The following is a 144,179-nucleotide window of genomic DNA, read 5'->3' as shown; positions in this document are numbered from 1 at the left end:
GTAACAACTCTGAGAAATGTTTCCTCTATGCGGAAAAGGTACAATACATCCAGGGAATAGAAATGCTGTCTCTATTACTCTTGTACCTGAATATATATTTCAGAGGCAATGAGGTGTGAGAGGGCAATTCTGCCTTCAGAGGAAGGACTTGCTATGTTTTTTGAAACTGCAACCAGGATACCTGCTATATTGAGATAGTTAATATTATTCAGAACATGTAAGACATGTCTCATTTCCTCTATCTGCTCAGGAAAAATCTGGAGTGGTAGTGGGAGGCTGTAAGATATTATTGAAATCAGTGGTCAGCACTACATCACTCTGTCACTTGGTCCATCTTGTTCCAGGTACCATGACCTGTGTCTTGGGATTCCTCATACATCCTATTCAGGGTTGATTATATTCATTTCATCTGCTGGTTTTGCATCCTCATGTCAAGATATTTGTGTGGGCTTGTGCTTATCTAACATTTAATAATCTTGCAGCTTTTTTTAGTATTTGTGTTATCTCCCTGTACACATCCCATCCTCTTGCTGAGAAATCCAGTTTGTTTGTCTGACTTAGTCACAATCCTCAAGCTCAGCCACAGAATTTCTCTTAAGTTCTGAGGCAGTTTCACCCTAACATTTAATTTCTGCACTTGCAGATTTCATTTTGCTTCCGTCCTTGAATCCTCAGCCTGGGACAATAAGAAAGAGGTATCCATTTCTTTTTCAAAGCAGGCTCTTTCCTGGTAATTATGCCCCTCTTTCGACAGGAAACTTCCCATGTGTCTTAGAAAAGATGAAGAAAAATGTGAAGACACTAAAACAGAGTAAAATAAATCTGGTGATTAATCAGTCAATAAGCACCACTTGTAGTTCACACACTCAGTGAGTGGATACTATTTAAATATATTGTCTTAGAAATCTGACATCATTAATCCATGATTAATTTTTGAAAATAAAAATTCTCATTTTGCTGAAACTGTTTTGCACTCTAAAATGAAAATGAAAAAAGTAACAACATGCAAATCAAAACTGCATGAGAAGATAGCATGCATAATGAAAGAGTCAAAAGTAATATAAAAATCTTTTCTCCTTGAGAATTGTGATTAATACTTATTAGTCTTATGTGGTCAAATGATGTTTTTTTCTTGAAAAAGAGGCATGAACAGTTTTCTACTCTTGGTGGAAAACCTCAAAGTTATGAAAAAACTGAGGAAATTACTTAAATTCAGAACATGCATGTAAATAAAGTGGTAATGGAGGATTTCTTTAGTAATTTTCTTCACTCTGAGGGTTGTGAGGCACTGGCACAGGATACCCAGGGAAGTTGTGGATACCTCATACCTGGATGTGCTCAAGGCTAGATTGGATGGGGCTCTGAGCTATCTGGTCAAGTAGAAGGTGTCCCAGTCTATGGTGGAGAATTGGTACTGGATGATCTTTAAGGTCCCTGCCAACCCAAATCATTCTGTGATGTAGTGGGTGAAGTGTTTGATCAGTTTTGTGTTGCCAATTTCACCGCATCTAAATTTTTTACCTTCTGGGACTTCAATTCAGAAAAATTCTGCAGCAGTAACCTATGTATGAAAGTGTAGATGTGGTCAAAAGTCATCTATGCTAGCTAAACTTATATATTAGCCAGCAATTTTTAGTACCATCAATTTCAATTATGTTGATTAGATCCACATCTGCTTTGTTGACATAAGTGATTAATTTCAGCAGTGTTTTGCTACAAGGTCTGCTGAAAGTATGTTGTCTCTAAAGTTTGAATTTTCTGCTATTGATAAAATCTCTAGTACTTTTCATATAACTTTGATCTCCGTTATGAAAAGACAAACTCCTTTTAGGCTTGTTTTTAAATCTAAATATAGTAAAACATCATATGAAGTTGTCATATACTTTTTATGTGATCTGGGAATCATAGAATAAAGGCTGTCACTTTGATACTGTGCATTGACTTTGTTGAATTTATCTGAGTTATTACTGCAATTGGTATAGTGATCCATTTCAGAGAAGCTTTTTTGATTTAGAATTTCATAGCAGATTTTAGCTATATTTATATAATGTGATTTCTTAGACAGGTGCACATATCCTTTGGATTTATTTTGGAACAAGGGTGTAATTTCATTGCTGAAAATGGGTGACCGACATTTTGACTCTGATTTCTGTGATGTTCCCCTATATATGTGTGAGGAACTGGTCTGCAGTCTGTTGTAAGAGATAAATACCAGTGATCCCAATCATATTTATTATTTCTTCAAGAGAGGAGGAAGCAGTAGAGCTGTTAATAAGAAGATTTTCATAGTTGTATATCTTTGAATAATAAATTAAGTGGGGAGGGCAACACAAAATAACACCTCAGTGGTATTAAACCCTGAAGGTTTTTGTAAACTCCAGTAGTTGCGACATCTTATAAACATATCATCCCCTAAAAAGGCTTATTTTCCTTTATCTTTATTCTATCTGACTTATCTGATAAATGTTCACCATTCAGTGCTTTATATGAAATAAACTAGAGCTTTTCATCTAGTTAATGGATCAAAAAATGTTCAAAGAAGAAGAGCTCCTTTTATTGGCATTTTGTAGCAAATTCAGCTGACACAATAAGAAAGCAATGGAGGTGGAAAATGACTTGCTCTTTTATCTGTGAGTGTAACTCAAGGTTACAGCTAGCATGTCTGAGCGGTAGGTATTAATATTTTTAATTAGTCTGTTGAGAAATTTTCTATTCTACAGCTAGTGACCCAACAATTTATTTGTAGACTGAATCCACTTAAAATTATCTTTGGTGAACAACTATCTGGCTAATAAAGAATCCAGATATAATACTTAAATTTTTTTTTTATTGAGATGGTTGAACTTGCAGCTTTTTAATTATAACTGAAGAACTCTTGTGATTTTATATGGAAGAAGTAATTTAAAACCAACTCCTGAGTTTTTTACTTCTCAAATTATGTGGGATAATTTGAACATAATACTATTTTTCTTGGCAAAATTTATGTAGCATTATTGACTGTTTTTGTTCAATTAGAGTACATTTTTTAATATATATATGAAGGAAATGACCCAAAATGCAAAACAGCACAAAAGATGTCTGCTGAATGAAGTAAAATGAACAAAATAAATGGTACAAAGCCTTCCAGTACTTGTTTGGAGATTTGTGTGGATTTTTTTTTTCTTTTTCTTTTTTTATTTTCTGAGAGAAGTTTGCAAAAGGTTATTTTTTTTAATCCCAATTTTAAAGTCTTTCATGATGTATTCATTTATCCTTGTATATAACCTCTATGAGCTTCTTTCACTGCTATTAACTATCCTTCTATTTTTGTCTACCATTTTTCAGGTGCTGTAGGTTTTTCCTCATATGAGAAAATGGATTGTCAGGTTGCCCTATCATACAGAAATACATCTGTCATTTTGCCTGCCATGTGGATTGTTAGTTATGAAGAACTGTCTCTCCTATCATACAAGAGGATTTATTTGTATCTCTTGCCTTGATTCCCACCAGACATTTAGGCCCTGGTCTCACTGGTATTTCTTGGGATCAGCATGTGCTTCATGATGAGCTTTGTTTGCCTGTAACGAAGTATCCCAGATAAGAAAACTAACAAAAAATAATAATCTGTTACAACTACCTGTGACTGTCAGTATAGAGAGAAGATCAATAGTTAGTAAAATTATGGTCTTTTTTCTCTTACTGGTTAACCTGCTGAAATAATTTGTAAGTTATATTATCCATGTATATTCTTACTAAGAGCAACAATGTTCACTAAGTTATGGGCTGAGATTTTTCTTTATTTATTAATTTACCTTAATTTGATATAGCTCTGTGGTTTCCAAGTAAAACAAGTGTCAGGCTTTGTTTATGCACATTTGTCTTATGCACTGTTAGTAAATCTTCTGTCAGTGCTATCAAAGCCTCAAGAATCACTAAGGAAATTCACCATGTAGTGCTGAGCTATCTTACTGTAGAGACTGCCAGATCTTTGGATATTTTGAAATGTTTGAGGATTAAACCAAAGAAACAGTGGAAACAGATCTGTAATTAAATCCTCATTAAATTAACTCATTAAATCCTTGTCAGAGTTGTGGACTTTCTTACTTCATTGTTGGATGCCTGTTGCATGTAAGCTAAGCAACACATATATTGAGAGTAAAAGAAAATTAAATGCATTGGATTTCACAGTGTTTTTTCTTATTTCAGTAGGTTTTGTCATCTCTAAGGTGATTTTTTAAAGGAAAATTCCATTCCAAATTTTGCTGTCACCCTTTCAGTGATTACTAGAATTGCTTTCAGATGTGTTCCGTTGTCATGCATTTTCTTAAAGGCAAATAAAAATATGGGCAGTAGCAGAAGGAAAACACTTTTATTTAAATATTTTTGAATCTGAAAACTTGAGTTAAGTGTAATCTGTTTCTGATATAGTGAAGTCTGCATAAAAAGTTCCAATAAATCTGTTGGAATTTATCACTATATCACATGGGCTGAAACACGGGTGGCCCTCAAGGAAAAGGGCAGAACCATTTTCCCCCATTATGTTCTTCCCCATATGTTTTCTCAACAATGACAATCGTTGAATGTAAGGTACACTTCTACCATGCAGCACAGAAACAGGAAATGGAAAACTCTTGAGAAAACGGAGCAAAATTAAATTGTCACGCTTTTCTCACAGGCATACATGCTACTGATGAGTTCAGAGGGAATCTGTGCCTTAATTTATCCTGGGCATAGGAGAGACAGCCTAGGTTTAGAAGACTGCCTAGTGAAGTCGTGTGCGTAGTTTTCCAGTATTGTAAGACATGTTCCAATGTGTGATCAGACTACACATGTAAAAATGAGGGGTTTTTTTTTTTTTTTTTTTTTTTTGTTTTTTTTTTTTTTTTTTTTTTTTTTTTGTTTTTTGTTTTTTTCTTTTTTTTTTTTCCAATTGAGTCACCAACTGTTCAATGTCTCTTTTCTGAGTGGCTGTTCAGGTCAGCCTGCATTCGCATGACCATTTCAGCTGCATGTGTGGCATTGCCTTTAATGAACGTGCACTGTGAGCTGTAGTTGCATGACACTGGCTTATTTCAGTGAAAAGTTGGAGGACACAACCCAGAAAATATGTTGTCATTGAAGTGCAAGGTGGACTTCAGTGTAGTGTAATTAAAACTTAGAATGAAGATGTTAACACATATTCCCAGTCTGCTAAAAAACCAAGAAAACATACATACTGTCTGCAGTGGGTACTGCAGAGGGCTTGGGGAGGAAGGGCTTGTTATTTTTTTGTGTGTATTTGTTTTCTACAAATTCTGTTCTGAATTTAGACACTGAGAACACAGTGGGTGTCATAAATGATCAGATCTAATTCAAAAAATCCAAAGATTTATTTGACAATTTCAAAAATCAATTTCGAGACGCCAAGATAAATCAGGACAACATCGATCGAATGTTGGGTGGACAATCTGGGAGCAGCAAAGGGAGCTTCTCCAGAGTACTGCCCACAAATTCGGGGTCTCAGGGTAAGTGTTTTATACCATTTTTCTGCCCTGAGGCGAAAGCAAGACTGTCACAAAGAACGCAGATTCACCCAAAGAACATGACATCATGTAAATAATACAATCATTGAAATGTCCTACACCCTGTGAGCGATGTTTGAAAGAACTTCCTGAGGAATTGTATGAAAGTCCGAAAGAAGGGTCTCTGAATTTTCTGTTGGAAGGCTTGATGTAATCATCTGTTAATCTCCACCCAGATCGATATCAGATCCTTTGAGTGACTTCGAAGATGTGGTCGGCCCGTGATTAATGAGCCATTTCCACGTTATCTCTTCTGCAGATGTCGAGGTAGCACCTTCAAGCTGAAAAAAGACTTTGGAGTGTAAGGAGACGCCCTCAGACCGTTTCCAGGAATCCGGGGTTTTTCAATTCCAATGTATAATTTTACACACACAAATTTAATCCACGAATTTTATACAGCACATCTATTACAGTGGGTAACTGGGATTTGGACATATATGTATACCAGCAAACAGAAAAGATCCCCGGGGTTATGCAGAACAAGGTGTGGAGCCTGGTGTTGATTGGAGATTGGGATTAGAGGAATTCCTGTCCCTGGCAGATTCAGCCAGGGTCAAGGCACAGTCAGCCCTGAGATCCTGCACTGCCAGGTCAGTGTCAAACCTGGTGCCTTCCCCTGTTAATGAGGAAAATAGTGTTTATGGACCTTCATAGGGGAGCTCTGAGACCCTGAACTCCACAACTATGTCCTTCCTGTGAGAAGTGACTCAGCCCACACTTAAGCAATGTCTGGTGTCTCCACTGTAGAAAAGGATATCTGAGTTTTGTCAAGATTTTTTGAGGAGTGCATGTTTTTTTCTTAAATAAAATTTTGTGTGAAAGTAGAGAACTTGTATTTCCAGACACTTTGCTTGTGCTTCTAGGCAAGGTCTGTTCTAGACCTAGATGCCAGAGCCTGGAAGTTTTGCTTGAGTCTTCCCATTTCGTGTGTGGAGCTGATGGACATGAGAAAGAGCCAAATCAATGTAAATTATCTGTTTAAGATCCTTTCTGCTTTTCAAAGTCTGTCAGGAGAGGCAGGTTAAAAAATCTGGGAAAGCTTTCTTCTCCCATGAGCCCTTTGTCCCTCTGTCATATGACTTGTGTTTCCATTTGAAATCTATAATTTTCTTTTGGGAGACAAATATTCTTTTCAAATGGGTATGAAGAAGAGAGTGTTCAATAACGTAACAAAAACTTCTTTTGTCATTGGCTAGATAAGATCCAACTCTTTCTTCCTTTCTTCTTTTACTGCTTTCTGATTACTGCAGCCTCTTCAAACTTGCCAGCTGTGCTATATATTCCTGTTGTTGTTGACTGAGTGTAAAGCTGTGCTCAGTAAAAGCAGATAAAAAAAAAAAAAAAAAAAAAAAAAAAAAAAAAAAAAAGAGGGAGAGAAAGTAATATGGTTTAAGTGACTGGACCTTAAGGTGACTTTTCTGTGGACACTGCTACTGGGAGAACCTACTCTAGAAGGAAAGGAGGCAGATCTGCTGTCAAAATATGCAATTCCTGTCATGCTTCAAGGAGTATGATCTGCTTGGACAGGAGTAGCGTTGGAGATCCTGGCACAACTCCATCAGGGAGTCAATGGTCCTGATATCAGTATTGCAAGGGAAATCACCCAGTGAGGTAGAAGAGGAAGGACAAGCCCTGTAAAGATGTCATGTCCTCGTTGATCTTTCTGCCTTTTCTGTTGTATTATTCCTAACACCTATCCTGTTACTTTAGGTAATAGCAAATGAAGTAATCATCATGAAGTTCATCTTCTGTGTGATGATTTATGGCTTTAATAGCAATAAAATGTTCTTGTTACTGTTGTGAGAGCCTTGTTATGGCTCTTCCTTAGTAAGCATAATTGTCTTCCAGTTTTGCCAAGAATGAAGGATTTTTAAAATGGAATTTGGATTTAAAGTGACATTTGGATACACTAGGAACATGGGTCTTTTAATGCTCCCCTCTAAGGTCCATCTTGTGCTTTGAGAACTGAGAAACAAAGAAGTAGATAGCTGAACTGGAAAAAAAAATCCTATTCTGTGTGAGAGGCAGTTTAAATGCCAAAGGCATTTATGCATCTCACTCTGGACAGCTATTATATTTATGCATTTCTTAAGTCCTGGAGAAAGAAAGAAAGAAAGAAAAAAAAAGAAGCAGATGAATCAAGGAAAATAACTTCCTGCTTAAACCAAGAAAACAGCAGAATCAGGGAGATAAACCCTAGTATAAATATATATTTAATCATAAGGAAGGCATTTTCCATCTTATTACCCTGGATGTTAGCTTCACATTTTTCTCCAGGGCTAAGGAAGAAATTTTTAAGTACACCAGATGAACTTTAAAGCTTGGATCAATACACACAACAGAATTCTTAAGAAAAACTCTTAAACCAAGCCTTAGCCTTATTATATGTACCAGAAGACACATTTTTCCTTGGAGAGATGAAGCAATAGATGATTTGCAGATGCTGTGTGTAAGGAGAAAGAAGATATTGTCCTCCACAGTAGAATAGTGTGACAAAGACATCTCAGTAGTTACAAGTTAGAAAGAGGAATGAGTGCTAGAAACAAGGTGGATGTGGGGTGAAGAAGAGAATGTGTCTTTTCTGATCAAATACTTATGAAAGGTAAAAAATCTCAGTGAGTTATAGAATCATAGCAATGCTTCGCTGGTTTTGAGAGTGCCAAAACCACAGAATTTCTCCTCATAAAGGAAAATGGGAATTAACTTTCTGCCCTCTAATCACCCTTGTTCTTTCAGCCCTTTGAAGTACTTGTTTTTCGTGGGTAAGTTCAACTGCTGTCTCACACGGACTCCTTGGTTTGGTTCTAGAGACTGTACAAGCAGAAGGTCATGGAGAGAGGTGGGGAGCTGGATTTCCCAGGGGAAGGTGAGGGAAAGGGCAGTGGAGCTGGCCAGTGCTGGCCAGGACAGACAGACTGTTGGTACTCCAGCACAGTGCACTGCACGTCTGGTCTTCTTGGTTACATTGTCCGAACACATTCAGAACTGGGGGCTTTGGGGAGATTTTTGGGGAGATTTTTGTGGGGCTTTTTTGTGTGTTTTCGTATTTTTTGTGATTTTTTGTTTGTTTTTTCTTGATTGTTTTTGGTTTATCACTTGGTTGCTTGGACTTTTTTTTTTTTTTGGTTGGTTGGTTTTTTGCTTGTTTAGGTGGTTGTTTTTTCCTTTGGTTTATTTTGTTTGTAGGTTTGTTATTTTGGTTTTTTTTTTTTTTTTTTTTTTTTTTTTTTTTTTTTCCAGTTATGGGATATTTTTAGTGGCTTTGAGGTGTCCCTGAAAATGTAGCATCCATGTATCTTGCAAAACTGTCTCCTAGAATAGTTCTGTATCCTTTCTTACAGGCAAAGCCCTTTGGGCACAATTGACTGTAAGAAGTTACATAATAACAAAAAGCTTAGAAAAAAAAAGTACATTCTTCCCTAGTTGATGTAGCTGTCCCTTGCAACCACATGCTTAAATGTTGGTGGGAACTCTAGAAACTTCTCTCATTTTTCTGTCTTTTTCTATTGATTTAACTGTGTTTTTAACGGACTGTCTAATTGCAGTAGCCTTTTGTCCACCTCCCATCTTCATATTTGCTTTTCAAGGTAATTTTCTCTCTCTCTAAATATGTATTCACTCTGCACCCCTAAGGATGCTGTTACAATACAGTAAACAGATATCCTTCATGGTGGAACAGAGTATTAGCAATTACAGCAATTACAGCAAAGAGCTGAAGAAACCCTGAGGTGCCTCTCACTCAGCAATGCAGCATGTTTAAAAAATGATATGGACAAGCAAATTATTTACAGACCAAAGAAATGCCCTCACACACACAAACAAAAATATGCATGGGCAAGAAAAGACCTCCAAAAAGATTTTGTGTATTTTTTGTCTTCTAAATAAAGCAACTACTTCAAAGCATGTACTATACAAATACTATGTTGTTTACAACTATTATTTTGCTATTTCAGGAAAACTGTTCTGCGTTTAGTGTCATGTACAACTGTACAGCATATCTGGTGTGAAAGAAAATGTGCTGTTAAAACCAATGAACTGTATATTTTAGAAGCTGAATCAGTCACAAGAGAATTGGTGTTAAGATTTTTGAGGTTTATTTGCTGGTTGACAGAACTGGAAAACTGTGAACTTTCAACCTGATTGTAAGAGTCAGTATATACAGTGCTGGGTAAACAAGGACAAAAGTGAACAATTTAAGAAAGGGAATTTTGAACAAATAAATATGTACATTAAAAAAACCATTGTTATTGCTGACCGAAAATTATCTGCAGTTAGTATAGGAAGAGAATTTCTTTAACAAGCTAGATGAGTCTAACAAGGGGATTTACCAGGGGGTAAATCTTCAAGGATAATGTGGTGTTGCTTACTGTTCTGTGAAGACTGCAGATACACAGTGGCAAGAAGGATGTGTTCGAGCTGGAGATTAGCCAGACTGGGAATTTGAACAGTGGGGTCATGGTTGAAGGGAATGCATAGAGGCTTTAAGCAAGCTGCAGTGCATATATTTGGAAGGGAATTAGTCTGTCTCATTCTGACATCAGCTTCTGTCTGTTTAGATGACTAATAAAGCAAAGGACTACACTTTTATCTTACAGTTGTTTCTGAGCTGTTTGTGCCCAATCCTAATTGTAAAAGGCCTGTTATTTCTTCCCTTTGTAACTAAAGCCACAAACTCCTGAAATCCTTGTTTGCCTTTCCAATCCCCTACACAGATTGTCATGTGAATTTTCTTCAGATCCTTGCTGAAAATTTACTCCTATGAAGCTTTGCATGTTGATACTAGGGGGTTAATAGGAGTGTCTGATCTCAGTGTCCTGCATTGCACCTGAGGGTTGGGCAGGATCAAGGCGAGGATATGGGAAGGTTGGCTCAATCTTCATTTGGGAACAGGCAGAGAGAAGTTTTGTGGAGGGTAGTACTTCCAGCAGAGGTGAGCTGCAAAAGGGCTGCTTGTCTGGCTGGAGCTGTGTGGGAAGTGGGCGTCCTGCAAAGAGCTGAGCTGCTTTGGGGGCTGACTTGAAGGGACATGAGCCTGTATGAGAGGCCAGACTGACCAAGGGATAAAGATGTCCATATTCTAATCCAGTTTCCTGAAAAGGAGGTGGAAAAGACGTGTGTAAGCATGATGAAAAAACAGATATTAGTCCAGGTCTTGCTGTGATTTCCTTTTACTGGTTATATTATTGTCCTGGAGAAGAAAATTCACCACATTTTTTGATATTGTTTACTAATGCAGATTCTGGACTGACGACTGCTCCTTCTAATGCCCACCTCCAGTCAGTTTGTGCAGCAGTCAGGACTGTGTGGCGATTTTATATAAGACAAGTCTTTACTAATTTGCTCTTCAGTTTAGATCTTTGTTACCTTGGAGGAATAATGTTTCACCCTTACTGGTGCCTGGTTCTCTAAAATGGGAGGAGGGACCCCTCTCTTCAGCTTAAACCAGAAATTTACTGGTATGTGAAAAGCAACATGCACTGAAGTTCAAACCAAACAATGGTCTGTAACCCTACTTCTTGTGAGAACTGTCTTGGGTATTTCTCCTATGCAAGCAACAGTGAGCACAACCAGAAAAGTAGTCCAAAAGGCTGGGTGCAGGCTCCTTCAGCCTAAGAGGCTGCCAGTTCATTTGTGCAAGTTCTGAAGTTAATAGTATAGCCAGAATAGCAGAGACTACTTGGAACAGATCCTTTAAGCACAAGAAACCAGGCTGGCATTGTGATCACAAGCTGAAGAGAAATTGCAGTCATTTAAAAAATCCATTTATATTTTAATTTGAGCTAGGAATAAATACCTTTTTTTAGATACTTCAGAGAATAATTTTGAATCAGGTTCAGACTGAGATTCCCTTACTGTCTTGCTGCTTTAGAAATACAAATAATCATAAGGGTAGTATTGCTCTAGGTGTGTCAGACTAGGTAATGATTTCTCAGCTGTACAGTTTGATGCCATCCTAAGATCTGAAATACAGTGGTCCCCTGGGTTTCTTTCATCTTTCCCATGTCATTCAGCATCATATCCTATATTTTGGCTGTGACTGTAGCTTGCATGCGCACTACTTTAAAGTCTTTATGTGCTTGTTTTCCCAAGGAATAGTTTTCCTCAATAATTTGTATACTGGGCAACCATGACAATATCCAGTTTCACTAATTCAGACTGGCATGCCATCTGCACTATCTAAAGGTCAGTTCAAGTATTGTAATTCTATGGCTTCTTAATAAGCAGCATAGTGGTACGGTGGTTCCGTTGCCTGATGACAGGAGCAGAAATCTAAATCCTGTGCCAAAAAAAAAAAAAGAAAAAAAAAAAGAAAAAAAAAAAGGCATTTCTCGCCTGGAAGAAACCTATATGTCTTCTAGTTCAGGAGATATTCCTGCATTTTCAAACACTCAGTTTCATTGCTCCGAGAATTTTGTTTGGTGCTGATGCAGGGAAGGCTTCTCAAACTCTCTTGCCTGGGTTATGACAGTGAACAGCGGCCCCTTGTGACCGCGAGAAGAGTTTTTGGCACTCGGGGTCTCCATATGAGCAGCGCTGGTTAAACTGCCTCCCAAACTGCTGCTGGATAGAAGGCACGATGAGCTCTGGGAGATGGCTCTTCTTGCTGTTTGCAAGATCCACAGCTGAGTTAGGGGCAGCAGTATGGGTGAGAGTGAAAAGGGAAAGGGAAGGCAAGGGATTATGTCAACGTCAGACAACCAGCTGCTCCCCACATGCTGATCTGCTCTGGAAAAGAGCCTAGAGGTAGAGTTAGGGAAGTGAAATACCTAAAGGACAGACAGAACTGGAGTTCATTGAATGGTTTGGTTTGGAAGGGACCCTAAAGATCTACTAGTTCTAGCGTCCCTTCCCTGGACAGGAAGTCTTCCACTAGACTAGATTACACAGACTTCCATCCAGCCTCTTCTTGAACACCTCCAACCTCTCTGGGCAACCTGTTCCAGTGCATCACTACCCGCACAGTAAATTTCTTACTAATCTCTAATAGTGTAAAGCTATCTTTCTTCAGACTAACTTTCTTCTATGATTATCTAGTGTCACAAAGAGAAATGTTTTGGAAGGCAGTTACTGGCCAGCAGCAAGGGCTACTTTGGGGTTCGGACCCCTCCAGGAGCATGCACAGTTTGTGTCACACCTAGAACTGAACCCTTGAAAAATCTCCAAGATTTCTGTTGGGCTCTTTTGGTGTTGGGTTTTCTGGTCCAGTAGTGTATTTTGTAGCACTTCTGTATCAAGGAAAGATGATGTTGCAGAAATAATTCCCCTTCCCGAGTGCAATAAATATTTTTCCACATACTGTGTATTTTGTGTTGTGTGAGATGCTTCTGAAATACTCAGGAGGAAGCAGTAGCAATAGATCACAAAAGAAATGGAATTTCAAAAGGTAGGAAGCTCTTCGGGCATGGGTGCCAGTATTCGGGTTGCCAGTGATTTCCAGACCTGTGCTGTTAGTGCTGCTCCATTGCCCTGTGTGGCTGCTGTGTGTTGATCTGCATTTGTCACATCATTCCTTTGAATGAAAGTGGAGCTGAAATATAAAGATGTTGATGGATAAGATATTGTTGAGTCATAAGTGTATCTGACATAGTAGTTACCTACTGTTAGTACAGAATAGAAGGTATATTTAATAGAAGGTATATTGGTTTTGTAAATCCCAATGAAAAGACACTTCACTGACTTTGGATTAATTTCTACCATGTAAAACCAGAAATACTTAGAAGAGTATTATTAGGAGGAAGAAAACTCTTCTTTTACCTATTATGTTCCCTGAAAGGGGAAGCAAACATTATTCAGTTTTATGTTATGCATCCTCATAGTCCATATGCATCACTAACTTTGGGCTGTAGTTCGATATCAACTACACCTGGGTTTTTTGCCCATGTAATATTTTATATTTAAAATTAGACAAAGGAGGGATAGCAGAAGGGGTGATTAGAGCCCTGAAGTACTAATAGAGGTTTTCAATTACAAGCAATACTTTGCTGCCCATGACTTTTTTTAAGATTTGACACTGCAAATTAACACATTGAGGCAACAATGCCAGATGCTCCAGCAGAAGTGATTTCTGCTGGAGGAAATATTTCTTCAGTGTTGGGTTGCTTTGAAAAAGCATAGAGGGAGCTTCATTGTAGGACACAGCTGACAGCACTGCCATATAGTAAGAGATGAAGAGCAGTTTCAGAAACAGGGCAGTAAAAATAACTTCTCCCTCGTTCAGACACCAAACTGAAAACTTCCTTCAGTACAGCTGTATGAAAGCTCCTGTATCTTGCTGAAATGAACACCAGAAAAAGCCAACCCAAAACACCCTTGGGTGAAGTGATCTTTTAATCCATCTTGAAAACACCTTGTTTCATTTATTTAACAAAACTGAAGGAGCAGAACTAAAATAATTCGTAAAAATTGGGAGATGGCACAAGTACAACTCCTCTACACCTTTATTGACTGCTCCAAATTGCTAAAATGGTTTTCCTTTTTGTTGGAAATCTTGGTTAAAACCCTGTTTTTCATAAAGGACACTTTTTTCCCGCTTTCCTTTTTTTTTTCTAGAACTGGCTGCTGTGTAAACCTGTCTTTCAGGAAATACTAATCTGGTTCTGTTTAGGCAGTAATTCTAATCTACTCTTTCTACTTGAACCTGAATTTCTGTCCCTGTTCCAAAACTGTCTGGTTGAGAGCAGAAATGAGTAGCTTTTGTCCCCTGATGTTGATTATACTCCTAATGTCACTGTGCCCATGGGAGATCTGCTTTTTTGTTAGATAAGACCAAGCTGTTTGGATGGATATTTTTGATGATAGTCATGTTGGCAGGTGTTCTTTTGTCTCTTATGTTTGGGAACAAAGGAAATGTTAAAAGATTGTACAGAGAATGTGCAAATGCCCAAACTGGTGCCATGTGATATGATTCAGTTCTCGTTTTACAAGCAGTGGTCCACATTGATGGTTTAACAATCTCAGTTTAACAGTCTCAATTGTCTCAATTGCTTGCTGCTGCTTCTGCTATTAGTGTTTTCATTCTTTCTTAAAAGAATATGCATCTGTGAGAAGCTGCTACTTGGTTCATCTTGCTTGGTATCCTGTCTTTGCCAATTTTAAGTCACATGGTCCTGAAGAGATTTCAGTTGGCTATGACTCTGAAGACCTGGGTCTCTGGTCCTTAAGCGATTTGTAGTTATTGAACCAGTGCCATATGGACTTTGATACTGTTTATTCCCATTCACTAATATTTTTCTATTGTGTGATTTACATGTGAAGCCATTTGGAAAGCAGTGAAACATCTCAGCTTTTCCCACAGTGGACACAGATCCAGTCGGGAAGATATCTGCTAGTCTTGAATTCCCCAAGGTTCCTGTTACACCTTGATCTTCCACTAGTTTCATATTTATAGTTTCTCTGGCAGAACTTTCTGCTTTTAATGTATCTTAAAATAAACTTTAATTTTTGATACCGGTAAATTGGCCCTCAAACACTTCGGGATTACCTTACTTGCCAGAGTTTGCTCCTTCTTTTCCTCATTTTTGTACCATTTCCACCTCCCAGAGTTCATAGCCTTCCCTGCTTTCCTGTTGTACTGTGCCATTCTCCTTTTTGTCTTTCAACTCTTGCTGAAATAAATGGTACAAGCTTGCCAATATGACATCTTTGTACACTCTGTGCTCCATTCTAAGAATTGTCTTTTTAGCTGCCTCTCTTGGCCCTCTTTAAAAAGTTTGTTCACTTCTGTGTTGTTTAGATGGTTTTGATCATGGCAGTTACAAGTTTTGGCTTTTGATGCTCCTTCAAAGCTTCATTTTTAAACTCTTGTTAAATACTATTTCTTTGGCAGTGTCAGTAGTCATTGGATATTGTGAACCACAAGGCCCAAGTCAAAAAATTGATTTTGCTTTTGGGGGCTCATGGTGTGTTTTCTGCAGTGAAGGACCTGCTGACAGGGCTGAAGGGTGTGTAGGTGGCCATGAAATACCCACACAGGTGGGAACAGGGGAGACCATAGGGACCCTGCTGATACTGAGGCAGGCTACTGTACAGTTAAGATGGTGGTAAATAATCAATACAAGGGAAATATGGAGAAATAAAACCATTAATTCTGAATTATCCTGAGAACTTCTGTTCAGAGGATTCCTTCTTAAATGTTATCATCTTCTTTGAGAACCTGTGTCTCTCTTAATGCATATCAACAGATTTAGCCATTCTCAGTTGCAAAGCCTACTTAAACATGGTATAGGTATAGGAATGAAATATTTTTCAAGCTTTTATACCAGTCCCTCAATGGAACTGTTCAATCTACCCTTCATACTTAGAGCATCTTTTTCTCTTTAACTCTGTAAGGAGATAGACAAAACCTGTCTGTTACGAGCTTTCCTTTGGACTCTAACCCTCTTGTGAGAGGTTGGCCAAGTTAGACACTCCTGAATCTTTTACTTGAAGATCATTTTTTTTCTGCACAGGCTACTAAAATGGATTGAGTGTAACAAAGTTTTGGCAGAGTGGTTAAAGCAAATATGAATATGGGGGAAGATATTTCTGCATTTTCCCAAGAAAACTGACTAATTATGGTCAAAAAACTCATAACAAAGAGCCCCAAACACTCTAAACCTCAGGGGTGCTTAAAGGAACATGCTTCATTCTGGATACAGAGAAATAATCTCTAGCATTTAAAATACAGCATAACTACATTTTCCTTGTTTGAGAGCTGACTCAGTAATATCTGAATTCAGATACAGCTGAAGCTGAATGTTAACCCCTTAATATAGACCTTTTCTCCACTGTTTCAATGATAAGTGTGAATAACATTGCCTTCTGAAGATATAAATCCAGCCCTCCCTCCTGTGTACTTGCGCTGTGGGGCAAAGTGACTATAGACTGTTTAGCAAGGCTTTGGCAACAGAATTTATTTACCTCAACTAGAGGAGGAGAAATGGAGGAGCTGCTGTCCTCGTGGGACTGAGAACACTTAATTTTGAGTATGCCTCACTTCCTCATAGTGGTAAAATATTGATTGTGGGATTTTTAGGGTGGCCAGTAGAAAAATCATGGCAGCAATACTGATGCATATGGATTCTAGTAGTGCTTTTGAGAACGTAAATATTTTCCTTTTAGGATGGCTATTGAGGACAGCTTAGAAAGGTTTGCTGTCTCCCAAATAAGATGGGACTTTAACTTGAGGAACACAGCTTCACAGGTAGCTCTTGGAAAAGCTTACACACTGAGCAAGAATTAGCCTACACTGAATAAGGGGAAGCCCCTAGGCTCTGAATTTAAGTGTCTAAAATACTTAAGACAAGGCCCACTACAAGACTTTTAAACCATTATTAGCATACACTTTTTTGGACTTCAAGCAAAACATCTCTCTGCCTCAGTTGCTCTCTACTTTTAGTAGCTATCTTCCTCTGATTTTCAAAATTCCTCACGTTTCGTTTCTATGCATGCCTGTCTCTGAGCTGGAAAGTTCCTGTTGTTGGCTGTGTTTTTGCATGGTTTTGGTGTTAGTGGTTTCTTTTTCTGTAGTTTTGTTGCCTTTGTTTTCTTGGGACATGAGGTGGATCTTTTGCCTTTATCTTTTCTGTTGCCTGGGTTAGATGGCTTTCTGGCTTCCTCACTCTCCTCCAGCTCTTGAGATGGAAAATCAGTGAAAGATGTGGATTTAAACACTTTACGTGTCTAATCCAACTCAGCCAAAGTGCACTCTGTTCTTCTACTTTCTAGGTGTTTCTGAACAGCTACACTAAGTTTTTGGAGGTGAGTTCTGTGAAATTTTAGTGGTACTGAACAGTGTTTGGCTTTAAACCAAAAAAAGCTCAATGCATACAATCAGGCTCCAGTTGTCAGGCTAATTATATTTTTAGCCTTCTTCTCTGTGAGTCAAAGTATTTTTTCCCCAGTGAAAGTCAAAGCAGAAGTTTCTGTTACCTAAATGTCCATTATGAGGAATTAGTTGTTTAAACAGGAGGCCCTTGAACTTTTATGCTATAAATTACTGTTGATGCTTCAAGTTCTCTAGAAAAAGATGAAATTACGAAATAAACTTTTTGATGTGGCAGCATAATCTTTCCCTATGTATTTCTTCAAAGTTAAATTCAAGCTCTGAAAGCAATTCATCTTGCTTAGCATGTTTTCCAGTTGGGACCCTGGGAATTAAGGATAGAATGAATGACTCATTCACATAATTGGGCTTTTCAGTGCTTTTCCTCACATTGAAGGTTTCAACTCAAAGCATGTAAGAGTATAAGAAACTGAGAAATGACCATCTGCAGCAAAAAGTCTAGAAAGGCATATGGCTCAGCTTTGATAATGCTAAATGAGACTGTTTGCTCTTATTCTAAGGTCACATTCTTACTGATAGCCTTGACTCCTGTGTGAGTGCTTCCAGTGCCTAACTTGTTTGCATGTGAAGTTTTAGATCTGTGTTACCAGGTTTAAGAATGGACATTGGTAATTAATAACCTTTTGATTATCAGCAAGTTTCCTCCTTACATGAGGGAAAATAGTTGTAATTATCTTTCTCTTAAACTTTTTTCCTGTAAGATCAAAGCAAAGATCCAATTTTCCTGTTTTGCAACTGCACTGGATATTGCACTATGCTTCTCTGATTTTTATTCTCCCCCAGTGCAGCTGTGGAAGAACGAGTAATGCTGCCAAAATTTGTCTGCTTCAGCATGCTTGGTTAAATGGGGACTTCATCTATTTAGTATTTTTATAAAGGCTTGTGTGGGCTTGAAAGCCATTTAAGGCTAAAAATTAGCAAGACCTATGAAAAGAAACTGAGGCACCCACCTCTTGGTTGTCTGATGTGTGTGGAGTGTGTGCAGAGCTTTCAGTGAAACGTGTAGACTCCTTGTGTGAAGCCTGTGGTGTGGATGTTCACAGCTGATGTGTGCAGAGCTGTGATCCAGACAGTGCTCGTGAATCACAGAATCACAGAACAGTTTTGGTAGGAAGACACCTAAAAGATCATCTAGTTACAAGCCCTTGCCATGGGCTGGGACACTCTATACCAGGTTGCTCAGACCCCCATCCAGTCTGGCTTTGAACACATCCAGATACGGGGCATCCACAACTTCTCTAGCCAACCCATTTCAGTCTGTTATCATCCTCACAGTAGAAAAAAAAATGGTTTTCTAATAATTCATCTAAACCTACTCTCAGTTTGAAATCATTCCTTCTTGTCCTGTCAATTCAGGCTCTTGTAAATAGTCTCTCTCCATCTTTCTTGTAGGTCCCCTCCAGGTACTGGAAGGCCACAATTAGGTCACCCCAAAGCCTTCTCTTTTACAGGTTAAACAATCCCAACTCTCTCAGCCTTTTGCCATAGAAGAGGTGCTCCACCCCTCTGATCAATTTGGTTGCCTCCTCTGGACTTGCTCTAACATGTCAATGTCCTTCCTGTGTTTTGGCCCCAGAGCTGGACACAGGGAGGGTCTCACCAGAGCAGAGCAGAGGCGCAGAACCCCCTCCCTCACCCTGCTGCCCACACTGCTTTGGACGCAGCCCAGGACCTGTTAGGCTTCCTGGGCTGCAAGTGCATATGGCTGGGTCATGTTCAGCCTGTCATTCACCAGCACCCCCAAGTCCTTCTTGGCAGGGCTGCTCTCAGCCTGTTTATCCCCACCCAGCCTGTGTAGATACTGGGGGTTGACCCAGGCCTAGTGTAGTATCTTGCACTTGATCTTGTTAAACCTAATGAAATTCCCATGGTGCCACTTTTGGAGCTTGTCCAGGTCCCTCTGAATGGCATCCCATCCTTCAGGTGTGTCAATAGCACCACTCAGCTTGCAAGTTTGCTGAGAGTGCACTTAGTCCCTTCATCTATATCATAAAGATATTAAATTAATAATATTTTGAAAATATATTAAAATTATTTAAATATTAGGTATTATTAAATGTTAAGTATTCAATTATTATTTATTACTTAAATATTAAATAGCACTGGTCCTAGTACAGACCTCTGAGGGACACCGCTTCTGATGTCTATCATGACTGAGCTGTTGACCACAACCCTCTGGATGCGATCATCCAACCAATTCCTTATCCACCTAACAGCCTACCCATCAAATCCATCTCTCTCTGATGTAAAGAAAAAAATATTTGTGGGGGACCCTGTAAAAGGCTTTACAGAAGTCCAGATAAATGACCTCTTTAACTCTTGCTTTGTCCATTGATATAGTCATTCCAGCACAGGATGAAGAAAAGGTTGAGTTACTCAAGAGCTTTTTTGCCTCAGTTTTCAATGGAAACCTCTTTTTCTCCACCTCTCAAGAGGATGGGACAGCAGGATGGGGACTGGAGAAGTAAAGCCCCTCTAACCGTAAGTAAAGACTTTCATGACCTTCTGAGGAGTCAGAATGTACGTAAGCCTGTGGGACCCAACAAAGTACATCCCAGAGTCCTGAGGGAATTGGCTGATGTAGTTGCCAAGGCACTCTTCATGATACTAGAAAAGTCATGGCAGTCAGGTGAAGTCCCAGGTGACTCGAAAAAAGGAAACAATAGTGCACATCTTTAAAAAGGATAGAAAGAAGGACCCTGGGAATTACCAGCCTGTCAGCTTCACCTCTCTGTCTGGGAAGATCATGGAACAGATTGTACTAGGAGCTGTGCTAAAGGCACAGGGAGGTGATTCAGAGCAATCAGCATGGCTTCTCCAGGGGCAAAGTTGAGTCAGAAGTCATGCAAGACACTTTGTGAACCACACTTATTCAGCACTGGTCTGTCTGCAGACAGGTGTCCGTCATGATCCCTTCATACAACATGGACTAATTCCTGCAGCTGTCTTCCCTCAAGGGCTTTACAGGTAGATTCAAGGTGCAAGTACTGCATTTCTTCTTACCCCTCTACTCCAAAATGGAGCTTGCAGTTAGAGACAGATTTCATACCTTCTTTGGCTTGAGGGGATTCAAATTTGTAACCCCTGGGCAGTGCAAGAACTGTGCTTAGATGTGGTTGCTTGGGACAGTACTTGTTTCACGAAGGTCATGGGTAGATCAGGGAAGAGTGGAAAAACAATCTGAGTAAATATCCTTGGAAAAGGGGCCCAAATCTGGTACTCTGGTCATGTTCCTTCTATTAAGCATATTTGCCTGGATCCTGGAGTTCTCAGACCAGGTGTGTTAAATACTGAATGAAAGAAGTTTCATCTGTTGTTGTTTCTGCCTCAATTACACTTAATCAGGTAAAATTGCAGTTTGTTCTCTGCTTCAAGGCTAAGTGACATTTCATTCACTCAAAACACACAAGAGACAAAGCAGTAATGAGCTTGAGTCAAATCTGCTCAAAAAACCTTTAAATTCTACTATCTCGTAAGTATTTTAAAACAGAAAAAAAATATTTCCATGGGGAATTTAACTACAGTTCAGCAAAGGGCCACTAAGATGATTAAGAGACTGAAGCTGCTTTCATACGAGAGGCTGAGAGAACTGAGTCTGATCAATCTGGGGAAAAAAAGAAGGCTCAGTGGGGAACTTGACGTTGTTTATAAATACCTGATGAGAAGATGTAAAGACAGAGACAGGCTCTTCTCAGTAGGTGCCCTTTGGCATGGTAAGAAGGAATGGGCACAAATTGAAACACATGAAACAACATCTCAACACAAACCTCTTGCTGTGACATGAGGATAGATGAACACTGAAATACTGAATGTGTGACTTCACTGAAATTCCATATTTTAAAATGTTTGGCTTGTTAAATAAATCACATAGCCAATACTTTTGAATGTGCTGGACTACTGTTGAGTTAAACAGCAATGCTCTGCTGTATCAGTTTTAATTGGGTTTAAAATGTCACCAGCTTCATCTGTTGTATTGGTGTAGCTCTGTGTGGGAAAATAGATTTGATTGCACTTACTGGACCTGAATTAGGCAATAAGAGCGCCCCACAAAGGGAGCATTTGTCCAACATGTCCTCGCTTTACACACCAACAGCAAGGCTGTTGAAAGCTGTGGACTTGAAAATGCCTGCTATTTCCATAAGTGAGTGTTATGATGCAGCCTTGTTTTCTGCTGTGAACTATAACCTCGGTATTGCATGTTACCAAGCAGCACAGTTCTTGTGAAGAGGTAAAAAAAAAAAAAAATACATATATGTATGTGTGTATATATATTGATACTTTCAACAAAATGTTCTTACACCCACATGGAATTTCATTGTAGAATAATGAGACGTTCCTTTTCAGCTGGATGTTCTATGTTAGCTTTCAGTTCACAGTACTACAAATAAAAGTGTATTTAAGTGTTGATATTCTTGTCCTTCACACCTCTCAATTTTAAAAATCTTTCCTTAGGCCTTTCTTCTGTAAATGAGCAACTTTAGAAAATGTATTTGTAGGGCAGGTTTTCGTCTTTTCTGGAAATCCTTATCAACTGAGAAATGATGCAAATTTGTGCAGCATCTTCCTCTTGCTGACTCCTGAGACTTGTTCCTACTGAGTAGGAGATATTAAGCAATTGTGAGCAGAACTTCCACTAGGCTTAACTTTCCTCCCTCAATATGGGTCTTACACAGTGACGTGAACTACTGTGTGTGTGACACCCTCTGCTCACAGTTCTGTAAGATTCTTCTAAAGCTACTAATTAAGAAAATTCCAACAGTCTGATGTAGAAAAGCTCTTAGTTATCAGGGTGAATACTGCATGCGGTGCCAGAATGTGGGTTTAAACCTACTGATTTTTTAGACTTTTTACGTAAGTCAGGAGATTCTTAATCTGCATATGGGCAAGCTAACACAGGAATGTCAGTGCCTGGCTGTGTCCTGTAATCCACCCAATTTCCATTATACAGCTGCCAAGCTGGGAGTTGTTCCATTTTGTATATAAATAGCACTCCAAATACAGTACCTGTTCCCCTAGATGGTAGAAGGCTGAGGCTTAGCTCTCAGGACAGAGAGAATCTAATATTGTATATTTCTAGGCTACAGAACTTTTTGACAGTATGAACAAAATGGAGGTGGAGCTGAAAGGATTCCAGGCTATATTAAAAATTCACTAATGTGCCAAGAAATCTGTTCTGAACTTAAAAAGAATCCCTCAAGCAAGAGGCAGAAGACAGTTACATTATTCCTTTAGCTTACCATCAGGCCAAATTTATGCTAGAGAACTCTGTTAAAGGCTTTGTTCTTTTCTAGTCAGAAAATCAGCTGGATAATACACAGGAAAATTGTATTTCACCTTTACTTCTTCAAGGTAAACTTCTAGTGCGAAGTTAACGTAAGAAACTGCGATTGAAATATAATTGCAGGAAACCACCAGCTATTAGCACAAAGTCAGACAACAGAATAGCCATTTCAGCATGCAGGTGGCACAATCAAGGGGGAACTAGTCATGAAAGTAAGTATTCAGGTGATAAAGAAGGGGAGAAACTGTTTTAAAGATCTTGGGGATATTTTTTTTTGGTAAATATTTTTGTGACTTGAGATAAAAAATACTCAGCACTTTAAACAGCTGATATTATATGTTTAAAGAAAAATGCAAACTACTAAGAAGGCTACTGCAGTTTGATACCCATCAATCTTTATTCAGACTGGCCCGATTACTTTTAAAAACACCATTAAGCAGACACACACTGCCATCTCGTGAGCATCTCTAACACAACTGCAGGCTGATTTCGGAGGAGAGGAAAATGAGTTGCTTGGAGCAAGTAACTTAATACAGTACAAAACATATACAGACTTAAAAAATGCTGCACTGAATGCTTTGTCAATGGTATATTATATAATAGAGATACACAGAGCAAAGCTAAAGTATTTTATTAATAATTTATTGTCAGTAAGAAAGACTGGCTAATGGTAATTTTCAGTAAAAACCTTTACAAGACCATTGGATCACAAATATACAGACACTATAAAAACTGTGTCATGGTGGTTTTGGTTCTAAACTGGTATGCAGAGGGTCCCCAACACACTTTCCAAGAAGGGAAAAAAAATGTTTACAGTTCTAAAATACAGCAACCCATTTAAGACATTTCCATATAGCTGATTGAGAAAAATAGCAGACCTAATGTATGTACAATCGAAATGGTGTGATTATGTTGAATGTTTTACAATGAAATGTCAAACCTTAGTTTTCAGGGGAATACACAAAGTGATGCCCTGATTATAATAAGTCAGGGTGCTCATTTTGAATGGCACACTAACACCACTAGTTTCAGTGGAAAACAAATTCACAAAATATCTACAAAATCTAGTTAAAACTATTAAAATCAAAACTGTACATAAAATTTACAAAATGTAAGAGAAAATTAATTGCATTAGAACTATATAAATATAAGCCTCATGCTAACATGGAGAAGTGGTATGTGATTTTTTTTAAACATAAAACAATGTAAGTACATAAAGGATGCTCAGAAATGGCACAGCCAATGGAAATCTTGGAACTTTCAAATTACAGTAGATCAGGAAATGTAAAGAGGTTCATTTAGTGAAATGAATTGCATGATCCAATGCTGCCATGCCAGTTTAGCTCACTGAAACAAAAGCATTCACCATGGCTGGAAAAAAAAAAAAAGAAAAGAAAAAAGCTCTTGAAAATTGTTCTAGATTTCATAAAGTTTGTTAGAGTCCAGGCACTTTTGTTGAGTGTGTCAGACTTCTGTATGTTGCTGGGAATCAAGTGGAGGAATTTTCACATCTTCGAAGTGACCATCGTCTCCACTCTCGTAGTCACTCATCATGACTTCAGATTCCATCTCACAGCAAGCCGACACATCCGAGCAGGAGGCTGTGGAAGCGTACACAGACATGGACATGTTGTCTACAGTGGGTGCTTCAAAGTCCTGGCTGAACCCCAGGGAGTACGGAGCGTACGGCTCTCTGTAGCTGCCGCCGCTGGGTGTGCTCTGGGGTTCTGACATGTCTGCAGGGTAGTGATGGGGAAGGTACTGGTTAAGGTTGAATCTCTGCCTGCTCCTTGCAGAAGAACCCAAGCTACCTACGGCTGGCATGTCTCTGGGTGGCTGTATTGACTCAAACTGGTCGCTGTATTCCGGTGGTAACGGTGGAAGCTCATCAGGTGCAGGGAAGTCGTCAGGTGGAGGTGGAAAATCACTTTCTATGTCATAACCACCAGGGTAATAGTCTGTATCGATGGCATTTGGATCTGTGTAGAGCGGAGCTGACTCCTCAACCACTTCGTAATTTGGATACTCTTGGATACCTGGCAACTGAACACTTGGCATCCAATCTGATGTATCCCAGTGATAACCTGAAAAGTTCATTAAAAAGAAATAGTATTACTATCTTGTATTCAAGTTAGTCTAAACTGAGAAATCAACACATGTATTAAGACAATGCAATCATTGTGATTAGGACACTACTTGTTAATCAGCAGTTTGCCCTGGTTGCACAGAAGACATTCAACACAATTTTACATTATGCCATGCATGAGATAGTGTATCATTCACACTTGAACTTTTACATTTTCTCAGACATCACACCTAGAGAACTGTAGCCATCTATGGAATGTGCTGTCACAATACATAGTTGTTCGGTGGATAGCAAAGAATCAACACCCTACCTGGTGGACCTAAATACTTCAATTGTTGCTGAGTGATTAGTTAAGGTGGTAACAACAGCCTATTTTTTCTTAAGAATATATTTAGCATATATAATCCATGACTTTCTTACATGAAAGAAGTAATTTCTATTTGGTAAAGTGCTCAGACCATTTAAAGTGACTTTGCCGCTCAAGCAAATTATAAAGTTAGTTTCACAAAATGCTGTTAGCTCTACAGGAACACCTCTGATAAAAATCTTTTGTTATTAGTAAAGACATTCCACATTCAACTACAAGAACAAAACAGGAAAATCAGGCATAATCATGCAAAAATGACTGGACTTGATCCTCTCTTGGAAGCTCCCTTTGAATAAGTTTGTATTTGTCTGCTGGACAAATAGATGTAAGCCTAAACTAACTGAAAACCAATAATTCCTCTCATCTGAACACAAATAAAAAAATACACTGTTGTAATATAGTGCGAGTCTAGTATAAAGAAATCACTGCAGACAAATGCACAGCAAGCAACTGATAGTAAGACTGTGTTAAAACCAAATATGAACAGAAATATTTTGGTGAACATCAATGAACTGCATGCAGAAGTCACCTCTTGAATTGCTGAGGTCAGGAACAGCAAAAGATTCTTTAGGTGGCAGAGTGAGAAGAAAAAGGAAAAAACATCTGTAGTTAGGAATCAAATAATAGAACCCATATGAAGACAAAAAAACGACTAGTAACTATGATATTCACATGGCTTTTGTCCAGTTTAATTAGCAATACTAAAGTTGGCTTTTAAAAAAAATTTCTCCCGGGCTCTGTATTTGTTAAGACTTGAACTGTAGGACAGCTACTGAATTAATGTACAGCCCATCTGGGACATAGTTGTCCCAGCTGTGGTGAAATCTGCAGTCTGGAGAGTTTGCTGAAATCCTTATATCAGTATATTCAAGGACTTCTGCTACGCAGGGTAACAGGACTCGATCTGATTTTTTTCTTTCCTTGTATCTACCCCTGTGTTTTGATACAGGGCTCCATCTATTGGCATTTACACTCTGAAGTATCTTGAGTATCAAGGTAACTCTTCCTTTAGGGTCTGGCTTCCATACATAAAGCACTGCCTCCCTCTGTACAGCAATTCCAACAACTCATACTCAGCAGAGAACTGCCCTGCTGAGTGTTACCTGACAAATATTAAACCTTTCTCGCTTCAGGAATATATACTCCCTATTAAAGTCTCTAAGGATGAGTAATGCCTATCCTAATAACAGCAGCAGTAATTACAATATCATAATAATATAATATATAATAGAATATTATTAATATAATAGTATTATAATAGTAATAATAATAGCAGAATCTTCTCCTAAGAGTTCATATTTTCATCTGTTGGAAGACTGGAAGGGATAGAGGTTGCTCTTTAGAGAGAAGTTCCTATTTTTTTAAGCTTGCCTGGCCCAGACTAGAAAAATACTGTTCAGACTAATGGAGATGTAGGTATAAGCTCTGAGGCTCCTAAAACATCTCTGGTCTCAACTCCAGGAGAAGGTTCTGATCACTAGTCTGTTTAGAAGACAACATTCTTAATTTCTCCTGGGAAACTGGGAAAGCCAATAGGCTTTATGATTTAGAGCACTTTTTCCAAGAAATGGAGAAATCTTGGTTTTCCTCTTCTTCTGAGGCAAAGACCCTTTAACATAAATGACAGAAACACAAACTAGAACCAGGTGTGTCCATCTTTATGTGACAATCTGCTAGATTGGACCTATATTTTCTCTTGCACTCAGCACTGGTAATTTGCATCAAGCTACAACATGAAGAGCAGTGCAGAGAATACAGGCCTGAAACTGTCCTATGATGAGATTAGCTACAGTTCATGCTTCCATGATGCCTGTTGGACAGAAACACTTGGGGAGACTAAAAGTAAGGACCATCTGTCCCAGGACAGGACCTTGCTGCAGGCTTGAGCAAGGATCTTTGCTGCTTGAACTGAAACCCTCCTGAGGGTGCTCAAAAGCAGAACTCTTTATTTCTAAGATGTTTTGAAAGAAGGAAGGCTTTTTAAGAGCAGAAACTTTCAAATGTTAAGAAGCAGCTGAGTAGGACATATTTAGTCTCTCTAGGACTGCAGTGCATACAATGTTTGTATTTATCTTATGGTGATACTAAAACATCAAGCAATACTTTTATCTTTGACTTGAGAACTACATCTATATTTTTTAGATTCTACCAATTAAAATCTTAGAGAAAATCTGACTCAGTTATTAAATATTTCCCCTGGTAGATCTGGCCTCTTTTAGTCTTGTAATTCTCCCATTCCCAAATACTGTGCATTGCAAATTTTCCGCACTGACTATTGTCTATAGGTACATATTAATGAAATGGCACTCTCATTAATGAAATACTCTCAAGTAATTGAAAGTCCTTGCATTTGTCTACTTTCTTTCGTCTGTCTGCATAAATTAAAAAGGGTGTACTTCAGATAACAAACCAAAGTGAAACTTTAGCTACTATAATCAATTTTATGTTCTTACAATGGCTTCCTTTTAAGTAAGACTTAATAAAAAACATTATGTTTCCTAGTCTGTATCTAGAAATAGGAAGCATAGGCCGGATGTCATTACAGAAGAAACCTCTGCAAACTCATGGTCATGGAGTGAATCATTTGCCTTTTACAGGAACTTAAAAGTACTATTTAGTCAATTAAAACAATAGTTAGCATTTGTACAGACTCACTGGGACTTTTATTACTACTATTATTTTCTAAAGAGTTTGTGTTTCCCAGAGTGGTTAGTTCTTAAATGTTAGCAGAAATGAAATAAAATACCATTGAAAATGCCTACCTTGCCTCCTTCTAACTTCCAAACACATACTACACACACACACAAAAATATGTGTGTGTGTAGATATACTCAAACATGTATTGTAGGTACTCCTTGTAAGGCTGCATAGTAACACACTACTTAAACTGAGGAGGATGTGTATGCCTATGTATCTCAGCTGCAGACAAAAATATTTTTTTTCTGCTTAAGAGACAGATTGATCTGAAGACCAAGGAAGTGAGTACTGATACCAGAACATTTTGATTCTGCTCAGCTGGACAAGGTATCAACAGGTGTGGGTGGGAGAAAAAAAAGGAAGCGGAGGCTGCTGCTGTTTCATCTACAGTACTGCATGTGTTTGCCTTTGATGTTGTCTCAATTCTGCTGGCATCTTTAGTATGAATATTCTCAGAAGAGAGTAAGCACCAAGATCTTTTTATGCCAATCCCTTTTTTCCCCCAAGAAAACACACTTTGAAACCTGATCACATCTACAGTATATGCAAAAAAATATTAACAGATGTACAATATAAATGTATTTTTGCTATAACTTATCACAAAGTAAATAGTATTTTATAAATTGCATCTGGCTAGGACTACATTACTAGAAGACAATATAAGAAGACAAACGTGCATTATGCTGCCAAAGCAGTAAATAAATATGAAAACATGTATATACCTTCTTCTTCCACCGAGTCAACAACAGCATTGACAAGGTGTATTACAGTCACTACGGAAGCTTGTAAAAGGTATAAAAGGAGCAAATTAAAACAAACCTAGAGTTAGTATCACTTTAAACAGCAGACAGATACACATAAAAATCTCCATCAACACTGTGAAATTGCACTTCGTTACTATTTTATGGAGCAAGATTATTGGTGTACATACACATTTACTCTCAATCTAGTGAGTAGTTACATGTAATACATAAAACATTTATCTAAGCTCAGTTTTATTCTTGCTAAACATACAAATGTACCTGTAACTACTCATGAAGTACATTTTGCATGAGCACAAGGCTGCTTAAGTTGTGTTAGAATTTCTGAAATGTTGCCTAAATATACTAATTTGCATAATACTTTACCTACATAGCAACAAACTAGACTTTTCCAAAGGCCTGTGTAGGGTGAACGAAGGATTATTGCATTAGACTTCTCCTTTGAAAATGTAAACTATGTTGCCTCCCTACCAATGAAAGATGGGAAAGAAATTTTCCTTGAAATGAACTTAAAGGATAGAATATGAAAAATACCTGCTGGAAATTTCTGTTACTGATCTACTTAAGTTTTGTATGAAATAGAGATATCACAGGAGGAATATCAAACTCAGGCTGTTACATGCTTATTTAAAAAGAAAAAACAAAAAACCCCAAAAACTTAAATGAATGTATTCTTTATGTCTTCCCTTTCCCTCAAGATAGTTTTGGAACAGAGAAGGATTTATTCTTACAGGGTAAAATGAAGTAAGCACATGCAACTTGTTTGCACAGTTCAGGGATTAAATATCAAGCTAATAAATTCTGAATCTGCCAAAATGGAAGGAAGGAACAGTATCTATGATGCTACAGCTATTTCTCTTAAAATGATGTATTAATGAGTAATCAATACATGACAGGAAATTTGAAAAAGAATATACTAAACATGAGACAGTGAGGAGGGGAAAACAACATGTACAACACGACACTTAAAACCACAGGAAAAAATGCTGGAACTTGGTATCAGGTCTACTGATAAAATTATGAGGACTGTAGGCATACTATTTTACTTTCACCAATCATTAAACCACAAAGGTTTTTTTCATGCTGTTAATAACAAATCACACTACTTCATTAAGAAGCAGAATGTTCTTTATTCCTAAGCTAAAGGAATTTCAAATTCTTTTTTACCAGGCAGAGACAAGCAGAAAGTGGAATAAAGAGTCAAAGCACACCTTAACTTAGCAGATTAAGATATGAGACAACTGTGGCTTTGTCCAATCAGTATGACATGTTTCTGAATGCACAGATGCATTCATATCAACTATAAAAGCATCTGTCATCACAATAGAAAAGACATCCAATTAATAATAATCAAACCCACAAATATGTATGGTGAATATATTTTGATGGACTTGAGGTGAGATCAAAATATTCATACTTTTATATTGGCTTTTTTCAATGTATGAAATGTTTATATGAATTCATTTCAATCATGGTGAAAGCCAAATATACTGTTCTATTATAACAAAATTCCTTTTTGTGCAGTTTCCTTCATTACTAAAGTAATCAAACTTACAAGCAGTCCCTTAAACTCTGCTCTCACTCAGAACTGATCTGATCCATATGGGAGCTGAGGTCGCAGCAAGAAAAAGAGAAGGAAACAAATGAAACTGTAACACCAGAAAGTTTTTTTTCTGAGAGCTGAACAGCAAAGTGAAAGTTATACTTGTGCAGAGGCCATTTTTTAAATTCACTGTATTCTTGCATAGGGTGATAACTAAGGATAATCTAGAAGAGTTTACCAAATTCTAATACATTTTAAACACAAGGCTCTGAGCAACTTGAGCTGCATTTTCACTGTAATATTCTAACAGCAGAATAATTATATATCATTTTAAGGTAAAATAATTAACAGTTGGTGTAGATAGGTAAAATATTTCTTAAAAAATTACCAGATCTGGATATTAACATAAGTAAATACAAATATATATTAAATAAGCTACTATTTAATATATATTCAATATATGTAAATCCTATTGTTACTAAGAGATACAGATGCAAAGACAGAACAAATGAACATCAGTGGTAAAGAATGATTGCTTTTTACGTACCATTGTCATCACATGATTCAGACTGGAAGGAGCTGAGAGACTGGACCTCAGACATGCTTTCTCTAGCACTGTAGGGATGGGAGTTCTTTTCATCCAGAGGCTTCTTAGAAAGGCAGGGGTCAAGATCTACTACTTTAGCTGAAAGAGAAAGTTACAAGTGAGACAATGAACAGATTCTAGATTTAAGAATCAATACAAATTAAAGTTGAGATCTGCACATTTTTACAAAACTTAGTAGAGCACGAAGGCTGATCAAAGATAAAACTCAGTAAAGTCATAATGCCTTTTTCACTCTAAGAGGTATACGCAGAGACTCATATTTGTACTCATATTAAAATTGTGCCAGCACACACATTTAACAGGAAAGTAAAAAAATAAGAACATCTCTTACTGTCATAGTCAAAATCCCAGCTGGGTTTCTGTATGGAATCACTGTCTGAAGGTGAGTTGGAGGGAGGTGGAGGTGGCAAATTTGGTGCAACACTGCAAACAGCTACAGCTTTCCGGTGACCATGTACAGAATCTGGGTTAAAAGTACTGAACTCAGGGTGCTCAGGGATAGCAGACCCTTCAAAGGAATTCCTGTCAAGATTGTTCCTGGAGTCGCTTGGAATGCTTGGAGTGTATGAAATGGGACGAACAGGAACCTGTGGTGGGATGTCAGAATAGATGTTCTTGTTCAATTTTGCATCAAAACATGGTCTTTGCAAGAAGGCTGTCGTAGCCCCCAGTTGCTTGTCTTCAGGTTCTGGCTGGTGCTTCTTCTTCCTGCCAACCACTTTGCGGCAGACAACAAAAATCACAACTAACAAGAAGATTCCTGCGATGAAAACAATAATCCCAATCACTTCAGCTAAGCTGATGTTCCAAGATGTTGAAACGTATTTATTAAGAACAATGTCTGTGCAGTGTTTGCCTCCAAATCCACGACTACAGTTGCAGTGATATGAACCATAAGTGTTCTCACAAAGGGCACCATTGAGACATGGGTTTTCTACGCATTCATCGACATCAGTCAGACACCTATCAGAAACAGAACACAGCAGTGATGCTTAGTTTACATCAGTAGTCTTTGTTGCAATCTTGTTCTCAACAATTTTAGATATAATTATAATTTACTGCACACTTTTTGCTATTTTATCAACATCCCAGATTTCAAGAAGTTTGAACTGTTAATCAATACTAGTAAAATTCAATATATGTGGAACGCTACCTACCTTTCTCCACGAAAGCCTGCTTCACACTCACAAACAGGTCCATCCAAACTGTCAATACACTTGCCACTGTTTTTGCAGGGATTGTCTTTGCAATATGGACCCAGCTGGCATCTGCAAAGGCAAAACAATCAAAACCAGCTGAACATTACCTTACTACAAGCAAGCTTATAATGTGGGAGTCAGAGGTGTAACACAGGGGCTGTTGTTAAGTCCAGCCAGCTCCAGCGTGTCTCAAAGTCTGAGCTTTAAGTAGGAAACAGATAAAAAAGGAAACAGTTTTACATTTATATCCTGTTTTCTAAGAGGTTCCTTGATACAATGTAGCATACAAACATACCTTTGACCCGTGTATTGTCCTCGGCACTGGCAGATAAAATCATCACTGACTGGGATACAAGTCCCACCATAAAGGCAGGGGTTGGAAGCACATGGGTTGACACTTACATCGCAGTGAGTTCCCATAAACAAAGGTGCACACTTGCAGTAGTAACCTGAAATCAAATACAGTCTTTTTGAAAGATGTACACGGCTTTACTGGATCTGAGATCTAATCTTCCCTGCCCACCTACGGATTTAAGATAAATTTCTCCCTACCCACCAACTTGTTACAAGAGAGAAAGGGTAGGAGAAAATAGAAATGTTTTTATCGAAATATAAGGCAAACTGTAACAGTAAGAGTTTCCTTTAACATGACTGAAGGATAATTTCCATCTCTCTCACAAAACACAAGTTGTCCCAATGATTTCAGAATTTTTAAAGAAAGACTCCAGATTAGGCAGTTAAGGGGATGGACCTCAGATGTCAGCACTGAAGATTAAATCCCCACTTTGCCAGATGGACTTTATCTACTTCATACCCCAAGGAGTTGAATCTAGGAGGCATACACAGCCCTTCTTCCTATACAACAACTGACCTTCTAGAAGTCTGGGAAACCAAGAACTATGCACAAAGTTGTTTTGTCCTTCAAAGCAGAGAAGTTCAAAAGCAGTTTTGAAAACTAAAAGTGGAAGAATGAAGAGCAGCTTACCTCCATTTGACAGTGCATTGCAGATGCCTCCATTCTGACACGGGCTGCTTGAACAGCCATCTGTGGCAGTCAGTAAGCACCCAGGAGTGACATCTACAGATTCTTCCATGTGTGCATAGTTTCGTGGCTTGCTGTTTAGGGGCAGCTCTTGTCCATTTAGTACAATGGAATCCATACAGCCTCTGAAACCATTGCTAACCTGAGGACTTCTACCATGTCTTGTACCTTGCTGACGAATGTGACCACCAAAAAACACATGATTGTCTAGGTTTAGTGTTCTAAGTGTACCAGGAGCAGTACCAGATGCAGTATGCACCCTGTCCAGAACAAGTCGTGCATAGTTTCCATCCACTTCAAGAGATACGGAATGCCACTGGCCATCATTTATCTGAGTGCTCTGAACAGAGACAATCCCAGGTCCACTGCCACAATCAAATTTATATTGCAGTCTTCCATGATGGATCTACAGAGGAAAGCCACAACATCAATAAATGGTCTGCACACTTAAAGAGTATAAAATATTGATGCCTATAAAAGTTTATGTTTGCTGGAGAGACAGGATGATGGTGGTGTTCATAAAAAGCAGTTTAATAATGCCGTTTTCCAGTTACAGCGACTGTGATTTATTCTATATGTTTTCTTTAATTGAAACGTACACTTTGTACGTTTTGTTCCTCTGGTAAAGCAGTCACAGACCATAATCAAAATACTACAATACTTCAATACCTTTTATCTTGTGCTTTAAGTAACTTTTCCTATATGGACTTCAGTATTTTAGAGCAAATAAACATAAAGTTGTTCAAAATATATGATTCAGGAAGCTTTATTTGTTTACACATCTAAAAAATTCTGTACAAGTTTGTCACCTGGATGTGTAACACACCCTACCTTTAAGGCAATTTTCAATTATAACTATTCTACAGAGATGTTAAGACTCAATCTTTTAATCTGACACAAAAATAGTAAGAAGATGGTAGGAAGAAAGGAGGAGATATGCACTAGGAGATTTTAATATACCTCTAAGATACTGTAGTCTGTTCCTCGAGCATACATAACAACTGCATGAGCAGAGTAAGTTCTAAGTCTCATTGTCAGCTTCATTTCCTCTTTGTTCTCATTTTCCATGAGACGATATTTCACATAGCTGCTCCCAGTAAATGTCACAGCAGAGCCAGCTGATGCTTAGGAATACAGAAAAGCGTAAAAAGTATTAGCATAGGATTGGAATTGAATTTGTATTTGCAAAGTAATATACTTTTACACAGAGTTTTTTAGAGTTAATTCCTTACCAGGACATTGTCCAGCTTTGCTGTCTTGGCAAACACAGGTGTATTTTCCTTCCTTTGGATCTCCTAAACATTCAGTACCTTCAGGACATGGGTTTCCTTCACACACACTGTTCACCAGGGGACATTTCCCTTCTGCAAAACCAAATCCATTATTTCTTTTCTGTTGGTGGTGATAGTATTTTGTGAAAAAGGCCTCTTAAATACAGTAGCTGAAAGTACCCCAAATGATATGCCTAACTATCAGACAAGAAGTGAATAACAGTTCTGGGGCATGACTGGCACAGACTAGACAAATAGCATACAGTGTGGCTGATGCTCATCCTTATCTTGATTTACTCAGTTCAGTAGGTAAACCTGGGAAACTGGTGTTGTGGTTTAAGGCTTACCATTAGAACCATTCACCACAAAACCCAACAAGCAGATATTACACACGGACAGAGTAGGTTGGGGAGAGCAGAGAAAAGCATGTCTGTATTTGAGACAGAAAAGGAACGGGTCTTACGTATTTACTTCATATGTGCAAATTCACCCAGCAAGGTTAACTCCTGATTTTAAAAAGCAATGTTGTTTTCCTCAAAGGTAAAGATAAATTAAGTCTTCTGTCAGAAATCTTTGTACTTACATATATTTTAATGAATATTTATTTCCCACATTACCCTCTCATTCCCAAACAAGTTTGGAAACTGTGTGGGCTACTCCTCTGAGTAGAAACAAAGAAGTATTCAGGTACTTTGCAGGAACTTACGTATGTGCACACAAGACTGAAAATGGCCATCAATATAGGATAGGCAGTAACAAAAAAAATTAACTTATTTCATAAAATGGAAAATGAAGGTGTAGCTATAAAAAACCAAATATCTGCTCCCATAAGCCTGCATTATGTAAACTCTAGAAATGAGGTAATGAGATAAGAAAGAATTATTCTTTACCATGAATAAAATTAGGCAAATATTATGGAGAAAGTTACAGAACATTCCTAATCTTGTCCTGTAATATAAATTTCCGTCTGTGGATTACTGCTTTTCAAAACCAGAACAATCTTTTCAATGATACAGTCTTCCTTACCGTTCTTACCTCTACAAAGACAAACTGCTGTTCTGTGATGACGGGGAGTGACGAAACTCAGCCTGGCTGTGCTGTGGGTTGACATGATGTTCTCATCCACTGTTACTTTTTCTTCACAAAATTTCAAAGGACAATCTAGGCCTGCACAGAGCTTATGAAACACATCAATTATCCGGACACCTAAAATCTCCTCTAGGTCAGGCACAGAAGAGTTTATCTTGTGGAGCAAAATTCTCATTGGGTGGTGAGAGTTACCAGACTTTTCAATATTCAGGAGCACATCCAGATTAGAAGGAGGATCAGAAGGCTGCAAACTAACAATCTGGATGTCATTTCTCCTCACGCCCAAGATGTTTCTTAGTGCTCTCTGGAAATTGCGCCAGTAATCACCAATGAACTCTTCAGGGGACAGGTTTGCAAAGCGTATTGTGATACTGTGATTTAATACATCTTGTGTGATTTGTCTGATGTGTACAGTGATATCGGCTGCAGCTGTAAATTTTCCATCTGTAACCGTGACATTTAGGAGGTACTGTCCTACATCTAACCTTTTATGTGCTATTAGTTTGCCACCAGTACTGGAAACAGAGAACAGGGATTCCATTTTGGGGTCCAGACTGTATGTCAAGGTATCATAAACGTCTTGATCGGTTGCATGAATTTTTCCAATGACACCACCTGAATATTCTTCCCCAAAGGCTGTGATAAAGATTTCCAGAGGCAGTATTGCTGGAGAATAAATGCTTTCCTCAATCACTCTAATATCAACGTAAGTCAAAGATGACAAGGGTGGTTTTCCATTATCTGCCACCTAAAGGAAAGATGAGGACAGATTTAAATTTTTGCTTTATCTCAAATTCTACTGTAGATATTTATACTGTATACAGTAGACCTGTATTTTTGTACCAAAAAAATCCCACCAAGAAGTCCTATAGGAAAATGCTTTACATAAATTCTGTAACACGATTCCTAACATAAAAGTTAACACTGAAAATTTAAAAAGCTTATATAAGCAGGCACACAAATACATTTTCACTTCTTCCCAGATTAAAAGCCCACAGTGCTTTTATTACCTGAAAATGCCCGAAAGCTATTAACACTGGTAGCAAATACAGAGGAAATGCACAGTAGCTGATTTCAGACAGCAGATGGTGCTTGAAGCTTTTTTATATCAAGCACGGAAACAAATTACAAACTTGAAATGAGTCATGCACTAGAAATGTACAACATGCTTCACTACAGTTAGGAGGTGGTCTGGAAGACAAGTTAAATGCACTGTGCCAAGCAGTACTTCAGAAGGAAAAAAAAAATGCATGCAGAAAGTTACAATTAATTATATTGCCTTTCATGATTTTTGGTCACAGAGAGGGAAGAAAGAGGCAGGTACCTGCAGTGCTATTTGCTTCAGGCAGTAAATCAACTATCTTTAACTGTATCAGCCTAATTAAATTTTAAAGCCTTTTTGAACACCCTGCTCTACACCCCTTTTGGACAAAGATATACACTGTTGTTGTATGAAGACAGAAAAAAAAAAAGTGGAAAAGTGAGTAAAAAGAATTCCCTTGGGTTCACTTTTCCTCCTTCTGTTTCTCAGCTCTTGTTTCCCCATCTACCTTTTTCCAGAACTCTCTCCCAGATGCTGAAAGTGACACTGAAGAAATAGTTAAAGAATTGGAGACATGTGAAGGTACAGAGGGGACACATAGGGCTCAGGAAGTACAAGATATTCTGCATTGTTTAAAAGATTTTGCAATAATTTTACAGAGTGCACTTTGAAAATCTATGCAGAGAGGCTGCTTTTGATTTTTTATACAAATTTAAGCAAAAGAGGAGTAACTCCAGGCACAAGATTATCTGTGGATGGGCACATAAACGTGGCATTTTTAAAAGGTAACGTGTGTCTCACAGAACTACATGTCTTCATCTGTTTCTGTTAAATCCAAAAGACAGGCATGGCTAGAAACTTGCCCTTCAGTTACCCAAATAAATAACGAGAGCTTTAGCTCAAGTTGGCAAAGTTTTGTTTTGCCTAGATCTCTGCCTGGAAACAAGACAAGGCAGGCAGTTTAGCTACAGAAGAAATGCCCAAGGGAACCAAGAAAAGGCTCAAAACAAACAGACAAGCAAAATTATAACAAATGGACAGCAAGTAGGAAAGAAGAGCCCCAGGAGAAATGCTTTTTCAATAGTGCAGATATTTAAAAATGTGCTGTGGTTTTAAACTGAAGACTTCACAGTGTGGCACAAAGGACTGCATGACTCATAGCTGAAGATTCCACACACTAATGCTGTGAGACATTTGTTAATGGATAATCTATTTCCTTTGGCGAGAGGACAAGCAAACAAGTGGCGTGCTCATATAAGGTGACCACTGGGAAAAAAAAAATTCCTTATTTCTATTAAAATGACAAAAGTAAAGTCTTTTGGAGGCACAGAGTGCACATGAGGAAGGTTTGTGTGGTTTTAGTGTTTCTTTTGGTTATGAGTCCTTTCAAATGAAAGTATGCCTGTAAATTAAAAACATCACTACCCCAGCAATCCATTCAGAAAGCAACTAAGGTGAAAGCTGTCAATACTGAAAAGCACACCAGTAAAGGTCCTTAAAAAAACTGAAAATGGGTATCAAGAGATCATACACAGCCATAAACTTGTGATTTGCAAGATCAAAATGCAGAAATTAAACGTAAAGCAAACTTGAAAAAATGCCTTCCTACAAAAAATATTATTTTAAATAAACAGAGGAAGATTATTTTATCTCAACAGCCATGCCTATAGTTTTTTTGCATATTGTTGGAACTGGAGTCTTGTGATAGACAAATGATAGTTTTAGTCTTGGATGCCTTCATACCCATGAATTGTAAGATAATAGCAAATAGCATTATGTCTATTGAAAAAAGCTAGCAAAGTGTAAAATAACAAATGGCAATTAAAAGACAGTGATATAGTTTAAGAATCCACTCAAGAAACTTGGAAATCAAGAGATTAGACAGGTCCAAAATACTGAGATTGGGTACTACAGCACACAAGAAGAGGCACATTAGTACAGTCTGCTTCAATGATTTACAATCTCTGAGAAGTCTTTGTTCTAAATGAGTGCATTTGTTTGAAGACACTTGTTTAGCTACTGGATACCATTAAAATAGCCCATATTCATTCACTAATAAAAAGGCACTTTTCAGCTGCTGTGCTGAAGACAAGATAGCTGAAGTACTGACAGGCTGTTTACAAGCAGACTAGGGACCAGAACGTGGCTTAAAAATGAAAGAATTGCAAGATTCCACCCAGAGGAAGATGTTAGACAGCTGTATCACACTTAAGAAAAGGCAGGCACATAAGGAAGGGCCAAAGGTGCAGCTCAATCATGAAATGTGACAAAGTCAGTGTGACAGTCAATACAGAACAAACATAACTATCTGTACATGCATTTGTAAGAATACATTTTAAAAGCAAAATAAATTGAAATTCGTTACTGCTTAGAGAAGATTTGAAGTAAAACATATGAATGCACTACACTGATTCCACATACAGGAAAAACATCCATAAACAAAAAGGTGACTTTGGGGGAATTCACATATTACTACTGAGGAAAAAATGGCTAACAGAGGAATGATATACCTGCCCCCATTTTCATCCCAGTTCTCAAACCCTAAACTAAACTACATTTGACTGAAATATCTGTCCTTTGACTGATGGCTTCTGGTTACTAACATTTCAGTGACTCAAACAGCAAGTTACAATATCTGTAAATTTTTTTCTCTTTTCCCAAAGAAAACAGACTTTGTGTAAATATGTCACAATTATCCCAATGTGGACAGAATTTACCATACACTGTTATAAACAGTACTGCTCTAAAATTCTGCAAGTGCTGTTTGCTCATGAATTATCTGCAATAATATGGGTAAGAATAATTTGGAGATTGAAAGAAATTCCTTATGTGAAAATGAAGGTAAGAATTTTTCTTAAAACCTGAATCTGGAAATGGAGTTTAAGAATTAAGGCCATCTATTTTTAGCCTACCAATTTTAAGTCCTCTGTTCCCAGCTGCCTAATTTATAACTGAATTTAAAAGGACTAGGTAAGATTAAAGCAATTAGTTTGAACTTTTCTCACACTAGGATACAAAAGTATTTGAGAGAACTGACGTAGGTTAATGTAACCTTGGACATGGTCTGGTCTTTTTGCACAACAATGGCAAACATATCCTGTATTATAGCATTTCAGGGTAATTTTTTGAGTTTTATGCTGTGGTCTCCACTGCAGGATCCTGAGATCTCAAACTACTCCACTGCAAGTTTCAATGCAATGAAAAAATGTCTACTGAAAATACTATGAAAAAAAGGTCCAAACTTAGATGTTTTCAACTGCCATTGAAAAAAGAATGTGGCACTACACGAGAAATTTTCATTCCTGCTATGTTGCACAATATCCCTGCTTTCATCATGTGGGTTTAGTCTGGCACATGGCTTCAAGGGTCAAAACGACAGTGGCAAGAGGAATTCTGCAGTCAATAGTGAGTGGCTCAAGGGGCCTGTCCCCTGCTGGCTTTTCAACATTCCAACCAGAAGGCAAAGGGCTTATCAAGACCACTCACTCAGTTAACATTTCGCTTACACCTTACTTCTACTGTAAGTTTAACTGAACTTCCCATTGCATCTGTGTAGCATTTAAACCAACAGATTTAATGTCACCTCATGAGACATGCCTCAAATGACTACTTGGCATGTGAGGATCTCCTAACAGAAAGACAAGTGGTGGAGGGAATCACTTGTTAATTAAATACTTACAATGCAAAACAGTAAGAGAAACATGACAAAAATATCCTACCTTAACATGAAGCAAATAGTGATCTCTCACTTTGCGATTCAGGGCAGCACTTGTGGTCAGAACTCCCTGCGGAGTAATCTGAAACGTTCTCTCTTCGTTTCCAGTCAGGATGGTGAAGAGAAAAGGAGGGCCATTGTGAGAAGAATCCCTGTCTGTCACCACTAGCTGCAGCACACTGAATCCAATAGGCTTATTTTCCTGTAGACATATAAGTTTTGTTATAATCAAGGATATGGTCTGATGCTGATTTCTTCCTTCCAACAGAAACCTCAAAAAATTACTGTCAAACCAGTTAATCAGTACAAGAGAAATCAGAATGACAATATTGCTTCAGGGAAACTACTACCCTCTGAGAATAAGACTCAAAAACAGTAAAAGGAGAAAGGCAGGTTTTTAAACTTTGCATTATATTTTTGAAGGTAGTTCAGCCTTGACACTTCACATTTTCCACTTCTGGTCTGAATTAATATTATTGTAGCCTAATTACCAAGTCATCAAAGACTTGAAATTTAGAGAAAACACCTGTTAAGGATAATCTAATGTTTTTGTTAGGAGGACTAGAAAAATACCCTCCTTCATCAGATCCCTTGGACCCCTAATAAAAGTTCTGACTACAGCTGTGGCTGCTACAGCCACCATCCAGTTAAAATATGGAAAAAAAAATTGCAAAAAAAATTTTGCATCATAAAATCCCTTCAAACTTGCATTACATGGATGCCGGAGGTTTCACAGACACTTCACATATAGTGGCTTATCATGTATCTTACACACACATACAACTTAATCTAACACTTTTAACACCTCTCCCAGAATACTTGTGCTCTACTGTATCAGCCAGATTTTTCTATACACATACTTATTTGAAAAGCAAGAAAAGTAGAAACATTATTTTGAAGTACAATGATAACAAAATGCCATCTCTTTCACAGGTGTAAAAACTCCTGTTAACAATTCTCTGTTTCTATGAGAATAAGTCAATTTAGATATCAGATACTGCAAAATGCTGAAGTTTTCTCCCTTTCAGCAAAACAAAGACCATTGCTTTAAAATACTAATATTTACTGCTGGACATCCAAAGTAATTTGACTTTCCTAAGACCTAAGCACATTTTCTACTGCATCCAAATATATCCATCTCCAACACATGAGGAAATGCACACCAGCATTCTTGGGCAACTCCTCCAGCTTTTTCTCTGCTACTTTCAAGTAGGGCAGGCCCATAGGAATGAACTACAAAACAAGAGGTCTTCCTTTTTAATTGAGTAAGGGAAATAAAACAGACATTGGGTACACAGTCTGCAGTTTAAGAGAGATATTAACATTTATTTCAATAAAGACTGTAATTGGGGAAAAGAAGGTACATTTGATAGCACACAAACATGAATCTGTTGTTTTGGTTTTTTCTTCTTTTATTTTCTTCTTTTCTTTGGTTGGTTGGTTGTTTTTGTTTTCTTTTTTAAAGCAAGATCCAGGACATCTTACTTGCATCCTATATGTATGTTGTATATATTCACTTTGCCCTATTTCAGAAAGCTGCCTTTAAAAATGATGCAAACTTGTCTCAAACACAAGTGGTATGTTAGGATGGCACAGTGCATCAGGCAACATTGTCTGATCCTCACTGATCTGCACCAGGCCAGGAAACAGTAGAAGGACATAAGGGATTGAGCTCATTTACATTACTAATCTACAAGCATCTTAATGCAATTCCTTTGTTGACTTCCGTTTATTTCGTATTGGATTTAGGAAGACAAGAAGTACAGATGCTGACTCTGCTGTCTTTGCTTTAGCAGTTTTCTGAACCAGGAAAGTACATGCCAGACACTTGAGAATATGGCCTACTGCTACCATCCTATGGTGTAAAATTAGTCAAAGGATTGGTATGCAGTCATATGAAATTCCACTCTTGTTCTAACTGCTGCTGATCCCACAGGAGGCCAACGGGAATTAAGGCTTAACCTATGTGCCATGGTGCAGAACACTAGCTTCACAGAAACAGGTACCTAAAGGATATTTTTCTAAGCAGTAACTCTTAAGACTAAATAGAAATAGCAAAATTTTAATGTATTTTAGCATCCCTGTATGATTCTAAGATTAGTCTATGCATAAATGGAATGTATAATATATATACATGTACACATTCAAGGAATCTGAAAAAGAACCCAGAGAAGTTACTGCAGTCTCCCTCACTGTAAATATTCAAGAACTGTCTGGGCTCAATCCTGTGCTCTGGGATGACCCTGGCAGAGCAGGGAGGCTGGACCAGATGCCCCATTGTGGTCCCTTCCAACCTCACCCATTCTGTGATTCTGACAACTTGCAATGTAAGTTTATACATAATGTGCAAACAGGAATTTTATAACACTCAACACTTATTTGATAAGTAGTCTCACTGGTGACCTCAAATAATTAAAAATACAGAAAAATTCAAATCACAAATTCGCACTCTGATAACATTATTGATTTAATTACTTCACTAGTTGCATTTACCTGGATGATAACACTATAGTTTCCTTTTGAGAACACTGGAGGATTATCATTTACATCAGAAACATCAATGTTAACTGTAGTTGTGTTAAGCTTAGGTGGGTTCCCATTATCTGAAGCTTGAATTGTCAAAGTATACCCTGAAATCTAAAAATTAATAAAAAAAATTAAAACATTTACTGAAGAGGAAACAAGTAACAAACTCAGATTTTGTTTTACAGAAGCATTATTTTAGCACAACTCCCAGTAAAGCTTTCCTTCATATATTTAATCCTTTCTCTTCCTCCCGAAAGTGCTGCTACAAACAGATGCTTGCACTTTATTATAGTTATATTAATTTTGGAACATGAAATGATAATTTACAAATAGAGTAAAAAAATGGTGTTCATCAATTATGTATAGGTAAATTAATCCCAGCTGCCCTAAAACCACAGAAAACTCACCTTTTCTCTGTCTAGAAGCTTAGTCACTTTTATTTCACCCCTGGTGGGGTCAATTGTAAAAGGATTTCCTTGATTGCCATCTATAATTGTGTAGTGAATGTGGTTGTTGGAAGGTCCATCAGCATCATCTGCCATAACCTAAGGAACATCACAGTCTCATTTAAAACAGGTTGAAATAGACTCTAGCACCTTCCAGAGAAACTCAACCTGAAGATGAGCTCTTTTGGTCTAACAAATTTCATAGTTCAAAGAAGAAATGCAATCTCAATAGGATATACCAACATCACCTTATTTCCTGAATTTCTTTTGAAAGTTAAGCCACGGTCTCATGAGGAGAACATGAACATTTGACAAAATATTATCTACTTTCCCACAGCAGCTGAAGTCCCTACTTCTGAAACTTTTTTAAAGTAAATTTTCAATTCACTCAGTGGCAAACATCTATTCATTGATGTTCACCTTCAAATCAATACTTATTCCTTCAAAACTGAAAGCATGATCATCATGACAGAGTATTTCAAAGTAAAAAACCCAATACATACTGTAATAACTGATTGTTCAAGCATAGCATCTTCACTGATTACTGCAGTGTAAGTGTCTTGGCTAAACACTGGAGAATTGTCATTCATATCCGTGACATTAATATTCACTGTTACAACATCACTTAATGAAGGTGTGCCTCCATCTGTGGCTTCCACTGTCAAGTAGTATTCATGAGAGCTTTCATAATCCAAACTCTCAATGACAAAAATGGCTCCTAGGGAAGAAGAAAAAAAAAAAAGCCTCACACAAAAACTCTGCTACTGCTGTAGTATTATGTGTTGCAAATTTTTATTTTGACCTGACAAATACTCAGCTTCTTCAGGGCTTGATTTGTCACTGTAAAGCTAGAGCAACCCAGTGAAATGATTATGATTTACACATGTAAGCAAAGAGATGCAAAGTTCCTGCCATTACCACAAAAGATTCACAGTTTGAAACAACCTGGCTTACATTTTGTAATGTGAGTTTTTAACTGACTAGTTAACATAGTGCAGTCTCTACCATACACATTGTTTTGCTGGATGAGTTTTTCTGGAGCCTTTTTACTCATTTTGAATATGTGAAGTTTATCTGGCAAAGTACTTATATACCTTAGTACCGGCATGTCCACTGGAAGAACTAGAATTGTAATTTACACTATCCTAGTACAATTAACCACTAAACTATTTAACTAACTACTAAAAGTAGTTCTAATTCAATTAGAATTAACTTTTGGGTAGAGATCTTATTAAAAACAAAAAAACCCCCCACCAAACCCAAACAAGTTTACCAGAAAATAGCTCTAGAAAAAGAATGATATAAGTAAACAAAACTAAAATTGAGGTGTTTATTCATTTTTAACATAGCAAAAAATTCTCAACATAACCTAAATAGTCCCTGAGACTAAATCTGACTATTGTACAAGCCTAAAATCTCCACTGTCATGCTGGATATATGGTTGAACATAATATTCCTATTCTAAGCTCTCTTTAATGCCATATCGAACTTCTCTAGTACTGCCTTTGTGGACCAATGATTAGTCTTCCCAACCAATTTTATTTCTAATCCTTCTTTTACCAAACATGGCATTCCTTCTGATTATATACTTTCTGTGGAAAGACGATTATGTTTCTCATTACAGATCTATATCTTTCCACCTGCCTGCCTCCAGAGTGGGGAATTTCCAGTTAGGAAACCCTTACTCTTGCCAGATAAATGAATCTAATCCAAGTAATAATCCAATAAATAGAAGCAACAAATAAAGCCCCTATTCTACATTTTACTACACTCCTCTAGTAAGCATGCTGCAAAATGGGTGAAAAGACTGCAGCAGCAACTTTACAGCCAGAATGATGCATATAGATTGTACATAACCTGGCTGAACTAGGGAGGAAGTCAGTAAGGCATTGTGCTTGCTCGGCCTGAAGTAGTATATTCACAGTTGTAATCTCTTACCTGTTGTTGAATCGATGCTGAATTTTCCATGTTCGTTCCCACTGACTATTGAGTATGTGATTTCAGCATTGGCTTCAATGTCTCTGCTTGCAGCATAGATCTGGAGAACTTCAGTTCCAACTAAAATGTCCTCTGATACACTTGCACTATACTCCCTATGCTCAAATACGGGTGGATTATCATTAATATCCAAAACAGAAACAATAAGACTACTTGTTGAAGACAGTCTTCTAGGTAAGCCTTCATCTGTAGCCTTCAAAGTTAATGCGTACACAGCTTGTAATTCCCGATCCAAAGGCTTCTCCAAACGAATGATTCCAGAGAATTCATCAATAGAGAACTGCCCCTCTGCAGAATTCACCAGTGCATAATGGATTTTACGGTTCAACCCTGCATTTTGAAAACAATTTTCAAGTATGAAGCAGCCCTTAAAATATTTAACAACAGAATAATCCATCTGATAGCCACAGAAATAAGACATGCATACTAAATATTAACATTCATGTTAAAAGTAAATTTCAGAAAGAGTTAAAGTCTCTTGTGAAGGGCAGAATTACTTCCAAAACAAAATTAAGCTAACACTTCACTGCAGTGATTTTCTGCCATACAGAAAACATGAACCATGGTTCTGCTTCAGTTACAGCACTAGTTAATATGAAACAATTGTTAATATAAATGTAATTAAAACTTTAGAACCACAGAATCTGCTAAGCAAGCTTATAATAACAGAGAAGGATATGGGAGAGCTAGGCTGCATCAATTAACTAGACTCAAACCCAGTAGGTTTATTTAAGCATCATGCCCCAAAATTAACAAGAGCGTAATTTCTAGCAACATTTCTTCACAAAACAAACAAAAACCTTATAGATTTTATGGACAAGTATTTTGGTCCACCTGAGCCTTGAAAACTAGTGAAATATGAAAACATCTGTCTCTTACCTTACAAATGAGCAACCTAGCTTTATCATAGCACAAAGCAAGTCAGTTGTTTTAGGAGACTGAGGCAACTATTAATTAGTAATATTTGATTAAGAAGTTGACGAGATGTGAAAATCATACACTTTTAAAAATACTTTTGTGTTGTGTTCTTTACAACAAAGCCTATGAACAAACTCCTTCTGATGTCATTTTCAGTTTATGTTCATTTAAATATTTGTAACTGAACAATGAAGACAAAGAGACAGTAAAAATCTTAACAGCATATACATAAAACTACAGCTAACCATGGTTTTCTTGATGGTATGATCATCGATGGCTGGCCTGAGAAGCACACATTCAAAAATCCATGAATGCCCATTTACATGAACAGATATAGCTTGATAGTCCTATTACTTACATCAAGAGTAAAAGGATGAACCTAATCAAACATAGCATTAATACCTTATGACACTAAAAATATCCTACATTTTGTCTCTCCCCCATCACCTCTTTTCTGCAAAGATACTATAGGGGTGTCTTCCAAGCTACTCACACATGAAAGTCAGGTGTTAAATTATTTAGTAGACCAAAATATATTTTTCAGGAGTCTAATGGTAATAGACTGAATGGTACTGAACATCTGTTGTCAGCTCTACTGAAACACTTGACACTTCTCAGAATTAAACTACAGAAATAATACTGTAAGTCTGAGAACATAATGAAAGTATCAAAGAATGCATACCTGCATCTGCATCTGCTGCCTGCACTCTTGTCAAAAGGGTTTTAGGCTCTGTGTTTTCAAATACTGTAATGGAGTAAGTATCGGTTGTAAACTCTGGGGCATTATCATTCACATCTTCCAGAGTTAGGATAATGTTAGTTTGGCAGAATCTTCCTCCTCCATCTGTGGCTTTCACTAGAAGATGATAAACTGCTTGCTGCTCACGATCAAGTGCCATTAATGTTTTTAGTTCACCTACAAACAGCATAACACATAAATTGATGCAAGTTGCAAGGCTTAAGTACCCCTAACATGTTTTCCCCTAGAATCAGAAAAGCTTAACAATAATTTTCTTCTTTACAGTAATTTCATCAGTGGCTAAGTCAACAGCTGTACTGTGTTAAAGAACTCCACTTTGGGCAAAGCATGTAAGTGACCTGCCTTTTCAGCTTGAAAAGATTAAGAACTAAAATCCTTTATTATTTTTCTAATGCTCTTGAAACAGAAATTAGCTAAACTCTCTGATAGTGCAGGCAAAAATCGATGTGTGTTTGTGCAAAGAAAATTAAAATACTAGAAAAAAATGCAAGGCTAAATGAATGTCTCGTTTTTCTGGGCTATTTAGTTGTATTCCTTCCCTACCTATAGGTATTTCCTCCTCTAACATTCAATGAAGAAACACAGCTATTTACTATAAGGTCTTAACTGCTACTCTAACATATACTTTCTAAAGTGACAGAAAACATGAGAGGCTACTACTATCTGTAGTCACTGTCTCCTTATAAACAGTTCAAAAAAATATTACGAAACACTTCTTGTGAATATTCTAGCCCTAAGAAATTCTCAATTTCTGTAACAACACAGTAACACATCACACAGATGACATTCAAATTTGAAAACAACCCCCAAATCCATGAAGTAAGGTCCTTCTCATCTGTCACTGGAAGTTTTCTAATCTCTTCTACTTGCATTACATTTCTGCATTCAGCTTATTCCGTTTTTTCTACACTGTTTACCTTTCTACTGCTTGTCTACTGCAGCCTGCACAGTACAGGATTTTGGCAATAACTGTGACCTATACTATAATACAGAACACACAAACGTCATGAAAACCAAAGTGAAGCAAGTTAAAAGTTAATTTCATTTATATTTTTGACTTAATCTCATTCCAGTATAACTGGGGGCACTTCTGGTGTTTGCTATGGAAAGGAAATTTGTTGCTCCATCAAACCTCATCCCATTTAATTTTTCCAAAACAAAAGATGGCAAAGAGAATCTGAATGAAGATATGTTCTGTTACAAACCATTATTGCTACTACTACAGTGAATACAAAGAAGAGCAAAATTAATGGCATACTTTTATTCCAGTCACTTCAGCATGGAAGTTTCTGGCTTCAGGGCAATTACCCTATTTACACTTTACTTCCTCATATATTAAAATACTTGCCTTTTGCCTGACTTCATTCAATATATTATTAGTATTTGTGTAGTAGAAACTCACATTTTAAACTGTTGTACAATAAATCAATCCTTAGTGGAAGTTTTAACGACTGACATTTATGTCTTAATGTAATAGCAAAACATTTTATAGAATGAGGTGACTGGAATCTTGTATAATGTATAAAGTATTATTACCTGTGTCTGGAGTGAGTCTGAATTTTTCTGCTCCTGTGCCATGCAGTGTGTAAGTAATTTCTGCATTGGAACGAATATCTGCATCTGTAGCAGACACCTGCATTATCAGTTTGCCAGGAAGGGCATCTTCAGGAACTGAATCAGCATATGAAGTCTGCAAGATTTCAAAGTTACATTGAAAAACTAAACATACGAAGTAAGCAGAGCTTGGAAAGTGAAGGGGAAGAAGGAACAATAGAGGAAATAATAGTCTGTTTGAATGTTTGGTAACATACAATGTGAACTGGATGATTAAATAACTGAAAATTAAGAGAACTTATGGCTTTCTAATTAATTACTTCACATTTATTAGATTTAGAAAGGTATTTAATACTGCAACAATAGGGACTTTTGAACATAACTGCATTGCTCAGAACTCGAAACACTTGTAATTGATTAACTGATAATGAAATGTGTTCCCAAAATAGGAGTTATAAATTTTTGCTAACTTAATTTTTATGTCTTTTGGTGGATCATCTTTTCTAGGTCTGTTTTAATCTGTAAGAAATTGATATCTACCCTTTTATTAACACAAAAGCTTCTAGAATAAATTAAAAAAAAAAAGGATTCAGAATTTTATGGCACTAAGCACTCTTCTAGCTCAACCATGTCAAGAATGTGCATTGCATTAGAAGCACTAAGCCTTGTAACACTAAAATTAACAAAGGGGAAAATAAAAGGAAAAAAAGATGAAAATACTGACTTGCCAGTGCGTATAACTGCAAACATTTACACAGAAGTAATCAACATAAACATTAACTAGGAAGAAGAATCCTATGTTCACTGTATACTTGTTTTTCTTAGTACAAGAGAAGATTTCATCGTGGTAATATCAAATCTGTGTTCAACTACGAAAAGTCCAAAAGAGGCAATAACACATCTCGCATCTTTCAGGGGCTATCTTCCTGAGTTTTTTTTATTCCTTATTTTTCATGTCCATTTTTGCACACTATAAAATCTGGTCAGGTAGACTGCTTTATAACAAGAAAACATTTATGGCTTAGAGATTTTTGGTGCTGTTGACTGCAATTGCAGGGTAATGTTCCAGTCTTTTCAACTCTTTTATGCCAGGAAATACACACATATTTCAACTAAGCAATGGGATTAATCTTTCTTTAAAACTTTGCTTCTCTCATAACATAGAATATATAAACGATGATGGCTGCAGCTTAAAAGATTTCTTTTTGGAAAAGTATTAACACAGGAGAAATTTACTACAATTCACCTTACATCTCTCAAATACCCACTGAGTATCAATGAACTGCCTTTGGATTTTTAAAAAATCTGTCTGTGAACTATCTTTTATTTGACAGCATTCTATCTTAATAGTCCCAATTTTTGTTACTAGTTTAAAAGGAATAGTTATTTGTCAGTCTCCTGAGAAGCAATTTCAGAGAAAATGTAAATTTTATGTTTGAAAGCAGCTGGCAATGGAAGATACAAGACTCTGCCTACCTTTTCACAAACAGGGCTATTATCATTAGCATCTAGGACTTTAACCTCCACCACAGCTTTAGCTGCAAAGGTCCCATCAGTAGCGGTAATATTTAGAAGATAATTATCCTTTTCTTCCCTGTCCAGAGGCTTTTTGACATAGACCTTCCATTCATTCTGTATATTTTCAATAGCAAACTGTCCCAAAAGATCACCTCCTAAAATACAAAAAGAATTAATTATTTAAAGATGGAGATTTCTACTGTTACTCTATCAAAATTAAGGTATAGCTTAAAAAAAAAAAAAAAAAAAAAAGGCAAAAAAGCAGCCACTCTCTGGCTTTATGAGGAAACAGCTTCATTTCCCGGGTAGAAACTGTCAGTAAATGCTCACACAACCAATTCAACTGTGGCCAACAGAATACATAAAATAATGTAGAAATTCATGTGGCATTATAAAAAACATCATATCATGATATATGCTAAATAAAAACAATAAATACTCCACTGGAAATCAACAGCCTACTATTTAGTGAAATTTCTTTCATTTCTTCTTTACATCATTTATGTATAGTTTTTTTAATTAAATTCAATGTATAAATAATACAGAGAAAGGCATTTTAAGCAAGGCACACATGAAACAAAGCCAACTCAAACTTGTTTCTCCACTGAAGTTTTTAATATTCATATTAAGACACACACATTCGCTCTTTGCAGCTCTATGGTTTCAAACACTTTCCAATCTTTTCAAAGATTAAGTTGTATCTCCCATCATTCCAGCACCACTCAGAGGATTATTCTGACATTACCCAAAAATATTTACCTGTGATATAATAAAAGACTTGTCTATTGGTTTCTTCTGTATCAGCATCTGTTGTACTCAAGATGGCAATCACCCCACCAGGAGGGTCATCTTCACTGACTGTTCCTTTATAAATCTCTGCAGTGAACCGTGGAGGATTGTCATTCACATCTGTGACAGTAACTTCAACCACAGCCATAGAAGACAACTGAATTTTTTCACCCCGGTCAGATGCAACCACTGTGATTTTGTATTTGTCTTGTTTCTCATGATCGAGTTCTTTTAGAGTGGTAATCCAGCCAGTTTCCATGTTTATGGCAAAAGAATCCAAGATGTCTAGCTCTTGAGAAGGATCCAAGCTGTAAGTAACCTGCCCATTGAGTCCTGAATCTAAGTCAGTTCCTTTAACCTGTATGACTCTTGTTCCAGCTGGTGTGTTTTCTACAATGAATGCTTCATATGGGTTGGACTCCAAAATGGGTTTGTTATCATTCGCATCTTTTACTTGAATGCTTACCTCTACTGAGGAAACAACATTATAATCCTCACTTGTATACTGTGCTTGAACTGAGAACTGGTACCACTTAGTTGTTTCATGATCAAGATTCTTCTCAAGTTTCAACTCTCCAGTCTGTCGGTCAATCACAAAAAAATCATCTCTGTTGCTTTCAGGAGTGTTCCCTTTAATCAGATTATATACTATAGTCTGATTATGTTCTGCTTTGATAACATCTATCACAGTTCCAATTGGAATGTCCTCAGAAACAGTATAAGAATAAAATGGTTCTGAAAATTTTGGAGGAGGCACTTCTGGTGGGAGTATTCTAGCAGAGACAGGAACAACTGACTCTTTTTGGGGGGATCCACCATCAATTGCTCTAACAAGGAAAGTAAGAAACTCATTTTCCAAACCAATTAAGCTTTCTTTTGTAGTAATTATACCAGACAATGAATCAATTTCTAAATTTTCTTCTACATTTTCAGACTCTGCTTCAATAGAATATGTGATGTCTGCATTTGTACCTTCATCAGCATCAGACGCCCAGATTTTAATGACCGAAGTACCCCGTGGAACATCAGACCCAATATTTACTTCATACTCTGTTGCTCGGAATTGAGGAGCATTATCATTGTCATCTGTAAGAATTACATTAACAGTACAGAAAGCAACTTTCCCTCCTGAATCTTTCGCCATTAAACTAATGGCAATTACTTTTTCTGCTTGTGTTTCCCGGTCAAGCTTTTCAGAGGTAAATATCTGCCCTCTCTCATTTGTATAAAATCTGTCTTTGGCAAAGTCATTTACAATGTAGTAAGTGATATGGCCATATGTACCAGAGTCTTCATCTGTTGCTTTAACTTCAGTAACCAAAGTATGCAATGGAGCATTTTCAGCTAGTTCAACCTCATACTCATTCTGGCTGAAAACAGGACTGTGCATGTTGGCACTGATCACAGTTATATGGACTTGGGCAGAGCTTCTGAAGACGCCATCAGAAACTGACACATTAAGATTATAATGTGACTTCAGAGTCTGTCTGCGTAGGTTTGAGATGGTGATAATGCCAGTTTTACTATCAATCACAAAATTCTTCTGATCATTGCCTGTCAGAATGGAGTACTCCAGTTTGTCAACATCTGAACTATCTGCATCTGAGGCTTGCACACATGTCACAAAATGTCCTCGAGGAGCCAGTTCACTAATTTTGGCATCATAAAGCAATTGGCTAAAAAGAGGGGGGTTATCATTGAGATCAGTTACATCCACAGTTACAACAGTATCACTGCTCAAGGGCAGCATGCCACCATCTATGGCCCTAATTAGTAACTTATGTTGCTTAATTTGTTCATAGTCCAAAGTCCTCACTGTAAGAATGAGTCCAGTGCTGCTATCTATGTGGAAGTAGTCATGACTTTCACTATCATCCTCAACCAAGTGATAGGAAATTCCCCTGTTGGTTCCAGAATCGGCATCTGTAGCGCTCACTTGTGCAACAGATGTTCCAACAACAGATGCTTCAGAAAGTGTTGCACTGTAAGACTGCTCTGTAAACACAGGAGGATTATCATTGATGTCTTCCACTATAATGTCTACAAACACATCAGCATGTGCCCCATTTAGGGAGTCAGTTGCTCGGACACTGAGTTTATAGGCTGGATGAGACTCAAAGTCAAGAGGGGCAACAACATTTATAACTCCAGTGTTGAAGTTGATAGTGAACTGATTGAAAGGATCTCCACCTGTGATGCTGTAAAACACCTTGAGTCCTTCAGGGCTGTTTGCTTGTATGTGTACCACAGGACTGTGGAGCTGAATGTTTTCTGGTATTTCTGCACTGTAGAAAGGCTTTTCGAACACTGGCATAGCTTTACTCATAACTGTAATTGGGACTCTAACTTCAGCTGAAAATGCAGGGTCTCCTCCATCTTTTGCCACTACTGTTACCAGGTACTCCTTATTTAGTGTGTCTGGTTCAAACTTCTTCTTCAGGGAGATTTCACCAGTGGGATCAATTTGGAAATGTTCGTGATGTTCTTTGAGATAGTAATGCACCTCTCCATTTTTGCCTGCATCTTTATCTACTGCTGTCACACGCTGAATAACATGGCCTGCATCAGAGTCTACTTTAACAACAGCATAATATGGAAGATTGACAAAAAATGGAGCATTATCATTTACATCTTCTACTGTGACTTTAACTACAATGTGTGCAACAACTGATGGTTTATTTTCCTCTGTCACTTCCACGAGCACATCAAAAGATTCTTGCTGTTCACGATCAAATGGTACTCCCGTTGTTGAAAGGACTCCTGAAGTCTGGCTTATTTTAAATCTGCTGTCTGGATTTAGAATATGGTAAAACAAAGGCCTATTTATTTGATTCCCTATAGCAGTAACAACAGCTATTGTTTTTGCCTCTGTGGAATTCTCCTGCACTGTTGCAGCATAAGAACTCTGTGTGAACTTCAGCTGGCTTGCTTTGCTTTCTTTCACATTAATTTTTACAGATGCAGTGCTTGCAAATCTGCCATCAGATGCTCTCACAGTCAATTCATATCTGCTTCTTAACTGAGTTGTGTTTTGTACTGTTACATCTCCAGTCTTAGGGTCTATTGAAAATTTTTCTCCAATGTTGCCTTCAATAATGGAATAAATTAATTGGGAAAAAATGCCTGAATCTGCATCAGTGGCATTTACACTGATGACTTTCACGCCTTTGTAAGTTGGAACCAGAACGGATGTTTCATATAGCTCCCTTGAAAACACAGGAGGGCAATCATTGATGTCAATCACATAAATAGTAACATTAGCTGCATATTCTGCATACAGACGTGGTATCCCCGTGTCATGTACTTGCACTGAAAAGTGGAAAATATTTGTCTCCTCATAGTCCAGACTCATTACTGTCCGAATGGCACCAGTGCTAGAATCAATGGCAAAATACTGGCGGACAGATGGTTCAACAATTTGATAAACAAGCAAAGCATTAGATTCTTTATCAACATCTGTAGCTCGAATTACTAATGGGATATTCTTGTCAGTCAAAACCACACTGTTAATTGAAGCTGATTCACTGATGAGTCCTGTATATTCAGCCTGCATAAAAACTGGTGCATTGTCATTCTCATCCCGAAGATGAATCAAAACTGTTGTATTACTGGACAAGCCAGCCATGTTTGTTCCTTGCACAGTTAGAGCATAAAAAGGCAAAGTTTCAAAATCGAGCATCTTCTGAGTTACGATGACACCTGAGTTGGGGTTGATAGCAAAGGCATCATCTGTATTACCATCTTTTATTTCATAAACTACAGAAGACTGACTGTATGCTGTAACCATTCCAACAAAACTGCCAACGTTGGCACTTTCACTGATTTCCGCAGAATATTCTTTGGCTGTGAATTTTGGTGAGGCATTATCAGAAACTGTGATGAATATGTGCACAGAGGTCACTTCACTCATTGGAGGATGTCCTTTATCTGTAGCTTTTACCATTAGGTTGTATTCTTCCTGGTTACTACGATCTAATTCCTTTGCAATTTTAATCATACCCAAAATGGGATCAATAAGGAAGGAATTTCCAATATTCCCTGTGAAGAGAGAAAAAGCAATTAAGAAAGAGGAATACAGAATTTAAGTTATGACCACTTATTTAGCTCTATACTTAAAGAGACATAGACAGAACACAAGGACTATGGAAGTTTCTTAGTTTTGCTTGATAAACATCTGTTAGCCTGTCCGGAAAGTTTTCTGTAATCAAGAGCTGGCAGTAATTCTAACTTTACTTGTGGAAATACTGCATAAAATATAGTTAGTAAAGCCATCCAAACCTTGAAAATAAATGCAAAAATTTTCTTTTAAAAAACACAAATATCAACTGTAGCTGAAAGGAATTTATATTCAGAAGTTTAACAAACTCTTGTGTATCTTAATTGTTTATGCAAGTATTACTTCAACCACTGCTTCAAAAACAAACTTTTTGCATTGGACAAATAGTTACCTGTCTCTTAACTTCCTATTGATACATAGACAAGTTATTCCCTGTGATAGTATTAGAAGAAAAATATCACCTGCTGAGAAGAACCAGCTGCCATTTAATATAAACACTTGTTTGCTACAAATTTTGAAATATACAGATGAACTACACTGCATACAATACTCTGCTCACATATTAAATATACTAAGATTTAACATTTTACTTACCTAAAAAATTACATTACTTAAGCCATGATCTGAGCATTAAAATAAAAATCATTAAAAACTTCTGAGTTCTGCACACAAGTAGGCAAGAAGGAGGTTTTGTGTTTTGTTTGGGTGTTTTTGGTTGGGTATTTTTGGGTTTTTTAGAGGAGACTCTAAACACAGTGGCATTCTTAGAATATCCCATTACAAATCTAAGCAGCCATTACAAGCATTTAAGGAATGTTCCTTCCATTTGCTTAAAACATCAATTATAATGATTTAATCTCCTAGTAGACCACAATCCTATAAAATAAACCTTACAGGTCATACATTTACACCTACAAAAAACTAGAAGAAAGGAAGAGAACAGCATGTTACTTCATTCCAGACTGCAGGCACACGCATTTTTTTCTTGCCACTTTTTGGCATTCATAAAACAAGCACTAACAAAATGGGAAAGGCAAGAGAAAAAATTCTTGGACGTTGGTGTCCTGCTTAGTAAATATCGTATTTTCAGAAATGACAGAAAAATCTCATGTAATTTAAGCAACTTATGAGACACTCAAAAACATTCATTCTTATCAGAGTGTAATAATCAGCTTTGTTTTAATATGGTGTTAAAGTATGCTTTATGCTTTTATGCTTTATGAAAACAGCACTTCGGGGAAGAAAAGGAAAATATTTATAGTAGATAATTCCTATCCTTTACACAGAAATTTATGCAAAATAATAAAAAAAAAATCTGCATATATCACTTTGTCTGGAACAGTGAGTAACTTTTTGCCTGTTGGTGTTCTCTTTAATATACACTGCCTTATGTTTGTTACTGGGATTGTTATTTTAAATTATTTTTTATCTTGAAAGCAATACTTCACATAAGAAATGAAATTTAAATAACTTTTACTAGTCATGGTGTCTACAAAATTCAGGACCTTGATAATGGCAAACTTGTATTAATTCAGATTTAATGGACTGAACCAAAACCCACTTCTGTCTGGTAAGTGAACTCAATCAATGTCATTCTGATTTCTAAAATTAAAAATTGCCACCATTTGAATCACACTGTTGTAGGCAAGTTCAGAAAGACACTCTAAGGTTAAAAAAGGAGCAGTTCTTTCCTGGCCTGCAATCTGGAAGGAGTCTTAATGCCAAATTGACCAACTCAGAAGAAATTTCTCAAATATTTTAGTAAGATAGAATAGCAGTCCTACTACTAAAATCAGCCAGAGGGAAGTATGGGAAGCACCCCCTTCTTTGCTGCATCTATCAGAAGGTTTACCTTGAAAGCCGGGATTATTTAGGTACATGCATATTTAAGCTATTTTTGTGGTCCTTACTTCTGCTTTATATTAAACACAAAAGTACTTGTCTCAGGCTCTTAATCTATTCATCAAGTCCTTGCTTTGCCTATGCCACAAAAAGCAAGACTTACAGTATCGAAATTGAATGCATTTTTTAGACCTGAACGGAATAATTCTGTAATTTCTACAGAAATTACTCCTTTTGAACGTTTCAAGATGGCTTTTTCTACCCCTACTACTAAAATATGCCAAATGTATCTAGAAGTTAACATAAATAGCTAAAGGCTATAGATGAATATTTGTAGTTTTCTTTTAAATACTCTGAGGCTGTATCTTCAATATATCTCTCAGAATATGGCACAAGAACCTGCACTGCCCCCCTTTTTTCAGAGATATGTTTTTCCATATCTACAGCTGAAAAAGTATCAGCGAGTTCAACGGACTGAAAATGTAAGGAAGTGAATATACCTGATTCAATAGAGTACACAATTTCTGCATTTCTTCCTTTGTCCTTATCTAATGCTGTAACCTGGAGCACTGCTGATCCAACAGCTGCTGACTCATAGACTCGTCCCTCATAGGAAGGGCTGGTGAACCATGGAGCATGATCGTTTGTGTCACTGACATTAATGATGACTCTGCAATAGTTGCGCTTCACAGGAACGTCTTGATCTCGAACCTGCAACAGTCAGCACATCACTAGTAATTAGCACTGTTATTTTAGTAGTTCACCCAATTTTAGTAATAATTCAAGGTGCAATCAGCCGCAGAGTGCATAAAAATTAAACATACAAATAAATGTTTGAATTATGGGGACTAAAATGACATTTAAAAGATTTTTTTTGTCATTCACAACAGAAATCTCACATGTACTTACCATTATTGTGAGAATATGCTGGTTCATGGTCTCATGATCCAGTTTTTCTGAGGTATAAAGGGAGCCAGTTGCAGGGTCCAGAAGAAATTTTTTAAGACTAACAGGATCAGTGCTGCCCTGCATAGTATAAATCAGTTTATTCTTCTCATCTCTGTCTGTGGCACTGACTTGCAGAATTTCTGTCTCTGGTAAGGTATCTTCAGGTATAACAACTTCATATTTTGAAGCAGAAAACTGAGGCCTGTGATTATTTGTGTCTATAACTTTGATGTACACCTGAAATGATACAACAGGAAGGGGAAAATATTGATATTTGGTAAAAAGATATCAAAGGAGGATATTTCATTAAAAATCAGACCATAAGACTGAAGTAATACCACCTCAAGACAATTTTATTTTGCTGGGAGGAGGAGAGATCCAAGACTTGTAGGGAAGAAAAATGTCATTAAAGCCAAATCTGCATCACCTTCCCCAAAGTCAAACCAGAAATCTGTACAACCAGAAACATCTTAGATAAGACATCTTAAAGGGAATGATTTTTGCCCAAACCAAGACAAAATAAAAAATCCTTGTTAATTTTGGAATTAAAAATATAAAACATACAATATGGATCCTAGAGTGAGTAAAAGTCCTGTTTTGGGGCGCAAATTTACAATTTTAAGCAATGTTTTTTCCCGGCGGTGCATGCATAATACTCCTCCTTGACCTCACATAAACAGTTCTCTTTTAGCCCCTCACATCTGCAAGCCTGGGCAAGAATAGAAAAGTGGTAGAACTGCCACAAAAGTGGATTATTTTGGAAAACTGCAGGTGGTATTGTTTACTATTCTGCAGCAATGTCATACAATTTCAGCATAGCTCACAGGTCACCAACACGACTTCTCTGAAGTTACAGTTAAACTAAATCAGATGCTTCAAATTGTGTCTTTGTATAATATTACTCACTGGAACCACACGAGATCCCTGCACCCCCACTTGCTTTCCACAGCACCAACGTTTTGTATAGAAAGGGTAAGACAGACAGCCACCATCCCATTCCTTCAACAGTGATAACATCAGACAAGTAACAGGAATGCAAAGGAGTTGGCAAGCAGACAGCAAAGCTCCAGCAACACACAGCTAAATTCAACTTCTTTATGTACTGCACGTACAGCCATGCTTTTATCTATCCAAAGGTTCAGTGCTTTGTACAAATTTTTCAAGGGCTACATATAAACAGGTTTTTAAAATAGGTACTTACAATATTGTAAGTGGGTTAAATTGCTCTTTGAAGACACTTACTGCTTTCCATTGGTAACTGGTGGAGTCTACAGATGTAATTTAGACAAGGTACCAAACTGCATGCAGTAGAAACTAAATTATATGAATCCTGATGGTGGCAAATAATTAGGAAATGCCATGCCTTTTGGTACAGGAAGAGAAAATGTCAACTTAGCAAAACTAGCATCTTACTCTAAAACTGAATAATTTGGCACACTGGTAAAATCCCTTGCAAGATGTTGCTATGGAGACTAAGAAGTTTGGTTTTGTCACAGATTAGAAAGAGATAAACAAAAAAGAAACAAACAGAATAAATATTGACTTTCAGCGGGGAGAAATATTAATGGTAAGTGACCCAGGATACATATTAGGACAAGTTTTTAAATACATTAACTAACAAATTCAATCTGAAAATGAAAAGCAAGAATACTTATTATGTTACAAATGTGATCTTTTTACATTTTCACGGTTACACAGGATGCAATAAAGCAACACGAGTACAGTTGTTAGTTTCTTTTTAAATTTTGTATAAATAAAATACATTTTAATGCCTCTTGGAAGCAGTAAAACAAAAGGGTCTAATACACTCACAAAACATTTGAGTAAAAACAGCTGCTCACTGAACAATGGTGCTCAGAAAAATTAAAAATTATACCAAATGAAGACAAACAAACAATTAAACAAAATTTAAAAATGCATAAAACCCCAACATTCAATACAAATCAAACTATAAAATAATTTTTGCATAAATGGAAGTTTTAAGGCCATATACAATTACAACACTTCATTAATGGATACTGTGCTTTCAAAATGAACTCATCACTAATTTTTATTAAATTTCCACCCCCAAAAAATTATTAAGGTCAGACTCAGGAAAAAAACAAAGTGAAAATGCAATGGTGACAAATGCAATCAATTTAAATCAAACCTGTCATTCAAGGTCATGTCTATTTCCACTCTCAAATGAGGAAACACAGAAACTTAGGTTAAAATTGGAAATGAGAAGGTATACAACTACAGAGCAATCCTGTTAAGTGAATCTTTGGAGCAGAAAACATGGCCACCTGTGCTGCTGGCAGTATACAAAACAAATAAAGAAAAAGAGCATTTCTACAATGGAGCACCAAAGAAACTCGCCATGCAAACTACTAAGTTAAATGCCAGGATTGTAGTGACTGTAAAACAAACATCAGTACCTGCAAGACTAACCACAGATATATGGAACCAGCTTAACTGAAAAGTGAGTCATTGATCATAGCATCAGGATTTAGCATCAACTCTGATAGCAAAGCAATTAAAATGACACATAAGGAGACATCCTCCAAAAAGTACTGTTGGGCTAAACATGTAAGGAGTTTGCTCCTCAAAATGTACAGCATTATTAAATATGAATCATTAAAAAAAATATTGCTAAGAAATAAACGCAGTGACTCAGTCACTATAAATGGTTAGCTCAGGTATTCCATTACTTGTCATATTAGCTGCTCAGGCTGCAGTTTTTCTCCACACTGGTAAGCACAACTACAAATACACAACTTCATATATTAGTGCAATTATTTTAAATGTACGAAAAATCCAAGGTTTATCTTAAACTCAAGTGAAAAGTGCTTTATCTATGTACTCTAGGATTCATTTTTCTCTCAGTGATGTTATTACATTATGCCCCTGGACAAATTCTGGTGGACAAGCATAGCGTGACCTGATGGAATCCCTTTTGCTAACTTGTCTAACTCTGCACACTGGGCTGCTTTAGTAAGGGCAGGGGGAAATAATTACCCCCTTCTGCTGCTTGACACTCACTGGTGGGAATGTAGATCCATTACAGTTTTAAGGCCTGCAGCACATGAGAGACCTTGACAAAAAGAAACAAATCCAGGTCTTTAAAATCAGTGGATATTGAAAAGCAGTCTGTTCACAGGAGGAGGGGAGGAAAGAGAGCCAGACTCTTCCCAGAGATGCACAGTGAAGAGGACAGGAGGTGACACTCACAAGCTCCAATAAGAGAAAGTACAACTAGAAGTAAGAAAAATTTTTCTTCAAGGAGAGCTGTTAACCACCACTATAAAAGCAAGTCCAAGGAAGAGATGTTGTGCCTAGTCACCCCAGGCAGTTAGAACCTGAGGAGTCACTGAAAAACTTGATCACCTTTGCAGTTTGCTCTGCTTAGAACAGGAGTTTTAACTAGAACTCCAGGGACTCTTTCCAACGAAAGCTATTAAATAAATATTAAATATATTTACTAAGGAAATCCTGTTTTCAATTTAGGAATTCTTGCTAAGGCTAAGTGACAGGTGCTACCTTTTAAAGGTAAGAGGCCCAAAATTTCATGTAAACTGTCAAGACCTTGATGTTAAATGGAAAGCATTTGCAGAAATAATTTTAAGTCCAGCTTTAAAGACTCAAAGAGAAAAATATGTTTAGCGTGTCTGAGAACAAAGTACATGAAGAACTTATGTTATTCTAACATAACATATAGCATAAAATAAAACTATCTACTGAACATTTCATAATGAAACTATAAGATTCAATTCAAATGAAATATGTTAGTACTATCTCTTAAGAAAGAGTTGCACATTAAAGAGACACATTATGTCAAGATGATGTCAAGAAAAGCTTGACATCAGCAGACCGTAACATTATCTTTAAAACAAAATATTCTGGAACTAAAGAAACTTCACTCATTTTGCAAAAATATGCATGGGCTGTGTTGCACAGCTGCCTTCTGCCCACAGATCTGACTGAGAGAGAGCAATGCACGCTGATTATACAGAGAACAAAGCAGCCTAGGATTACTTTGAGGAAGGACTTCAAATCTATTAATAATCTGGCAGGTGAAACCTAAATTTGCATAGGGATGCATTGATAGCTTCTAAGAGGAGATATGTGTCAGTGACAAAAAATACTCAATGTGCAATATTTAAATATAATGATCCTTTAAATTGCTTTAATATCATTTTTCACATACTAGTTTTATGTGGAGTTTAAAATCTACTCCTGTCCCATAACTACATTATAGTTACACTGACATGTGTATAATAATTTTCATAAATAAAAGTTGTATTATCCAGAGATAATAAAACTTCATTCCAGTTCTAAATGTTTCTGTAGAGCAGTGTAATCACAAGCAAAAATGCATGCAAAAATGCAGTAAATGAAGATTATTCTATACTTCATTTGCAAAGTATCATATCCATATAAATTTTGCATAAAGCAAGATTAATTCTTTTGCAATAGCAAAGCAACAGGTAAAATGCTGCAATTAGCTGTTAACTGCCTGAAGTATTACTTTCAATGAAAAAAATTGATATACATACCAATGAATGCAATGGCTATAGCTAGAAACAGGATAATATCTCTTTTATTTTCCCCAAAAATCAATTCAATAGTTCATTTATCACTACTTACAGCCTGTGAATAACGTTTTCTGCTTCAGTACATAGGTATACGGAGTTGTAGGGTTTAGTTATTTAGTTTCTGTATTTTTATTTTATTTTTAATCATAATCCTTCCAGGCGTGACACTAGTAATTTCTAACATCATGTCAAACACCACTACTGTAGGCCTGGAATTTGTTTGCCCTTGCTTTGCCTCATGCATTTGGCATTTAGATGCATACAAAATTCTAATAAGTCTCCACGCCTACTATTGCTTTATTTTTCAAAAAAGCTATTTAACTGAAGTCTTGAAAGAGTCAAATGCTCTACAGATGTTAATGGCCCAAGGCCAGCAAATGCCTTCCAGTTTAAAGTCAGATTCAATACACTGCTTTTACACAGTACGATTTTCATTTCTTGTACCCCTCCCCAATTTCTTGCAAATGCCATTTCCTTTTTCAAATTAAATATAAAATTACTTACTCTGCTGTTAATCAAGATCTGTTAAATTGTTTACTGTACAGCCAGTGTTTATAGCAATTACTTCGTAGGCTAAAAGCTCTGTATTGTTGTTCCTCAGGTATGTACTCAGAATTTGGAATTTCTTTTGCATGTCACTCCGTTTAAACTGTTTATCAGCTCTTAGAAGAATCCAATGCCACATCAGCATTTAAACTTTAATCATCAGTATTTCAGCAGTGAGTAATGGAGTTTACACACTACACTGGCAGCCATAAATCACACCTTCAGTTTTGATTTTGTACCAACATTTTTAACCCCCCAATTTAAGCCTGATCTGTAATGCATCTTTTGAGGGACAGTCCTGAGGGTTATTTTAACAGATTAGTGCATTTGGGTGGGCCCGGAGTTTGGGGGAGATAAGAGAATCAATTAAAATCAGGATCATGCACCAACAGCTGCAGAGTTCGAACTAGTCCACACTTCTCAATCTAATCCACCACAGTGAGACTCCAACAGCAATAGCGTAACTTGTGCTTATTCCACAAGCTGGGCAAAAGGAAAGTCACAAAGGAAGTCTTTGTGCTTGTTTGTAACAGAAACCACGATCTGTGGTCCTGCCAATCCTAACTGAGAGAGGAAGGAAAAGATATGAAAAACAATCACAGAAAAAGCAACCACAGAAACGACAAACTTGAGACTACTACTCCAGTTCTGGAGAGGAGTGCTGTGGGGTAAATGCTTAAAATGTTCACTTAGCTTTACAAAATGCTAAAATAACAAATTCATTTAAAGAACTCAAACAAAAGGTACACTGTGCATTCCCAAGAAGAACTAAATTAATCAAATAACTCAGATAATTAACTAAATTAATCAAATAAAGAGAAGGAGTGAGGGTTAAAGTAATTTTATGACCTTCCAATTCTTGGTTGTTCTAAAAGACAAAGCAGTTATGGTTCAACTGTGACAGCTCAGGACATCTGCATAAATTCAGCTGTGCAAGCAGTAGCACTGGATAGGCTATCTGCATTCACCAAGGCCCCACATATTAAGCCTTTCCTAGTGCCCAGGCTACCCCAACACACTGTATGATGGCATTTTTAAATGCATTTTTGGGCGGGGGAATGTTTATGGAAAAGCCTCTTGCTGTCTTTTTGACTTTTAGCTGAATTTGTGTTATTCTGTTTTTTGTCTTAAGTAATTCCTGCCTTCTATCCAGCATTCTGTAATCGCTAGAAGTGAATCTGCTCAACATTTTTACTACAAGTAGGCAAATTTAATGAATTTATAGCAGGATTCTCCAAACCTTTTATGATGGTTATCAGCACCAGAGGCAATGGCACCACAGCTATGATTGTGGCAAGTTCCTACTGGGAAACATGTTGCTGTCTTTGAAGATTCATGGTCTAGAAAAATCACTCACAATTGTCACCCTTAAAGGAAAAGGCACTTCTCAAAGGAAACTGCTAAACTTGATCACCTTCTATCAAATTTACTCCCTTAGACCTATCAAGCCTCCAGACTTGCAGTCAGCGAAATAAAGATTCTGTTTAAAATCCTGAACACTGACAAGAAACATCTTTTCCTCTGGCCAAAAGCAGAAGACAACATATAAGACATTAGAAAAGATAACAGAAAAACATATGCACTGCACTGAAGCTGAACAAGAAGAAATGGCATTTGTAGCACAGATCTCTGTGTACAGAAAAGACAGCAGCAACCCACTTACTGCTCTTTGAGTGCCTGAGGGGTAGGTCAATGATAGGGGTAGATGATACAGACACATCACTGTCTAACCCCAACAGTTTTATTGGTAAATAAAACCTTTCCTTTCTATTTGGAAGAAAAGAGAAGCTCCTCTACAATAATGGTTCTATTCATACTAGCCTCAGCTAAACTGTACTTTCAAATATATTCAGGTTCTGGGCTGCGGAAAGAAACTAGATGGGAAAAACAGGTGGGATATACATCATAAGCTACTTTACTATGAATTATTTCCAGTACTGTCACAAAAAGCTTCTGCATCATTAAGTGCAATTAGTCCAATTGCAAAGAATTGCCACCATCACAGAGCCTTAGTAAAAAGGTAATTTTATAACATTGGTTTGTCTGAGGCTGCTGCTTTTTGGAGATTGGTAAACAATCTCTACTTCCACCAAAACTAAAATAAAGTATTTGGGACAATACAAAGAGATGTTATAATCTAAACCTTGTTTCTATATGTACATTATGCAGAAAAAGCAGCTCAGTTTCATATAAAACATTACTTGGACATTGCACAACTGGTCATCCACAGATCTTCCAGGGGAAAGAGAATAACAAAATTTTAAAATGGTTGTCTTTAAATTTCAAGTGCAGTAATCAACTTATGTAGTGATTTTGGAGGAGCTTGTAAAGAGGAGTAATTCAGATGAGTAGTATTAATCCTTTTCTTGTGAGAAAGTCATGCATGCAGGAAGTTTAGTTTCTGTTTTCATTTATTTAGCTGTAGGAACATGTTATAACATAAAAGCTGTTGGTTCAGACTGCAGTATAGTAACACACCACCTTAAACCTAAGCCACCAAACAACATGGCTCTGTGAGTATCAGAATTCACTTCTATTTTAGACAAAGTCCCTAATTAAAATAAACCATGTTGATTGTCTAGGATTAAAAAAAAGGTAAAAAGAAAACCCAACACCTTCCCCACCCTCCACCTACATACTCTTTTTATAAGTGCTTCATCAGAATGTTCATTACCTGAGTGCTGATAGATCTGGTTCCATCTGTTGCTTCGACTGTCAAGTTGTAATTTGATTTCTGTTCTGCATCAAGAGGTCTTGCAACAATGATAGTTCCTGTGCCCTTGTCCACATCAAATCGACTGTCATAGTTGCCACCTTGTTCAGGAAATTGTGAGAGGGAGAAGTTAATATAACACATTTTTGCTTCATTGTTTTCATGTATGATCATGTTCTGTCTTCCAATGCTTAATGAAGGTGGAACTATATATACATATACATACATTTAGTTTAAATACTTTAGGTTTTTTTCCTGGTAACATGATATGCTGCTAATAGATATGTAAAACTGAGTCGTTTTGGACAAAGTTGACTAGCCTGGCTTGTGGAAAGTCAGCAGGGACATTCTTATTAGCAAGATTCTCTATTAAAAAAAAAAAAAATCCATGGAATTTAATGACTCCATATAGCAGGATATTGAGAATTATTGCATCAAATGCAACAGTTCCTTTTGGGCAGATTGACAGCTAATAAGTGAAAAACATACTTTTTATCAAAATACATTAAAATTCCAAATCAGACATAGAGTCAATTTTTGTCTTTTGGAGCAGAGTACATATAATTATCTTCATATATGACTGTAAGGCTGAAAAAGCTGCAGTACCTCCAAAGGATTCTCATCTTAATGTTGAGTATCTAAAGAGTTCACTATCTCACTGAGATAGGCAGGATTCAGCATAGTGCTAAATGTTTAAATGCCCAATGTTTAAATATGGCCAAGTTCCTTTTCTGAAGCAAATTATCTTAATTTCCCTTGTGAAAATTTCAAATTACTCTTTGAAATATAGTTAAATAACTGTGTAGATCGATAGCTACACTCAGTTGCTTAAACATTTAATTGATCATCCTGCTGCCACCCGGAGCAGGCTGTCCTGAGAATGCAGTGTCCATTAAGTCCAAATACTATTAGCGATGATGAATACTGCCATTTAACTGCAATTGCTTTAGACCTCTCAATAAACTGCCTAAAATGGAAGAATCAATTTTTATTTTGGTCAAGCCAGTGCTAGATATGGCAAACCAATTTCTCCTAATTACGGGCATGTGTTTTTCTAATTACATTTTACAAGGATAGCAGATAGCATTCAGATACCATCTGAGTGCTTTTTTTCCTTTAACAAGATTATACATGCTAAGCTTTGCAAATCACTAAATGCCTTTTATGAAAAGCCAACGTTACAAGTGAGAGGGTGAAGTTCCAAAGGTTGCAAATTTGAACTTAGTCCAAGAAAAAAACAGTAAATACTGAAATGAGCCCCCATTCACATGTAAAAAGGATTTCACCTTTAGAAGGTTTCACTGCATGACAAACATATCAGTTTAGGAAAGATGGGCTGGATTCTGCTTCACTGGATTTGAGATATTTGATAATTACCAACATCGCATAATTTTTCCAATTCAATTGAAAGCCAACTCCTTTTACTGACCCAGCAGCAGTTTATGAATCACTCAAATGGATAGAAACTGGACATCATCAAAGGCAGCAGCTTTTTTATTTTCTTAACAGATGTACATGAATTTTTTTAATGGGCTTTGTACAGTATGTCAGTTTTAAAAGCTGAATCTAGTTTTTCCTTCTATAGCTGGCAGGTAAAACCATTTTCTCAGATGTCTCAATGAAGTTCTCTACACTTTAAGGGGAAGTGTAAAGCGAATGAGCATGAATTGGTACAATCAGTTTTCCTGACACAAGGACAAGATCTCTAACCAACATTTTTCCCTCCCTTATAAAGAAAATCACGAGGGCCTTGCCTATATTTGTAGCAGTAGTGATCTCTGGTGATCCGCTGAAGCAGAACTCAACCCAAACTTCTGCATCTAGTACACTGAAAGTGTAACAGCAACAGTTTTGGCCAAAGCCAAAACTGGATGCTCAGAATTGATGCTGTATAAATGTAATGATGACAAAACAAAACAAAAACGAACCTGTCACAAATGCAACCGTGAGCACTTTGATTTCCGAAGGATTAATAAAATAAATAGTTTATAAATGTACGCTTTCATTTCAGATCTCATAATCTGGTAATAAATTATGTGATCTCAGCAGATACCTTCTGCTGTACAGTTCAGGTCACAAGCCATCTGTAAGATGTAAAATACTTCACTAGCAAGCTTGTCTCCTGGCTCAGCCAAAAAGAAAGAAAGCATGGAAAGCAAGCACAGAACACAAAGGAAAGCTGTCAATCAAATTCATTCATGCTATTAGAAACAGTAAAAGAGGGTAGTAAAGTGAGCACCTGTAAGAGTAGCCCATAACTTCACATATCAAATGATCACATATCAAATTTTCCAAAACACTTTTACTAAGAAAACCATCAAAATGAAATTGTTTATTTTACAAAGCTTGGACAAGTTATGCTCTTTCCCCATGGAGTTGTCTTTATATGTCTTTCTAAAAAGACCGGGAAAAGATCATTCATTTTCTGCACTAGGCATACAATAAAACTATGTAAATGTCTAAACTGTGCTGCATACTTAAAAGAGCAGATCAAAATAATACTCTCAATCAGAATTCTATTCAGATGTACACACTGTTCAGAGTGCATAGCAGATGAAGCATGCTAAGAACAATAGGAAAGTATATTGCCAATCTAATTAACAAATTTTGCTAATAACAGGCCCCAGAAAACATCACTGCTGTACTCTATTCTGACTCCAAAAAGCCTCTGAGGTCTATTCTACCTACTCTCTTTCATCTCTGGCAATGTCACTTTCTTAGCCTTTCATTTAATGGACTCTTATTAGTCTACAAATATTTGTTTGCTATTGACTGGATAACCCTAATTTGAATTGGAGTACATGACACCTTCTCATTTTTCCTGCTCACTTATTTTTATACTTTCTGCTTATCTATTCCCATATCCCAGGGTGTGTTTGGGAGAACAGTGAAAGAGCTTGGTTCCAAAATACCTCTAATGCAGAACTTTGCTCCAATGAGAATGCAAGAAAGCATCCTCAACTTTTTAGTCCCTCTAGAGAGTTCTACAGATCTGTAACCCCTAGATTTGTCTAAATGCCAACACTTTTTATTCAATTATAAACTACTCATATAGGAACTTTTTTTTTTTAAAGAATACATTAGAAAGCACCATTCAAAAATTCTACATAAGTATTTAATGCATTAGCAATGACTATAATTATCATCACAGGTGTTATTCATGCACAAAGCACAATTTTAGGGAAGAACTGTATCTGTTTACATGTTGTTGAAAATTTTTTGAAAACAAGTATTTGGCATTTATATATTCCTGCTACTTGTGTCAGTTTCATAAACTTTATTTTTAACTGTTGCTCTTCTCAGTATGCCTCAGGAAATGCATACCACCAAAACAGAAGTTTAAAATACTTAAATTACTGAGAAATAATTTAAAACATGCTCTTCCCAGCAACTTAACATCATAATCATGGCTAAAGATTTCAGTAGTAACAAAAATGAAAAAGATCCTTCTCTTGTGAATGTAGTAGAAAAATCACGAATCTGTTGAATAACAAATCTATCAAAAAATCTGATAAGAGTGGCAGAAAGAGTTTACTTAAGACTAGAAGCAGTTTGCTACAAGGCACCTTTCCTAAAACAAAGCTATGCCATTCTCTTTGATTCTAACACACAACAAAACTTCGTTTTACTATTAGCTATGCCGTGAACACTCTGTGTATTACTAGTGCTCAGAAGACTAGTGACTAAGTCTAAACTTCAAGAAAGTACTATTAATTCTGCTACCATGACATCAACATATAGTCAATATTACTGGTTAGAAATCCCCTTTCAATGGTAGAGGTTAAGATATGATTTAGTAGAAAGAATATGTACAGGAAGAAGACTGCTGGGGTTAGGAACGTTACAAGCTTTCCTTTTAGTACTGAATCAAATGACAGCAAACTGAGAGGCAGCCCAGAGGAGAAGAAATCCCTGTGAACAGTAAAATCTCTTTTAGAGCGTACTACCCTGATTTGCAGAAAACTAGCATCTTATTTCCTTTCCTATCATACAGTCTATGAGATTGACTTCACTAGTTTTCATTTCACTGACACAATATTCATAAATCAATTTTAAAACTGCAACACAGCAGATACTTTGCAACTTACTTTTTATCTTTGATACAGAGTGGCATTGATAAAAATTAACTAATTTTGCCTTACAAAATCCACATCTGCATTTAAAGAATGTCAAAACCCTGCATTATTTAGAAGAGTGATTAAAACCAAGCTGCAATGAGCCTCCAGTATCTCAGACTCCATGCATTTGTTTCTAATAATAAAGGCCCTTAAGGCATCCTTACCCGTTATGTCAAACCAAAGTGGTGTTCCAAGAGGTTCAACAGCTATTACACCAATCATGTGAGCAACTGGGTCACTTTCCATCACCGTAAAAGAAAAATATGATTCCTCAAAATAAATAGGCTCTGCGGGTGGGACAGGCTTTGGAATCCATTCTATGTGAAGCCGTGTAGTTGAAGATTTTTGTGGACGACCATTATCTACAGCTTTAATCTGTGAAACAGACACATCTTTTAGGCTACAGGATCACATAAATCATTATGTCACATAAATAGAAAGAAGTAATAAGCTCCAAGCATGTTTGCTCGTGTGAGATATTTCCAAAAAGGTTAAGTGTCTCTCAAAGTGCCACTTGCCCTTCATTATCTGGGCAGCAAATGGAGAAAAAGTATGCAGCACCTGATAGCAGCACAAACTGTTACCATAAATTCACTTTTATTTTGCTTTTTTCCTGAAGGAGAGTCAAACTGATTGTTTATGTTCCCTCATCGCATAAATTATCTGTCAAGTTCTGGGAAAGAACAGCAGTTCTTAATACACAATACAAACATGTCAAATCATCCTTTAATAAAAACCAAACAAACACATAAAACAATACTTCTGGATTTGTTGAAGCTTTCTTCCTTCAGATACTGCAGTCACTCACCTGCCAGCCACTTATTAAAAAATGAACAGATACAAGAACGCTTTACATATTCATGATAGACAAGATTTTCACTCACTGAAAGGATATCGTAGTCCCTTGCTGCAGAAAATTTCTTTGATGAAACCACTCCAGTTTTTGGTTCAATAAAAAATTTGCCATGTTCATCACCATCTTCAATGCTGTAGGAGATCTCTGCATTGGGGCCTTCATCTTTATCTGCAGCAATAACTCGATAGATGGGCTCTCTCCTAGCAGCTCTCTCTCGCTCTGGCTTACCACGCTCTGGAAGCCGAATTTTGTAGAATTTTTGCAAGAATTGAGGCTTGTTGTCATTCTCATCTAAGACCTTCACAATCACCCGTGCAATTGTTGATTTTGCAGGTGTACCGTTGTCTGTTACAGTAACCTGTTTTTATTAACAAGGGTAAAGTTAGAGCTCAAACATGGTCCTTCCAACAATGCTCCTCCCTAAATGAGATTTTCCTACAACTGCCTAAACAACTGTTCAGTTATTCCCTAACTTCAGTTAAAGCACTTGCCTAAAGCTACTAGGTGAGTATTTACAAAAGACATTCAAAAGTATATTCAGCTATTTTCTTCATATTTTGACACATGAAATGCAACATGAAATGCAAATATTCATACTCATCTCTAACAGATGGTATGATTTCCACATATATAAATATCTGATCCCTTTAGTACTTGTAATGGAACACCAACACATATCTTTCAGTTCACAAAAAAATTCCAACCACACCCAATGAGAAAATCAAAGCATATCCCAAATGAGGAAATTACAAGGGGTATGGGATAACATGTCCATTAACATAAAATTAGCATTGCGCTGAACCAAGCAAATAACAAAGGCAAATTTGAGAAATAGCTGTTTGACTTGAATACAACATCAGTTTTGAAGGTATAACTGACATAACCAAGAGTATACTAAAATATGAGAGAATAACATGAAGCTAATTTAAAATAACTCCATAAGAAAGTGAGAATTGGAACTCATAAAACACAAATAGGGAATAAAAAAATAGGGCATATTAGTTACTATTATGTCAGCAGAACTGCAATCAAAGATCAAATTTAATAGCAAAAAGGAAGAAACCCACCAACCCATCTGGTCAACATTTCAATGCTCAATTAATTAGCCAGATATTCAGCATTTGGGTGATAATACTGTCCACCATTCTGTGCATTTCTGGGTTTCTTTCCAACCTATTATCAGAGCTGTAAACATAAAACTAACACATGTAAACTGCTACTTTAGGCCAGGCTGTCTGTCAGTACCTCTCTGTAGTTAAGAGTTCTTCTGTCAGATACTTCACAGACTTTTAGTTAAAACTTAAACAGCCAGTAGGGATTCAAAATGAAAAAAGAATTATTATGAATTACACCAGCAGGCAATAAACAATGTTCCAAACTAAAGAGCAATGAGCTTAAACTGCTATTTTATACAGAATGATGAAAGTAGGAGGATTTCTGTGCCTTTATGTGACATTGTAATCCTAAAAATAAACTTTCTGAGTTCTGTACATGCTAGCTTAAGGTTATAAAGTTAAGCTTACATCAGCATGACTGCTAGCAGACAACTGCCCATAACATTACATTGTGAGTGTGACCTCTGGCATAAGTTTTGGCCCAGAAAAAGTAACACACACGCATGTTGCTTAGCTGCAGCCTGAGAATTCACACAGTTCAGACACAATTTTCAACAGGTAACTTGGATGTGTCTACCCTGTGCCAGGGATAAGGTGTAAGCAATCAAAGCCACATGAGCCATGCCGCCTCAGGATCAGAAAACAATCCACAGCTCATTTTATTTACTGTATAAATCTAATAAAAAACCCAGTATAATATATAGAGAAGAAAAATGATTTACCAATTTTACAACCAATATAATAGCAGTCGTCAAGAAATACAATATAATGGACATGAAGTGCTTTAGGAAACTGAGACAACCAGGTTTGAGGAGGCAACTTGAAAAGAGAATTATACAACTACTTTAAAATTTACAGGAACACTATGTCTAGTACTAAATATGATTTGCCATTTAATTAATTTTGTTACTATTACCTGTAGAAACACACTGCAGAGGAAATTCTGCCCCATTGCTACTTAGGGTACAAAGCGTTCTTTTAAAAGCTGATACAGAAAATAATGATAAAAATATTGGTCCAACAGCTCCATTAATCCAGCTCGCAATGCACTCAAGGGATACAAAAGGCCCAGGAAGACTGCACATATACTGCAATTATGCAAAAGGATAGTTGGTGCTATCAGGAAATAAATACATTCATCTCCACATCTCTGCAGTCACTGCACTCCTATTGGAACACCTGCCTAAGGATTTCAAGTTTTGAGTAAGTCTGGAGTTGCTTCTATATCTTTAACATTAATTTGGCCAACTCCCATTGCAGCCTTTTATCTGTCATCCAGGACAAGAGGCACAGTGAACATTCCAGATAAATCTTAGGACATAAGGATCGCCGTGAATATTACGTCTTCACTACAGGGGAAGTACCATGCCATTACACTACTTGACAACATTGTGAAACTTAAAGTTCTCCATGTGTTTTCCTTTCAGGTTGTTTGACAGAGAATGAGAAAAGTTCAAAAAAACCCGTCAGGCAATTAATTAAAAACAGTTAAATAAAAGCATTATGTCACAAGTTTCATGCTCTTGGACTCGGGCTCTACAATGCACGTCTTGCAACTGATGTGATTGGTAAACATGTTATGCAGGAAATAGGGCTACACACATTATCATATACTCACATATCATATACTCACTCCTCTTGTATCCTCCATATTTTAAAAACATTCTGCACTTCTTTTTCAGAAGCCTATACTCAGCAAGTTAGGCTGAAATAGCCATTCCAATAATTACACAGGAATATAAAAAGAGGAATCACGCCTTTTAACAATCATGCCTTTGTACTATTTGAATGTAAATCTTTGTTTTGAGATATAGAAAAAAAAGTCATTCAATCTGTACCTTTACTCTTTTTTAAGCAAAAGAGCCTCAACACACTGTTTTTGTAAGATACGTGATTATCTGCATTGCAACATAATGAACACAGAAGGAAATTTTACTTCTGCAATATTTTTTTTAAAGAAATCTTCATATAGTAATCGAGCCTGGCAAACTTAATTCTCTGTAAAAGAGCAATGAACTTATAGTCACTGCTTTACAGCAATCTAAATAAATTATTTACCTCCAGTATGTGCTCTCCCTGCTGCTCACGATCTAGTTTTCTGGATGTGGTTGTAATTAGCCCTGTAAACATAAGAGAATAATTAATCAGATAAGTCAAGAAAATAATCTGAATGAAGGTTAGGTTAAATCAGCAGTTACTGATACCCTCAATATCAATTTCTTCTTAGGTGGCCACTTCCATTTTTGTAGAATTTATGCTTTCATTAAGGGAAGGGGTGAGGGGTTTCCAATCCTTAAAAGCTGTGAAAATATTCTTTGCAATCTGAAAACTAAGCTGTTCTAACGCTTAAGACAAACACAGTTCAGTGTTCCAACACATCTCTGTGTGCTATGTTTCTGACAGAGTAATGAATGCAATTCTCCCACATGAAATCTTGTTTTCAGAGGACATTCATACACCTTTTTCAAAGGGTGCTGATGGACATTATTTGAATTAATTACCAATCTCTTCTGGAGAAACACCTATTTGTAATAGTAGTGATAAAGGCAAAAGAAGGATAACCTGAAGAGATGCAGTAATAGTGGAAAAACCAGAGCAATTTGTCTGTGTTGGCTTGATTTCACAACGACAAGTAGTCAAACAGTTGCTGTTGACAATAGCAGAGAACCACAAGTTTTTGATGCGTGATGTTATATTTTATCATAAGACTTTGATACGCTCCTGATGCAAGATTAGGAAGGCATGATGGGTTTTGTTTTAAATGAAGGAAGTCTAAGAGTAAGAGGTAACAAAAAGAGAGTGAAATCTAATACAGAAGGATCTTATTTGAATTAATTCTCCCTAACAGTTCAGAATTTTAACTACTGAGTTTCATGAAAAGAAAACTTGGTCAACTCTCAGTTACAGTGGAATGATTTGCTATTGTGTGAGTTAACTGTGCCACAGATGCAGCCACAAGAGAATTCAGCTTCTTTGCTGCACAAAACCCATTAACCATTTTGAAGGTCCAAGTTGGCCCCACAAATATCACTGCTGTGTTCAGGTGGGACTGAGTCTGTGCTAGTAAATCTTGCTAGACCCAACCTGGTCTTTCATGAAGCAAACACCAAGGTTTGGATCTGCCCAGCTTAGGCAACTACTGATCAAAGCATCCCATCTTCTCCTAAGCAGCAACACAGAGGATACTGCAATGTCAGAAGACATTTTATCCAACTATCCCAGCTTTTGATAGTGAAAGGAAAGCAGTCATCCTAATCCTTAATTGTTGAACTGGAAAACAAGGAAGCGATTACCCAATGAAGGATGAAATAGAGATCAAAATACAGGTGGCATACTTTATGTTCCATTTTCTAACTACAGAGTAACTCTTTTATTTAGTAATTTAAAAAATAGTAATAGTAAAAACTATAGTAATTTTAATATGACTTTATCTAAGGAAAATTAAAATCCACTTATAAAGTTTTCAAAGCTGGTCTGCAAAATAAAAAAAGCCTTCAATTTTATCTCTCAGCTGATAAAAAGCAGAGTATGTAAGAAAAGTAATAAATACTTCAATTTCACTTAGAAGAGAAAGGCCAAGAGAAACAGGATTGTATACCACAGGTGCATAGCTACTCAGTGCTTTTGACAAAAATAGCTGTAGTCTACTTATACCAACAAAATAGACAGTCTGTACTAAATAATATGAACAAAACCTATATAAGGCAATATTACAGCTGTCAAATGTTCAAACAACTATTCTCCAAAAAACAGATAGTACAAATAACAGCTGTTTCAATTATGGTCAAATCTGCCCTTGTTTTTCCAGCAATTTTGTTTGCCATCATATCAAATCCATTATTTATCTAGTATTCTAGACAAAGATACGTCAACTCCGTCTGCTTTACATTTTATGCTTTTACAGCACATAGAAGATTGCTATTGTTAGGATACATCTTTAGGTATTATGAAGTAATTTTCTCTAGTCACAAAGAAAGGGGTAAAATTAAAACATACAAAAACCCCAAACAAACAAACCAAACAAACAACAAAGAAAAAGAAGGTGCATTATTACCGTGAATTTAGAAAGGGGCAGGAGAAGAAAGAGAAAATTATGTGACAGTTGTCCATTAACCTTCCTGAGGTAATATTTTCACATGGATATTACAGAGCTGTGAACAATGACTGCTGAAAATATTTACTGTCATATATTCTAAAAAGCTTTACTCTCCTGCCTAAGTCTGGGCAACACATTTACTTTTCACAGGCTCTACAGGAAACAGGACTGTTAATTGGAAGTTCACAAGTGGTACAGCCACTGCCTCATTTGCTTCCTTCCAGAAAAGGCATTTGCACGTGACTTGAGAAAACACAAGTTTTCCTAATATTCAACTGAGTACCTGTGTAGAAAGCCAGCACAAGGCCTCCCACGAAGCATTAATCTCTAGGCTCAGCACAGTTACAAGAGAAAAGGGTAGATTACAGCATAGCCACTAATGGAAATGACTGTTGAACAGCTGGATTGAAGATGGGGAAAAATCTCAAAAAAAATGGGAAAAATAAAGCAATCCTAGCAGAACTACCTCAAGATGCTTGCATTTCCATGCATATTCAATAAAAAGTTAGTCTACATCCTCTGACAATAATAAGAATCAGTCTCTCACAGCAGCAGCAGCAGCAAGTGGAGAATTATGTGAGATCCAAAAAAATGGCACTTTTCAATTTTATTTTTCATCAAAATCCAGGAAGACTGGAGCCATCCCTAAAGATGGCAATTAATACTTGGAGGGAAAAAAATCAATCAAAAAACCATTTAAAACCTTTTGCCTTAAGCACTCAAAACAAAATTCTACCATGTACCACTACTTTACACACTAGTAATTCTTAAAGGAAGTCTTGTTCCAGATAAAATTCCTGTTAATGAAGTTGCTCAATACAACTCAAATGGGTAAGCAGAAAAATATCCAGCAAGAACAAAATATACATGCTTTGATCTGTTAAAACCTCCAGTCTTTTCAGCCAAGCTTGCCGCACTTCTGTTAAAACACTTCAGACCAATAACAGTAGGGCTTAGTCTTCACCATATATATCCTGTATATTCAGCAGAAACTAATGCCAACAAAGGAAATGTAACACTTCTGGATTTAGAATCACATACACATGCATGACATTCTTTTTATTTAACTCTTTACTGCTAGACACTTTCCTAAGTGCAAATTTAGCTTCAGTGAAGTGTTTCGCTTCAGCTTAAGACTATAAAAGGCTTGATTATTGCAATCACTACATTCATCCATTTTTGCCAGGTTTTTCTATATTACAGAATGTTTAATGCTGCACCAACAGATTTTGTCCATTGTTGAAGAGCTTTTCTGAACTACAGCTGTGATAATAAGGTCAAGTCTTCCTGGGCACTGTGACTGCCTGTTAAGAGGATTGGGGAGAATCTTTGGACCTAATCTAAGTCAGCTCCCTGCAACAAAAGCCACCACTCTGCTCTGCTCTGAAGTTTTTTTAGATTAAACTCCTTCTCTTTTCTGTAACACTTTGTATAGATCCTTGCTGTGCCACTCCCTCTCCAAAAGTAAGTGCGTGACCACACTTATGCACATACCACACCCCCAAAGAAGTGGCAAGTAAAAGATTTCAGTGAAGCTCTGAAGAAGTATAAACCAGTTTTGAAATCCTTGTTATGAGGTGGGGAGAATGTGTTTATTGTTGAATGAAGTAACAGCATGTGTGAGAAACAGGTCACTGTGACAAACCACTCTATTTCAAAGTAAAACTGACTCAGAGCATTGTTCTGTAGTTATATTCTTGCATTTTGCTTCTGCTTCCGTTTATCAGCCTCCATCTCCCAAAACCAAGAGGAACAAGAAGCTCCACTAAGTCACATCACTATTATTCCACCTGAAATCAATGTTACTAAGGCAAGATGGGTCAAGCATTCATGAGAAATGCAGGTTTATAAAAAACATTTCTGAGATAATGATGAGGAAATGATATCTTTAGTGAATCTGTGCAATTTTTGTATTTAGTAATATTAAAAACTTGCCTCATCAGAAACATTTTCACAACAGCAGCTTAATAATTTAGAGATCTTTGGACAAATCACAGCTGTTCTGCCTCACTAGCTGGAGAGCTACTAGAATCAACGGAAACTAACTGTAAATATCTGCAACAAAACAACCTGCATTAGGAGCAAATACAACTGTATTCTCCCTTCATTTCTGATTTTACATTCTGGGGATACCTGCTGTCTATCTGAGGTCTACGCAAAAACTAAGAGGATCACAACTGCATTCAGAGAAAACTTACCTCAGATTTCTATTTTAAATAATAGCAAAACAAACATACAAAAATGCAACTACAGCACACAATTATGTAAATGTAAATAAAACTGCTATATTTGGAACAGAAATTAGCACCAGAGATCAGATATTAGCAGGGATTTATTTCACATCAGTTCCTGTCTACATCATATTATCTCTTACTGAAGACTAACACATGAACAAAAATTTTCATTCAATGCTGAAACAGCAATATCTTTTAAAAAACACAGAATACTAGGAGGGCGTTGTTTTAAGAATTATCCATTAGCTATCTTTATGGCATGGATGATCTCCGTGATGAAAAAAGTGGCATCAGAAAAAGTGGTCTTTTAAGGGGAGGAGGAAGACCCAAAGTTTTTACCTTGCTGCATATACATCATGCATCCCCATACATTTGTGCTTTCACAAATACCTGCAGATTTTTCCAACTACACAGTCAGCTTAAGATGATGAAGATTCTGGAGCCGGGAAGGAGTCTGCCTGCTAGACATGGCTAACCCCCACAATGAACCAAGACACTAAAGCAGATGCCAAGTGTACTATGCTGCCTCCAATGAGTTTGAACTAATAGATTTGATTTGAATTAGTATAACACTATTTGAATTACAGCATACAAAAAAAAAAAGAAATACAGTTTCTCTGATCTTTGAATGCATTGGCACTGAAGAATTAAGGAAGTAGCTACAAAACTTTTTATCACTAACTTCAACAGATACAAGTCATAAACTAAATATGAGGGAGGCCATATTTGGTCAACGTGATTTTTGCCATCTGTGTCAAATGCAAACCGTAACTAACCAGCAGAAATTGTTTCTCTGGACTGCATCAGTCAATTATCACAACCTCTCAGTCATGACTATTGCAACTTAGTCAATTTTAGCTCTTGTTCCCCCACTTCAACCCCAAAACCAAGAAATTACTAGTGAATGCTAATGGGTTTTCTTTTTTAATTTTTAACGTATTGTTATACCTTCAGATCTGTTGACAAGGTCTTAATATGCAAATCAGTCTAAGATTTGAAGGAAGTATGGATTTTAAATTCACATATGGCTGTAGTGGTAATCATGTTAACTACTGCATAACGCAGCCCAAAAGTACTGAGCAAATTACGCAAATATTCTGTAAGCTGAAGATCAATTATGTCTCTTCAAGCCATAGAGATACTGTCTCACTTCAAGGCAGGGTTTCCTACTAATCTTCCTTAGTGTATTGTATCCTTCAAGAAAGCTTTCCCTTCTAGACAGAGGAATATATCTTTCTTTTGTATGACAGACCAAGAAGTTCACAGAAATCAGCAGTTTCCTCCTCACAGAAGGACTAGGTGTGATCAAGTCATGTCTTAGACATCTCTCATAATACAGTGAGTGTCAAGTCTCACTGTCTGAAAGATTTCTTATGACATCATTTTAAACTTCTTCCCATATCTCAGCACTTTCGAAAATACGAACAAAATTACTGATAAAACAATAATCCATGCTTATTTAATCACTGAAGATTAGTGACATAAAGATTACTTTTTTTTCAGTCTTCTTTCAACTGATCTCAAGTTAACTGTGTTTTACACCTAACTTAACAGTACGATCAATGACCATCAGAAAAGGCCCACATTTTCTTTCTAAAGATGTTCAGGTAAGCTTTCTGGCAAGACTGCAGTCGAAACCCATTCTCTACGTAAGTTAAAATAAACTCGGTCCTACTAGCCATGTAATGACTGATGATGACTATTACAAGCTAGAAAGTCTAATATATCACCACTGTCATACATCACCATGAAGGCAGACTGCTGAGTTAAAAAAGAAACAGGATAGTGCTAACACGCTATCATACTGGAGCAAGTGTATCATAAAGGAACTGAACTTTGGTTTACATAGTCTTAAAGATAATTCCTTAGCAATTTCACTTGCTTGTCATTCCTAAACTCTTCCTTGTTCTAAGCACCTTAATAACTCTCATAGAAACCAGCAACAGAATTTTCTAATGCTGAAATACAGTTGTAAATATACAGTCCCAAGAGAAACTAGGAATATCATTTACAAGCACCATAAATGGCTGCAAATGCCTCTTCTGCTCAAGAACAACAGCTAAAAGCAATCATTACTGTTCTTTCAATAAAGGCCTCAAAAATGGTACCACTTTTCAAGAAGAATTTAGAGTCTGGGTTCCCTTTTCAATTCTCCTAGCCATATACTCTCGCCATTAGCTCTGCTGTTGCTTGCTTGATCTCCCTGCCTCTTGAATTTTACCTTTTTTTGCTATGCAGTTGTTTAGGCATAACAAATATTCATTCTGCCTAACAGAGCTCACAGCCTGTGGCTAGGAGACTTTTCTGGATAGTTTAAATGCACTTTTGGGGCTAAAGGACTGATTTTCCACTCCACATGTAAACTTCCTGATGAGGGTAATTACATAAGTGAGTTACAATACCCTAGCTTTAGAAAAACTAAAATGGAAGCTTACTTCAGTACACTCTGATGAAGTCACTACTCCCTTTTTGTTAAGCAGAGCATCATGGCACTCAGTACAGTCTTTCACAGTTTAGGTGCCTTTTCCCTTTCAATTTCCATGTACAGCCATTCAAGCAAAAGCCAACAGGACACTCCAACAGTGTTCAGATACCTAAGTAAACCCCAGACTGAAAAGTCTGAAATACATAAAGATGGATTTGCTCTTCAGATCCCCATTTCTTTTTACTTAGGTATTTCCTTATTCCTGTTTCAAATGCTAGCACATGTGCCCTGGACTTCATCCACAAAAAACACTGTTGGCACATTTGTCCCAGACGAATACTTCTTGCCCTTGGAATAGTACTCCATGAAAAATCAAGCAACAATTGAGATCTCAGTCCTGCCCAAGTCAGGACTGCGTCAAACAAGGGGTAACACCCTGTTCATAAGGGTGTATTTGTCAGCACATTTATTGAAGTACAGTAATATCACAGAATATGCTGACTTGGAAAGGACACACAAGGATCATCAAGTCCAGCTCAGTGTTGATTAAATTGCTGCTTGTTACCAAGACAGACAGCTTTGTATATAGGATCAAAAAGTAGGTTACTTCATCCTTTGGCTAATATTTCATACCACCAGGCACCATGTTTATCTGTAACCAGGCATTTTAACTACTCAATCCTACTACTATAAAGTATAAGTGCAAGGTGCATATCTGAAGTTGAGTCACTTACCTGAACTATTTTAACAGCATCCTGGAATTTGCTGAGCAGAATACTCATTAATCATATTTGTGATCAGAGCATGAAGCCAAGACAAGCAACCCACCAAAGATTATTTATGCACAGCATAAGTAAGAAAAAATAATTTACATAAACAGCTAATCCATCCAATACGACAAACAATGCAGAGCTTCAATTTCTACTAGATTTCAAATGGAGTGCAAAATCAGTGTTTATTATATAATTGTAGAAAATTCCACAGATATATCTAACTAAAAGTAAACCATGTAGTTTTGTATATTCTAATTAGTCACTGACTACATTATTTTTAGTCTGGATTTACTAATACAGTGGTATTAACATCTTCTGCAGTAATTTTTCTAGCAGTAAAATTATTTGGGAGATAATGAAAAGGACTATATAAATAACAATAAACACCCAAACAGCTACATTAAAATGTCTATGATCCTGCATTCTCAGTGCTTGAAAGCATTTAGGCTAGGTTTCACTGTCATTCATATTCTTTTGGTAGTTCCTGTCATACAAAAGATAAAGCACAGAAGTGTATGTCAAAAGCAATATAACACCCAAAACAATTGTATTTAATAAATAATGACAAATAGTTAAAATAATTTTGAATGAAAAACTGAACAACAAAACTCACATACAGCTATTTTAAGGAAACTAATAAGTGATGATACATTTCCTCTAGAATGAACTTTGATCTTACTATCAACAGAACACTATAAATTTTTGTTACCTCTTTGCTTACTTTGTGAAAATACTCTTGCCTTCAAAGGCCACACCAATTCAAAGCTCAAATGCCTTCAGTAATTAACTCTGAACAAAAACTGAGCCTAGCATTGCTTACCAGCTACAGAAGTGACACAAAAAAAAAATCAGCATTTTGATCTTTATTTAATTTTAAACCATGTAAGCGTGCAATATACTAACACTGGTTTTATCCAAGTTCCTAAATGCTACATCGATTTGGATTAAAAACCACAAGTAGTTAAAGAACAAAGATTTCCTTTGTTAAAATGAAGCCAATACTACTCTGTGGTCACTGACCCTTCATTTCCTCACTAAGTAATTCTCCAGTGTTATCGGAAACCCACGGAAGTTGTTTGCAGCTGTACCCATTTCCCATTTCACTTCAGTCTCCAAATCAAACAGACAGACAGACAGACTCACACTGCTTTAAAGGTTACTGTGTAAAATGTACAGGATACAGCTATGTTCTGAAACAGGCAATTACTCAAAGCTTCTGCTGAATTCTCCAACTAACATCCTTATCTCAATGGACTACCTCCTACGCCATAGGATTACTAATTTCCTCAAAGGTATGCCCGTAACATTCTCATAATAATAGCAAAGTTCTTCACATATAAATTAATATATCTTTACAACACTCCCAAGTAATTAGGTCATGCAATTATTTCTATTTTATACGTGCAAAACCAAAGTATAGGAAAATTGACAACTCAGAATTAATTCTGGCATTCTCCTGTCCAGGCTGTGAGCCCAAGTCTAGTTTTCAGAAGTATGCATCTCTTTCACACCAAGTTTCATTAAAATCATAGAAAGCTATACTTTTGCAATCAGCATTCCTGCCAATCTAAATCAAAATTGTTATATGGAGAAACATTAGATACCTCCCATCCTCATTTGCTACTGTTGTTTTAAATTTCTGAGGTAAGGCATGACTTCTCAAGAAACTGGTTTTTGCTACCCAGCCCTGATTCCCTGCCCAAGCCAAATCTGGTTGGCACAACAAATATAAGTCCTGGGGAAGTGTAAAGAAGCATACCAATTGTGCAAAACCTCAGAAATTATTTCTAGCCTGAATATATGCACATGGTAATACAAAAAAGTGTATAAGAGCCCTGTACGGATAGCTGGTTAGGATTCCATTTTCTTGCTGAGTAATAGTAAGGAGAGCTGAAACTCCTTTGTTCATGCAAATGCAGGTTTTGCCCTTCTAGAGTGCTTGCTGCCACTTACAAAGCAGTATACCCATCTTTCAGGCACGTTAACTCAGCAATCTTTGAGATACTCATCCTATAGAGCCTGTAACACTGAGCAGCAGCCATATTTAAAAAACATGGCATAGCAAAACTATTTCATCCATATGGAAACTGATGCAGAATTCAGGGAATTCAGTGAGCTTTTTTTTTTTGTTTAGAGAGAGTTCAGTCTAATGTCTTCAGTTCCACAGCAATTAAAGAAGTTCTCCCTAGCTCTTCACTTTCCATGTTTTACATGTGACTTGCTGAGTAATTAATTTAAAAATTAATACCTTTCTTCTAATTTCACACGGATGTTTCCCATCCCAGAAATTAAAAAGTAAAGCTAGAAGAAAAATACAGAACAGGGAACAGTGACAGGAAAAGAATTTGGTTGACAATTTCATTGTGGGGAACTGTAAGCACACATTTTACATTGGGGAGCTAGTTTGCAAACCACGCTTACAATTCTTACTGGGGGCAACAGAAAGCTCATGCTTCATGCATGCCCTACCCTCCTGAGATAGAAAGAAATTGCATAGTTTGATTGAAAGCTTTTATTAAAATGAATACCATAACTTTTGAATAGGCACTAACAAATCAATTTCTAAATGTATAATTTCTAAATCCAAACAGATTAGACATTATAAAATCATAACTCATCAATTCATAAATGTACACTTATATACAATGGTATCATCAGCTATTACTTGTAGATGCCACACTAATTACCTGTTCCACTTTCTCTAAGAAAGCAATCCTGCTATCAAGTGTCATCCTTCCAATACATCTCAAAAGCAAATTAAGATATTGTAATATGAAAGGCACAAACATGAGGAAAAATTTAAATTTTCCTACTCAATTTGACTGTGCACATGTAAAACAGAAACACTGAGTATTTTATTCCAAAGATTAAAATAATCAATTGTATTTTGTAACTACAACCGTGGAGTTTACATCTATGATATGTAAAACTTTGCAATTCTACAAGTACCCAAATAGCTCACAAGCAAATGAACCACACCTCCAAGAACAGAAATAGTACTAAACTACTATTATACATACCATACGTATTATATGTGCTTATAAAAGCATTGTATATGCATTTTGAGCTCTAAGGCACAAATCCCTGAACTTGTTTACTGCTATATAATCCTTTGCTGTACATCAGTGTAGTAAACACACAAATCTTCTCTGAGCCTCAGTGCAATAGCTCTAGTGCGAAGAGCTGAGATTTACCCGAGTCCCAGGACGCGTGTTCAGAACAGCTATCAAATATTGGAACTTCAACTCTCTCCACCTAAACGTATTAACATGAGTTGTAAATCTTTCACTTTGTCAATTACTTCTGTATTTAATTACAAGCTATGTTGCAAGAAGTTATATAAAGTAGTAATCATAATCAGCATGTTCGTCTACAGTTGTGTTCAGATTGAGCATGTAAATTGTGGAATTAAGTCTTTATTCTCATTCTTTTTGGCAAATAATATTACGATAACTATTTTTATTCTAGCTGGACAGCTCATATGTACAGCACTTTTTTATTATATGGAAACCCCAAAGATAAATAAAATGTTATTTCATTTGCTTTCATGAAAGACCAAGTATAGGTGAAAAGATTAATGTCCTGTGATGTACTGTGTTATATATCCTGTTCCAAGAAGTGAAATAGCATGCAAAGAAAAACTCAGCAGTGCTTCCTGAAGTTATTTTATAATTATTTGAAATATAAAAGACATTTTTAAGTGTTAGTGAAGATTTACTGAAGGAGATACTTGGAAACAGATTGCAGTAAAAGCATGCAGATACTACTTAAGCCAGTAGCATTTCTGAGAAACAGATCAGTCAGTCAATAGTTCTTGTCATGAAAAGAAATACCTTTTTTTGTGAAAGATGAACTATATCCTACAAAGATCCATGTCAGTGAGTTTCTAAAAATTCAGGATTATTGCATTAAGACACAGACATCTTAGTCTGGAGTCCACAGAATTCTAGAAATGCATTAGCTACATCAGGAGAACAGAATGCAGTGTTTCACTTGATACAGGTTACATGCAGGTTGTTTCTATTTATAATCTGTATTACTACTGTGTGTGGGAATTCTAGCCATGGACCACAATACCACAGCATTAAATTTTATAAAGAGAAAAGAAACAATGGATCCTTGACCAGGAGAAGAGATAATAACACATTACCACCTGAAACATATTTTTAACATTCACCACATATTATAAGAATCCCCACACTAGCTTTTAGTTGACTTGAACTGAATGCCATTACAGTCCTCAACTCACCTTCGGGGATGCATAACATCCTTAACTCATACTGTCCCTTTCAATGTTACAACAGGATATAATTAAAAATACTTGATTTACATTCCAGTTCTATCTCCCCTGTGGTTTGAAGGGAAACTTGAGGCCCTGGGGAAAGTTTCTCTTCCTTGGACAAATATTTTACAGTGTGATAACTTCACAAGGTACAACAAGGATAATACACACAGATAAGCAAACAAGACAGGATTTGATCTCTCCAATTCTAGTCACATGTTCTCTTCAGCTGAGCCCTCTTTTAACTGATGGGGAAGATAAAATGCACTGTGTTATAACAAAAACAATAACCGATTTCTTTTTAAGTGTTTTTTTCAACTCCTCAACATGTCAATTCTATTGAAAGCACTTTCACACCAAGTAAGATCTATTCAGATTAAATATATTCGATATCTAAGAGACAGAAGAGAGACTTGAGAACTTATGAACCTCAGTCAAAACTCAACCATTATGTTAGTGTCCACTGCAGACTAACAGTTTCAAACTGGCCATATACAGGAAAAGCAGTATGGCCCATTAGAGCACAAGAAATTCAGCATCCTATTTAATGGCAAGACAATTTATATGAGTTAGCTTTTTAATATCCATTGAATTATCTGAGTGCACTTCAGGAGCAAGTTTCCCTTCTCTCCTCTGCCCATGTTTTCCCTTTCACTATGTTAAATGTGTCTGTCTAGAAGCATGTCTATCTAGCATTATGATTTTAACAGCAACAGACACCAGTGAATGGCGGTATGAATGGCACATGAAAGGTGAATACCTAAGCCTGGGCCTTTAACTATATTGAGGGAAAAAAAAATTTTTTTCTGCCGAACGTAAATCAGAGGGAGATTCTTTTATTCCCAGTGCTTGTGTTCTGAAATAAAATGATTTAATTATTTCCAGTTGCCCTTTTGCTTTTTTTTCTTTAACACCAAGCTAAGAAGGACTGTGGCTTGCACTGCTTGCTTCTACTTTATGTGTGCTACAACAAAGGCAGGTAAGAAACTCTCTTGACAGAAAATCTTTATGCCTTTTCTATTTAGTGATCCTTATCACTTCACCATCTAGTGTGCTGAGCTCTCTCTCTCAAGGTCCCCTGCTAACATAAATGAGATCACAGTAAGCTACTAACACGGAAAACTGCAAACTCTGGCCAAAGACAAGTCACAATCTGCCAGTGCCCTAATTCTTCCACCCATTAAATAGGAATGAAGATAATTCTTTATGTCAAAACTTCGGCTAGGGAGGTACAGAAGTGTCTTTTTTCAAAACACAGTTTGCAAAATGCCATCTGATGATGGGGGCAGAAAGGGGAGGAAAAGAACAGAAGAAAGAGGAAGAGAAAGTGACCTGCAAGAATATTTAAGGAAATAATAACCAAAAATAACTGGCCAATTATACAGTAATGATGGAATCAATGGAGGTAGAATTTATGTTCCTTTGCAATATGAAAACTGCAGTCACTTTTTTCCTCTCAACTCACAGGCAATTTTATTCCCATTTTATCAGTATTATATTGAGACAACAAAAAAAATCAGTGGCAGGCAAAAGTACTTTTCAAAATAAGAAAGGGCAAGGAAGTAGATAAAAACGCAGACTTATTTTTCCTTTTACATCATGTAAAATGAGAGAAAACAGAGATATGAGTAAAGCAAATAGAAATAAAGCATACAAACACTTTCTGCACTCACTTTAGAAGATTGTGGTTGAACTTTTCTTGTTTTACTTGTCAGGCTCCCTTTTCTTTAAAACCAACATTTTGTAAATATAGTATCTGAATAAAGGCTTTAACCATACTAGGTATCTTCTGTTGCTATAGCTATTTCGTATGTCTCCCTTGGCAGTGTTTTCACAGATGCAGCACATGCTGACAAAGAAGTTATTGGCAGAACTAACCCAAACAACATACCTGTGTTTGCACTCAAGAGCTTTGCTGACACAGCAATTGCAATTGATAAAGCACACAAGTCTTTCATACCCTGAGGTGAAATAACTACAAAACAAAATGAAGGCCATAGCCTTCCAAACATATTTTTTCACTCCATTTTTGCTCCTTTAAGTCCCCTGAAATTGCTTCCATGAATGGGCAAAAGCTAAATTAATAAAGCTTGTATTATTCCCGTGCACCTACTCAGTTTGTAATAGATTAAAGTCAGTCACTACACCTCTGCAGGACCTCTAATCTAAACTCGCTGAATAGTGAAAAAAAAAAATCTGTCTGAGTGAATCAGAAGCATCTCTCCTAATTTTTACTTTGAGATAATACCTAAACACAACATATAAAAAGCTAAGCTGGACACAACCTGGCAGAAAAACCCCAAGCTCTTCTCTAGGCATAAACTGTGGGAAAAACATCCAGCACTATATGTATTATTTTCTCCACATTCAGATGGAAGGGATGGTAGGCAACCCTTAATATATTTTCAAAATTACTGGGTTAGCTTCAGTTAAGACTGATTATTTTGCGTCCCATCTGTCTGTCCTACACACCTTTCAGCGTCTTCAATGCAGTTTCTAAAAGGTTACCTGCTTCTTGTGTTTGTACTCCCCTGTTAATACCTCAATGTTTTTTCCTGAAGCTTTCCAAATAACCAGTGAACTTAGACTCTTTCCTTTCATTGCATAAAAACCATACCTGAAAACAATCCTCCAGATTATGTATTTCCAGCAGCAGCAACAGTTAATTACAAAGAAACTATCTTCTGACTGTGGGACAAGTGAGTCTGCAGGAAATAAAGGCTTATTTTGCTTAGACTAATACGACAGTGCCGCCCCCTCCCCCCTCCCCCCCCAAAAAAAAAAATTTAAAAAGTACTTACAAAAAAAACATGCATGAAGCTTTGAAGACAACTAAATACAACTTGGATGAAACTAAACTAAAATATGGGGGTTTACTGTATAATTACTGCACTATAAAAATGCATGGATGTTGACCAGTCTAGAGTAGAGCTGCTGAAAAGTAAACCTTCACAAAACATGCCTGATGTGGACGTCAAGTACTTTGAACCAAGTGCTTCACGCTCATATCCCTCCCTACATATTTGTATAACTTACTAATACTGACAAAGCCCAAGACACCAGTTTAACTCCAGCTATTGTGAAAACATGTTTTCAATGTTAAACCAAAGATTTTGATTTCTCCTGGTTTATGCATTTATTAAAATAAAACACTGTATTGTACTTACCAGTTTTGGGGTTTATTGAGAAGAATCCCTGTGGATTTCCACTTGTAATCCTGTAGGTTAATTTTTCACTTGAGCTCAAATCTGGATCAAATGCCTCAATCTGAATGACAGATACATCTTTAGGTGAGTTTTCCATGACCTCTGGGTAATAAACTGGTTCTGTGGTCTGAGGAGCATTATCATTAACATCCCCAACTTCTATGTAGATTTCAATGAAAGATGATAAAGGCACAACGCCTTGGTCCGTTGCATAAACAGTAAGCCAGTAATGTGAAGTAGTCTCACGATCCAGGTGATCTGCAGTCTCAATAATACCTGTTTAATAGGAAAAAGTTGAATAGAAAATGTTCAATAAGTATGTAGAAATGTGTGAAAATACAGTAAGCAACAAGTTTAAATAAATTAATAAATCAAAATGAATACAAGTTGAAAATAACCAACATTGATTCTACAATGTGAGTTAACACACACACACAAGCATATTAAGGCTAATCTGAAGCCACAAAAAATAAAATTACTATAACAGTTTTCAGCAATTATGCATCACATATTTAAATAATATACTACTTGATCCCCTTTCTAATACCTTTTGAAATACATCAGACCAATCAGCACAATTCATAAAATTGGTTTTGCCTAAAAGATTAAATCAAATATGTAATTCACAATCTTTTGGGACTTGAATGACCCTCTTTACCTATTACAGTAAATTTTATACCATATTAAACTATCTGGTTGAGATGTCAAACTCTTGAGGTCTTTACAATTATTCATTTAATGAGGAACTACTTAAAGGTGAAACATTTTTATCTCTGTGTTGAAAAGAATTATTTGACTGAACTTTCTTAATATGCTGATTTATGTTCACACAGATGTGCCACAGAAAACAGAAGTCATACCAAAGCTAGCCTTTGCTGCATTAGGACTAACCAATGGTTGCCATTATTCTAGAAATGGAAGGCAGCAAAAATAGCGGCAAAAATTTGCTCAATGTTACAAACATAAAATGAATTACCAAATATGGAACTTAACAAAAAGCTGTCTGCAGAGCCCATAGGAGATTGTCTAAGCCAGAACTGACTGAAGAATTTACGCAGAACGAAGAAATACAACTTTATTTTTAGAAAGAGTTTACTCTACAGGTATAGCCATATTATGCATGTGTCAAAAGGGTATGTGGTATGCTGTAACCCGTAAGATGGGGGATGAATATTAAATAGTCATGGAGCCATGGCACAATAAACTTCACACTTTCCTTTTCCTGATCCAGTCACTCCTACTGGGTGTCTGATTTGAGATGTTTTAATAGAACTTAAAATCAACCTGATGCATGCCAGGAGGAGGAAGACAGTAAGCCCTTGAAACTGTTTCAGTGGAAATTCTGAAGGGCTTTGTCATGGCTCTTACTATTTATTATACACTCACATACCAGGACTCGATCGGGACTGGATCCAAGATGAGTCAAACTATCACCATGAGAGCCAGTTCTGAACTCTGGACAGAACCACATAATGTGAGTATGCATGATGTGGCACTTCTACTGAGCTCATTTACTTCACACAGATACATGTATGTCTATATACTTACATATACACACCATCAGTAAAACAGGACCTCAATAAAACTATGTCATTGTTTTCACAGGAGTTCTTCGGGAAAGGAATTACCTCCACGTGTTGTGTCCTTCACACACTACAGACACTTTTTAAAATACATTACACTGACTGAGCAAAATACGAAGAAATTACTTATTTATTCATTATTTTCTTTGCCTTGTGAGAAGATGCATAAAGGTCTGACCATGGCAGTTTAAAATTTTAAGATGTCAGTAAGATCATTTCAGAAAGGCTGGAGGTGATTGAAACTGACGCTTAGACCTGCAAATTCCCATATATAGCATTTCAAGCAGCATAGCATTTCAGAACTACCACCAGATGTCAGTGTGGAAATTGATTTATATAGTGTCAAAAGCTACAGAACTGGGATAAAAAGGAGGGGCACTGGAATTTCAAAATATACATACATTACATGCAGTCTATAAAAGTTTTCCTAAAAGTAAACTACTAGCTTTACAATTTCCTTTTTTATTTTTTTGCAGAACAACATCATCAACAACTAAGTTCAGGTGTTAATTAATACTGATAGTTTGCATTTCCAGTCTCTCTGCCTCAGCATTTATATTTTGTTTGATGACAGTTACACTATTAAAACAAAAAGGTAATACTATCCAGTAGTCACTGGATTTGTGCACAGATTGCCTGAATAATCTCTGCACAAATTTGCTCTTAAAAATGGACAAAGCCTTGAGCACTCAGTTACCGAAATTCTACTTTGTAGCTCATGGCACACTTTTTTGCATGACTCTACCTCAGCCAGGAGACCTGTTCGAGAGTAAACCAATTTGTTACTCGCTGCGGCCTCACTTCTAAATCTAAATGCTGGATGTAGCATATAAGCACTTAATCTTAAATCTGGGCAGACTCTATGTATGCCTTGGAAAGTTCTGTAAACCCTTCATGTCCTAGCAAAGAGAAGACTGTATTGTATGAATGCCCTTCTAGCAAGGGTTCCAGCAATGCTGCTTTATTCCTTGTGATTCCTGCTGAAAAGAGCAACTGCTTCCATTTTATACATCCCACTTTTTAAATAGTAGCTGCATCAGAAGTGGCAGATTAATTTTAACATAGCCTTGACTGATTTCAAAGAAAGATAAAAAGAGACTCTTGTGGAAATGAAGCTCACTTCCTGCAATCTGCTCACCTAGAATCTACAAATTCTACCTCCCTAGTTATCAAAGCCCTCCTCAAGTTAAAGGATGACTAAACCTAATTTGCTTTTGTAGTATATCAGTTCTTAAATGTCCATTCCCTTAAGTCACATCTATCACAAGGGATGAAGAGGAAAAAAAGTGCCATACCCAAAAATAGTATCTCAAAAAGAAATATATGGAAAAACTTGCAGAATGATACAGTGCACATGGGCAACTTTGTCTTTTGGTTAATTTTTATTTTCAAATTAGATCTGCATATATAATGTTACTTCTGTATATTTATACAGACTTTGCAGAGTGTTCAATAAAAGGTTTAGAATCTGTCTGATGATCTGACCACTGGATGCATCATGTAACACAGATTTCCCAATAGGATAGCTCTGGCTTTTAGAAGGTCCCAATTTCCTCCAGGGGCACTCACACTCTAAGCATACATCAGTCTAAGTAACAGGGAATTTCATTGTTTTTCCATTTTTTCTCATGTTTCTCACTCAACAGACCCTGAATTTTAGGGTGAACATTTTTTTCTTTATGTGGCCTTTATAATTTCAATCTGAAATAGAAAGCATCCAGGAAAAAATTTTATCATCAGGCAGCTATGCAAAACTGTCTACCTAACTGTTTAATCAACAGGTTAATTCCTGATTTTTTTTTTTTTTTTAAGGTACAAAGGACAGTTTAAAATAGATGCAATAGACAGGTATGAGTATGCAAGTTGGGAAACTTGTATTTGTGGATGTCCTACCCCTGGAAGTGTCCACCGCCAGCTTGGATAGGTCTTTAAACAGCCTGGTCTAGTGAAACGTGTCTCTGCCCATGGGCACAGAGTTGGAACTAGATGAACTATAAGGTTCTTTCCAACTTAAACTATTCTACAATTCCATGATTACTAGAGACAGGCATAGCAGGTAAGTAGATTACTTTGACAATATAACAAAGGAAGACTCAAAATAACATTCCTCCATAGTAAAAGCTATGCAAAAGGGAACAGGAAGATAAGAGAACAAAAATTTCCCTTCAGCCTTCACATGTTGAGGGCTATGGAGGAGAGGCCACCTCACCTAGCTCTCCTCATTGCTCAAAGCTGCAGGCGATAGCAAGGGAAGGGATGACTGGCCTATTAGTATGACTCAGATTTCTTCCTAATGTTTGAACCCAGCAATAAAATGGAACAGCACACATCTAGGGGTGCGGGCAGGCTCAGACAATCAAAACCTGAATTTCTTCTCGTTCTACATCAGCTTTTATGCCAAAAAATACAATCAAAACTAAACACACATAACTATGGAGTACTTCAGTTTTTTCTCTGTCCCCTCAACAATCTGATCTTACAGCAGTAATTACAAAACACCATCCTAATGTCATTACTCTAGAATTGCTCCTGCTTCTGCAAGTTTAACACTAAATCTTTCCTGATTTTGCCTATGAAAACACCAATAGCTTTATTTTTAATTTCTATGGAACAATAATGAATAAAATTGCATGAAAAATTCAGTAGACTACTACACCTTCTAAGGAATACAAGTACAAAAAAACCTGACTGATTAGTTTTTTAGCAATGATAACAATCATTCTTCTACCAAATCACAGTCTAGAATCAGTCTTCTAAGTATCATTGGTTTCAGTTTCCTGCTTTTGCAAAAGGTGACTACAGTAGCCTATTTTACATATTAGGGCAGCATAAGACCGTGTGCTGCCTGAAAGCCAGCGCTCAGCACTGTGGAGTTTATAAATTCACTTGTTTCTAGTTCCAGTGGCCCTCAAGGTAACAGAGAAAAAACTGATCGGAACTCCTATATCAAACAGAAATAATAAAACAATCTAATAAGAGTTAATTTGTTTTAATCTTGCAAACACCTAGATCCATTAAGCATCAGTAAGATGTTGATAATATCAGTTTCAACAGCATGTTTTTGCTTCTAGAAAGAATTTTTCCTTTTTTCTTCAAGTGGTGCAAGGCACATTTAAGGAATACACCATAAGTGCCTCTATTTTATATTCAATGCTGTAAAAGCTCCACCTCTGCTCTCGCTCTTCTCCATTCACAGAGTATCTTTAATCAGGCAGATTTCCCATTCATCCTCTATGATAAGGCAGTTGGCTAGTTCTGACTTTTACAAACCATTTGCTTTTTATGTAGAAAGACAACTTGAGAAATCTACTAACGAATCTTTCACATGTATGGTAATCCAAAACATTGCAAACATTGTTATTCAAAACACAAGGTGAAGTGAGGATTTAAAAAGCATTTTTCTCTTGACTGGCTGTGCAATTTGAAGCCTTTCAGGTGGTCAGCATAAAAAGAAATTTAAATTCAGTCACTAACCACCAGAGGGGAGCACAAAAGAGCTCTGATGAAATGTTTCTCAGTCACCTGCAAAAGGACATTGGAACTGAGTTAATAATATTAATCTGTCTGAAATTTTAGACTAGATATTGTTCCCACTCGATGCAATAGGACTTTCCTATAAATTTCATTAAAAGAAGGCAAAAGTCCTAAGTGACTACTGTAAAATATAATTTGTACAGAATTTAATGTGGAGGAACAGGATGAAAACAGCAACGGGGGAAAAAGTCGAAACAGTAACCCCATTCTCAACAAGAACCAACACTTCCCCCGTTTATATCCCACAACATAAATCACTACAACCAAAGTCACTCTTAAAAACATAAGTAAAAAATACACCTCAAATCTGACATTCTTATATACGCCAATTTTATCTAATTAACAAATGTTCAAACTATAATACTCCCAATTCCCAGGGATGATCCTCCTTAAGTGTGCTTATCCGTAAGAACTCTAATTAACAATATTAATGATTCCATAATGGAAATCAAAACCTGCAATCATTTCTCAGCCAAGCATGAAAATGCAGTTTAGCAGAATTTGCCCCAGGAATGGCATCTGAAACAAACTAAGAAATCCCTGGCCTGGAACATGATGCTTGAAATCTGATTACAAACTCAATTAATCTAACTTCTAATAAGTTGGGTAAATCAAAAAGCCTCTCTAGCTGCTTTAAAAGCCATTTGGGGGGCTAGAGGGAAAGCAATATTTTATGAGTTGCACAAACAAAAGTTTTGATCAAAAATGAACTTTAACAACCAACCAATTCAAATCCAAGTTCTAAAAGCCAGTGGATTACGCCTGTTAGAAACACGGAGACATGCTGTCCTCATTGGCACTAGACTGCCAGCACACCAACCCAGACTTCAACTGTCCTGAATTCTAAACAAACAGCAAGTCACTGCAGGGTAAACTATCACTAAGGCCTACACACTCATTTAAATTAGAAATAAAATTGCTCAGCACATACTGAAGTTTATTATATGAATCTCTGCAACCTCAAGATAGGCAACACATGTATTTTCCTGAAGTTATTATGTGAACAAGAGCCCAAAGGATCCCAGCTCCCAGAAGTTTACTGACCGGTTCTTTCTGGGAAAATTTCTGCTTTACATTTTGTGAAACTTTGGTTAAGTTGTTGTTTAAACAAAGAAAGAGTCACATCAGCCTCATTTGTTAGTGGTTTGGCTACCTTCCTAAGTCTTATTTAATATAATACTATCATACTTTGGCTTCTAATGTTATACAGTTCAGAACAGACAGTTTTCAGGTTGTTACTAAGGTCTCCACAATTGCACAGCCAGAAGAGGCCAGAAAAACAAAGACATTTTATAAAGCTGGTATTTTCAACTTTTGATTTTTTTGTGCAGTTCATATTATTTAAAATAGCAACTATTCTGACCAATATTTTGTTAACAACAGTGCAGTTCTTCAAACATATCCAGATCAAACCCAGATGAACACAAATTACTTCCTATTAATCTCTTCTTATATGCTCTGTTTTTCCTGAATTATTTTCATACATTATCACCTAGCATGACTTGATTAGCATTTTCCTGAGCTGTAAAAATACACAGGCTAGAGCAGAGAACTCAGGATTAAAAAAAAAAACCAACCAAAAAACAAACAGTCCCCCACCCCTCAAAAACCCAGGAAAGAGCATCTGGCACAGGGAAAGATGCAGTGCTTGTCTGCCTCTCAGCAGACCCCAGTGGCCTTAAAGAGGAACACATTCCCACTCTTTTACCCTCCTTTTCCCCTTGAGTAACTTCTAGAGGCACAGTGAAATCAGGACAGTTGGCAAGTGCAACCCTGCGTGCTCCTGTGTGTTACACACAGGGGTTTTTCACTTAGTTTTTTTATTCCCTCCACTTTATGATTCCTGTCAGAAATGCTAAGAAGAAGAAAGGTGATTTGGGAAAAAAGTGCATTATTAACAGTTATGGTATCTACCCACACAACATAAAACAGACTACAGCAGACTAGAGTGCACTATTTACTAGTGCTACACCCATCTGTAATACTAATTGTGTCCAGTGTCATAGCTCGGATTCTTTCCACTTTTACAGCAAATTTAAAAACCCCTCCATCTGTGTTTCTATTAACTTCTCAACTTCCTTTTGATAACTTCTGAAACTTCTGGTCACAACTATAATCTGACATTGGGAAATGCCTTGAAGCAGCAGTCACAACCCTACATACCATAAAGTGTTTTATAATTTGAAGATTTTGAAACATGTAACCTATTGAACTCCAAAGAAAAAAATTATTCTTTCCCTGAGGCCACTGTGCTACTGTAACTCAGGCCTCTACCAAGCACGAGTGTGTAAGAGACGACTAAACTTAAGCCCACCATGCCTCTACAATAGCATCCAATACTAATGTCAACAAGATTTAATAGTATTTGTTCACTCAAGTGTAATAAATAACCACTTAGTAAAACCAAAACAAAGACAGCACAGTCTCACATCAGCCCTAATTTTACACAAACCAACTATTCTTAAGCACCGAAAATTTTACATACGTCTCTTGCCACAGAGACAGCAACCTATTTAGTACATAAAATACCAGCTGAAAAGACAAAAATCTCCATCCTGGTAACTCCCTGAAACAATCTCCTTCTCAAGAAGGAATGGAATGAGATTTCTCTTGCAAAAGCGAAATGTCAGCTCATCCACTCTATAAACACAGCAGAATGCCAAGAGAGGCACTGCACTCTAACTCTTGAAATATTAAAGACCTGTGGCAGGCAGTGCGAACTTTTTAAAAGTATATACAATCTCTTCTTTTAAGAAAAGTATTATTTTTGACAAATAAGCTGAGCTGGAAAAACTTCTTACTTTTATTGTGTGTGCACTTTGAACAGGAAGCATTACGTGATTACGTCTCAATGGAACAAAGTGCAAAAGCCACCCAGAGAAATATGATTTGCTCTTCAGCTCCACAGCAATTTAAAGCTTATCACTGACAATGCAAGCTGCTCATATCAGACTTCTTACATGTGAAGATTCACACAGACTAAACTGTACTGTTTCAGAACATAAACAATACTTGCTTGCAGCCCTGAAGGAGAGCAAAAAGTGTTAGGAACTATTGCTTGCCTTTGAATCACACATGAACAAGAGATATTCACTGCTTTTCACTCGCCTCTTCTGCAGAAGCATTAATTAGGCAAAGACAGAAAGACTGTAACCTGGCAACAAACCATCCATACTGCGTTTTCCATACCTCAAAGTGAGGTGACTCGTCAGCAAACATATCTGAAGAATATGAATGTGCAAAACTAATGATTCAGTCTAGTTTGAAATAGTTTATTTTTTCCTTTTCAACCACTCAGAAATTCTTCAGTTTTACCTAAGCTGAATGCAAATTAGCACATTCTGATTTATTTTTTAAATAACTTGGTGCTTTACCTTTTACATGCATCCTGGGTAATTGCATTTTAATGATGAGGGGAAAAAAAAAACCAACCCAACCTAAGATTTTCTCATGTACCCCAAGATAATATTGCATAACATACAATATAAACAATATTATCAATATAAACATTTGTTCTAAGAGAACACCTGTCACATATATTGTACAGATATTATACATTTCTTTAAATATTCAGTAAGTTACTATACAGTGGTTTTAATTCACTTTTACATAGATATAACATTTCCAATTTATCATAAATAAATTTCTTATCTATAAGAAAGGCAATGAAAAACCTAAACTTCACAATTTCAGCTTCAGAGAATGCACAGAAAAATTTCTCTAGCGGAAAAGCTACAAAAAAACCCCAAAATAAGCTGAAAGTGTCATATTTGAACAAGAAGTCTTTTGTCAGCATGTGTAAGGGCAGATTCTGGAAAATGTAATTAAATTTTATTTATAGCTCTTTGACATAGAAAACTATACACCTTTCAGGTTGTGTCTTGTGTAATACCAGGTGAGAAATCATGCTTAGCTGGAACTGTTAAATGGAAAGCAACTCTTGTTGCTCTTTCAAGGACAAATTGCTCATTTTCTAACAAATCAAGGCCTGGAAAGTTTCAAATAAAACCCGTATCAATATCAGTAAGCCGATGGAACTTCAGCAGTAGCAAGACCTTAAACATATGGAGTCCACAACTGCTTTCCTTCTTTCCAGGGACCAGTTATTCCAAGTTCTGGGAGATGGAAGGGGAAGACTGTCACTGCAAGGCACCCAGAACCCACCCATAAACAGAGTCGAGGAAGCATCACCAGCGGAGTAGATTTAAAATTAAAAAAAAAAAAAACAAACAAACAAACACCAAAAAAACCCACAAAAAACCAAATGGAACAAAGAAAAACCTCAATCGTAATAAAATGATGTTTTGTATCTCAAATTCAACTTCACTGAACTGACTACATGTAGCAAAACATATAGCCAAATCCAGTTTCGTAGCAGTATCTTAAGTAAATGTCATATTACTACAAGCCCTCAAACCCCTCAGGTTTCATTAAAAAACTACAGTATTTGAAATTAAAGAACTTCTATGACACTAACTGAACAACAGCAAGAGTAATCAGTGAAACAATCAGACACTCAGTATCCAGTGAAACCTGTCTCACTTTTCCAAACTCATAGAAGTTACCAAGGCTGTCCTCTTAAAATATTTTTTGGGAATGAAAACTTGGCATCCAAAGAGCCTCAGCATGTGGTCAAATCCAAACCTTGACATAAAACTTAAAATACAGAACAGCTTATGCATCACTTCTGTACTATGAACGAACAACAGTAACTTGAACTGTGTTCAAGTGGAGGGAGAGGAAGGGTCACTGCTGTCCTCTGCTATGTACAGCTTATAAACCAGGTAGGTAGACAGATTTGAAGAAACACAGAATGCTCAATAGTTAAGAGCAGCCATCCCTTAAATAAGCATCCAGAGAAAGTACAAAGACCTAGAAGCAAAGATGTGCACGGTTAAAGCTCTATGCCAAAACCAGACTATACCTTAAAATATTGATAAAACAGATTTAAAATGTAGCAGTTAAATGGGTAGAGTAGAATTAAAATATAGGGCAAAAAGAGAATTGTAAATAATTAGATGCAGTAACATTTTAACTTCTAGTTCCTGCCACTTTCTGGACATTTCTGCAAAATCAAGTCAAATGAACAGAAAACACACTGTTCAGACCATTTATAAAGGAAAAACAATTTGTATGTATGTTCTTAAAATTGTCCACGTAAAATACTGCACCCAGAAATTATGATTTGTTACTAGGTAGTCTGGGCTACAAGCAATAAAACTCCTAAGGTCCACAGAGATTGTTTACTTTCTTTCAGGAAGTTGGGGGGTTGGCGAGGGGGAATTTTTGCAATTAGAAGATCTGTGATGGCGCTGCCTTAGAACTCAACTGATTACTTCCAGTTCAAAAAATCTTTTGGGACAATGGCAGACAGCTCCCATTGTCAGCCTCATTTATGGTTATTTTAATAGTTCCAGCTTATTTCTGTCAGCTAGGCAGCTTGTATGTCAAGCTTTTGGACAGGCAATATAATTGCTATACAGAGGAACAGTACCATGTCGCTAAAGCTCGATACGGAGAGACATAAAAACCCCCTGATGAGTCCATATTAGGGAAATGTAATGTTAACTCCTATGTTAATAGCAAAAATTATTGTAATACAACCACATAAGATCTATGTTTGCTTGAAGAGAGAGCAAGTAAAGCACACTTTGCGGTTAACATCAGCCATCATTCATGATTTGACAGAAAGCTTGCTGAAAAAAACATGACTGCACTACACAGCAGTCAACACAATTGTAACATCAACATTACAGCAGGTTTATAAAATACTGGAGAAAAGCAGAACAAACTGCCAGCAGGTTCTGGGCCAAGCAAAAGCAGCTTCTTCTCTTACTGTGTTACACGAGCAAGGTAAGTAGGATCAGAGGCAAGTCATTGCTCTGGCCACCCACCCTTTATCCAGGACAGTTTTTTGTCTTCAGATAAAGACACAACCAGTTTCTATGTCCCAAGAAACCCAGTTACATAGTATTATAAAATTAGAGTAAGAAACTACATTAAAGCAAAACTCTTTGGGATAATGTTCAGCTATTTTAAGCTAAGTTACCTTCATGACCAAGAAAACTTCTACTAAAATGTAGGTGATTCATAAACAAGCGATAACATTTACAGGTCCAGAGTTTGTTTACTTATGAACATCAAGGACAAAGAAGGAAATTATTTAATCAAATTTTTATAAAGAATGTGTATTTGCCTCTGCATGAGAAATAGAAAAGATTAATTTTTATTTTCTTTGTTAAAGTTTTTAAGAATTTTTTAAATATACAGATGAACAAATATATGCTCTTTAGAACTCTGGCTTCACCAGTGACTGCAAAATCCCTCTTAACTTCTCTATCAGTCTTCTTACTATTAAGGAATTGTTGACAATGAGTGTGGTAACTCTAATAATTTAGCTGGGAAATGGGGAGCCTCTGAAGGGGAAATTCCTCTGCAAATGGCCCCAGGAATTTCAAAACTAACTGGAGCTGACAGATTAACCTAGGTCCCCCTTAGGCAGAAGAAGAGTCTACAAGGAAAATAATGAGACACATGGGAAGCCAATTATGCACAAGAGCAACACATTTAATTGTTCAGAAACTGGTTTGTTGATCCAGAAGGATCTAGCTGTTTAGACCTGTGCAAGCTATTAAAACCTGGACAATTCTGCAACAAGTCTACTTTGAAACTATTAAACTTTACAGATTACAGGTTTTGTCTGTAAATCTCAGGGTTTAATGACCATCTTAAATAAGGAAAATTGTTCCATATATCCCAAGAACACTTTTCCTGCACATGCTGCATTTCTCTCAGATTCCCTTTTTGGTGGCAATTTGAAACTGCAGCTTACCTCATTATGTCTGCAAAACACTGAAGGCCCAGCAAGTCCAACACAGCAGTCCTATCCTTCAGTAAGAAGCAGTTACAGCTGTACTCCACAGCAACTCTGGCTCATGACTAACCCGCAACAAAAAATTGTTGTTCAGCACATGTGTGAGTTATTTATGCATGACTATGGTTTGGACTGCTGCAATTTTGCTTCAAGCTTCCAGTCTCCAAGATATTTTCAGTTGCAGAAACTGCTGGTTAGCAATGACAGTTTCCAGACCAGCTCTGAGCAAGAAAAGAAACTGATATCTATCAAAAGGCAAGCAGCATGTTGAGGAATACTGAAAATCAGGCTATTGCTCCTGTTCATGTTACTGCACCAGGTATACACACAATAGCCATTAATTACTGCCAACAAAAATGCTGCTCCCAAGCTGATTTCTGTGTACAAAGAAGATCTGATTTACCTCTGGGCATGCTAATGCTAGGAGAACAAAGCAAATTGACAAAGTCATGAAATTAAAGCATCTGGGATCCAGGGACATCAAAAGAGATTTTCATCCTTGTTCTGACAAAGTCAGATTTATTAACTTACAAAGTATCCATTTATTTATTCAGACTTTATTTCTCCCCTTGTTTCCAGAGGCGATTATACATTGATCACTACCTGTTAAACTACTTTTTTTATTTGCCTTATTTGCTTTTGCATATGAACAAAATTAAACACAAGGCCATACAGAGAAACATTTCTGAACTTGTCTGGTTTTGAGTAAAAATTTAAAGCTGGGGAACCATGAAGGCAAAGAGCTTTGGTACCATAAAATTATGTTTTTACTCTCTCTGGTTATGGCTACTGTATCAAGCAAATGAGAAATTCTCCATTTGTAAGCAAATTCTAAGAGCACACTGAAGAATCAATACCTATCATCTAAAAAGAAGACTTGTAACTAGAAAACTAGAGATTACTCACCAGATGTCAAGTATACTTATTTATGGGGGCCTTGGATGCTTGTTGGGAAATGGTTTCAGTCTTTCTCACATAAATAATGGATAACTGCATGCACAGTTTTAATCAACACTCTCCAGGATAAAAAATTACTAAAGGTAGTAGAAATGAATGCAATTCACAGTTAAAAAGTATTAAAATCTATAAATTTAATTCACTTTATTGGTTACTAGCTGAACCTGCAAGCATTTGGATGAACAGAGACCACAGTCTCTCTCTGACAGAATTTCCACTGAAAAAGCTCTTAATTGTTCTCCAAAGAAACATTTTTTGCTGAAGATAACTGCACCCTTCATAACAATATCACAGAAAACGAGTGTTATGAATAACGCTTCATAAAACAATGGTTTGTCATAAAGTCATAATAGAAGTAGATGAACTCTGTCAACACTAGAACACTCTGTAAATGATACTGTAGGTAAGCAGTAGACCACTTAGACACAAAATGCATTTTGCTCCAAACCACTGAGAATTTTCTTCCTGGTTTAAGAAATTCACAGAATACACAGCAACTAGATGGAGTTGCACCAGGAGACCTCTTCAAATCTCTGTATCTGTGCATAGCTGTTGTCAAAAAGACACTTTCAAATGTTGGCCATTTTTGTGTTTGACTAGACTGAATGACTCAGTTTCCAAAGTATTTTTTCATCATCCCTGGAACTCCAGATATAGAATGGCATGTATTTCTTATTCCATTTCCTCCCATCATCACATGCTGGATAAATATTCACTCAAATATTTACTCCAATAATCAGCAGTAATCTTGCTCTCACTCTAATTGTCATTCCCTTACCTTCTTATTACACAACACATATTAAAACTGATGTGTCATTTGAGACAATGACAACTTGACAACTTATTTTCCACTAACAATTTTTGAACCTTCTCACACTTTACTTCTCTACCTTAACTGTAAAGATTCAAGTCAGTACAAAATTTCACCATTCAGTATGAGCAATCTGAAGCAAGCAAAAAGCTAATTGAAAAGCTCAAGTTCTATGATAGTTTTTGGTTTTAATTTACAAGCACAGTTCTTGATCTGTTGGTTTCTGTACTTTACAGAGAAGACCCCATTCAGAAATTTGATTAGGAAAATTAGATTTTCCTAATCAAAAGGATTTTAGGTTTTATCACCTTTTTTTTGAGCCATTTTTTGCTTATATTCATACACAAGTAATCCACTTATTAACGAATTGCCATTTCTTCTTGCATATTTTTTACTTTAAAACTACTGTCTGGATAAACACAGGCAACCCAAAATGTTACTGTACTAACTAATAGGACAGGTAGAAAGCCCACAGATATAACCAAACATCAAAGAAAGGCACAGGTCATTTTCCCATTTTTGATTAATCTGCTGAAATCGATCCTGTAATATTTAAATTACCTTCAAAGTGAATTATCACACCAGATTTCTTATGTGAAGAAATAATCATCTTTCCTTCCCCCCTCCCAAAGTAAGCAACATTCCTTGCACAGGCAGCTGCACATTTGTTAATCATTAACTGGTATTGAAATAATAATGGAGAGAAACTGTTAGCTATTTCTCACAATGGTACACCAAAAAAATCTTTAAAACAGAAGATGAAGTGAATACTGTAAAATTATTTACAGTAAGAAAAAGATGCTGTATATCATTTACTATCTTGCTGACAATGTTAGTTGTCGTGAGCAAGACTTTCTGTGTTGGAACCTAAGTAATTAAGTCAAATTTCATCCAAAAAACCCTGCACTTTTAGCTAAAACAGAAAGAGATATTTTTTAAGATGAACTATGCTGCTAATATCCCAAATAATAAAATAATACATATGGCCAGAATTGCAACACCAAATACAATAGAGGCATAACCAATGCACACATTCCAATCTTATCTAGAATCACTTTGATTCATTCTACCTTGCTTTCATTACAGGAAGGGCACAGCAAGGGCATTCCTCTCAGATCAAACAGAAAATTCCACAGACAGAAGTTTCCACATGTCTGATTTGTTGCAGATTAAACCCTTATCATTAGACAACAATCTCTAATTTTCATAGAGACAGGATATACCCTGTCATGGCAAATCTACAGGCAAAGAGGGGAGGAGGATTAAAAAAAAATAAATATAAACCCCCTGTAGAATGGAGATGTATTCCCAGTGAAAGAGCTATACATGCCACTCTCACAGCTTTGGAGAAATAAGAGGGGACAACACACCAGCATTTAAGATCACATTCACAATTCCATAATCCACAATTCCATCATAAACTTCTTTGCATTGGAAGTCTTTCAAACTGAACTACCAAACTCCCTCTCCCTCATAAATACAACCAGGACTTCAGACAACACATACAGGAAGTCTGTATTCATTTTTAACATATTATTCATTCACTCTATTCACTTCCAGCATATTATGTTACCAGTATCTTCTTTTTTTTTTACCCACATGACTGGATCAATACTGTAATGCTCATGTACATTACCAGTAACACTAAAATCAGAAGGCTATTCCATAATTATGCTTCTTGCATTTTGAAATTTGTAATATAATAACCTTTTCATCCTGAAATCCTACACAAAACATGAACAAGCACTCTATGATCAGCAACTTCAAAACCAAAACTCAGTAATTTTCACTTTCTGTTGTATAGAGATGGTATCAGGCTTTTTGTGTCAGCAAAATAAAACTATTGTCTTTTATATAAATACCCCAAATTATAGATTTTAGATATATCCAGATTTTGGAAACTATTCATGTCAGAGGATTATTCAAGGTAGAAGATTAGTCAACAAGGCAATGCAATTACTGCATTTTCTATGTGTAACTTTCCCAACATACAGGCAGATATTCAGTTCTGTTATCAGCAATACCACATTGACAAGTCTGCAAAGACACAGAACTCTGAGCCAAATGAACTATTAATGACCACCACTACGAGTAGGTCAAGTCAATTAATATCCACTAACTCAGAAGTTTGCTCTTTAACCTTAATGCCAATCCAAACTATGCAACTATTTAAAAGAACCATGAATATATTGATTATCCTTGTTCACAAATAATTTTAAATTAAAAAGAAGCAGAGATCAGAATCATGAATAGAACAGAAGGAGCTTGGGAAAACCTAATTTCTGAACAAGGAAATGATCTGTTGCACTCCTGTTCCTAGATTCTTTGGACACTTCTGTTTTTTCCAAAAATACCTCTCTGATACCACTGGAATGCTAAAGATTTTTCTTTTCTTGAGCCACATGGAGAGTGATGAACTGAAAATTCATTTTTGGTCATATACAGATATCCAGTGAAATCAAGTCACAGATGCAATTAGAATGATATACAGATTAAGAAATGGACCTGCAAAACCTAGTTTCAGCAAAGCCCAAAGCATTTTTAAATCCAAGTTCTAAAGCTGAAACTAATGCATGTAATAAATTCTGGAAGTTTGCCAAATGCTCATGTAGGTTTGTCCTTTGTTAAATATGTCCAAATGCTATATGATTAAAGTCTAAAATCTTCAAAGAAAAGAATAAACATTATGCAATCATTTCAAGCTCCCCTCCTTTGACCTTAATATGTACTTCAAAAGCTCAGCAGATGCTTAGTGGGAAATAAATTCCCAATTCAACAGATGTCCCAACAGTGATATAGCAAGATGCACCTTCCATAGCTTTTGGCAACTCTTCCCTTTTATTATTCCTCTGCTCAAAAGTACTTTTCAAGTCAAAGAGAGACTCAAGCAAGTTAATGGGCCCTTAATATCTATTCTGCTGCCTGAACTGATTGCTGTTTATTAGGTAATCTTTGGGACCACATGTGGCTCAGCCCCGGTTCATCTCCTACAGAGACACAGCCTCCAGGCAGCTCTGTTTACATCAAACCAAGCCGTAACCCAATCAACACTCTTCACAAGGGAACAATCCCTTACTTTCAGCATGCCTGCAGTAGAGGAGGGGAACCTCAGCTTTTGTATGGGATCCCTACTTGGCAGCTAAGGTGATGTTTTACTCAGTAGGATACCTAAGAAAACTCAAACTACTTTGGAAGATGCCCCTGCCAACAGAAAACATAAGATGAATATGTTTGCCTAAAACTAATTCAGCTTTTTCCAAAGACAAATTCTAAAAGCTGCATTAACAACCTAATAGCACTTTGGGAGTTGCCACCATCACAAATGCAAATTACATGGTTTTCTTCAAGCCTAAGAAAGAAAAGTAATTCCCTAGCTCCAGGCTGCTCAGGACCTTGGTCCAAACCCAGGCCCTCCTTAACCTCTGCCAAACTGAAACTCAACATTAGTTCCAAATTCTAGGCTTAGTTTGATGCAGCTAAAAAAGAAACAAAGATGCATCGTATCACAATTTAACCCAGGGGCACCGTTAGTTCTAGACCTTAGAATGAACACAATCACACAGTCAGTACAGGATTACAAAGCTGCAAACTCCAGTCAAAAGCAGATGGTCCTTGACAAGTTAACTAGATAACCTCTTCTGGAGTACTAACACGCATTTAACTCACTTTTGGGTGTGAGACACTTTGCTTGATTGCTGGTACCATGGCGGCCTGACACCTGAATTTAGTCACCTTCTAGTAAAATACTTTCTGTATTGCTTTCTATGGATAGCAACAAATTCAGGCCTTGCCCTTAGTCTAAATGATCCCTGGCTGTTTCATTTCTTTAATCAGACACAAATTGTATTAAATTGGGTCTATACTCTTAAAAGAAAAGTTTTTAGATTTCTTCTAATACTATAGGTGATCTAGAAGTACAGAAATCATTCTTAGTAAGCTGGTGTTACACTTATTTGTACTGTCTCATGAAAGAGAAGCTATGTGCCAAATGCCTCATTTTTAAAACCAAAACAAATTGGCGGAAAATATACTTAAGTTGCATGACATTTTAAGCAAATGTTTTTTAAACTCAAAATACTACTCAATTTAGGCACAGTTACTTTTTTTTTAACATAACTAGTTTTTTCTTGCACAGTGGCACAGGTTTGCTTTAAGGCCACTGAAGAAAAATCCATAAAACCAGAAATGAATTCATACAGATCATCTTCTGTATCAGCTTTGCTCGCTTTTCAACATCATACCAAACACATGCAAACTCACAGGGTTATCCTTAATCAGAAAGCAGAAAATAATATCCCATTTTAGAAATAGTCTACCCAAGTTTTTCAGTATCTGTAATTAACAACCACAGGTATGCCTCCTCAGTTTAAGTGTTGCCTCTCCCATCTTGCAGACTAAGCTACAATTTCAGTTCTGCTCCATATATAGCATGCCTGACTACCACTGAAAATTATGGTAGGAAACAGAGGTCATAAAAATATGGCATAAATGCTTTAAGAAACAGGTCATAGTGTTTGGATGGGTGTAGTACCATAAGTATCTTTATTATTTATTGTCACAACAAAGCATTTTCTTCTGGTGCTCCTGGAGAAGCTTGATAAGGACTCTTCTGCAAAGGATTCACAAAAGTGCCAGCAGGAGAGTTGAAATGTGCAGACCAGGTCTAGAGTCAGTGAAGTTGTTCTCATGCTGCTCATCTTTCTCAATTCAACACCAAAGGGAGAGAATGCCCAGACAAAAAAACAAAATATATCACTAGAAAAAATCCTTAACATGTATCAGCATTGAAATATCTTTCCAGAGCAATTAACTACCAAAGTAATCCTTACTTGCCCTGTCCCCTTTTTGTAAATAGTGTTATTTTTACAAAACTATCCTCACAGAGAAGGCTAAAGACTATTTCTGCATCTCTGACCAAAACTACTTCGTGCTTCCAGAACAGCTCTATTTTTTATCATTTTGCACAGATAAACTAAAACTTCTAGAACAGATACGTTCCCAAAATTTCTCAAAACACACACACACACAAAAAACACCAACCAAAACATACACTTTTACAGAGATATGCACAAAAATACATAACTCAGACTCAGGAAGCGTTGCTTTAATTCTTTCAAGAACTTTATTACACTGTATTCAAACAACTAGATCCTTGCCCTTGTACCATTTTCCAAAGAAATAAGTTTAACAGTTTGTGCTCAAATTCCAGGCGTTCACCTGAAATTCTGCTCCAGATGTCACTGTGACAACCAGCCAACTCCAGAACCCAAAAATAATCTTCATAAGCCCTTTGATTATGAAAACCTCTCATCTGCTGACTAGAATGTCATTCAAATCGCCAGCATACATTAGAATTAGGTTTTCTCTTAATTGCAAACTGAAGTGCTGATGCAACCCCTCGTTTAAACAATTAACCTTCCAAATTAACATTTATAAGCTTAAGAATTTAACACTAACTTGGAGCTTACAGAACCTAGTAATCATTCTGGGTTTGTTTCTTTTTTTTTAATTTCAGCTGTTTTGCATGTTGAGGTTTGTTCAGGTTATTTTTTATTGTTTTAGGTTTGGATTTTTGTTTCTTGGGTGGTTGTTTCTTTTAGTTTGGGTTGGTTTTGTGAGTTTTCTTCAAACTGCATCAGAATAATCTAAATTCTTACTCTAGGACACATATGCCTCAGCTACTGAAGTAATTTAACTGCTATAGCTACATGGGAAAATCATTAACTTCAGTACAGCATAATGCAGCCATAGAGAACGCAGCTTAGTATCAAAAAAAAATGCCCAAAAAGTTAGATATCTGGGAGATTAGTCTGTGCTCTGAGCTTCACTTACAACTGTACCTGAGCTAGCTAGGGTAAAACTTTATTGTGCAAAAAGCTGCAGCCACTTAGTATTTTGCAGAACGAGAGAACCTCTTAATCTTTCTCTCTCTTCAAGCGTAGTGAGAAGAACTACTGGGCTTTGCAGGAATAAAATGCTATCATAAAACCGCATTCTATGAGGGTCTTCTTCCAAGTTACTTCTCACTTTTAACTGGTCAATTATAAGGAATCTTAATTGCAAAACCTTTGCGCCAGTGAGACTGCATCTGTGGACAGAAGCCAAGCAGGAAATACCACTGTCACAACATTCGTAAACAAACATAGTCTATGATGTGAAGATACTCTAAGAATTAGTCAATCATATTAAACAAACCTAGAATATTCTTTCCCTAGTATCAACATCACCTGATCAATTACAATTTTTAATTTAATGTTTCATAGCTTTCTTACAGTAAGATTTGCTCAACATATTTTTCTGTTAATAGTTTTCAGTGACTACAATCTGACAGACCTTCAAAGACTCAGAATAAACCCTAAGCCAACATATAACATGGAATATGTATAGTAGAAGAATGGAAATTAATAACTTCTTGGTGCCTTTTTCCCCCCTTTTCTTCTTCTTCTTTTTTTTTTTTTTTTTTTAATTTAAACTGATACAAACTAAGTTTTTGCACACCCTGATGTTTATATCCATGATTTATACAATCAGGGTAACACAGTATACAGAAGGAGCAATTTCAAAGATCAAGCATTCAATGAAAGAGTGTGAAGAAAGTCCTGTATTTGTAAGGTTGCTTAACTATAATTAACTTAAAACCAAATCATGCTAATCTCAGTTTTGATTAAAAATGCCTCCCCTATCTCAATGTATTTTATGACTATATCTTTACAACAAACAAACAGAAAACATTCTCAAGCATTTGAACTTGTGTACTGTTAAACTACATTTGGTTTGTGCCAACTACCACTTTTCACGAGCAGGGGTACAGTTAGGAGTGAACTGCAGGATTAAGATTCCCAATAGATGATCTGGGTACAGTCACCCCTCCTAAAGGTAGAAGAGTTGTTGGTATAGATGCAGGGTGGTTTCTGTCTCAGAAAATGGTGCTGGTTTAACAGCTATCCAGTGGGTGCTCATGTGTCCTGCTCCACTGATGACCACAGCATTTAAACCTTGCTAATGCCAGTCTTTGAAAAGCTGAAAAAGCCAAAGACCACTGAAGAAATGGAACCTGAAGCTATCCCTTATGCACAAATGTTAATGATCTCCCGTATTTAAGTTAATGGATTTATATGAACACTACAAAGCAATGTTAAGATCTTTATTACATGTTAGCCATGATCTGTTCCTTTTATGAGTATAGTTCAGTACTTTGCTTTACACAGTTAAAATCTTACTCAATCTCCTTAATGATTGTCTTCCTAGATGGAAATAGTTCTGGTAATATTAAAAATAGCATCCTATAGCCATTGAGCTTTATTGACCCTATTTTATGCATTCATAGGTAGTGCAATAAAATTGATTTTCTTCCATATGCCCCTGCTATTTTTTTTAACTTGCTCCTTTAATATTCTTTACCAAAACAATTCGCTTTTCCTTATCACAGTAGCAAGGTTACACTTGAAAGTTACATGGTTCCAAGGGAAGACAACAGAAGAAAGATAAGCACATGAATGTTACAAACCATATGACTTGAAAACTCCCCAAATACAAAATAACCAGAGACTGGGAAAGGATTAGAAGAAAGTATCACCTCTGTGTTCTGCCTATGCTACTGGAGACAGCCATCTCAGGCTAGACAGACCTTTGTTTTAATAAACCACAGTCATGCCTCCTTTGAAGGCATTAAATTAGTTTAATCACCTTAAACCATGTCTGTATCGTTAAAGCAAAATTACTGTTCTTCTATAACAGTTATGGCCTAATAACTCAAGTTTAGGTTAATGAAAGTGCAGTAAAATTCCTGGTAACAAATAACTACACTAAACACAAGTATTAAGCTTATCATGTATGAGGTTCAGACTGTCATATCATCCTTTACACCATTCTGGAACTAGGTTACATACTGCAAAATATCCTCAATTGCAGAAGTTTAGAAAACACCTGCTGGTCACCTTGCAAGCTGAACTAGTTGCTAAGTTTCTGATAATTGGTTTATAAAATTCCCTGTGACTAGAAATATTACTGTGCAGGGTCTACATATAACACCCAGCATCTGCATGTGTAAGGACTGTAAACGCAACCACTCAACTGGTTAGCTATAACAGACATCATGGAATTCATTACTTAAACCTTCCTTCACTTCAGTTTCCAACATAGGCTCCTATCTTCCCTAAACGTTTCAATGAGACATTTCTTAGGCTTAATGACCCATAGCACCTACACATCCAGAGTCTGCTGGCCCCCTTAGCTATCTAAATTTTGAGCACTAGAAAGAAAACCAAAACCATAAGAAAACAACCTTGAAACAAGATTAGAACAGCTCTAAATAATAAGCTAGAAGCTCTGATATCTCAAGGAAAAGGGCAATCTGCTTGGAAAAAATTCTTTGGAGAAGGCCAGAAAACTGCTACGAGTTTTTCTCAGTCTCATATTTACAGCTGAAAATCAGTGTGGATGCTTGCTCACCACATGCTGGTGCTCCCAGGACAGTGTCCCAGCAGCCCAATGGGTGACACTGCTCACCTGCCTATACAACTGGAAGAAGTACTACGAGCCCTTCCCAACACCATTTTTACAAACAAGAGCTTCCATTTTTCAGTTAACCTCTGAGGAGTGCAAATGCTCAACGGAAATGCTCCATCCTTGTATTTGAAAACTAAAAAGTAAACAGGAAGACATTTTTCTTTTTCCTTCCTTGCCTGCTGGAATAAAAGCTGGGACAAGGAAGATCCAGTATTGCCTTTGTCCCACAGAGCTTCTGCTTTAGGTTCTGCTCCAGCAATTGCTTCTGTAATTCCTTAGTTTTTATCAATTAAAGTAGCAGCATGGTATTGACATGATTTATCTCACTTTTACTGTCCTGTGCTAATGGGATTTAGATGGTGCATGGGTTTTTCTTGTGGCACACCGAGATCTGCATCGACACAATGCCTTCTATTATTAATACACACCGATGTGCTCAACTCCTTATCAAATTCTTTGAGAAAATATTTTACTGCTGCTTTAGCAGGCAATTTATATAGCCAATTGATCAACTCAATTTACAGCCTTCGGTTCTGCTCACAAATAAAATGCTATCTTAAATTCCAAGTTCTCCTGAACACGTACCTAAAGGATAAACAAATGGCTTTGTTAAATAAATTCACAGCACAAAAATCTTATGCTAACATTTTTCTTCTCATGTAACATCCCAAAGTCTTCATTTATCATGCAATTTGAATTCTGTTTCTGTATAGTATCAGGCACAGTGCACTGTTGTACTTCTGAATCATACATTGAGCGATGACCTCTGATCTCTCTCCCTTACCCCCTTGGCTTCCAGTTAACAGTTTATGAGCTGAAGATAGCATGAGGCTGAAACTCCAAATAATCTCATTAGTATAATTTATTTTCTTTAGTCATACTTTCAATCTTGATAACTTCCTGAGGAAATGGGTTTCATGACTTTATTACACTTCATGTGAAAAACACTTCCTTATAGCTTAGAAAAGGAAAAACACTTTAAAACCTGTTAACTGTGTGTGCCTTATTTCTTATATTACAAAAAATAGACAGCGATATAGGTGCTACAGAAACTATCACAATTTTCTAGACTTTTATCATCTTGTTCTCCTCCTTTCTAACCATTATTGCCTTTTCAGGCTTAAGAGTACTAAGAAAGCTAAAATATGACTGACTACCAAATTTACCCCTAATACATCTTTTTTCTGTGTGTACTTGAAAAGCATCAGAGCAGTCAGGGAACTAAGTAATCAAACCAACTCCTGAGTTGGGAAATACTGGTGTTTAGTGCACCCTGTTAAGAGATTCACTGCTAATGGTTAGGGCATAACTGCAGAGAACACAACCTATGAAAACCCGCTGACTGAAAATAAAGATAAGTCTTGGAAAACAGAACTCAAGACGCCATGGCAAAAATATATTAAATTCACTCGTGAAAATACCAGAATTACAGGTACAAATATCAAACACTAATACCATTTCCTACCTTTTGAACTGTAAAATTAAAACAAACTTAACATGGGAAAGACAACCTAAAAGTCAACAAAAACCAAAGCATGGAAGTAGCTATTCAATGCTTCTATCATCATCTAGTCTACCTGAAAATATGATTGTTGTCCTTAGTTTCTTGTAAGCAAGGGATACAAGAGCCACGGTGAGCCACTGAAGTGTTAAGTGTTGACTTGAAATAAGTTCTTAAATCTGATTTATCCATCTTTAAACTGACAGTGTAGTATGGTGCTCTTCAGAGACAGTAGGATGAGGCATGTAGCCCAGGGGGAAAGTCAGAAAAACCTTTCAGCAAGCTGAAAAGGTTAGCAAGTTGCTTAACAAATCTCTTCTTTCATAAATTCTTCAATGCGCTTTGTTGGCTGATAGTCAGTCTGCTCCCTGTATCAAGGCCAGTCCATTTTGAAAAATATGACAAATATTCAGACACTGCAGTATAGAGAGTATACTCAAGAACAATTCTGATGTTTTTTTACCAAAATAAAACATCATTCCAAAATTTAAGCTACATTGTCAAGTTTGTACATACTCAATGTCCTTTCATGAGTTCTTTAAGATCACCATTTGATGGAAAAAAACACATCAACCAAGTTGAAATAAACACTTTATTCCCCACACCAATGTCATAAGTGGAATTTTTTCAGTAAGATTAAAAACTAGCAACCCCTCTTTACCACCCCCCACATTCCCACCAAATCCCTCTACTTTCATCCCCGAAGAACTGCAAACACTAGACACCAGATATGAATACAGACAATGCCTTTCCCCTGTCTTGAAAATACAGAGTCACTGTTCTGGACAATATTATTAAATAGAAGCTGGCTTTGCCCCAAGCTCTGCCAGCTTTGTAAACCCAGCTGATAAAAAGTAACTTAGCTAAACTCACACCAATTCGTTAGTCAAGTAAACTAGCTTTGTGCCAAAAGAGTAGAGAGGCAACACAAGCAGACAACTAATTCTGCCATGGTAGTACACAAGAAGACACGTACCTGTCCACACGCCCATGAACAGGTTCATTCTCACTTACTGCTCCTACCTATCACTCAGAAAATAAATTGCCAAACTCAGACTCATTCTATAGGACTACTACAGACACTTCTAAAATACCATAACACACAGTGAACTTTAATACACTTATGTCGAAAGAAAGGCATAATGATAGACAAATTAATATTCTGGACACATACCAAGTGGCCAAAAGTGAACCTACAACGTCTTGGAAAGAAAGTATTAAATTCTCCCCTTTTGGAAAATCTGTTTCACTATCTTAACTATGTGCTTTGTTAAAAGCAAAGCTAAGGGAAGCACTGTTACATTTCAACCTGTAGAGCTGGTTCTTTAGCCACAAACCATGTAATTTAATGACTGACTTTCTACAGAAGAAAAAACAGTCAGGAACAGTTTGTTCACCCAAACCCTAAAGAGTAAAGTGGCTTCATGAGCCACTATTACACACAATCACAACTGTGGAAAGCACAGAGAAAACACTGAATGACTACTGGATGAATCAGACATAATTCCCACCTTTTATTCTCCGTTACAAGCTTTTTTTCTTTAAGACATCAATCATGTATGTAAGCATTTACCTACCTACATGTAACCTGTAGACAAATTTTGCATCAGATTCCTCCTCAATTTATTTCAAGATGCTTAGATAATTGCAAAATGTCAATGCTCTCTCTTTATAAAAGACATAAACGACTAGATAGCTACATAGACATTCAACCAAAATGTTAAAAGGCAGCATGAGAATTTTACTGAAAATAAAATTAGGTTTCTTCTGAACACATGACACTGCAAAAATATTCACACTGCTCATCAACATATGCATTATTTATGAAATAAGTCAACAGTTCAGTTTGCTTGATTCATATGAGGTTTTTCTAGGGGTGCATCAATGCTTTCTTTGGCAAAAGCCTTCTGATGAAGAAGGCACTGCTTACTGAATTCTAGATGGGCACCTCTAAACTCTGAAAGTAACTAACAAAACCAGTACATATGGCAATATCACGTGCATGCATACCTCCAGTAAAAGGAGCAAAAGACAATGTCACTTAAGACTGAAAAGTACGTCAGTCCCACTGTCCACAAGACAGAGTGTGTGTGTGCTCACACGAGGCAGATGGCTATTTTATATCAAGAATATTCTTACTTTTTCAGGGGGGGCATAGATTTTAAAAGTTAAGCATGGCTTTAGGTAGGCTGGATGGAAGTGGGAATATTAGAGAGAAATTACTTATCAAATGTTTGAAAGTAATTTCACTTAAGTAGCAGACACAACTATACGCATTGCTGGTGACATCTTTTTGTCCTAACAAGAACACCTATGTCAACTGTGATAATGCCGCTTCTCCCTTTGCTGGCATTTAATTTTATTCACTATATAAAAATAACAGAAAGCCATCTTACCTTTTTCTTCGTCTATTCGGAAAACTCCTATACCCGATCCATCTCTGATGGAATATCTGATCTCCCCATCTCGTCCTGCATCTTCATCATAAGCAGATACTGTCATTACTGTGGAGCCAATAGGAGCATCTTCTTTTATAAAGCCTTTATCTGCAAATACGGAGAACTGTGGGGGGTGCAAGTTTTCATTCACATCAACTATCTCAACCTCAACATAACACGTAGAGGACAATGAAATGGGTTTTCCTTTGTCCTTGGCCCGCACGGTCAAGTTATAAAGTTGTTTCTTTTCATAATCCAGTCTTTGTACAATACGTATGGCTCCACTTACTTTGTCAATGTCAAAAGTGCTATCTCCACTGTCCAAAAGACTGTACCGTACTTGACTTGACTGGCCTAAATCAGGATCATAGGCTTCTAGCCACGTAATAATAGTTCCCTCAGGAAGATCTTCCCGAATTTTCACATGGTAATTTGAAGGAATAAATTTGGGAGGATTGTCATTAACATCTTCTACAGCCACTTTCAAAATAACTGTTGAAAATAATTGAGGTTCTTCAGTAGGTTGGTCCCTAGCCTCAATTTTCAACAAATAAATGTGCCGTTGCTCCCGATCCAGGACCCCTACAACTTCCACAACCCCTGTCACAGAATCAATAGCAAACTTGTCTGTGTCTGTAAGAAGAGAGTATTTCACTTCTCCGTTAGCACCCAAATCTTTATCAGTAGCTCCAATTTGAATTATGGCACTGTTGAGCTCCTTGTTTTCACTTACTTCAATAAAATAGCTGTCATGGAGGAACTCCGGTGGGTTGTCATTAGCATCCAAAATTTTTATATCTAAAAGGGTCCAGGCAGATTTCTGTGGTATTCCAAGATCATAGACAGTAATATTGAGGGTGTATTTATCTTTTAGTTCTCGGTCAAGGGGAGACAGAATTTTCAGCACTCCTCTTTCCATATCAACAATGAAACTACTGTCTTCATTACCTGCAGAAATAACATACACTAGCTTTCCATTGAAGCCAGTATCAAGATCGGTAGCATTCACAGATATTATGCTGGAGCCCACAGGCTGGTCTTCTCTTATCTCAATGCTGCTGGGGAGAGTACTTCTAAACTGAGGTGCATGCAAATTCACAGAGTGAGTATCAAAGAAAACATCCTCAACTTCTCCACGATTGTGCAACTTATTTGCTTGTAAGAGTTTCTCTGCAAGCATTTTGGCAACACCAGTTTCTTCACATTGCAACTGGACTGGTTTGCGACTACTAGCTACGGTTATGTTGATATACAATGGTTTTGCGAAGTTCTCTCCATCTGTAGCTGTAATTTTCAAACTGTAAAAAGATATTTTAGCACCTAGGCCATCTATTAGTGACTGTTTGAGAGAAAGTACTCCAGAATTTGGGTTTAGGCTAAATAAATCCAGTTCATTTCCCGATTCAATTTGGTATCTCACCAACTGAAGCTCATCAGCATCAATAGCAGACACAGTTGTTATTTGTTCTCCAACACCAAGATCCCTGGGGATTATTCCCTCACAATTTATTTTCTCAAACAGAGGTATATTGTCATTCAAGTTATTTAAAATAATAGTAACAGGAACTTCAACTTCTCGGCGATATGGTATACCCCAATCAGAGGCTCGAATCCTTAAATTGTAAACCCTTGGCATCAATTCATAATCCAAGTCTTCTGAGGTACTAATAATCCCACTGAAATGGTTAATCACAAATGGCAAAGGATTTAGGTTTGCAATGCTATAGGTCACATAACCATTTTCTCCTTCATCAGGGTCTTTTGCACTTACTCTCATGACACTTGTACCTATTGGCACGTTTTCATCGAAGGAGGCTTTATAGGATGTCTGAGTAAATTCAGGAGGATTGCTATTCATGCCTAGTACCTTAATCAATACTTTTGTAGAAGCTCTTCTGTCACTTGTCACAACTTCAAGTTCAAAATGGGATGCATATTGTGCTTTTATGGGTTCTAATGTGGTAATAAGACCAGTGTGAGTGTTTAAATTGAATTTTAATTTTCCTGGTGTGTTTTTAAATACATATTTTAAATGTGGGTAACCAGGCACAGCTTTCACCATTATCACAGGTGTGTTTGGAGGAGCAAATTCACTTATTTCAGCTCTATATATCTCTTTCTCAAATCTGACAGGACCAGACTTAAATTGTGGTGATGTCACATGAACAACTTTTACAGAAGAAAATTGTGGGGGATTCCCTTTATCTTTAGCTTGAAGGGTAAGGTTGTATCCAAAAGCGTGACTCTCCCAGTCAATGGGACCAATGGCTTTTATTCTGTATTCTTTGCCACCTGGAACAGACCTCACTGTTTTGAACTGTTGAAGCGCATCTCCTGCCACAATATTTAATGATGCTATTTCCCCATTTGAACCCTGGTCATTGTCCTCTACAGTTACAATTGCATACGTTGGATCTGTGTCTGATTCTGATGGAGTCAATGGAACAGCTGTAATAACAGGGGCATGTTCATTTGCTTGCTCTACGTGAATAGTTAGTTTTGCCATACTGCTTATGCCACTGCTACCATACAACTTCAGCCCACGGTCCACTGCAAGAATTTCCATCTCATAACGCTTAGTGTCTGAGTAGTCAAGTCTACCAGTTAGAACTATCACTCCACTAGTTGGATGTATAGCAAACATATCTGTTCTTTCTTTAAAGCTGTAGTAGAACTCTCCATTTGTTCCTATATCTGCATCTGTTGCACTGACTCTTGCGATGCTGGTCCTTATTGCTGTGTTTTCAGGCAAAGAAACACTGTAAGATGTCGGAGAAAACAAAGGCCGCAAGTCATTTGTATCCAGTACCTGTATCCTGACCTTGGTGCGCGTTTCAGCATTTGTATTTTTCTCAACTGCTTTAACAGTCAGCATATAATGGTCCTTCACCTCTCTGTTAAGGATAGCTGTGTTTCCTCCCTTGGTCCGTATTCTCAAAAAGCAGAAGTTTCCAAGAACATACTCTTCAGCTTTGAACAAGTTCTCACTGTCACCAGAAATAATTTTGTATCTTAAGTCCCACAATGGATTTGTAAGATAAATGCCCATTTTCACAGGATGCCCAACGTAAGTCTTGGCTGCAGAATTCTCATACACAGTGGCATTATACTCTACTTGTGTAAATTGCATTGATGGAGCATGGTGTGGCCTTTGATTTCCTTCACAGTTTCCAAAATGCTGCACCAGCAGCATCAGCAGCAACAGCATAGTCAAGTATCTTCCCATGGCAGCAATTAAAAAGAAACCCTGAAACAAGAAAGAGATATAGTAAGACTTATGGTTGCTCAAATGTCTTATCAAATAAACATTGATGCTTAGTTCAGAATTCATACTCCAAAGTAAACTGTAGGTTACACATTTCGACTATATCTTTTTCTTGCAGAAAGTGTCACAAGAATTTGCAGAAATAGAAACACAGATAAATTAAAAACTAAAAAAAAACAAGAATGCATTATAGCAAAAGTCTAGGAATTACTAACGCAACACAAGAGGAACAAAGACTTAAGTATGAATGAACATTCCCATGAAGAAACATGCTAGAAGAAATATGTCAATGCTGTCCTCTGTGAGCAAAAAAACTAGGTCTGAACTAATCTGGAGTAGAGAGATCCTGTTCTCTACTTCATACATGCCAATGATGTCTAGTAGAAAATTCTCTTCTCTCATTTCATTTGGACTATTAAATGACTGATGTCCAATTATGTGGAAGTAAATTGCAAGAGATGGCTTGATATTATCATCAATTCTTTACAATATCCTATGTACACCTGTTCCGAGAAGTATAAATATTATAAAGAGTGAATAATTCTGTAGTGTATTCCCTCCAGCACTGCCTACCCTTGTGAGAGTAGTGCTTATCATAAAAGAAAAAAAAAAGAAAAAAAAAAAAAAGAAAAAAAAAAAAAAAAAGAAAAAAAACCCCAACAGACACCAATATCAAGCACAACTAAGGTGTAAAGCCCATAGAGAGTAAGACATATTCCTTTATTCCCCTCTCAGAACAGATCTGCAACAAATTAGTATCAAGAGCCATGAGAACAAGAATCTGTCAAAATTACTGGAGGAACATTTCAGTCAGGTTTCTCCAACACACTCCAGAAATGACAGAGAAAGAGCCTGGAGCAGCAAGACAGTCACAGAGGCACACCTTCACTGGATTTGCCTTTTGAAATCAGTATAACATTTTTGCTACCTAAATCTAGGCAAGACTGCAGTAGGAAGAAAGGCAGAAACCACAGGAACAAGACATCTGGAACCACCTTCTTCATGTGGGTATATAGCAACCATCTCTACTACTTCAAGTCTCACATATAACAAATCAAAGCTTCAGAAGGCTCCTCAACAAGCCTAAGTTTTCAAGATCTTGGGGACAAAATTTCTCTCCAGCAAGTAGAAAGAGATCTAACATTGTCTTGATTACTTTGATTAAGTAGTACACATTCATTTCCTTCTCCTTTACCTGTTTATCCTTAATTTTTATCCCTTACCTCTCCTTCTGAGTTTTCTTCCCTGGCCAATCTGCTATACAGATCAAACTAATTACTCACTGTGTTGGTCTTTTATTGTTCCTGACCTTTTTCTCCCCACATTTTAGCCCTAGTTTGCCCTTATCCTCTTCTTTGGCTGTAAATCTCTCCTAAGTGCCTATCTTCATGCTAGTTCTGTTCATCTCCACTAAAATAATACCACATGTTGTCTCCTTCCCCCACTTGCATTTTCCTTACAATAATTTCTCTCTTCCCTACTTCCTACCTGCTCAGGTAGGTATGTGAAAGATCACACTGGCTGACATTCCATGGACTGACTCTGCCCATTAGCAAACATCAGGGCAAATTAATCTACTTATGTCAACAGTTCACTTCAAAACCTCAGAAGGAATTCAGTCACAGATATTACTTAGTCAATGATTTTGACAGGAATTTAAGAATCAGATTCACACAAACGATAGGAAGTATTGCATGAGGAGTAATGAAAAGGAATACCCTTTTGGAAGGAGAAAAGTGTGTCTGTCTTCCAAATCTAGCAATTAAGTTGCACAATTAAAACTATAAACATAGCAAACAAAAAGTGACTACACAAATAATAAAAAGCATTAAATCTCTTTGAAGACAGTCACTAGCTGGAACCAATACAACCAAGGTCTTAACACTGACTGAAGAAAAGGTTGGGAGGGCAAATGAGTGGTTGGAACAGTCGCCATCTCAATTGCTTAACAATCTTCTTCCTCCCCTATCTACTTTCCTTCTCAGGCTATGATATGTCCTGGGAATACAGAGACACTTGGGTCTCCAAGGCTTTATGTCCCAGCATACTGCCAAATTAACAAATATTTACATAAAACCAAAACAAACAAACAAACAAACTCCTACACATAACCAAATCTTTGCAATAAATAACTGATATCACTAATTCCAAAACTCTGAAAAATTTAAGATGCTACCAGACTGACCTAAAAGGCAACGTTAAGAAGATTGCTTAAAACATCATTTTTTAAAATGTCTTAAAACATTTTAATGTTTTAAAAGCAAACTCAGCTTTTCCTCCCTGCTGCTGGAATTTGGAAGCCATCTATTACCAATGATCTTTTACTCAATGATCAAATTTTATGTTGATCTGATCAGAGGTTTCCCTCTTTTCTCCCTCAGTTACACTAGGATTTATTGTTATTATTATTATTTTTGATTTATACTGAAGTCCAAAACCCAGCTTTACTTCTGATGTTGTAGTACCTGCTAACTCACTGCCTTATGCTCACATTTGGCAATGGGCTATTTGAAGAGGTGGATTTATAATGTAAAACACTGTATCCGTTTGTAACTTTTATCATTCGCTTCTCACATGTCAGGCACATTACATGGGACCTGTACCACACTTAAGATGCATTAAACTGCATTAAGATACCCAAACTTCCTATTAATATTCAAAGTCAAACACATGTGTAGGTTTTACTACTACTATAAATATTGTTCTGTGCCATAATACCTTGAGCAGTTTTTGCTGCTCTTCTGTAACAATGTCAGGTCTGCTCAGAACCAGCAACAGGCAGCTCATTACAAACAATGATGCAAACCACCAGAGATTCCACTCCTCAGCAGTAACCCCTTGGACTTGCTCAGTCACAATCAAGAATGAAAAAGTATCTCTCAACTGAACAGTTAACCACACCAGCTAAAAACAAGTTAGCAATTTCTTTTGCATGACACTCCTTCCATCTTGTCATAATTTACATAGCTACTAGAAACTACAAAACATTGACTGGGATTAACAAAAAATCACCATAGAATATTCGTGGAAAATACCTAAATTATTAAGCAATTCCAGTTATAAAGACCATTAACTACTAAGTATGAAAGCATTAAGAAAAAGTGATAGTGTGTTAGATATAAACTGAGATGGCTCATTACAGGATGCCAAAATGACTGAATTTCAGAAGCATTTTAGCCAAAGGCTACACTTGGAACTCCTAAATATTTATTATCTTTGGAATATGATCAGTTTAGGATTTTCTGTATCCATGTTCAATATATAAGGCAACCATTTACTTAAAAAAAAAAAAAAAATCACAGCCCTAAATTCATAAGAAGTGCACACCTTATTATTCTGAAAAGGTACTTTCAAACAAACGTTGATTTCCTACCTGGAAATTATTATTCAGTTCATTTTTATTTATATGCATATCCAGGTAATTTTTATTTATATGCAAATTCAACACTGGGATATGTAAGACAGTTTTACTACTTAGTCACAACCTTATCAAAACTATTAGTGCATCAAAATATTAGCATAATTTGTACATGGAAAAAATATTAATGCAACTTAGAAATATGAACTATCTTCACATTAAAGGTCTAAGTATAATTCTGGAGCTAAATTAAGATGACTGGATAAGATAGCAGTCATACAAAAAATATTTCTTCTAGCAGGAAGTTTACAATATTTAGATTTCAAAGTTTATAGTTTGAAATTCGAAAGTTTTAAGCATAAAATACAGAACTTAGTAAACAGCAATTTCAATGCCAAGCAAGCAAACAAAAAGACCAAACCAAGCTTATCTTGTTTATCATGGCTACACTGAACCAACTTGCCATGTATCTATGGGGAGCACACACTGAGACATTTACTCGCCCACCAACAGAAGTCACAGGTAGAAAAATGACCCAAGTCAGGCCATATACCTCAGCAAGTCTTAGTCTCACTGCTATTCTTTTTCTGCATGCAAGCTCTACCAGTCAAGTCCAGAATAACCTACCTGCCAAGCAAAACATGAACTATTTACCTTAAAGGTCAGTTTTGATCAGCACACCCAACTGATGCTGCCTGACAGAAGTGCACTGTGAAACTAAACAGTCATGACAGGATTTCTAGTGTAACAGTCTATGAGAGATCGTGTGACTTTGCAAGCTGTACTAATTGTGGTTACACCTACCTTTTAACTGTTTAAAAACAATTATTTATGTAGTCTGATGGGGAAAAAGAATTACCAGGTTTAGCTGCTTAACTTTCCAATCAAACAAATTAACAGTGTATTTTGCTTTTCAGAGAGGGAAGGTGTTTTGGTATTCAGAAAATTAACACATGATGAGAGTGTATGGTAGCGTTACTTTAGTAAAGCTGGCAAGTTATTCAAAAAATGTACATTGTCGAAGAGATTAACATAACAGTTTCAACTTGTGACTAAAGTCCAGTAAGTTTTGTTTGTGTTCCCCACATCATGAGTTAATCTCATGAGATACTTTATGTTTTCGAGATATTAGCTGTTAAAAGGAAAATGCAGCAGCTATATTCCAACAACAGCCAAAGATTCTGCAACCAGAATGAAACAAATATTCACATGGGGAATTTCAACTGCTTATCTGTAAGCAGTTACTTACTGGCGTATCTACTATGAACTCATCAGGTGTGCAAGGAAAAGTAGACCTCCAATCTCTTGGAGTAAGAGTTTGAAATTGAGCACAGCACCCTAAAATTTGTGATAACAAAAATAGTTCTACTGATTTTGAATTCAGTTTTAAACTTAAAAAAAAGAGATATCTTCGTGAGTTTAAAGCCATTTTACACTTATTTACTTGAACTGATAGCAGAGTTAACTTAGCTACACAAAGTCCTTTAGCATGCTTTATTAAAAAAAAAAAAAAAAAAAAAACAACCAACCAAACAAAAACCTATCCTTCTTCTGGGATGACTACTAAAGTCGCCTTTCAGTCTCCTACAAGAGATTTTAAGGTTTTGCAGTGAATAAAACAAAAACTTGAAAAAAAGTTTACAGCATGCAAGATATTTACTCACTAAATAGCTGAATTATTTCCACACGGTTAGAAAAGCAAACGGGAAATACACATCTATAATACAACGTTCTTTTCTTTTACAGAGAGACAGCAGAGGTGGTAAAAGAAAACAGGTAGTATTTCCTATACCACTCCCTGGGAACAACTTGTATGCAAGTATTTAAACCGCAGGAAAACCTGCTGCTAGAAGGCAGCATTTCTTTAACTTAGCAATACGTTTCCAAAAAAAAAAAAAAAAAGTTTACAGCAAGGGGATACTATCAGCGGTAAAATACGGCGTCACTTGCTGACGGGCGAGACTAAAAAGGGCATCTTTCATAACTTTGTTCTGCTTCAACTAAAGAAGAATAAAAGCAGCAGCAGAAGCCGACTGATGAGGCCAGCCGGGTTCTTCCGGGAAGCCGCTGCCTAACGTCGGGTCCTGGCGGGCACTACCCTTTAACTTTCGGAGCAATCCGGCGAGGGACGCGGTGTGGAAGTGCGAACAAAGGAAGAAATTCATCCTAAGGTACTTCTCACCCGCCGCGAACCGCCCCTGCCGGCTCACCCGGGAATCAAGTTTGCAATGGCCCATCAGACGCACTCAGACACCTTGCCTCAGGGAAAAGCACCAGCGCCAGCTCTTTTCCTCTGCCCGACTTAGGCGGAACCTGCCCGCTGAAGTCCTGCTGGCTCTCCGGGGAGCGCGGCCCCGGCTACAGCCCGGCCGGCCGCCGCCAGCCGCGGGGGGACCGGGGCGCCAGGGCTCGCGACGCGCTGCGGCGCCCCCCGGGCGGCGGGGAACAGGGGAGGGGGCCGGCGCCGCCCGCAGCCCGTCCCGCCGGGGCCCGCAGCACGAGGCGGCCGCTCGCCCCCGTCCCGGCCTCGCCTCGGAGCCTCAACTTCCCAAGGGGTCCGCGCCGCCCGTCCTCCCCCACCGCCAAAACTTCTCCCAACTTTCGGCTGGCCCAGCGCTCACCTCTCTGCGGCTCACTGCCTCCGGGGCGAGGGCGCGGGCCGGGGCCAGCCCCGCACGGTGCCAGCCGCGCCGCTCCCCCCTTTCTTCCCCGGCCACCAGCGCGCCTCGCCGGTGCCTCTCCGCCCCCTGCGGGCCGCGGCGCCCCCCGCCGCCGGATTCCTCCGCGGCGCTGGACGGCCGCCCCTCCGGAACTCGTTTCTGCGGCGTTCGGCTGGAGCGGCGGCGGCTCCCGCACCCCTGCCCGGCCCCGCCGTGGAAGGACGAAACGCGGAACAGAACGGCGGGGGAAGGGCAAACCACAACCACAGGCTGTTCCTCCCGGTGGCCCTAGGTTAGGGGACCCTCTCACCTCCGCCGCGCTCGCCCTGCTCCCGTACGACGGGAGCGGCAGGGAATCGGGTGCCGGTCCAGGGACGCGGGCGACTTCGCGTATGGCGAAGTTCTCCCCCAGAAAGGCTACTCAGAAACTTAGGAAAGCTGCTGCCGGGGATGTCTTACGGGGACGGCAAGGGAGATCGTCAGAACCCGCGGGAACACGCGGTCTTCTGCCGTCCGAGGAACAGCGGGTGGCCGGGACAAGTCCCGCGGTGCCCGCCCGCACCGGTGGCACCCAGGAGCGCCCAGCGGCGACCGCTTCCCTTCCCACGGGCGGCCGGGCTGCCGCCCCCGGACCGCGCCGGCGGGCTGGGGCTCACGCCTCCCCACCTCGGCTGCGCTGGGCGAGTCACCGCTTAACGGCCGGGCGGAGGAGGGAGGTCTCAGCAGAAGCCAAAAGCGACTGGCGTCTCCCGCGGTTCCCTGGCACCGCTGTAAGGAACGGCGCCCTGCTCTGGCGTCGGGAAAAGCAGCGGCAGTGAGAGGGAATGCGGAGCCGGGTATACAGCCGGGGGAGCGCGGCGGCGACCACCCTGCGGCCCGCGGAGAGGGTATGGGCTGCCTCTCCGTACCCTCAAGCGAAAAAGCGCCCTCCCGGATTCATACTGAAGGGATGTCTGTCACCTTGTCAGCCCTCCGTTTAAAGATTAATACTCCGAAACGGTCCTTGAAGGATTCCCCGCTCATTAATAAATGATCACACTTAATAACGATTAAGTGTTTGCCTGGGGAATCCTGTCCCAGCGGACTCACGACGAAGCCGGGTTGCAGGCAGGAGCTGCCAGCGGGGGCGCATTTACCACGCATTAGCCCCGCCACATCTTTTATTAGTCATATAAATAAATACAGCCGGCGGCGGAGGGAGCCCCTCTTCAACCACAGCCTCAAGCGCCCAGGGCTGCAGGTTAAAATAAACCAATCCCCTCCGAAATCGCTGGCTTTCAGGGTCACCAACCCGCAGCCGGGCGGCTCGGCTCGGCTCCGCCCCGCCCGCAGCGCCCGCGCCCCTCCGCGGGGCCGGCCCTGCGGCCCCCGGCCCGGCACCGGCTGCCCCGCGGTAGCGGCGGCGGCGCCGCAGTTCCGCGGCGGCCGGGCAGGGGGCGCCGCGCCACAGCGCACGGGTGGCGGGCACGGCTCCAGCCCCGGCTCTTCCGAAGGGAGCACCACCGAACCGGTAGCTCCGCGGCGACGAGCCCGGCTCCGGCTGCAGGGCTTCGGGTCGGGAAACTTGAGCCTCGCTCTCCCCGTGAAGGGGGCGGTAAAGCTTGGGGTACCTTCAGCTCCAGGTACGCGTAGCTTTTCATAGAGTCGATGTGCGGGTATACATACGCGTATTCATATATACATAAACATACACGCTCTACACGGTTAAAAACCACAGGTTGAATCGAAGGCCCTACTGTTTTCAGTAAAGCAACAAATTACAGCACTAGAACTCTCAAGGGAATCATCCCTCTCAGCACCCTGCTGATAATAAACTCGTTAAACAAAGAACTCACCAGACCAGCTGGACTCGGCACTCTTCTCACAAAGTCCGCTCCAGCTCAGTTCATCTCCGCACACTTCCTCCCCCCGCTTTCTTTTTTGTCCTTTGGAGATAGCGCGAGCAATGCCCCGGTGCCCACACGCCTCTAGAGCGTGAACCCCGCAGTGGCCCTATGGCTCAGCGCGGCCCCGGCGCGCAGCCAGCGCGGCGCCCGGCCCCACCGCCACAGCGCGGCATGTCGGCTCCGACCCATCCGCTGCTTGAAACTTGAACGAGGGGGGAGGAAAAATAGACGGAGAGTGGGAGAAGAAGAAAGAAGAAAAAAGAAAAAAAGAAGAAGAAGAAGCAGAATAAAGGCGAGAGGGAGGGAGAGATCCAACTTTCTTAAGACATGTCCAGGCAAAGAACGGGCAGAGTTGAGGAGTTACAGCAGCGGAGAGAGTCAGAGTGGGGACGCTGCGCCGGATTGCCTACTCCTTCCCTCCCTCTCTTCTTCCCCGCCTCCCTCCCTCCCTCCTTCCCTCCCTCCCTCTCCCTCCGTCTTCTTTCGACTCTGTCCGTCCCCCTCGGACCCTGCTCACGGCAACACCACCCCCCTCCCTTGTCCTCGCCGCTGCAGTCGAGCGCGGTGGCGGGAGGGAGCAGCGCGTAGCTCTGTGCTCCAGCACGGCTCCCGCGGGGTCTCGGCGCGCACCGGGGCCGGGGCCGCCCGCCCTTCCTCCCTCCGCAGGTGAGGCGCCGAGCCCGGCACGCCCCCGCCGCCCCGGCCTCCCGCCGCCGCAACTCTCCGCGGCCGCCGCCGCTTGGAGCCGCCGCTTGGAGCCCCAGCTCGCTCCGCCGCCGCAACGCCTGGCGGCTCCTGCTCGGCGGGCACAGCCGCCAGCTTAACCAGGAGGCTCCAAGTGGGCTGAGCACGGGAATCTCCCACTCTCTCCCGGCCACGTTAAGTCAAGAATATCCTCTCCTCGCCTCTCCTCGCCTCTCCTCGCCTCTCCTCGCCTCTCGCCTCTCGCCTCTCGCCTCTCTTTTTCCCCCCTTTTCTTCTTTTTCATTTCTCTTTTCTTCAAGGGAGGATTTCTCAAAGCACAGAAAAAAAAGTGCAGAATGGCGGTTCTTTCTCCAAAATAATACATCATAAGCAAACAAGATGTATTTATAATGTGGTTCCCCCTCATCTAAAGTCAGCCCCAATCAATTACTCTTCGACAAAGTTTAGGAGCTGTTGCACTGCCTAGTGGCAGGGATCAGCTGAAAGGAGCGGCCTCAGAAGGTCCTGAATGGTGTGATTTATAAAATTTTGGGAAAACTACAGAAAATGCTTTAAGGGTTATCTGCCTAAGAGACATAGTGTGACTGTAAATTTGTAAAGCACTCCGAGATTCTTGCAAGGTAAAATATTCTTTTACGAAACAATTTATCCCTAGGGAGCTTAAAGTCATGGCCTTCTTCCAAAAGTCACATTGACTTCTGAAGACATTGGATCATTATTTCCTATAAGATACACCACTAAAATCTATCAGCCAAATGAGCATGCAGGATTCTAGGATAGGAAGAGCAGATACAAACTGCAGTATATAAATATTAAGTACATTTCCAAATAGAGCATATATGCCATTTCTGTCTAGGAATGTTCGCTTTGAGCAAACCTCTGGAAAGTTTAATGTCAAAATTCTCTGTCCTTATAGGTTTCCACAATAGACACAGCTGTCTGATTTATTTAGCATCTCATCTTCTTTCTAAAGACCCTAAATGGAATTATACTGAGTCCTCATCCAAATACCACTGGGCCAAATGACCTTTCTTCTGTGAAAACTGCTTCAAAGTGAGTTGCATAAAATAAACTGCATTGAAAATAGCATTCCAGAAAAAGAACTAAAAGGGAAACACTTTCGGCCATTATACCTAAAGCATAGAAACAAATGTAAACCACACTTTTACTCCCTAGAGCTGCAAATATTTCATAATTTTGGAGTATGAAATTTCCTGCTTTTCAGATCCACTACCATGTTGTGGTTGATTGCTGAGTTAAGTAATGAAAGGTCAGGACCACACAGTGCTTAAACTTTTGTCTAAACTTTAATTCTTAATGCCTGGAGAAGTGATAGAATTGCAATAATCTGTAAGTTGGACAGGAACATCTCTGAAAAGTATCTGGTAAAGATAATAAAAAAAGTAGAGGCTTCTGATTTGGGTCTCCTACTAGACATGTGTCCTGGTTTAGTCAACCCCGGACAATAGGCTATGGTGGCAGTAAGTACTTTAGGAGAATAAAGGGATATGCCATCCTTCTCCAACAGTGGGTAATGGTGCTTAGCGCTTCAGATAAAGTGTTGGAGCCATGATCTTCAGGCAAGTGTGTTCATAAGTCTGCTTAGTATAGATATGTTTACCTTCTAAAACAGGTTTCTAACATCTTAAATAATGTTTACAAAGGCATTTTGGTACTTACTGAATATTCCACTTTCATTTTGTGTTTTCTCTGCCCTTTAATTTTTTTTCTTGGAAATAGTGTCAATAAAGCTGTTGTAATTATTATTTACTTTCATTATAATGTGAAAGGATATATTTTTAATATGTTATTCCAAAGAAAATTCATACATTCTGTTATATTTTGCTAATCTATAGAAAAGGTAAAAAAGAGAAATCACACTTGGCTATCTAGGGCACCATCCACATTGCTGAAAATCTTCCAGTCTTTTAACAGTTGTAGCAAAATATGTTTTGTTCTCCCTGTCATCTTTTAACATATGTCTGTCTTTATCAAATTGTCTAAGATGAAACAAGTTTCAGCTCAGCTGTCAATAAAAGAAAAAAAAAAAAAGAAAAAAAAAAAAAGAAAAAAAGAAAAAAAAAAGTTATCTGGACTTGACTGTTTTCTTTCAAGAGAAAAATTAATCCTTCAACTTACGAATTTCCCAAATACTGAAACAAATTATATTTCCACATAATCATAATCATAACCATTACCATCTTCTAAGGTGTTATGGCACTAACACTATTCTCACTAATTTATCTCAAGACCTAACCTCACAGATTTCAACTCTTGTTTGCTATATATTTAACAAAGAGGAGCTGAAAGTTAACTGGGTGAGATCGGAAGTAAATACCAAACTCGAGTGTCCTCCAGAGAAATTTTCCTGCTCCCAGCCCAAGGTATGCACTTGGGGAATGATATCTGAAGTACTTTGGACTGATTTCTCAGCTCCCATTTTGTTAAAGAGAAGATAATTTTAAATTGTTGCGATTTCAGCTGCATAAAACTTTGAAGATCAAAACTGGCACTTTGAATTGCACTGGCTCAGAGATGGCAAAGGTGAGGATAACTCTCTCTTGGCCTCTATGAGGGTAAACCAGTTGCTATTGCTACACAAAGTGCAGCTTCAAAAAAAGGACTTTTGAACGTAATAGCAGCCTGTGACTCGGGGGCAATAAAGGGGCCATAAACATTGATTGTCTGTGACAGAGGGCAAATACATCTTTTCAGTAAAGAGGTCAGACACAGTTTCCAGTGAGTTCTCTGTCAATTAAATATGAACTGACCTGATTGGTTTTACAGTAAGAACTAAATTCTGTATAGTACAAAAGGCCAGCACAAAACCTGTACTCTCTCTGAACTGCTTTTGTACAGGGAAAAGAGGCTGTTTGGTAACAGTTCTGTTCTAGTTGTTCTCCTTTTCCTATCTGGTCTTAAGAAGAATTCCCCAGACCTCAATTAGTTGTAGCCTTTGGAAAGCAAAACAAAACTTTCCAAAATTTCGTAATTATCCTTTTCCTGGCCTGCAGTCAATGGTGTATATACTCCTTTACCACTCTAGTTTGTTTCCTGTCTAGTAAATGCAGACCTGGGCAATAAAAACTAATTCTGTCTTTCTGGCTGTTCCTGTCCACTCTTTGAAAACTTGTGTTGAGCTACAAATGTCCGTTTCCCTCCCCTTCTCCCCCACTGGTGTTTACAGTGGGAAAAAGGGGCAATTTCTATGAAATACATATTTGAGAGAGTGCTGACATTTTCTTACCTAAACCAAACTTTTTCAAACCCCTGAAAATCTTTAGGATTACCTTAGCATACACCTCTTTATCTGACAGAATTTGAGCAAGGATATTTAACTTTTCATATTTAATTATTTTTATTGACTTTCTTTTACCCTAGAGAATTTTTACTGCGCAAAAATATCACTGACTATTTGACTAGGTATTCTTTCACGGTGCTATTCAAGACTTCCAAGGCAGCAATGTCAAAATAATAGTCATATATCAGCTTTGGTATAATGAAATGCTAAACAATGTCAGCTACTTGACAATCTATTGTGTGCCCTGTGAACCTAAAGAGGAGTTTACTGAGGCAACTCAATCATAAACTTACAAACTACAACTGTTTGTGGATATGTGTTAAATACACACATATGCAGTGGTAAGGAAAACCTGAAGCAGTGTTACATAGGAAAAAAATTAAACTTGAAAGGTAATTTTATGTTTCTACGTTCTAGTTTTTCAGGTGCTAGTAGGGTGAGGACATCCAAATATTCCAACAGTAATTTTCTGAGCCTTTAAATTGGCAGAGACAGCTTATGTGTTACAGAGTGATTTTTCATTTTTGGTGGTTTTTTTTTTTTTTGGGAGGGGGGTGGTTTTTGGTTTTTTTTTTTTTTTTTTTTTTAGCAGCAGGAAGGAGAAAAATATTCTTTAAACAGAAGTGAGCTAGGCAGCCTCATTTACAACATTTTGGTCTTACAAATTACCTCTGTGTATGTCAACTTTTGAGAAACATTTTAACATCACTTCAGAAACAAGCCACTTTTGCACATCACACTTTTCTTCAAATCTATCTTCATAAATAATTTTAAAAATCACATTATGCAAGTTTGCTTTTATGACATTTATTCTACTGTATGCCATACTGGCAACTGGAACAGAACCAACTGCAATGTTATGGATAGTACTGGTGTGTTTGATTAAAGGTCTGGATAGAATTTAGGGTAATGGTTTGTGCTAGTTCATCCCAAAAAAAGTGAACATCCCACTTATCTTCAGTATTCCCTGGGGAGGAAAGATGATGGAGTTCTGCCAGGATTTTTGTGTTGTCTGGCTCAGCAAGGTAGGCCAAGTCTGCTTCTCCATTAGATGTTATCTTGGACTGCACTATAGGGCTCAAATCCACCAAGCTCAAGGCAGAAATGCATAGGTTCAGAGTCTCATGCCTACAATACAAGTAACTACTGAGTTTACATTTAAGTAATTATATGACAATTAAAATGTTTGAAAAGATCAAAAAAGGGCTGGGCTATAGCAGTCATTAATTTTCAAATTCTTTTTTAAGCTATGTAGGCTGGTATTTTTTATTTTATCAAGTACAGGCTTAACATTAGAGTAAGAAAAGGGATTTGCAGTCTCACCAGTCCAGAGCTGACATGATTGACACTTTCTAGGACAAAAAGAGATTAAAGAAATCTTCTCTCCACTAGATCTTAAGCACCTTGTTTTCTTGAGCTGGCTCTTCATCTTTTTTAGAGCTTTCAAGAGCTTTCAAAACTAAAAAGAAGTGGAAGTCTAAATAGTGCTTATATGACATAGTGCTAAAAAGTAGTAATAATTTGACTTCCTTGGTTTTGAGTAGTTGGAAGTAGTTGTCCGGGTTCCATTAAACCCAGAGCTGATGTGAGATCACAAAATTGAAGACGTAAGAGCTCTGGTGACATTAGTATTATGTAGGATTGGATGATGTAAAAGAAGGACTGTTGTACAAGTTCTGTGTTCTGTTTTGTACTAAGGTACTGGTCCTTTTGATTCTAAAATTGGTCCTAAATCCAAAATTAGAGTTTGAAGAACTGTGGAGAAAAGTAGAGAAACCAAGTAACTGTGGTACTTATAAACATCTGAAATAAGTTTGGACTCTGCATAAGCAATGGATTTACCTAATCTTCCTGGGTTGGTAGGATGGTTTTAATTTAGTATAGGATGATTAATGGTGGGATGTAATACTCACAATGTCTTCAAAATTCTTCAGGTAATAAGAAAAAGGAAAGGCATAAGTCTCTACTGAGACCTAGTCATAATGTCTATTATTTTGGTCATCAGTCCTTTTTAATAGACCAGGTCTAGACTTACAGCTTATAAATCTATAGCATTAAAATATATGGCATGTAAGTCTAGAACCCAGTCGACTTTAGTTTACTGTATGTCTCAAAGAAATTTTAATTTTGCTGCCATCTACCATGTCATAAACTTCATGTTTATATAAGACTAGATAGCTTATTCTTCCAGATTTAATTAATCTTAGGTTAAGGTTTGGTTTAGGATTTGCAAATCCAAATAGTTAAAAATCTAGATGACTTCAGAATTTTGAAAAGCTTATAGATGGAAAGGAAGCTGTTTTCTGTCATCACTAAGGCTCAATGTTTACAGAATGGAATCTTGCATGTGATTCTTCTGCTACAATTAATCTGGACATTCAGCTGAGAGGCCTTAGATTTCATCAGGATGAACAATCCTGGTCTTTACTGGTGGTTTTTATCCCATTTTACTAATATTAGGATTCATTTCTGATTAAGCCTTGTGTACATGTATCCAGCTTCTAGAGTTCTATGTATTTGGGAATATTATTTCATCTCGTGTAGGAGAGGACTCCTAACTAGACATCCCCATTCCACATGATGTCTTATCTACTGTGAACTCTGTTGTCTGGTCCAGAAAGAGTACATGTGTGGAAAAAAACATTTTTCCTTTGCTTACATGGTGGTCTCTATGTTATTAATCAAAATCCAACTTAAATCAATGGAAAGAATCTGAGTTCGATGAAAGGCTTTTGGATCTTAGTTGGAAGTGCCTGAATATTTAAGGAACAAACAAAAGGTGCTCAGCATGACAAGTTCCCCTTCCTTTTAGCTGTCAAGTTCAAGCACTGTGTCATAGCAAGATGAGAGTCTCTGCTTTGAGGATGGTTTATCGAAAGGATACACAGTTATCCATCGTGAGTCATGGAAAGAATAATGGCTTCATGAGTACTAGGGGGCAGTTTTTACTTCTTGAAACATTGCTCCTCCAGCTGAAATTAATCCAGCACATGAAACAAGAGCCTCTCTTGCAAGAGCATGGTGGGCCCAGAAAGGAATCTTTTATGAACTCTTTTTATTTGTTTTCTATCTTGCCTAGGCATCATTAAGTCAACTACTCTGCTTTAAAAGCTAATAAAATCTACTTTTCCTATATTTGAAGGTAATTTACTATCCCTTTTTGGCAGCTCTGTGTAAGAAAGCGATCTTGGTCTGTCCACTCTACCTGATTTGGCTTTCCATCACAATTCTTGTCATAGAGCAGTGTAATTTCTTTTCTGGTGTATGCAAAGAACTTGTGTTGCCAAAACAAAATTTCCAAATAAAAAATAATATGTACATTCCATATAAAAATTATCTACTGTCTGATATGCTCTGTATTACTGAATAGGACTTGACTAGCTGTTTTTTTCTCTTATTTTTCAGCATGCATTAACCCTCTGTCTCTCTCTCATAATAAAGAGAATATGATTTCCTGCCTTCTTTGCTCTTTCTTTTTCTTTCAAAGTTCTGTATTTTAAATGGCTAAATCATTAAAAGCCTCACAGAGTGTCCAAGATCAATACAACACATCATCCATAATAAAGCTATGTTATATTTAAGTTCTAGTCTATACTATCTCTAGTACTCTATACCATGTTTAATACTGTTATGGCACATCAGATATGTTATTACTATTTAAATTAGACAAATAATGAACACTGTAGAAGTGTCCATTCAGCCCAGTATTGTATCACCTCAAGTGTATGGAAAAATTCCCTCATGTAAATAGGATCACACATAGGGCAATGTCTGTTAAATAAAAGCATATGTCAAAATAGGATCGAACAAAGAATCAATATCAATGTATCCATTTTCACATCCTAAGTATATATAATTTTGTCAGTCACTAGAAATATATTGGGTTCTTTTCTGTTTGTAATTGCAGCATCATTGCTTACCTACAGCAAGTTTGAGAGCATGCCTTCAGGCATGAATTGCCCTTAAACAAAATTCTACTGTACTATTATTTTATATTGACAATCTTTATAGAGCTAGTGTTTTGCAAGCTGAAGCTGTGTAATAAAACTTGCATGCCACCTAAACACAACTCCTGAGCAGTTTCTTTAAGTTCAGAAAAAATTGCCCTTGTTCTAGTTCAAACTACAGAGAAAGATATATCTGCCAAGAGGGTCTTACATAGGGAGCAGAAAAAAGAAAGTAGATTGGTGAAGTAGACAGGGTAGAGTTCAACAGATGAGTTTCATGAGAGAGAGAGAGAAGGAAATATTTTCCCTTTCTGAAAAGGTACTGTGTGAGCTACACAGCTGGCAATCAGTTAAAATGTTTGAACTTGCCATTGTACCAGGGAATTTTAGCAGGTTTTGTGCAGATTTTTCAACTAGCTAATATAGTTAGGTCTATTTGTACCTTGAAAGAAGATGTAACCAGTAATAAATTCTTGTGGTGATTCATTAGTCTGTATGCATCTTGCACAGATGAAATTTTTCAGACCTGTGGAAGCAACATTAGATATATTATTTAAGGCTGATGAGTCAAATCCTCTACCAGAGCTATCACAATATTCAAAATGAATCACAGTGCTGCCATGCTGCCCAAAATCTGGAATAAAAAGTACTTCAACATATATTTTATCCAAGAGAAACTGATTAACTATTAACTAGTTACAATTAACCCTAAGAAAGTCTTTTTCAGTTAATCAAGAGCAGTCTAGTAAAGCAGGTTAATAAGGAAAAAGATGACTTTTAATTTGGCATTTTCAATGCATTGTATCAAATAAAATTATTTTGAAGAAAACTCATACCTAAACCTGGTTTTCATTGCTTGGATTGTATTTTCTCTCTTCTCTTCTCTTCCCCACTCCACTTTACTTTTTAACAGGTTTTAAGGATATTTCTGCTAATGCTGTCTATCTCAACTTTTCTGTGTACTTATCATCTTATAACTGTAATAGGAATCTGAGTACACGATGGAAGGCTGGCTTTGATGATAACTCCTCTGCTCTCAAGTTATTGACTTTTCTTCCTGCTTAGTTTTCTCTCCTATTACTGTTACCACCATAAGTGTTCAGGAATAGGGACTCCACTGCACTTTCATTTGAACTTTTACTGAAAAATCAGCAAAATATCTTATCAAGTATTTCCTCAACGTAAATAAGAGGCTTTTCTGTTTCAGGAGGTGTTGGTTTTGAAACTTGCTGCAAATGCACTAAATTCTGATTTTTTCTTAGCATTTTTCTGCTGTAAAGTCCATCACGTCCTTTTTTATATGTTATATTATCAAGACACTGTTCAAATGAAACAATTTTAAGGATTGCTTGTGTTGAGCTAGAAACATTTTTACAGTAGCATTTTTAATTGGTGACCCAAAGAAAACCATATAAAATAAATGTAAGAATTTATCATCACCTGTACTTTCCTGTCAGGGTTGAAGTATGTCAAAGAATCAAAATAAGTTGAGTGATTATTTGTCATTAAATAACTACCACAATGCTTTCATTTCCTTTGCAAAATGAAAGTAAAATGCAGCCTGGGAAAAACTTGCTACTTTCACAGCAATGGAGTAAGTTTGTTTATTCAGTAAGTAACTATGTTTGTGCTGGCGGGAGATAAGTTTTTTGCTGAACTACTTGAAATACTCTGCCTATCTTCTTATTTCATTACCAGAGGCAGCAGGCAGAAACTACATTATGTGAAACTGTATTGCTGCATACAAGTCTTCTCATCTTGCATGATTTCAACAGTAAAATACATTGTTAAACAGCTTAGTCTGTGTGGTGACAAGGACTGTACAAATATCTAGCTGCATAAATAAAAGTACTTATTAAAATTTTGTTTAGTTCTGTCCTGTCTGATGAAAAGATTTTCAATCAGGCAGGCTCATTGAAAAAAGATTATACATTATTAAATTTCAGTGGCTATGATAGAGAGCACTACTTGATTGTATTATGTTAAATGTATTTGTAAAATGTGTTATGAAGATTTTGTGCTTTTTTAATATTTGGCAACACTCACTTCTCTTTCAGTTTTGATTGAAGTATTTGGTAGAGTATCTGCACACACAGTGGATTGTATTTCTTATTTTGTATTTATTCCAATTGTGTTCTAATTGCAAACATCACTGCAGAGGAGAATAAAAGCTCTGATCATGAAAGAGTTTTCTGCATTTTGATGAAATATCAAATATAGAATTTAAATTTTCTGTATCTTCCCAATCATCACTCAGTAGTTTAGAGTATAGTGGAAAAAAATAATTACAGAATAAAAAGGCTATCTGAGATGATGGATGCTCCAGGGAGCAAGAATAGAATTTTTACAGCCAAGTCACTGGTTTGAGTGTGGCCCATTTCAGTGGAGACTAAATATAATGATTTTCTGATAGCTCATCACTGGCTGTAAGAAATTTGTTTGTGAATTAATCTAATTTTGTGTAGATGTGTGTTTAGGATGCAAAAAAACCTTTTATACATGTATAAAATTTCAGAATATGAAAAGGGATGCTTCTGGAGACTTTGTCATAAGACTAACATTTTTGCTGGAAATGCAAATAAGTGGGGAATTGCAGTAGAGTGAAGTCTGTACTGCCATGCCTTTGTGCTGCTTTGGACATCAAGGACTTGAGTTTTTCAGACTATTCACAGATTACTACAGACAATAATCCTTTCTTAAAGTTACCTGGTTGAATGTAAGGAGAAATTCCGTATCTATTACTGGGCAATGCTCCTGCCATGAGAAAAATCCAGTTGCAGAATTGGATCCTAAATAAAATTCAAGATCAAAAAATGTTTACTATGGTCTTAAATCACAGAAAAATCAATACTGTTTCTGATTAAAGTAAATTCAGAAAAATGTCATATACAAGCCCAAGGAAAATTTTTTCATGATTTATTTGTTAAGATGATGTCTATCAGATTTCCATTTGTGAATTATTAAAAAGAAAAAGAGTTAGCCAATGACTGAGCTTTATTGAACTTCCTTTTCTGTTTGCATAAGATCTTGAAATATTTCTTTAAGCTGGTCTATATAATATGGTCTTGTTTAAGTGAGACCTCCATAGTTTGTTTATGTATGCAGTTCATTCTGTTATTAAAGAAATATTTCATTAGGCTTCTTAATACCATGATGACCGTTTCACTAGTTAATATAAATCCTGACACAATAGCAGAAAGACAGACACAAATATGCTCCTCCTTGCAGTTCAAGTGTCAGGAATGATTATTTTTTTAAGAAACCAAACCCTTGCTCTCTTTGATTATTTCCCCTCCACCCCAGAAACTGCATAAGGGATGTCTGTCCTTTGAAATAATTTTCATTGTGTTGTGCTGCATTGCATTTCCAGATGACAATATGAGAGTGTTTGTAAAAGCAACAATGTACTACATAGAACTTGCAATTGGTCCTCATCCTAAAGTGCTAAAAAGAGATCTCTCCTGATTTCCTCCATGTTTCTGTCGTCAAGGTGAAGAAATTACTTAAAGGAGAGGAACTGAGAGTAGGGCAACTCCAGTGAGGAAAGCTGTGCTACTAATTCCAGAATACAAATGGGTTTTGCTCATGCTAGGGAACATGCAGGAAACGAGGACAAGGATTCACTGGTACCACTGTAATGCTCAGTGGCCTCATAGGAAAGGTAGTTATTGATAAGGATTAAATGGTCAGGCTGGGTGTGCCTATTGGCTAAAGAAGTGGATGGCTTGTTCTGTGTAAGCAGTTTTCCTTTGGCTTTTCTAATCCCAACTGAGTTGATATATTCTATTATCTTTGTCAAGATTTTTTCTGGGTATGACCAATCTGAACAAGAAGACCCTCAAATTCCTGAGAAGCCCCTTCCTGCTGCTTTATTTATTTCTCATTACGTTGTTTTTCCTAGATCTGTGGCCATGAAACACACTTCTTCGTTGCTCCCTGAACCCAGATGAAACAACTGTCTGAGCATGATACAAGACTCCTGAATGTCTTTAGGGAACGTGTGGGGTAGAAGGCTACCTGGGCAAGGGAAACTCACAATTTGGGTATTTTCTTTATCTGACTATAAATAGCAAGATTTAAGAATAGAAATTTTGAATTAATTGGATAATTAGATAAAATAAACACAGTTCAGTAGCATACAAACTGATGCCATTGGAATTTTAGTTTCATTACCTTTGCAGAACAAAAGTAAAAAATGTAACAAAGCAATCCTTCTAATATAAGTCCTTTCAGCATGGCACCATCCTACATCATTGATCCCTCTCCAAATCCAGTGCAAAAAGTCTATGTAACTACTGTCTTACATATCATGTAACCTTTGTTTACTCCATAACTTCAATATGTTTATTTTTGTAATAACACTTTGTGGTTAGAAGGTTTTTGTATATTCATTTTGTGAGGAAGAGAAACACAAAGAAGACCTTTTATTAGCATGCCCACATCCTGTATTGCAATTACTTCAATGCCAAAATGCCACAGAATACTATTGATATTCAAGCACTTAAGGGCTATATCCTAAATTATTAGTTGTGAAATATTGAGAAACCAAAAATAACTCAGGAAAGTCAGAACAACAATAATTAACATTTATAGGAGACAACACTGGAACCAACTGCATGTTTCTATACTTTTTTATGTAAGAGTGAAGATGGCGAAAGACATCTAGTAAAAACGTTTCCTCTCATGCTTTGGAAAAGCATACAACCATCATTTAGGAAAGTAATGTGCTATTTTAATGTAAAAACATCGTTTATTGCTGGTGGTTTATGGTTTGAGGGTTGAAGTCCTAAAGGGTGACATAATTCACAAAAAGGAAAGAATTAAGAAAAAAAATCAAACATTGTCTGCTTTCTCAGCACCTGTAACTCAATGTATGGCTACTCATGACTTACTCTGTATAAATCCCTAGGGAATATTTTAGATTCCTTGAAAATTTTCTCAAACTAATAACTTAAAAAAAAACTCAAAGTCTTGCAGGTTGGTAAAGCGTGGCTTTACTATAAAAGACCTTGAAGAGATCTAGTATATTCAGTATTCTTAACACAAATATATGTAGTAAATAAACGGTACTTCAGCAAGCAAGTGCAATTTCTTATGTGTTGCTTTCTAGCATGCTCTTATCTAAGATGTCAGGAATTGTTCTCTAAAGATACCGTAGCAAGTTAAGCATTTACCTTGTTCAAAAGGTTAATGATTATGGCGAGTTGCCCCTGAATTCATCCATACACATATGTAAATGGTATTCTACTGTAAACATACTTACAGATCACAGGGATAATGTTAAAAATACTAGACTGAAATTAATCTGTGATTCTTACAAGTCTGCAAAAAGTTTGAAATTAGTGCCTTTACAGACTGTTAAATGGTCATTGTTTGAATGGTGTAAGAAAGAATGAAAGAGAACAATTTTCTGGGAAACTATGAAATTTATGACCATTCTATTAAATATCAGAACAGAAATTACCAAGATAAACTGTCAGGAGAAATATCTTTATATGCTTACCTTATATTAATATTTTTCCAAGACATTTCTGTTGTCACAGAATCACACATAGTCTCTGAGTAGTTGGAAGGGGATGTGAAATCACCTAGTCTAACCCTCCTGGTCAGCAGGATCTGCTACAGCTGATTGTCCAGCACTGTGTGCAGTTGAGTTTTGAATATCCACAACAATGGAGATTCCATGACCTCTTTGGGCAACCTATGCCAGTTTGACAATTCTCATGGTAAAAAAGTGTTTCTTGTTTTCAGAGACTGCTTCAGGTGTTTACTTTGTGCCCACTGCCTTTTGTCCTTTCACTAGGCATCACTAGTAGGAGTTAGGTTCCCTCATCTTCTTTCCCTCACGTGTGATATCTATGGACATTGATAAGGTCCCCCTGAGCCATCTCTTCTCCAGTCAGAGCAGTCCCAGCTCTCAGCCTCTCCTCATGTGAGGAGATGACTAGGTCAATAATGAATGTGTTAAAGAGCAATGTCCCCAGTATCAGCCTCTCAGATATTCCGTGACTGGCCTCCAGCTGGACTTTGTACCACTGTTCACAGCCCTCTGGGCCCACCTGTTCTGCTGTTACCTGATATTAATTATTTTAATTCATTCTAATTAGTTCTTCCCTTGACATCTCTATTGTTCACAGTTAGACAACAGAATATTGGGCCAGATGGATCCATTAAGATCATTATTCTATTGTTCTGTTAGTAACTAAGGTAGAAAGAGATGGTTCTTAAATCAGACAGTTCCAAGATCATCTGCGCTCCTAAACATCCCCCAAGGCCTGAAAAGCAAGAAGTGCCATGAAGGGATTTTTTAAAATCATATTCCAAACACATAATGAGAACCGTTTGGACCAATGTGCCCTTTGTTTGATATTAAAAAGATGGGAAAGTAATAAAGCTGTAATGTTTTGGATTCCCTGGACAAAAAACCCCAAACCAAAGCAACCTAAAACAAACTGTACCCCACCCAAAACAAAACCCAACACACCCCCCACCCGGATCTCATGAATATCCAGTTGTTTATTTAATTTTTAGGCTGAGCACTTTTGTCCTTTACATGCCCTTGAAAATTCTAACCCATGCGCTAAATTCATAGAAATAAATATATGTTCTTCTGAATGACCTCCTTTACCAGAATTTTCTGTAAATTACATAAGGAATAAATCAGTACAAAATTTCTTATTTAGCTTCAACCTCTGCATGTGTTGTATTGAATCAGTGAGAACATCTATGATCATGTCACATACCATTCTATTAGTCTTTGATGGCACAGAAAGAAAAGACAGAACGTTAAAAAATATATTACAAAAAAAATACATCAGAAGGAACAAGCAGCTTTGATCCTCACATCTAATTAATTGCACATTGGCTAGATTTAGTTCATACAAATGTGGGATAGTTACTTCACTGTAAATGATTAATAACAATGGATGAACAGTTTGTTTTTTCTTCATGCCTTCCAAATGCAAAAACACAGACACCTACAGTTTAAGCATCAGGAAAGGGGCTAAATGTCTGACCTCTTCATAGCTATTTATGCTATGTGAGGTCTGAGAAGCACTCTTGTTACAAAGGCTTTCCAGTAATTCAGCTCATAAGCAAATAGAATGTACATGCACTTCCCTGAGCATTGTGTACAAGTCAGTACAGATGCTCTCATACTAATCAGTAAAACATGCAGAGTTATAATTTGTAATAGCTAGCACACCAAGATCCATTTATTACACTTTACACCTATACAGCAATTGATTTATATTGCCAGTTCCCCTGGGATATGTGAACACCCTGGGGACAAACATAATATTATTTAGAATCATGAGGCACATCACATTCTTCTTTGATCTAGGTATAAAAGGAAGCATAAAATAAACCCACTTTCCTAATGAAAATTTTCTTGTAACCAAATGTATTGACTTCTTTCACTGTTTCCAAAATTCTGTGGTTCAGAACTAAATTTTTAAAGATATTCTTCACAATATAGCCTGTGATGTTTACAATAGCATCCGTGCATAATGTACAATATTTTTTTTTCAATTGCTTTTTGACACAATCCTGCCAAACACAATAGATATTAATCATACACAATGAGTGAAGTTTACCTTCAGTCCAGTAACTCATTGATTTGGCAGAGGATGATTCCACAGTGAATGAATCACTGTAAGTATCTACTGATTTATGCTCTCAGTATGTTTGTGTGTGTGTATGCATATATAGAACATACAATTATTTTTTAGCTGCAGATACTTTGCCGCTTCCCTGGACAGCAGGCATTGAGAAAGTGAGAGGTGTGTATTTTCCCAGCAGGGATCAAAGCAGAGAAATAGTACAACTTAGATAACCTTTCTGCTAGGCTTCCTCTAGGGTGGAATACCCATTTAAACATCTTTCCCAGAGCTGCATCTCCTCTATCTCTTGCTTTACTCTTTCTACACCAATACGTGTAAGTAGGAGGTGCAGTGAAAGGTGAAACCAAAATGTTTTGATGCTGGAGGCTTTGATCATTCCTGCTCTTTTAGGATCCCTTATATCTGAAGCCCTCAATCAGGTTCTGAGAAACTTCTGGGAGGAATGATGGTCTTAAAGAGTTTTCATTCCTTTTTTTGTTTCTGCCGTGTTTCCCACAGAAGGGCGTATTCAGATTCCTAAAGAAGGCTTTGAAAAGGATCCAAAGAGGCAATCACATGCATGTGCAACTATTTTTTCACCAGGCAGGAATATATGGAATGTGAATGGACTTTCGGCATAGCTCTGCAAATGTGAGTATCAATTGAAACCGGGTAGGCAAATTCCATTAAGCTTTAGGTAAATTAATGTGCATGTAGCCAGTGAATTACTAACTTCATATAATTGAAAGCAGGAAAACCTGTCTGCATTCAGTTGTTAATATAAAGTTTAATTAGAAGGAAGATCTTTAAGAGTGAAGAGTCTCACTGAGAAGCACAGGCTTCACAGTATCTTGAGAATATGATTCTAAAAACTACAGGATTTCTCAAGAGAAAAATGAATGTTAGAAAAATGAATGCTTCTCTTGTACGAATACTAAGATCTGTATACTTTCTATCTACAGTTTAATTCTAAGTAGGAATAAATATTTCCCAAAGACTAGACAATATATTCTTTCTCCTCAGGTAAAAAGGTGTAGCTGGAATCCAAGTTAGTCTTCAAAATACAGATTAGTTCAAACATATCTGATTTTCACATTTAAAAGAACTAGTAGATATAACAACATTTGCTCTTAATTACTGCCTGCTGTTTATTATTATCCTCCTGTTTAAAACAAATTCAAATTATCCAGCAAGATGCAAAAAAGCACCATGTGACATAAATGCCTGTTGTGAATAATATGAGAAGACTGACCAAACAGAGTTGTAAACAGCTTTCTGCTTAGGTCAACTGTTTTCAGGCTATAGATCCACACATTGTTCCTCTAAATAAGGGATACAGTTGCAGAAGTTAGGTTTGATCTTGGATAACACACAAGCAAAGCAATGCTGCATTCATTGGATACATCCTTTGCTGTGAAAAAAACAATCTTTCATAGCAATTATGTACTGCTTGTGCAGTTATTTTAAGATAAGAAGTCCCAAAAGTTATATTCTGTAATTTTTAAATTATTTTTTAAAATTTGATTTCCATTTTTACATTCTAAGAGTGCCCTATCTGCCTGTACCTGAGACTTATGTGAATTAGCTTAGCCCTTTTAGAAATCTGACTAATTAGTCATCATTACTTGAATGTGACTTGAAAGAGAGCTTCCATAGTGCATAGAAATTATATAGATAGATAGATAGAAAAGAAAAAAGCAATTCTCAAGTGAAAAAAACATGCCCTGTTTATATGCCTCTCTCTAAAGAAAATATATACATTGAACATTTAGAAAAGTAGACTGAAGTTATTGCTGTTCAAAGGATGTTTACTGGGTGTAGTTTGTAGGACTGTAAGTGGAGCATGACCCATTTGTGTTTGCTTGACTTTTCTCAGTGTACTGTGACCCAGCATTGTTGGGTTCGTTGTATCTTTATTTAAACTTTGTTCCTCTGTGAGGAGCTGAGGCTTCTGTATTTTTCAGCATCACTGTACCCCATGGGTGACATTTCCTTTGATCCTTAAAATGCAATATTTCAGATGTTATACCAAACCTCAGAAGAGTAACTTGCTAAGGAAAATATAGCTTTATTTTCCTGAAGGAACTGAAGCTGCATCAGGTTGAATTTCACCCTGTAGGTTATTAAGCACAGTATGATGTTATACAAACTGAAAACAGAGGGCAAATTCCTGTCTGCTACTGAAGAGATGTCATTGAGGGGGGAGGAAAAAAAAAAAGCAAATAACTCCCATTCCTTTCCACTGATGTCTTAAGGGCAAAGATTTAATTGTGCTGAACTCCAGAATAAAATTAATTTCAAAGAGAAGTGACATACCAATAACTTGGCCCTTGTTTTGTAGCTCAGGTTTTTAAAATCAAGAGTTTAGAGTCTTTGGTCTCACCTTGTTTACAAATGTTTAATAAGGGATTTTTTTTTGTCTGCTTATTTGTTTTGGTTTATTTTGTTTCCCAATTTTAACTGATTATAGATTACCTTTTTCTACTTTTTCTTTATGTTCAAATGCCTAAACTCTGTGGCATAATGTGGCTTTACATTCAAGATTTTTAGAAAAAAGTTTTAATTTAATGGGTATTTTGTAAAGGTTGTGTGTCATCTGTGTCTGTCTTCCATTCTTTTTATCTACACTCTTTTCAGTGCTCAAGATCTCCCATATCTGCCATGGTGATCTCAAACTGCAGTGAGGAAAGAAAGGATCAATGTGTGGTAGCAGAACTTCAGAGACAACATCTCTCTACAGTTGATCAGAGTGGGAACCTGCTTCTTTATGTCCTGAATTGTATGGGGGCATCACAAGAGACAAAAAAAAAATGGAATTATTAGGAAACTGGAGAAGCACATTTAGTGCTAATTCATATTCTTCAGCATCTGAGCTGTGCAAAAAGCCACTGA

At 37.3% G+C, this 144,179-nt stretch overlaps 2 protein-coding genes across 8 annotated transcripts; both read right to left on the bottom strand.

Moving 5' to 3' along the window:
• Window positions 1–23,023: 23,023 nt before the first annotated feature.
• Window positions 23,024–126,166, bottom strand: FAT1 (FAT atypical cadherin 1). Of its 7 annotated transcripts, none has more exons than XM_066185853.1 (29): window positions 125,683–126,166; window positions 114,523–117,811; window positions 88,320–88,634; window positions 73,401–73,462; window positions 70,256–70,585; window positions 69,536–69,746; window positions 65,215–65,354; window positions 57,382–57,657; window positions 56,973–57,183; window positions 50,544–54,611; window positions 49,743–49,939; window positions 48,249–48,402; window positions 46,635–46,868; window positions 44,975–45,364; window positions 43,540–43,754; window positions 42,998–43,135; window positions 42,558–42,701; window positions 40,069–40,266; window positions 35,245–36,055; window positions 34,180–34,311; window positions 33,908–34,071; window positions 32,891–33,353; window positions 32,201–32,354; window positions 31,864–31,974; window positions 31,038–31,669; window positions 30,647–30,784; window positions 28,518–28,577; window positions 25,628–25,663; window positions 23,024–24,729 (listed from the first exon to the last, which is right to left on the bottom strand). In XM_066185853.1, the coding sequence occupies exons 2-29, from the start codon at window positions 117,788–117,790 to the stop codon at window positions 24,110–24,112; spliced, it is 13,872 nt and encodes a 4,623-aa protein (XP_066041950.1). In that variant the 5' UTR covers window positions 117,791–117,811; window positions 125,683–126,166; the 3' UTR covers window positions 23,024–24,109. The 7 variants fall into 7 exon arrangements, with proteins under 7 accessions (XP_066041950.1, XP_066041952.1, XP_066041951.1 ...); XM_066185855.1 differs by having other exon boundaries at window positions 35,254–36,055; XM_066185854.1 differs by lacking the exon at window positions 125,683–126,166 and adding an exon at window positions 123,809–123,889.
• Window positions 126,054–126,721, bottom strand: LOC136290770 (octapeptide-repeat protein T2-like). Its single transcript, XM_066185077.1, has 2 exons — window positions 126,639–126,721; window positions 126,054–126,552 (listed from the first exon to the last, which is right to left on the bottom strand). Exons 1-2 carry the CDS (start codon window positions 126,719–126,721, stop codon window positions 126,054–126,056), a joined length of 582 nt encoding a protein of 193 aa, XP_066041174.1.
• Window positions 126,722–144,179: the final 17,458 nt, after the last annotated feature.

This window comes from Chamaea fasciata, unplaced genomic scaffold (genome assembly GCF_029207755.1).
Source record: "Chamaea fasciata isolate MVZ Bird 193981 ecotype frontalis unplaced genomic scaffold, bChaFas1.0.hap1 SCAF_6, whole genome shotgun sequence".
NCBI classification, from domain to species: domain Eukaryota; kingdom Metazoa; phylum Chordata; class Aves; order Passeriformes; family Sylviidae; genus Chamaea; species Chamaea fasciata.
The sequence above is the reverse complement of the archived record's forward strand: the minus strand, read 5'-3'. Positions and strand labels throughout refer to the sequence as shown.

What these genes read in the sequence shown, in the direction of transcription:
- FAT1 (XM_066185853.1), bottom strand. Translation starts at nt 117,790, where the DNA reads ATGGGAAGATACTTGACTATGCTGTTGCTGCTGATGCTGCTGGTGCAG. An exon ending in CCAGATCTATCAGCACTCAG is followed by an intron (nt 57,658 to 65,214) that starts GTAATGAACATT and finishes GTATCATTTCAG; the next exon opens with GTGTACATCAAAGTTATAGA. An exon ending in CAGACTACAGTATCTTAGAG is followed by an intron (nt 33,354 to 33,907) that starts GTATATTAAAAT and finishes TTTCCTCTGTAG; the next exon opens with ATCCATCATGGAAGACTGCA.
- LOC136290770 (XM_066185077.1), bottom strand. Translation starts at nt 126,721, where the DNA reads ATGAAAAAGAAGAAAAGGGGGGAAAAAGAGAGGCGAGAGGCGAGAGGC. An exon ending in GCGAGGAGAGGCGAGGAGAG is followed by an intron (nt 126,553 to 126,638) that starts GCGAGGAGAGGA and finishes CTCCTGGTTAAG; the next exon opens with CTGGCGGCTGTGCCCGCCGA.